Source organism: Adiantum capillus-veneris, chromosome 21 (genome assembly GCF_014529385.1).
Source record: "Adiantum capillus-veneris isolate H3 chromosome 21, ASM1452938v2, whole genome shotgun sequence".
Taxonomy (NCBI): domain Eukaryota; kingdom Viridiplantae; phylum Streptophyta; class Polypodiopsida; order Polypodiales; family Pteridaceae; genus Adiantum; species Adiantum capillus-veneris.
Window position 1 is genome coordinate 113,461,640 of NC_140951.1, and position 144,179 is coordinate 113,605,818.

Below are 144,179 nucleotides of genomic sequence, written 5' to 3' on the forward strand. Positions count from 1 at the left end.
GATATCTTCACAAAGGCCCTTGGAGTAGAGAAGTTGTGATGGTTTTGAGTGATGCTTATCATACAGAAGATGGTGTTGAGCTTGAGGGACAGTGTTGAGATGTTAAGATCAACATGTACTACTCCTGGATGCCTATCAATGACAGTCATCATCACTAATGCACCTTGGTGCAGACACATATCTTCACGAGTGATACTACAATTGGACTACATTGACTTGGTTTACCTACTAGAGTGATGGCACACTTATTCATCCAACTCACTCTCCACTAGCAGTTTACAGTAGAAAATAGTACTAATTTTTCCATTATGGTGTCTTACCTGTTTTATATACGTTGTAGGCTTCTTATCTTGATTTAGTGAAGCAGAAGAAGAAGAAATTTTTCCTTCATCTATTTGTGTGTGTGTGTGTGTGTGTGTGTGTGTGTGTGTGTAAATGTTGTCGTGCAGCTCCGTTTCCATGACAAGAAAATGAGCAAAGGGATGCCAATCAGGTTTATTTAATTCCTATGTGATTATTCAACAGTAATAAGGGCTTGCTAACAAGCCAATTTTAAGCTAAAAGTATGCTAGATGTGGCTCTAAAGCGCAAAAATATGTCTTGTTAATGCTAACAGTGAGTATGGTTGAAGTGGTCATAGCTGGGATTTTATTGAAAAAAATTGTAGTACTTGAAGTGCTCTACAGGATTGTCTTTATGGCTCACCAATTGGAGCTACAGATAGGAAGTTATGTCAGTTTGAAGATTGAGCAGTAGCAGATAGGTACCGGAGTGGGCAGATGCTGATGAAGGGTCAAAGTTATATAAGTGCATGGGCCTAAAGTGGTCCCTTTGAGAAGTGTGGCGGTCTTTTTAGTTTGTCAATCGGCGTTCTGGGTTGTCAAGATATGGCCAGTTTAAGTTTCACTGGGGGCCAGTTTCGTACCACTCTGGTCTCCCAGTCAGTTGTTCATCTGGTAATTTTTGAGTATCAGCCAGGTTTTGGAAAATGATATCATGTTCAAAATCTCATCTCTTATACTACATTGATAGCTAGTGCTTCAGTTGAATTGTATACCATGGCCGATTAATGGAAGTTCAATTTGATTTATACTAACCATATGAGCCGTCATAGCTGAATGCTATGCCTTGGATGATGTAATCACCAAATTTGATGCCTTCATGAAAATACATTAACATCTTAATGAGCTTTGAATGGGTTTATCATGGCAATGCTTTGGTCAAAATATATGTCAGGTATGCAGCAACCCATGGCCGCATATTGATGGTCATGAGCAACAAAGGTGGAGCAGTGCTTGGTCGATATACATACCAATTATGGTGCCTTGGTGACTATATGCCAAAGGTGATGCCTTGAAAGGGGCCGACCACCAAATACCAAAGGGCATGACCACCCATTAAGTCAAAAAGTCCACCCTAGGTAGTGTGGTCACCCACTAGACATAAAAGAGTTTTTTTGTAACCTAATGTGAAGGGAAAAGAAGCCAGCGAGGGGGGCGACAGCCAGTGAGGGTGCAAGGGAGAAGAAGGAGCTCGCGAGAAGCAGAGGACTGCTCGGATGATGCCGCTAAAGTGACGAGAATTTCTCACCGGCCCATGGCGCCCCCGTTTGGTACCACCCTTGGCAATTTTTGTGCAGTTCGACCTTCAGCATGCCACATCACCAAGGGGGCTGCCCATTAGCAATATCGCTAATGGGTTGGCTGTAATTAGCAGGAGTAGTTACCCATGCAACCTCCCAAGTTGGCTAGTATAAAAAGAGGAAGAGGCCTCATTCTCACTTCCTCTTCTCTCCCGAGAAAAAATCCAGAGGCCTTGAGCTCTTTAACCTAAGCTTCCATAGCCATGCAAGCTAAGCCTTAAAGCTTGCTCGAATGCTCATCTTCCATGGCCGCTCCTAAGCTAAGCTTCACAGTCACCTAATCTTAAGCTAAACTCCTAAGCCATATCTAATCTAAACTCCTAAGCCGCTCTAATCCATACCTTGCTAAACCAATTAGAATCAAATCCTCATAAGCCCATTCGAATTCAATTCTAAGCCTCCATAGCCCACTCTAATTAAGCCTCCATAGCCAGTCACTCTATTCTAGCTTCCATAACAAGCCATATTGTCTTACTCAATCCCAAGCTCATCCATTTGGTTTTGAATAAACCATAAATAGACACTATCCCTCATCTCTCTCTCTCTCTCTCTCTCTCTCTCTCTCTCTCTCTCTCTCTCTCTCTCTCTCTCTCTCTCTCTCTCTCTCTCTCTCTCTCTCTCTCTCTCTCTCTCTCTCTCTCTCTCTCTCTCTCTCTCGACCTTGAAGTAGCAGAGGAAGAATGAGGGGGAGAAACTTTGTCAAGACAAGTTCGGCTGGCCAATTAATGCGAAGGGGAAATCACTGTCATACTCAATAAAATTGTTATCATCAAATTGGACATTATCATCATTGAGTTGACTGGGGTTTGATTTTCTTGATTATCACTTGAATTAAGGCAGATTAAACCATGTAAGGAGCATAAACTCCACAATTAATATTTAATTAAGCAGCGATACTGTTGATTGTCCACTCTAGATAAATCAAGCTTCAGAATCGGGTTCAAGTTCTTTTTTTTTAGCTTTGTCTACATTAATGGTTTCTGTTGCAACTCTCTTCCGCACACCTCTCACAGCCAGAGGCCCTGCGCCTTCCCGGCTCACCTTTCAAACACAAATCCCGCGACATTCTTGGTGAACCCAACGTGAAACGAGCCGGGGTGGGAGGTAAAGATGGAGATTCCAGAAGAGTTGATGCAGTTTATTAAAGATTACAATTTCAATAGATTTGATAAAAATCTAGCAGCTGCAGATCTGCCAAAAATTTTGGGCTTAGTTCAGGGATGTTTGCAAGAAGTAAAAGCTATGAAGATAAAATATCATATTGATAATGCAGTGGAGATGGCACTTGATGCCGACATGAATAGTGTGGAATTGTTCAAGGACATGATCCAAATGGACTCCTTGCATGCTATAAAGTGGAGATGAAGAGCCGAGGAACTCCAGAAGATCGGATGATAGCGACTTTTGAAGAAGTTGTAACCTCCGAATCTAAAGATAAGGTTTGACAACTGGCAGAAACATATCCCGACACAGTGGGACTAGTTTGCAGATGGGTTTGTTCGTGAAAGCTCAAGGATTATCGAGCTGGCAATGAAGGAGATTACCGAACAAACCCAGATTGTTTTCTATAAAGAAGAAGAGGATCAGATGTAGTTCCTTAATTACGATCAATTTTGGGCACATATTTCTGCAAGGAGTAAAGCCAAGGCAAATACAGCTTTGGAAGTAGCAAATTCAACTTCAGAGGACCATATTTTGAGCAACCTAACAAAGGTAAACAATGAATTTAATGCTGAAACAAAAATATATGATTTTTTTCCAAAAATTTCTCGCATGGAAGCTACTCGGATAATGGTTCTAGTGAAGAGCTAGACTGTAAAACAAATGTTATTTAAGCTATTGACCTAGGCATGGGATGTTCTCCAAAAGTCTATCAAGAAGATGAGCCACTACAGGCTAATAATCGGTCTATCGGCACTATAGTTGATCAGAACAACAGGTTTACTGCAGATGATTTCATCAATAAAGCTGTTACATACACAATACTTGAAAAAGTACACGAGATTGATGAGCCAACACAAGATATGCTTGAGGGTATCCCTTTAGAGGGGATGCCAGATGAACCTTCGTAGTGTTATGATGGATTGCTAAGTAGCACGGATGCAGATAAGGAAGCAGAGGATGATATTGATGAGTTTGAAGATTGCCTAGATTATGCCGATTGTGAACAGGATATCAACATGGATTTTACATTTATGCTTATACATGGGCTGCATGGGGAGCTAACTCCTACAATTTTGATGAATGTTGAGACTTCTAAGGGTCATTTTCCCAAGGTTGCTATGGATGAAGATTTACAGGGTAAAGCTATTTTATATTATCAAGCTCAAATCCTAAGTAAAGATTTCATTGCTCATATAGGTCCAAATTGTTCCAAGGTCCTTCATGATGGCTATGAAGCTAGAGGGGGTGATGATGCATCACCATGGGAACTGAAAAAGGTGTATAGGTTTCTTTACTTCCTTGGACAGTATGCCAATTATGGTAGGATTTGGATGCTATTTTTTTTAATGATGATTATGTCAATGATGGTTTGGCTGCCAGTAAAAGGGAGTCAATGCTCTTTAAGGATTATTGGTGACAAGCTTAAGTTTCCAGGAGTTTATGGGATGTGGGTGTTGCACTATACCTCAGGTAAAGCTTTAGTATATTGCGGAGCCCATCAATGCTATGTGATCTTAATGGTATTTGAACAGGAGATTCGAAAGATCTTCAAAAGCAGGTTCAATGTGGATGGGTATTTTTTGGGTATACATTGTGGTTTCTTTCTGTTTGATCCAAGAATAGCACACCTACATCAGAAATGCTTAAAATTGATGATACAAGAATTGTATGCTCATGTGGGTATTATGATGCTCCACTATTGGGGCAATTTCTTATTATCACACTTGATCCTGGGGGCTAATAATGTACAACTTGCAAATTCAAGGATATCAATTAATTTCTTGTAGCACGTTACTTGGCACTAGATTTGTTTCTGGTTATGCAATCAATAAGCTTATATGGCTAGCTTCTAGTTGACATCTTTGGACAATTGATAAAATATCTTCATATCTTCTGAGTTGGTTTTGCTACCAGAACTTGAAGTAAAGAGCTTAACGGCCATTCCATGTGCTTAGAGACTAAGGCATAATTGAGCTTGACAAAGTTCTTAAAATCAAACTTCATGGTCAATCCCTGTGCATAATTAAATGGAGCACTTGAGTCTGGCGGGGTTCACTAAACGGATTTTTCATAATTGAGTGCTTTGGAGATACGACCACTACGGTTCAAAGATTTTTGATGGGACAGCTACCAGATAATTGAGCTAGACTATTGATGATATACTTTAATACTTATTTTCTTTTACATGTACTTACCAGTTATGTGAGCTTGATGACAAGCAGCTTAAGGTGTTTATAGCAGATGCAGCTTGAAGACCGGTTGGCACATACCGGAGGCTGTGTAGGTTCAAAGGGGGTGGATGTCGTGCAACTCCGCTTCCATGACAATAAAATGAGCAAAGGGATGCCAATCACATTTATTTATCCTATGTGATTATTCAACAGTAATAAGGGCTTACTAACAAGCCAATTTTAAGCTAAAAGTATGCTAGATGCGGCTCTAAAGGGCCACAAGATGTCTTGTTAATGCTAACAGTGAGTATGCTTGAAGTGGTCATAGCTAGGAATTTATTGATCAGAATTGTAGCACTTGAAGTTCTCTATAGGCTTGTCATTACGGGTCGTCAATTGGAGCTACAGATAGGAATTTATGTCAGTTAAAAGATTGAGTAGTAGCAGATATGTACCGGAGTGGGCAGCTGCTCATGAAGGGTCAAAGTTGATATAAGTGCATGGGCCTGAAGTGCTAACTTTGAGGAGCATGGTGGTCTTTTCAGTTTGTCAATCGGAGTTCCGATTGTCAAGATATGGCCAATTTAAGTTTCACAGGGGGCCAGTTCCATACCACTCTGGTCCCCCGGTCAGTTGTTCATCTGGTAATTTTTAGTATCATCCAGGTTCTGGAAAATGGTATCATGTTCAAAATCTCATCTCTTATAGTGCATTGATAGCTAGTGCTTCAGTTGAGTTGTATACCATGGCCAGTTAATGGAATTTCAAATTAATTAATTCTAACCATATGAGCCGTCAGAGCTGAATGCTATGCCTTGGATGATGTAATCACCAAATTTGATGCCTTGATGAAAATACATTAACATCTCAATGAGCTTCAAAAGGGTTTATCATGGCAATGCTTTGGTCAAAATATATGTCAGGTATGCGGCAACCCATGGCCTACTTATTGATGGTCATGAGCAACAAAGGAGGAGTAGTGCTTGGTCAATATACATACCAATTATAGTTCCTTGGTGACTGTATGCCAAAGGTGATGCCTTGAAAGGGGCCGACCACCAAATACCAAAGGGCATGACCATACATTAAGTCAAAAAGGCCACCCTAGGTAGTGTGGCCTCCCACTAGCCATAAAAGAGTTTTTTTGTAACATAATGTGAAGGGAAAATAAGCCAACAAGGGCGGCAGCCAGCGAGGGCACAAGGGAGAAGAAGGAGCTCGCGAGAAGTAGAGGACCGCTTGGATGATGCCGCTGAAGTGACAAGAATTGCTCCCCAGGCCATGGCGCCCTCATTTAGTACCACCCTCGGCAATTTCTACGCAGGTCGACCTTCAGCATGCCACATCACCAAGGAGGGCTGCCCATTAGCGATATCGCTAATGGGTTGGCCGTAATTAGCAAGAGTAGTTTCCCATGCAAACTCCCAAGTCGGCTAGCATAAAAAGAGGAAGAGGCCTCATTCTCACTTCTTCTTCTCTCCCGGGAAGAAAGCCAGAGGCCTTGAGCTCTTTAACCTAAGCTTCCATAGCCCATGCAAGCTAATCTCCAAATCTTATTGCAATGCTAATCGTCCATGGCCGCTCCTAAGCTAAGCTTCACAATCGCCTAATCTTAAGCTAAACTCCTAAGCCATCCCTAATCTAAACTCCTAAGCCACTCTAATCCAAACCTTGCTAAACCAACTGTAATCAAATCCTCATAAGCCCATTTGAATTCCATTCTAAGCTTCCATAGCCCAATCGAATTAAGCCTCCATAGCCATTCACTCTATTCTAAGCTTCCATAACAATCCATAATGTCTTACTCAACCCCAAGCTCATCCGGTTGGTTTTGAATAAACCATAAATAAATACTATCCCTCGTATCTCTCTCTCTCTCTCTCTCGACCTTGAAGCAGCAAAGGAAGAACAAAGGGTAGAAACTTTGTCAAGACAAGTTCGGTTGGCCAATTAAGGCGAAGGGGAAAATACCATCATACTCAATAATTGTTATCATCGAATTGGACATTATCATCATCGAGTTTACTGGAGTTAGGCTTTCTTAATTATCAGTTAAATTAAGGTAGATTAAACCATGTAAGGAGCATAAACTCCACATTAATATTTAATTAAGCAGTAGTACTGTTGATTGTCCACTTTGGATAAATCAAGCTTCAGAATCGGGTTCAAGTTCTTTGTTTTAAGCTTTGTCTACATTAATCGTGTCTAATGCAACTCTCTTTCGCACACCTCTCACACCCAGAGGCCCTGCGCCTTCCCGGCTCACCTTTCGAACACAAATTCCCCGACATTCTTGGTGAACCCGACGTGAAACGAGCCGGGGTGGGGGGTAAAGATGGAGATTCGAGAAGAGTTGATGCAGTTTATTGATGAAGATTACAATTTCAATAGATTTGATAAAAATCTAGCAGTTGCAGATCTGCCAAAAATGGTGGGCTTAGTGCAGGGATGTTTGCAAGAAGTAAAAGCTATGAAGATAAAAAATCATATTGATGATGCAGTGGAGATGGCACTTGATGCCATACATGAACAGTGTTTAATGTTTTAAGGAAATGATCCAGATGGACTCCTTGCATGCTATAAGCGGAGATGAAGAGCCGAGGAATTCTAGAAGATCGGATGATTGCGACTTTTAAAGAAGTTGTAACCTCCAAATTTAAAGATAAGGTTCAAGAACTGGCAGAAACATATCCACACACTTGAACTATTTTGCAAATGGGTTTGTTCATGAAAGCTCAAGGATTATCGAGCTGGCAATGAAGGAGATTACCGAACGAAGCCAGATTGTTTTCTATAAAGAAGAAGGGGATCATATGCAATACCTAAATTACGATCAAATTTTGGGAACATATTTCTGCAAGGAGTAAAACCATGGGAAATATAGCTTTGGAAGTGGCAGATTCAACTTTAGAGCACCATATTTTGAGAAACCTAGCAAAGGTAAACAATGAATTTAATGCTGAAACAAAAATATATGATTTTTTAAAGATTGCTCGCATGGAAGTTACCTCGGATAATGGTTCTAGTGAAGAGCTAGACTGTAAAACAAATGTTATTTAAGCTATTGACCTAGGCATGGGATGTTCTCCAAAATTCTATCAAGAAGATGAGCCACTACAGGCTAATAATCGGTCTATCAGCACTATAGCTGAGCAGAACAACAGGTTTACTGCAGATGATTTCATCAATAAAGCTGTTACATACACAATACTTGAAAAAGTACATGAGATTGATGAGCCAACACAAGATATGCTTGAGGGTATCCCTTTAGAGGAAGTTCGAGATGAACCTTTGCATCGTTATGATGGATTGCTAAGTATCACGGATGCAGATAATGAAGCAGAGGATGATATTGATGAGTTTGAAGATTGCCTAGATTATGCTTATTGTGAACAGGATATCGACATGGGTTTTACATATATGCTTATACATGGGCTGCATGGGGAGCTAACTCTTACAATTTTGATGAATGTTGAGACTTCTAAGGGTGATTTTCCCAAGGTTGCTATGATTGAAGATTTATAGGATAAAGCTATTTTATATGATCAAGCTCGAATCCCAAGTAAAGGTGTCTTTGCTGATATAGGTCCAAATTGTTCCAAGGTCCTTCATGATGGCTATGAAGCTAGAGGGGGTGATGATGCTACATCACCATGGGAACTGAAAAAGGTGTACAGGTTTCTTTATTTCCTTGGACAGTATGCCAATTATGGTAGGATTTGGATGCTATTTTTTTTAATGATGCTTATGTCAGTGATGGTTTGGCTGCCAGTAAAAGGGAGTCAATGCTCTTTAAGGATTACTGGTGACAAGCTTAAGTTTCCAGGAGTTTATGGGATGTGGGTGTTGCACTATACCTCAGGTAAAGCTTTAGTATATTGCGGAGCCCATCAATGCTATGTGATCTTAATGGTATTTGAACGGGAGATTCGAAAGATCTTCAAAAGCAGGTTCAATGTGGATGGGTATTTTTGGGTATACATTGTGGTTTCTTTCTGTTTGATCCAAGAATAGCACACCTACATCAGAAATGCTTAATGTTGATTGATACAGTAACTGTATGCTCATGTGGGTATTATGATGCTCCACTATTGGGGCAATTTCTTCTTATCCCATTTGATCCTGCGGGCTATTAAAGTGCAACTTGCAAATTCAAGGATATCAATCAATTTCTTGTAGCAAGTTACTTGGCACTAGATTTGTTTTTGGATTTATGCTATGAAGAGATGAGTTTTTGGTTATGCAATCAATAATCTTACATGCTAACTTCGAGTTGACATCTTTGGACAACTGATAAAGTATCTTCATATCTTTTGAGTTGGTTCTACTACTAGAACTTGAAGTAAAGGACTTGACGGCCATTCCATGTGCATACAAACTAAGGCATACTTGAGCTTCAAAAAGTTCTTAAGATTGAGATTGATGGCCAAGCCGTGTGTATAATTAAATGGAGCACTTGAGTCTGGCGCGGTTCACTAACAGATTTTTCATAATTGAGTGCTTTGGAGATACGACCACTACTGTTCAAATATTTGTGGGGACAACTACCAAATAATTGAGCTAGACTATTAATGATATGATTTAAGCCTTATTTTGTTTTACATGTACTTACCAGTTATGTGAGCTTGATGACAAGCAGCTTAAGGTGTTTATAGCAGATGCAGCTTGAAGACCGGTTGACACATACCAGAGGCTGTGCAGGTTCAAAGGGGGTGGATGTCATGCAGCTACGCTTCCATGACAAGAAAATGAGCAAAGGGATTCCAATCATGTTTATTTCAATCCTATGTCATTATTCAACACTAATAAGGGCTTTTGCTAACAAGCCAATTTTAAGCTAAAAGTATGCTAGATGCGGCTCTAAAGGGCCAAAATATGTCTTGTTAATGCTAATAGTGAGTATGCTTGAAGTGGTCATAGCTGGGATTTAATTGATCGAAATTGTAGTACTTTAAGTTCTCTACAGGCCTATCTTTACAGCTCGTCAATTGGAGCTACATATAGGAAGTTATGTTAGTTGTAAGATTGAGCAGTAGCAGATACGTACTGGAGTGGGCAGGTGTTGATGAAGGGTCAAAGTTGATATAAGTACATGGTCTTAAAGTGCTCACTTTGAGGAACATGGCGGTCTTTTTAGTTTGTCAATCGGAGTTCCAATTGTCAAGATATGGCCAGTTTAAGTTTCATAGGGGGCCAGTTCTGTACCACTCTGGTCGCCCAGTCAGTTGTTCATTTGGTAATTTTTGAGTATCAGCCAGGTTCTGGAAAATGGTATCATGTTCAAAACCTCATCTCTTATAGTGCATTGATAGCTAGTGCTTCAATTGAATTGTATACCATGGCTGGTTAATGGAAGTTCAAATTGATTTATACTAACCATATGAGTCGTCAGAGCTGAATGTTATGCCTTGGATGCTGTAATCACCAAATTTGATGCCTTCATGAAAATACATAAACATCTTGATGAGCTTTGAAAAGGTTTATCATGGCAATGCTTTGGTCAAAATATATGTCAGGTATGTGGCAACCCATGGCCGCTTATTGATGGTCATGAGCAACAAAGAAGGAGCAGTGCTTGGTCGATATACATACCAATTATGGTGCCTTGGTGACTGTATGCCAAAGGTGATGCCTTGAAAGGGACCGACCGCCAAATACCAATGGGCATGACCACCCATTAAGTCAAAAAGGCCACTCTAGGTACTGTGGCCGCCCACTAGCCATAAACGAGTTTTTTTGTAACATAATGTGAAGGGAAAATAAGCCAGCGAGGGTGCAAGGGAGAAGAAGGAGCTCATGAGAAGCATAGGACCGCTCGGATGATGCCGCTAAAGTGACGAGAATTGCTCATCGGGCCATGGCACCCTCGTTTGGTACCACCCTCTGCAATTTTTGTGCAGGTGGACCTTCAGCATGCCACATCACCAAGGGGCACTGCCCATTAGCGATATTGCTAATGGGTTGGCCGTAATTAGAAAGAGTAGTTACCCATGCAAACTCCCAAGTTAGCTAGTATAAAAAGAGGAAGAGGCCTCATTCTCACTTCTTCTTCTCTCTCGGGAAAAAAGCCAGAGGCCTTGAGCTCTTCAACCTAGGCTTCCATAGCACATGCAAGCTAAGCTCCAAAGCTTATTCGAATGCTAATCTTCCATGGCCTCTCGTATGCTAAGCTTCGCAGTCGCCTAAGCTTAAGCTAAACTCCTAATCCATCTCTAATCTAAACTCCTAAGCCGCTCTAATCCAAACCATGCTAAACCAACTATAATCAAATCCTCATAAGCCCATTCAAATTCCATTCTAAGCCTCCATAGCCCACTCAAATTAAGCCTCCATAGCCATTCACTCTATTCTAAGCTTCCATAACAAGCCGTAATGTCTAACTCAATCCCAAGCTCATTGGGTTGGTTTTGAGTAAACCATAAATAAATACTATCCCTCATATCTCTTTCTCTCTTGACCTTGAAGCAACAGAGGAAGAACAAAGGGGAGATGTGTTTTCAAGACAAGTTCGGCTTGCCAATTTAGGTAAAGGGGAAAGCACCGTCATACTCAGTAAGTGTTATCATCAAATTGGAGATTATCATCATTGAGTTTATTGGAGTTTGATTTTCTTGATTATCACTTGAATTAAGGCAAATTAAGCCATGTAAGGAGCATAAACTCCATAATTAATATTTAATTAAGCAATGGTATTGTTGAGTCTCCACTTTGGTTAAATCAAGCTTCAGAATCGGGTTCAGGTGCTTTGTTTTAAGCTTTGTCTACATTCATCATGTCTGCTGCAACTCTCTTCCGCACACCTCTCACAGCCAGAGGCCCCGCGCCTTCCCGGCTCACCTTTCAAACACAAATCCCTCGACATTCTTGGTGAACCCGACGTGAAACGAGCTGGGGTGGAAGGTAAAGATGGAGATTCAGAAGAGTTGATGCAGTTTATTGAAGATTACAATTCCAATAGATTTGATAAAAATCTAGCAGCTGCATATCTGCCAAAAATGTTGGGCTTAGTTCAGGGATGTTTGCAATAAGTAAAAGCTATGAAGATAAAAAACCATATTGATGATGCAGTGGCGATGGCACTTGATGCCGTACATGAACAGTGTGGAATTTTTCAAGGACATGATCTAGATGGACTCCTTGCATGCTATAAAGTGGATATGAAGAGCCGAGGAATTCCAGAAGATCGGATCATTGCGACTTTTGAAGAAGTTGTAACCTCCAAATTAAAGATAAGGTTCAAGAACTGGCAAAAACATATCCCACATAGTGGGACTATTTTGTAGATGGGTTTGTTCATGAAAGCTCAAGGATTATTGAGATGGAAATGAAGGAGATTACCGAACAAAGCCAGATTGTTTTCTATAAAGAAGAAGCTGATCAGATGCAGTTCCTTAATTACAATCAATTTTGGGAAGATATTTTTGCAAGGAGTAAAGCCAAGTCAAATACAGCTTTGGAAGTAGCAGGTTCAACTTCAGAGGACCAACCTAGCAAAGGTAAACAATGAACTTAATGCTGAAACAAAAATATATGATTTTTTCCCAAAGATTGCTCGCATGGAAGTTACCTCGGATAATGGTTCTAGTGAAGAGCTAGACTGTACAACAAATGTTTTTCAAGCTATTGACCTAGGGGATGTTCTCCAAAAGTCTATCAAGAAGATGAGCCACTACAGACTACTAATGGGTCTATCGACACTATAGCTGAGCAGGACAACAGGTTTACTGTAGATGATTGCATCAATAAAGCTATTATATACACAATACCTGAAAAAGTATAGGAGATTGATGAGCCAACACAGGATATGCTTGAGGGTATCCCTTTAGAGGGGGTGCGAGATGAACCTTCGCATTCTAATGATGGATTGCTAAGTAGCACGGATGCAGATAAGAAAGCAAAGGATGATATTGATGAGTTTGAAGATTGCCTAGATTATGTTGATTGTGAACAGGATATCAACATGGGTTTTACATCTATGCTTATACGCGGGCTGCATGGGGAGCTAACTCCTACAATTTTGATGAATTTTGAGACTTCTAAGGGTCATTTTCCCAAGGTTGCTATGGATGAACATTTATAGGGTAAAGCTATTTTATATGATCAAGCTCAAATCCTAAGTAAAGATGTCTTTGCTCATATAGGTCCAAATTGTTCCAAGGTCCTTCATGATGGCTATGAAGCTAGAGGGGGTGATGATGCTACATCACCATGGGAACTGAAAAAGGTGTACAGGTTTCTTTTTTCCTTGGACAGTATGCGAATTATGGTAGGATTTGGATGCTATTTTTTTTAATGATGCTTATGTCTGTGATGGTTTGGCTGCCAATAAAAGGGAGTCAATGCTCTTTAAGGAATACTGGTAACGATATTAAGTTTCCAGGAGTTTATGGGATGTGGGTGTTGCATTATGCCTCAGGTGAAGCTCTAGTATATTGCGGAGCCCATCAATGCTATGTGATCTTAATGGTATTTGAACCAGGAGATTCGAAAGATCTTCAAAAGCTAAGTCCAAAGTATTTATGTGTAAAAAATACTTATAAGATTAGTAAAAAATATTTATGTGTATTTAGTTTTAAACTTATAAGCTTAGTCCAAAGTATTTATGTGTAAAAAAATTGTTCTTCTTTTTTAAAACAAAACCCAAAGTTTCTAGCAAAAAAATATTATTCTGATTAGAAGGCCATCACCCTGTCTAATCCAAGTGTCTTAATCCCCCATCAACATCTTTATGAGTTTTTTTTTAATTATCTTTCCAGAATAATAAAACTCCACTATATGAAGCAATAAAAGAAGCTTTAGAAAATTCCCTTTATAGTTCAAAAAGTATCAAGCTCGTTTATGTTTGTTTTGGTCAGATACAGTTTATGCCCATCATGGTACATGGAATCCAAATCTTCCCCCAGTTTGTATATCACTTACCTTATACATCTCTTAGCATACCAGGTGGCAAGGAGCCCTTGCGATATCAAGCCAGACCTCAAGTCAAACCATGAAGTTAAAGGAATAAGTGCCATTATGGTTTTAGTTTCCAACTTTACCTGCCTTGTGAATGCAAAAGTAGTGTAATACCTTAACAAGACAATCAGTAACAAAATAAGCTCAGTATCTGTAAGCATTCAGGCCTAAACCCCGAAACCAACAAATAACTAAAAAACAATCCAATATCCGTATGCAGTCAGGTCAAGCCCCCCAATTTACCATAAGCTAGAACAGTTTGCGCACTGTAACTAGCACCAAGTCTAAAACCAGAAGACACCCAATGTATACCCACCCTCAATAGAGGTTCCTTTGAATGATTATGGTGTTTAAGCAGCAGGGGTGTCCACAAAAAACCCCCCAACCATTGTTAAAAAACCCAATAACAGTACGCATTTAGGGTAAAACCCATTTATCAAATTGTAATATTGTGCAACCTGCAACATCTAATAGTAAAAGAAAACCAGTAAATAAGCAGGATAATCTACCCGTCCCGCAGATTTAGTTGCATCAATAATATGTCATTCTATCAACAACTGGGCCCTATATTGCCAAGCCATGTGGTAACAACATAGCTCAATACCATATGAACAGTAAAATGCAAAAAGGCCAAAAAAATCACAGAGCTGTAATACACCGGGTCCATTTGAATCGAAACCCAGTAGTGAGACCATACATGTGTAATTTAAACCATTCAATGTATTGCCAACCCAATCAATGGGCCTTACTAAGGCATTAAACGACGGTGATTATCCTAGCCAGTTAAAGACAAAAAAGAAAACCCTAATAACAAGCTTAGTGGCCAACCTGTGTTGGTTGGGTAGAAAGTTCCATGTTCGGTGCAGCAAAGAATAAACAAACACAGAGTCCTATTACTTAGTGCAAGTAAAACACACCAGGCTAAGTGAGGGGAAAAATGCGCCCTCACCTCTTTAAATAGAAGAAGGAGGAACACCGCCACTCAAAGCATGTACCACACATATCGCACTCAGTAGAGCATGCTCCCTCTGGGGAACCAAAACTGAGTAGCCGCCCTTGATGCAGCCCGCCACAATAGAACAAAGCTAATCATTGTGCCTCACGGTAGGGTAAGTAATGCCCAAAACATTTTTACCATGTTTTTTTGTTGCCCTTGCAACCATTATAACCCTTATAAGGGTGTTCTAACACATGGTGGACACCAACTTAGGAGTAGTGTAGAGCTACAGTGGATAAATATAGCCAAAAAGACAACTTTTTAGGGTTTAGTATAGCATCCCTACTATGTTGAAAACATAAAGGCAAGTGACAAAGTGAGTGTGTGTGTGTGTGTGTGTGTGTGTGTGTGTGTGTGTGTGTGTGTGTGTGTGTGTGTGTGTGTGTGTGTGTGTGTGTGTGTGTGTGTGTGTGTGTGTGTACACGTGCACTTGTAAGAGCTCAACATCTCTTCCTCTCTATCTCTTAACACAAAATCAGCTATATTATTTATTTTTTGGGTTTTCGCGAGCCAATAGAGCAGAGGTGGATTGTCTCAAATGGGTTTATTGCCTATCAATTGATTGAAGCATTGATTTTTCATTTTGGGCTTTATAGAGTCAAGGTGGACATAGAATGTTGTATGTATGGTCAAAGCATGTTCTTAGTTTATTGAAAATCATTGATTGGAAGTGTTATAATTTGTCAGCTCTAATTTTCTTCTATTTCTCTTAAAATTGTCTTAATTTATTATCATCTTCTACAATTAGTACTGAAATAGATAGATCTACAGTCTATTCTCGTTTTTCTAGCCTAAGCTAATAGTTACCTACAGCCAGAGGCCTAGCGACTACCCGATCTAGAATAATGCACTTTGGTAGCATGCATTTTTGCAGTCATATTTTCAACAATTGGTATTAGAGAAAGTCATTAGTCATGGTTGACAATAATGATGTTTTTTGCATGCTAGTTGATGAGGAATAATTGGATGGGGACAATAAGAAAAGCAAAGAAAATGAGAATCAAGCATGCTTTTGATTGTAAAAAGGGTATTTTTAGTGATTTTGTGATGTTTTCTCTCTTATTTTCGCATGATAATGAGCCAAAAAGGATGAATTTCTATCATTAGAAGTTTCATCAAGAATTCTAGTGCTTAAGGAGTGAGAATAATTTTGGCTAATTTTTGGGCCAATAATAATTATATGTTTTATCTTAGTTTTGTAGTTTTTAATAATAATGATAAATAAATGGTAAAAAATCAATGAATATCACCAAAAAAGTTGAATCAAAATTTGGAAGTAAATGCAAACTCCACAAAGCAAGAACTTTGATCATTCCAGTATGGAAAAATTTAGAGATCATCAAATTCTAGGCATATCCAAATTTGGTATAAATGGTCAAAATGGCAGTATGCAATCATCAATCATCAAAATCACAAACCTTTGAATTGCAGGTAATGTGAATAGCATAATGAAGCCAATAGAGCAAAGAACACAATTTGGAAACCCAATAAATGGGATAGATATAGGAGAAAGGGGCTTGGTTTAGCTTACTTGTCTTTGGCACTTTAAGAGAGAGAGAGAGAGAGAGAGAGAGAGAGACCTTGTGACCATGAGGTATTGTACATGTTTCTGCCTTGCACAAGCTACCTGGGCCACCACCACTCACTAGCAGGGAACGAACACACACACACACACACACATATCGAGCATCCTCATTGCTCCCCTTTGATGGCTTGTGGTGTTGACCCTCCGTGCATGGGAAAAATCCCTCTGTAATTAACACCTGGCTCTTACCCATGCTTAGGGGTTGTTCCCATAGCCATGACCCCTTAGCTCAGTATTGTGTGTGGCCATCCATGTCTGCCCAGCTATAGGGTACATCACATTTGTTCCCCCTTAAGAACGGTTTTTGTCCTTGAAAATTTCATTGGAAGGAATAATGCTAAAGTTGAAGAACCTTTCTGGAATAATGCTCACTCGCTCCCATGTTGAACTCTTTTTAGCATAATATTTGCACTTAACTGAACATTCTTTATAAATTGTATTTCTAGTTAATTATTCTCTAGTGTTTAGTATTTTCTTTGGTTCATGTGGAAGAGATTGAATATTTATGAGTTCCATTATCTCACCATCTTGAATAAGATTATCTGATTAACCCAATTTCCTTTTAGTCTGCTAACATGGACTATTGGATGTATGCCAGTTGTATCTAGTAATGGGAGTTTGTAATCCATATCTCCAACTCTCTTTAGTATTGTGAAGGGGGGTCTACGATACCTTGGTGATAATTTTGGACATGGTCCCGTCAACATGGTTTCACACTTTGCAGGCACTTTCAAATAAACTTGCTCCCCTTTCTCAAAGGTAAGAGGCCTTTATGCAAATTAGTATATGTCTTTTCTCTATCTTGAGCCTTTTTAATACTGTATTTTTCAAGTTTAAGCATTTCAATTTTATCTTCTAAAAAATATTTAGCTACCTAAGTTTTTCCTTCTACATCCTAATACATAAGGGCCTCTAGGCTGAAACCCAAGCATTAACATAAATGGACTATATCTTGTGGATGAGTGCTTGGCACTATTATATGCAAACTCTACTATAGGTAAGTACTCTTCCCAATTAGTTTTCCATTTATTTACATATGCTCATAGCATATCTTCTAGGATTTGATTAACCCTTTTAGTTTGAACATCTATTTGAGGACGCTTGGTTGTGCTCATGCTTAGTTTAGTTTCCAACCTCTTAAACACAGCTCTCCAAAAAATTGCTATTTAATTTCCTAAGTAAATAGCCATCATCTAAGGCATAATTCTTCCACTTGAGTCCTAAATCATCTACCAATGCTTCATTCTTAGTGGAAACCTTTTCTTCTAGATCCCCTTTCTGAATGGTTTCCCATATTTTGGAATATATAGAATCAACTTGACATTTCCCCCTGAATGATTCAAGCATATCACTATTGAGTGAGTAAAACTTATTTCATTTATCATAAGCATCCTACTAAGGAAATCTTCTACCACATTATATTTCCCTTTGCAATACATAAGTTGATAATCGAACTCTTGTAAGAGTTCAGCCAATTTGGCCCTACGACCTTTTGATTATGTTTTATTAGAAAGCCATTTAATGCTTTCCTGATCAAAGACTCTCATAACCTTAGCACCATATAAATAATGCTTTCATTGCTTCAATGCATGGACAATAGCATACAACTCCCTTTCATATATTGAGTAATTTTGTTGTGTGCAGGGTCTAACTTTCTGCTTTCAAAAGCGATTAGTCCACCCTCTTGATTTAGAATTGCACTTATAGCAAAATTCCTAGCATATGTCTTGACTACAAAGGGTTTATTCAGATCAACAATGTACAAAATTGAAGCTATAGCTATTGCAACCTTGTAAAGCGTGCTGCAATAGAGTCGTTTGTGAAACAATTTGGCTTTCCCAAGGTGGCATCTAAACGCAGTGTAGTGTGGGCGGTAACAAAATGAACACCTCAAAAGATGCAGCACAAGAAAGAGCAGCTTTGATATCAGTGTCAGTATCCAATCTAGCAAGGAATACACACACGCACACACATCAAGTGTCCTCATCACTCCCTTTGATGGCTTGCTGCGCCAACCCTCCATGCATGGGAAAAATCCCTCTGTAATTGAACACCTAGCTCTTATCCATGCTTAGAGGTAGTCCTCGGGGTCATGACCCCTTAGCTTGGTATTATGTGTGGCCATGTATGTCTGCCCAACTATAGGGTACATCACAAGATTGAAAGGGTATGAATCTCTTACGATACTTGAGGCTAGCAAATAGTCATACTTCACATGCATGGTTAGTAGGAGTCATACCAATCATAGGGAAAGTCGCGCAACATAAACACCAAAGAATCCTTTCAAATTACAAAAGACACTAGAAACTATGTCAATGAAAAGGTGGTATAATTCCCATTCATAGTACAGAACAGACTTTATACACAAGTACAAGAGAATCAAGAGCCTGAAGATATATAAATCCGTCATCTTCAAGCCAAGGAACTTTGAAAATCATAGTTGAGAAGGTAACCCTCACCTGCACCCATGGAAACAACACAACTTTTAGTTAGCATTGGCACCGTATGCAGGTGATGCATGGGTATTCCACATGTTATAGTTGTCACCCAACTAAATTGCTTTCAAAGATAAATAATAGAAGCTACTCAAATATTCAGAGATGGTTTCATTTACAAGGGAAAAAAACATTTGGAGCTTCTTTTGCTTTGCAAGCTCTCATGAGATAAGCCGGAGACGAGTATTAGGAGGCAATTTAGCCTTGAAGTGGGCCACGTATACCTGTTTCTTGACTTTACAGAGTTTGGCATTAATTGTCGTTATTTTTTTAGGGTCAGCGACAGTGCTCATATGTGCATGCCATCTATACTTTGGAGAGTCACATGTAACATAAAAAGATGTTAGTAAGTAAGTCCTACACCTCCCTAGACGGAGTCAAAACCACATGTAAGGTAGTAAGTATGAGTGCTAATCCCCTAACCACATATAACATATAGATGGGATATTCAGTGGTTCCACATTTGTTCCAAAAGCTAGGAAAGAGAGTTGCCATGGCCCATAACCTTGATGTAATAAGCAACCATTTACAACCTCATGTACGGCCAATTTACAACCATATCTACCATAATCCACAACCTTACACAACCATACTCTCGGCCACAATCAGTCATAACCCTGTTTCACAACCAACCATTTAAACCATGTACGGCCAAGCTGAGCAGTTTTACAAGGGATCAAAACACTAAAATGGCATAGACCATATTTGAGCAAGAATAGTAAGCTCGGTATCAAACCCAAAAGCTCATCAACTGTAGAATAACGGTTGTGGAAGCTTATAAAACAAATACCAGGCCGCAGTTTTTCACCCACAAGTAGGTCAACCCTACAATATAGGGTCCTTCACCAAGTGTTAAGAAGGACTTCAATCAATTTTTTTAAACTAAAAAAAGGAAATTCAAGGCAACATTCATCCAGCGTTGCAAGAGGATAGCTCCATTCAATGATTTTTATTTTATTTTTAAACATGCCTATGAGACAGGACCATATATATGCCATGCCGATGTTTTTCACCCCATAAGTAGGTCAACCTTACCATATAGGGTTCTTCACCAAGTGTTAAGAAGAACTTCAATCATTATTTTTAGGTTCTTAAGGCAAAAATCACCCAGTATTGCAAGAGGATACCTCCTTTCAATGAATAAACAAACCATGCCTATGAGAGGACCGTATATATGCATCGACAGAAAACCCTACCCTTGAATGGGAATCACAAAACCAAAGCCGTAGATACCAAACGGGTGCACTTCTTCATGCTTATGATTCATCAATAAAATGAAAGCATTTCCTAAAGGTGAGTAAACCAACAGTGCCATAGACACAAGGCTCAGTAGAAGTTTCCATTCATGTAATATTACAGTATATGCATGAGGAATATTACCATAGCATCAAGTGAATCACACCACACAATACGAACAGTAGTCCATAACAATGCTATAAGTCACCTGAGATTGAGTCAGAGCAACCAACTCCACAATAGCCTGCTTATCCTTGCCTTTTTGCCATATAGCCAACTACTTAACGCTACACCCTTGCGAGTAAAACCCTCACAATCCCAATGTACACAAGTACACACACACTCTTTAGAAATACACAGTACCAATGCTAAGTGAGCATGGAATCTCACCTTTATAGGGTTGGGAGCCAGTGAACATATTCCTTTACAGCAGAGCGGCGGGCCCAGCTTCAAGAGGAAGATGATATAGCAACGCCGCCCTATTCAGTGGCCACATTCTTTCAGAGCAGTGAGGCGGGCCTAGCTTCACAATGGGTAGAAGATATAGCATTGCCATCTTGTACACACACCCACACACACACAGAGAAGGCATTTATATAGCGCAGTAGCACAGACCCGCCAGGGGGGGCACTATAATATTACGCAGAAGAGGGCAAAAAAGACAGAGCCAGGCAGCCTGCCCCTCCCCATAACCCTAGTTAGCTACTAAGGGTTAGGTGACATTTAAGGTACCTCCTAAAAAAAGTCACCTACTGAATTCAATACAGTTATTCACCCAAGGTTCCCCAGGCCAATCAATTCCCAATTAATAATACCACAGGAAAAGCAACACGCTATTCCTAGCAATGTGTGTGTGTGTGTGCGCGCGCGCGTCGCGCACAGGTTTTCACAAGCTTTCAAATCCACTAATCCATACCAGATCCGGCCCAAGAATCAATCAACCCTACCTTGATTAAATCCTTATCTTTATGCTTAAATTGATGCTTATTTCCTTGATTGTGTGTGTGTGTGTGTGTGTGTGTGCACGCGCGCGCACGGCCTTGAAGACAAAAGGAGCTCTTCAATGCTTGTTGTGCAAAAGCCGCTTCCGATAGGACCCTCGTCTCACTAGGCTCCAAGGCCCTTGGAGGTGCCCATCGATCCGAATCCCCTGCATGCGATGCTGGCCATCCGGTCACATTCTATACTCTCTCCAAACCCACCGATTGGAAGCCCTCATTGCCCCTAGCTTGTGCCATCTAAACTGACCCAAAAAAGCCTTAAACCCACCCAATCCTTACTTCGGCTCCATGAGCCCATGCTCTTGACCGTTACTTCAAGGCCTCCCCCTCTTAGCCAAACACCAAGGCCTTACCACCTCGCTCCATTAGATCTATTTTCGGGTCTTCCCTACCACTCCCAAGTTCCCATGGCATCCACACTCCCTTGGCTCAACACCATTCTCTTTAAGAATCCAAGCCCAAGTTCCCACCACCACCCTATTGGTGCTACTTTGGCAATAAGCCCTAGTTTTCATAAGACAGCAACAAAAAGCTTCCAACGAGCATCAAGCACTAAAATTCAAAAAAAAAAGACTCCCTCCATCAAAAATCCAACCCACTTAACAATATTTGTCTTTTTATTGTAAACCCCATTCTGTATGCCATATTCAAGCTAGTGGCTCTAACACATTGCACTCTACAAGTTGTAAAGGGTGAAGACACTACCAAATTATTTAGCAAGACCACCCTAATGTCGACCAAGGACATAGAACAATTGGGTTTCACAATTGGGAAACCAAATGTATTATTAGAGTGCACCTTAACTTTTGGGGACTCCTTTTATATTTGATTGGGGTCTAAATTTGATGATATAGTGAAACATTTTTTGGTACAAGGCAAGAAAAATGTATGTGGTATTGATGTGTACATGATATGCAATACAAATCAAAGAAGAGTCACATTGTGATACAAAGTGCATGAGCACAAGTAAATTTGCATCTATGATATGTATAACATGCTCACAACTATCCCATTTATGTTGTTGCATCTAGGATATCTATGATATGTTGAGAAACTTACTAATTGACGAACTTTCCATTAAAACCACATATACAATCTTATGTATTTAGGTCCCTCGCTTATAGCATGAATCACTTAAAAGCATGATAACATGTCCTAAACTAGTAGACCTAGCTATCTAGCACGACGAAGCACACCATATGACTAGTAAATTGAAATAGATTGCAAATGTGAGAAAATTAACACTAAAACAACACTTGTTTTTTCATATGGTTTAGATTCAAAAATAATTGAACGGCATATAGCTGAAGGTGGAATCCGTAGTCCAAAAAATTGTCAAGCTTTTTTCAGCTTAGAAGCTTACTTGGTGGAAATCAAGCTCTTCAAAAGCCATTCTTCAGATCTTATAACAATTCCTAAAAGTTGCTTGGTTAACACAACATAAAAGTGTCCAAGGACATATGAGTGTCCGGTTATCAACCTAGTTTTAAGAGCCCCACAGGAAGAAACCATGAACTCACCACCGATGATGATGTACCAAGGTCCTCTCGGTGTATGCTTTCTCAACAAGTAATAGTGATTGATATGTCATGTGTTATCATACCTAAACCACAGCAAATCAATGACCACAAGAAACAACCACTTCCCTTCAGACCAAAAATACACCTACACCTAAAACAATATAGCGAGACAGCTCTTCGATTAATTACAATCCAGAAAAAGAGTGTCAACCTGTTAGGCTCTCACAGCCCCCAAGAGAAAAGGTAGACTCTTCCATACGGGTACTTGGGAGAAGCGATCATCATTTAAGGATTGATATGTGAGGTGGACCGATCACATGGCCCTGCTTTCGAGCCGGGCAGGTATGGCCATGTCATCTTCGAGCTGGCCAAAAAGCTGTATACGGATATGTGCTCTGTCCATGCAAGTTCCTGTTCTTTTCATGAACCATCTTGCTGCTGCATATTGATTTGTGATAGAAGGCTGCCACCCAGGAACCATCTCACTTTCCTCTAAATTACTTGGTCCTCAATTGCATTTGTCTGGGGCCTCACGTGAAACTCTCAGATCTTAATGATGCCAAACATTCAATAGACTTTTAGCTGACAGCGTTTCACGACCAAAACAAGACAACTTAGATCAAAATAATCTCTAAGAACGCGAAAATGTGAGTGAACACTTGCCTCCCAAAATTTATAGAAGTCATAAAATGTAAATCCCTCAGCATAATGATACACTTGTCATAAGAATAGCTGGTGTCAATTCTGTTGATCATTGAAGATGCTTTTTGAATGCAAAGTGCCGTATACAAAAAGGAAAAAATGGTTGGTGTGTTGTGCTAAGTTTGAAGGTTGCTAAACTGTAGGAGATACACACGAAAAAAGTTACTGGTGTCCGGCCAGTACTTTCTCAATCAAAACCGAAAAGGTTGCAAAACCAACACATCCCAGACAAGAAGCCTTTGCACCAGCTGCCCAGCAAGAAAATTATTTAAGACATATAGACAAGAATGAAAGTATCAAACACAAGTGCATGCTAAGTCAAAATTTATGTTGCAAACACACACCTCTTACAGAAATTGCCCCGCCTGTGACACACCCAGCAATTGCAGTGTTTTTCAAGTCATGCTTTGCTCTTGCCTGCAAGGGAAGCAAAACTCAAATCAGATGAAGTCTATAATCAATTAATCATGTTCTGAAAAAAACTCATTTGCTGGAGTGCGTAGAAAGCCCTGGCCAATATCAATACTGTCAACCTTTAGATTTTGCACAAATGAATCTGCTTGTATGAAGAAGCATGCTATTAGAACTCTTATACTTTTGAAGGCCATAGAAAAATTCTACATTCCCACGTTCTGGCTACGGTGTTCCTTCTCTTTGCTGCATAGCTATTTCTTAAATGATGCTGCAAGGAAGCTTTGCATAACAATCCAGAGGTTCAGCAAAACGAAGCATTCATAGATACCGTCCAAAGGAGACAGAATTGAGCAATGTGAGTAAATAGAGGCTCAACGTTTTTCCCTTGTAAGCCTAATATTTTTACTGTTGCAAAACAGTCAGTAAAATAGGGTGTGCTCACATAGAACTCTGTAGCTGACCTTGCCAACCCAGTATTACACATGCCACATCCATAAATGACCCTCCTTTTAACCCTTCTGAAAAATGGGTTATGAACCTCGGAAATAATGAGACAAATGACATTTTAAATAGGTTTTTATTTGCCTCATATGGATGTGATTTGGGTGACTGTTAAACATACTGCATGCATGACCTAGCATGTCGTTTGTATATCCTACTGGGCACCCTAGCACTTCATACGTCTGCAGAAGATGGCCACAATGAAGGCATATATCTGCAAAAATCTTGAGGGACAACAACTGATTTCAGAACTGCAGAAGGCAAAGAGCCACACACCTTTTCCACCATACATTCTGTCGTTGAGAAGATGGCTCCCATCACCGCAAATGCCTTGGCAGTAGAAAGACTTCTGCTTCCTATCTGCTTTGCAGTGAAAATAAATTGTTCTCTTGCTGTCATAATGTCCACATGAGGTGGATTATCTAGTGCTCCTAAAAGCATTCCCATGAAGAGACCCAGCCCACCACCTGCAGGAAACCAAATCTTGATATGATACAGAGAACATAGAACAAAAGTGCAGACAATGTCGATTCTCTCTAAGCGCACATAACAAGAATCACTTCTCAGAGGGATCTGATCAACTCGTGTGGAAAGCAGAAACACCCAAATTCAAAATGATTTAGTAGCAGCATTTCAAACATCCTCAACAGACTAAGCTTTACTGAAGCAGTAAGACATTCATGGAATCATGACGACTGATCAGCTGCAGCAATCAGGTATTAAGCAAAGAGAGAACAATCTCTAAATTAAGTAAAAGGAAGCTTTTTCCTTCAGTCACTAAAAGCTGTAATCTGTCTGTCCCCAAGCGAAAGTAACTCTTTTCTCATGCAAGTGACCTGCAATCTGTGAAAACAACCCGTCAATGATAGAAACACAATCCCAAGAAATTCCTTTTGTGCAATCTAAAGCAAATACCTCTCTAGAGATAGAAAGGGTGACTCTTGGAGGGGGTTTGGACCCCATCTGGTGTTCTCTCTCTCTCTCTCTCTCTCTCTCTCTCTCTCTCTCTCTCTCTCTCTCTCTCTCTCTCTCTCTCTCTCTCTCTCTCTCTCTCTCTCTCCGGAGTATGCCAGTATATGCACCACCTACAGGACAGTCTCCCTTTTCTATTTTGAATGATGACATATGGGAGTTTTCCAGCGATGGTGACATTATCATACTGGGGGATTTCAATGCTAGGACTGCCCATCATCAAACAGTACTCTATGATACTTCAGAGAAGAGTTTATGTCACCTAGAGCCAGAGACAAAGCTGCACTACACATGTCACTGCCCGGTGTACTATGAGATACTAGATCTACGTAGACATAGAGAGAGCTTGCTGAGGACATCACAAGAGAGCCAGTCTCAGAGACAGATCACAGACTTCTTTACACATGCAAGAGGCTCGCGCAGTCATCACACCAGATCTCAGATCCCACCCACACCAAGGCTACGCAGATCGATCGAGCCATTGAGCTAGGCAGATCCAAGCGCCCACAACCACGGGGAGGCTCACATCATCGACGGAGTTGGCAGCAAGATCCAGACTATCCTAGCGAGACGACAAAGTATTGACCATGGAGGATATTGATGAGATTCGACAGCGATCGATGAGGGATCTCATCTGATGATTTGTATCTCATTTGACCATCTATGTTTCAAACCCTCACCCCATCACCCCTCCCCACATATTTCGTTTCAGTTTCAGTTTTTCAGTTCTTTGTACTTTTTTTTTCCCCGAGAAAAAGATCCTTCTATTAGATAATGAAACTGCCCATAGGGCTACAACCTCCTCTACAAGAGAGGACTACAACAATCATGGGGAGACTCTCCCAATGAAAAAACAACATATGTACAATGAGGCTAGATCAGGGGATGGGAGGAGAGAAGAGCCACACAGGTGGACGTAGTGCCATCTGAGCACACCCTGGTCCATAGTGAAAAATGCCCCAGGACACCGAAGTCAAAGGAAAGCCTCTCTGCACTCCCGCATGCGGTCGGAACTGCCCTGGCGTCTCTCGAACTTTCCTCTGAGAGTATGAACTAGCTCAAGCCAAGGATCCCGAACAGTCTCTGCTGGTGGTACAGGCCGCGCCTCGAAGATGCGGAAGCAACAGGCCCGCCAGATGAACCAGAGCGTCAGGCCACTAATGAGCTCCCAACACACCTCTCACTCACTGCACCACTCCTGTGGAGTAAGCTCTGTGGCAGGCTGGAGTGTAGGTGGCCCCTCCTGCATCACTATCATCCTGTTGGTGGATGATAGCTCAAACTAAAGTGCCGGGCCCGTGAGAGTGGACCAAACAGCTGCCCCCCAAGTGTACTGCCGAGCTGTGGAAAGAGCAGGCATCAACCGAAGAACACAAAGCCACACCTGTTGTGCCAAGGGACAGTCCCAAAGACAGTGACGCTGACTCTCCACAAGAAGGTCACAAGCTGTGCATGCGGACGAGAGGCCACTATGCACAAGCCAGCTCCCAACTGCTGTAGCTCTGTGCACGACCAGCCACTAAAACAAAGTGACTCGCCTCGGCAGCCTGGAGTCCCACAACCTCTCCCAAGAACTCAGCTGGGAGACCCTCCTGCCAATGAGGTGTTGCAGCAGGGCGAGTCTCTCTTTGTGCTGCCAGTATGTGACGTCCCAGTCGAAGTGTACTGAAAGAAAGGGATACCGGGGTGGTCTGCAGAAGAGAAGGGGTCCCTCCAAAGCCACTCTCCACGATTCCACTGTATTCGTGCCAGTGGACAGCACTCCCAAGCCCCCAGTCTCCAATGTCCAGTCGCAAGAGCAACTAGGTCAGGATCGATGACACAAGTCCTCCCACAAATGCCCATCACTCGGATCCTCTGAAAACAACACTCTGCCACTGCGGGGCCTCTATTGCAACTCGTTGTAAGCGTCCCTCACCCTGTACCTCGAAAAACAGGGAGGGAACAGTCTTTGAGCAAGCCCGAACAAAGATGAGAACCTCCAGTCGCGTGAAGGCTCCCATCCATCTGGGCGCTGCTGACTCGAGAGGCGTGAGCCACTCAGCTGGTACTGCCTCTGAGATGTCCTGGCACATGCTCTGCACCCCTCTCATGCCCTGTAGCTGAAAGCCCTGTAGCTCCTCTGACAAGCCTGAAAACTGTAACCAGTCACTTAAAGAGCGTGATGGACCCGCTACCATGGAACCCTAGGAAACATGAGGCCGAGTACCAACCAAGTGACCTCTCTGAGTGCTAACCATGGGGTTCCAAACAAGGGGCTGTCGCAGGCGCTCCTCCGTGCAAGTAGGTTGACGCTGCTCCAAGCCTCGCCGCAAGTGCTCCCAAGATCGAAGCAACCCCACAACGAAGCGATCCTCCAGTCTCCTGCTCAAACCACTCTACTCATCTCTGTGAAGATCCATCTGGTCGAAGGTTGCTAGGGACCTCCTGCCTGAGGCACCCTAGCACGAAGCCACTGTAACAAGAACTCCTTCCAGGGCTCCTCACCTGGAAGAAGACTTCGGACGATGAGCTTCCCAAGAAGGGCTTTGCTTTGCTGTGCTGGGTCTATGATCCCAAGCCCTCCCTGTGAACAAGGAAGAATGATGACCTGCCAAGCCACTCTGGCCCGGGCTGTCTGATTGTCTCGCCCTGACCAAAGGAAATTCCTAATCAGCCGCTCTACCTGGCTGATACAAGAACTCGAGAAGATCCAGCAAGAAGTGATGCGATCTATCTGCGATAGATTCACTCCTCCCACTCTGCGGTCCGAACGAGAGGAGGCCAAGCTGTCTGGGGGCCTCACAAAACTAGAGTGTTGCCACACATCCGAGATCCTCAGAGTCATACAAAACCTCTCCCAAGCTGCCAGCTCAACTCCATGCACAGTAGCATGGCTACCACCAATCCTGTCAGAAGGGTCCTCCAACATGTTGAAGTCACCCCCTATGCACCAATGTTCTGCCTGCACAGCAGAGACTCAACAATCTGTGACCAAAACTCTGCTCGTGCACTCGCCACATTGGGCGCATATATGATCAGGAAGCCCACAAGGCAACCCTGAACCTGCATAGTGATTTTTGTTTTGTTTTCGGAGTCGAGTAGGGCACGCCCGGCCGCTCCCCTCATACACCAAAAAAGTATACAAGAAGAATGACCAGCAATATGCACCCAGAAACCGAAGGCAGACGCTTTTGTCACTAGTTTCCTCTGGACTACGAGAGTCCAGAATTATCTACACTCTTAGGGCCATGACTAATCCCTTAAGAGACCCATTTCGCCGACTTGATTTGGGCGTGACAGCGACCAAGTACCTCTGTTCAGAGGCCCAGGTACTGTGGGACTTGCTTCGGTCTTCCCTGCATAGTGATCCACTGAGCCCTGCCTGGCACAATAATCCCTCTGCCCACAATGGCCTGCTGCAAAGAATCCGCAATAGTCATACATACCCCACCCTGGATGTCTCCAGGTCCAAAAGCAGCTGACCAAACAGTATCATATCGTCCACACAAGAGCTGACCACGTCTACTACGGCTCTCACACAGATAATGCTCCTGTATCATAAGGAGATCAATCTCTCCTCCCACAAGGCAGTGCTGAAGCTCCTGACGCAGTCGGCCCAACTGACGCTGAAACTAGGGCCCACCAAGTCACTGCACGTTCCATGAGACGATCCTCATGGGGAGCAAGAGAACAGATGCTGCCGCAGCAGCTAAACGTGCTATCTTCGAGGCTGGCTTGGATGGGGAGTAATCCGCATCCGAGCGTCCTCTAGATAGGCGTGACTGCAACGAGTACCTGGCCCGAGCCCAAGTAGAGCGAGCCGTACGTAAAGCAACCTCCTCTGTCCAAGAGTCCTCATGAATGTATACATAGCATGGCGAGCACTGAGTATCAGCAAAGAGGTGAACCACAATGTGTCTACATCCTGCTGTATCTGGAGGAGTCACCGCAAACTTGGCCAATGGCGAGAGAGTAGCAAGTCTGTAACTCCTAGGTCTCCCATGTGGTGAGAGAACTCTAGGACCTATGTATGCAACCACTCCAACACTGAGTCGAGAGTCCACTCAGTCTGGTCCTTGCCGCAAAGGGGAAAAGAGAAGCCAACCGTTGAGTCCAAGGCCTCTATCCCCCTAGCTGCAAGGAACAGAACATGAACCCTGAAGCAGGCTGCCTCATGGCCTGCTGAGGAGTCGCCGAGAAAACGTGTAAAGTCGTAGTCAAAGAAGTCCCATCGGCGCCGAATGTCGAAGCTCGTCAGACCACGAGGGACTGCTGCAAAGAGAGACGTCTATACCTGTAGAGGTGGTCGTAAGAAAGGTTGCCCCTCTCTCGCCAAGCGACTCGTGGCAAAGGCGTTGCCAAGAGATCTTCTAGCCGCCGGAGATGGCCCTGCCCCCTGGGTCGACTGTGGAACTGGAGCGGGAGGGGGGGGTGTAGGAGCAAGGGGAAGAGAGGGAGAAGAGGGGCGAGGGGGAGCGGCAAAGGTAGAGGGGCGAGGGGAAGCGGCGGCGGGAGCAGAGGTGGAGGAGGATGATGAGGAGGGGGGGAACTCGGGGGGGGGGGGGGGGGGGGCTGTCGAGGGGGAAGCTGAGGTGGGGACTGGAGCAGGGACCTCATCCTGCTCAAGAGGACCGAAGCGGTTCCCCGTGGGAACCCATTGCTGCTAGGCAGGCGCCTGAGGACCACTCTGAATGCGAGGCTGTCGCTGTGGCCCCTGCCGTCGTCGACCACGAACCTATTGCCGTCCCTCCTCCGCTGGAGCCCCAGGCTCAGAGGGTGGCTCTGCATGTGTGCGCTGTGTCTCTGCCTGTGGCTGTTGGCCAGCCCTTGCAGGCTAGGGCTGAGTCTATGGTGTAGGTCGAGGCCCCCTCCGTGGACAGGCCTTCGCAAGATGGCCCATCTGTCGACAAATGAAACAATGCTTCGGGAGGCTCGAATACTCCACGCTCTGTCTAAACCAACCCCCACTCAGCCAAGGCAGAAGAATGACCTTTGGGAGAGTGTGAGTGTCCCTAACCAGAACGCGAACTGAAAGAATGCCGGCCGCCTTGGCAGCTACTGAGGCTGCCGTGCGAGGTGTCTCCAGGACAGTCCCAATCGCTCAGCCTATCCTGGAGAAGAGTGGTAGGTACTCCCTCCGTAAACCAAGAAAGCACACGGAGATGGGGAAGTCTGCCTCCTCTACCAGAACATCTGAAGCACGGTCAAAACCATGTCTCCACTGTCGAAAGTGGGCTCGAGCTGCTCGGATGGTTAATGGACTCATGGCGATGACCTTGGACGCCATCTCAAAAGTCGTGAACTCGATCCACGCCCACCTCTGCAAGAAGGCGGGCGTGGAGAAGGTCACGCAGCTCTTCTCTGCTGGGTCTGGTGCCGAGAATCTTGCAAATGACGGAAGTCGCCTACAAACGATCCACCTCTACGGCTAGGCTCGCTTGCTCTGTCGGAGTAAGAGCAAGTCGAATGGTGGGCTCAGCGGAGTCGGGCGAGGGGACTTCATCAGAGTCCCTCTGTGGCGGAGCTTGAGCCTCCATCTATGTCTGCTGCTGTGTTGGAGAAGAAACGGAAAGAAATTTTCTCTGCAAAAGAGTCCCAACGAGCACTGTCCAGAAACTAGCACTTGTCAGAGCCAATCACAAGAAAACTTCGGCACGAGAGTGGCAGAGAACGAAGCTAACGGGCGGGCGGGCGGGGGGGCTGGAAATGGCAAAGGGTGGGGTAGCGGGCTGGCAGCGGAAGCGAGGGGATGGCGGGCAACGAGCGGGCGGACGGGCAAGTGGCTGAGGGGCGGACAGGGAGGGCAGCGCAAGGCAAGAGGAGGGCGGGAGACAGTGCGCGCGCAGCAGAGGATGTTGGCGGCGCAAGGGCGGCGAGGAGCTAGCAATGGCGGGAGGGGGGGCGACAGGTGCTGGCGAGGGAGAGAGGGCGAGTGGCAGCAAACAGCGAGCCCGTAATAGTATGCACCAATGCCGTTTAGACTTACCAATGCTCCAGCTACTTTCAACCGAATGAGGGAGCTAGCGATGGCGGGAGGGGGGGCGACAGGTGCTGGCGAGGGAGGGAGGGCGAGCGGCAGCAAACAGCGAGCCCGTAATAGTATGCACCAATGCCTTTTAGACTTACCAATGCTCCAGCTACTTTCAACCAAATGATAACCAAATGATGGATCGGTTCTTTGTACTTTTTGTACTCATACACTATCAAATTCACCAATTGTAGCTTTTGATCTCATAGGTCACTTTGGCCCCTTGAAGACATTAATACAACATCATTTCATCTTCTCCTCTCTCTCTCTCTCTCTCTCTCTCTCTCCTCTCTCTCTCTCTCTCTCTCTCTCTCTCTCTCTCTCCTCTCTCTCTCTCTCTCTAAGAACGTTCATTCACAATACTTTGGGTTTAGGGGGATACTAGGATGTAGGGATCCAAAAAATGAAGTGGTGAGCCTATTTATATCTTTTTAACTAGAGTTCTCACCAATTGTGCATTGTACCAGTTACTATGGTAATTGTCTCTAGGAATTACCAAACTAGTTTGCATGCTAAGCACTTGTTCTCACCATCTATAGTTGTTGTGATCGCTCTCAAAAATTGTGACAGCTCAGTCTCAACAACCTTCACTTTTTAGGTATTGGGCTCTAACTCTATCTTTGTGGCCTTCTTGATAGATTTTGCACTAACAACTTGTTAGAGTCCGCTACAACATTTCTCGCTTTTCACTTTTTGCTTTTGCTTGCACTCTTGTTATTGCTTCAATGGTGTTTTTGTCTCTAAGTCTGAACCACTTGAAGAGGGAAAGACTCCACAATGTTCATTGCCATGTTTCTCCTTTGTCTCGCTTCTGAGGGCAATCGGGTACACTGAGTTTACATTCCATATTCATCACAATATCCACCATCACTCTTTTTCACCTTGAGGAGTTGGCCACCCCGGGCTACATCATTAGGTTGTCAATAATCTCTAATAAATAGTCTCCCATGGACACTTGAAACAAGGTTTGAGAGTTCTCTATTGGCTCTGGTTGTTGAGCATATGGTGTCTGGGATATGTGTTTGGTTTAGCCTCCTATGATCTAGCTATGAGCATCAATGTTCCTTGACTCAGAGTAAATCCTTCACTCTTGTGAGAAGAGCCCATTATTGACTGAGGATTACTAGAGGATGAAAAAATCCTCCTCTCATAAGACTCCATGATCCTTGTATGGGATGAATTCACATGCATGGTGGAGCTTTCTGGAGTCTCAAGTACGTAGCTTCTCCTCTGGAAATAACATTAAGTTGGTAGGGTTAGGTTTAAAACCGAGGCCCCCTTTGGGCCACTCAACCAAAATCTGCAAGTTGTTTGGGTTTAGGTTTCTAAACCCTAACCTCCAAGTGTTCTCTTGCCAAAATCTCCAAGTTTGGACATGCCATGTCATCAGTTTGCGACATAAGTATATCGTCGATCCTGGGTATTGGAAACACGTTCTTGATGGTGATTTTATTGAGAGCTTTGTAGTCAATGCACATTCTCAATGATCTTTCTTTCTTTAACACTAAAAGGTAATATACCTAGATGAATCCAGGATAAGCCCAGATTATATAACCATCAACTCCATCATGCATAGTATTAAATAAATACCACAACATCCCCACTAGCGTCGTCAGAAGCTAAGATGATGTGCTCGGATGAATTAGATCCTTTTCAAGAAGTTCTTTCACTTCATTCATAATTTCTTCATTTTGGGCTCTGCTTACTCTATAAGCTGGTTGGTACAATGGAAGCTAAGATGATGTGCTCGGCTGAATTAGACCCTTTTCAGGAAGTTCTTTCGCTTCATTCATGATTTCTTCATTTTGGGCTCTGCTTACTCTATAAGGTGGTCGATACAATGGCGGACTGTCGGGAATCAAATCAAAAGTGTGATCTTCAAGTCTCTCAAGAGGTAGCTCACCCCCAGAGAAACACTTGGCTTGAGCTTGCAAACATTCTTATCATTCTTTTTCCAAGTCTGACAAATTTGACTTCTTATTTTCATCGACTTCATTCAAGGGGATCGAGTAAACAAAGAGACTAGATTTCATTAATTTGGAAATGGCCGAGGCCCCAATACAAGTGGGACAGACTCGCTCTTTAATTTTACATCTAGAATGATATCCTTGCCTTTGTCATTCTTCAATGTGGCCTTCCTGTCAACAGATCTCCTCGTCGTCAACCTCCTACCACGTACCGCCACCGAATGGGCACGAGAACAAACTGCAAGTGTAGTACCTGCAAGTAGGGGCTCAACACGGAGGAGAAGGGGAGCGTTGGAGAGAGAGAGAGAGAGCGAGAGAGAGAGAGAGAGAGAGAGAGAAGAGAGATGTAGCCCAAACGTTGGAAGCTCTGCTCGCTGATCACAACATGCCATACAGTACAAGAGAGGGGCGAGAGGTCTGCATACATAGCGAAACTATAAGTTTGCCCTACTCAACCCAATAAACCAATGATCCCAAAAATGGCTAAAAATGCTAATAAATGTATAAACTCATTGGACATGACCTGCAACACACATTTAGTAGCACAAGTGCAGAGCATTGGAGACTCTGACCCCTAGGAACAGAGGTCTTGCCTCATGCTAGCATATCAGGTGGGTAACACCATGGAGTGCACCGCCAAGAAAAGGTATGTCTACCTCAGATACGGGCGGGCACAGTCACAAAACAGCCCTCACTCCCTAATCTACTCCTAGAGCCACCCCCAGACAGGAATTTCAACTCTAAACCCCCTCTCCGCTACTGGACCGGAAACAAGTTTAAGGGAGCCAGCATGAGAGGATAATGTCGCCTATGGAAGAGGTTTGGTGAAGATATCACGTGGCTATTTGATGTTAGATTATACTCTAGTCGAATAGGGTCATCCTTGGTCTTCTCACAAACAAAATGGTATTGTATCTCTGTATGCTTGGTCCGAGCATGAAACACTGAGTTCCTCGCAATGGTTATACAACTCTCATTGTCAATGTACATCGTGGTCGTCTCCTAGGGAAAACCTCTTTGAAAGTAGCCTCCTAACCACATTGACTCACATGTAGCACTGCAAACAGTCCTATCCTCTATCTCTATGGAAGATAAGGCAATTGTAGGTTGTTTCTTATTGCTCCCAAGCCAAAAGAAAAGGTGACATCTGTAGTCGACCATCGTCCGCCCTTGGAGGGGGGCTTTGGGCCCCATCTGGTGTCGTCTCTCCTCTCTCTCTCTCTCTCTCTCTCTCTCTCTCTCTCTCTCTCTCTCTCTCTCTCTTCTCTCTCTCTCTCTCTAGCACTCTCATGCACTTTGCACTCACAGTTTCCACTCTTTGTTTTGGTCATTGCACATTCTCTCTCTAAGTAAGGAAGGCTCTCCCTTCCACTAAGTAAAAGGAACCTTGAGCACTCACTGATTACTCATCTTGAGCCATACACTATCATTCACTTCCACTGCACATTACATTGATATCAAAGCTCTTTGGCAGTGTTCGGTATCATCACTCAAGGAAAGAATCACGAATTTCTTTTTGCTTGTTGTGATCCCACGTAACCCAAGACCACTTGGACGTGTCGATCCCTAATCTATGTTTTTGAAGAGTGGCAAGTAACCCAAGAAAGAAGGGCTTGTCCAGCCTCCCCTCGTTCCTCCTTTTGAGTCATTGAGAGAGAACCTTGCACTCTTCGTGAGGTGGGAAAAAGAAACCTTGGTGTGAGTGCAAGGCCGCCAAGGGGTGCACCCGTAGGAAGGAGTTGAGCTTGGGTAAGAGAAAAGCCTTCTTAAACACAAGTTGCAAGCCAAGAACCCCGAGTACTCAAGAACCTTAAGAACCCCGAGTACCCAAGTACTCAAGAATCCAAGAGCCCCAAGTACCCAAGACCTCATTGCATGGTCATCACCCAAAGCGGAATGGATACTTGCGTGGAGGTGATGAGAGTGGAGTTGGAGAAGAAGAAGTTTCTACACCAGGAAGATAGTTCCCCGATCCTCCCCCATCCCCATCTACACCACGGATTGCACCGCACCCTATGGAGGCTTTGGTCAAGTCGATGATGGAGATGATGTTACAACAAGAGGCGAAACACGCCACCATGGACCGTGAAGAAAGAAGGGCAGCTATGGAGCTCGAGCGTGAGCAAACACGTGAGGCTCAACGCATAGCGGCCGATGAAAAGCGAGCGGCTATGGAGTTAGAGCGAGAGACGAAGAGCGCATGCAGGAATTGGTCCTACAGGTACTCTCCACGAAGAACGAGCCACTCAAGGAGGCCAGCGAGTCATCACGTAGCACAGGTAGAGGCGACGACTCCAACAATCCAGCCACTGAGAAGTTGACGCTTAGTAAGTATGATGGTAAGATGGATGCTTCTGTGACTCATTCTTGGTTGTATCAATTTAATGCTTACTTTGCGGCTAACAAGAAAACAAGCAACACTAAAGTTTTGATTATTGCCATGTATCTAGCAAGCGATGCCATTAATTGGTATCAAGCTTGGCAGAGTCACAATTGGCTGAGCATCTTGAGCATGCCCACGAAGGCGTACCCCTCTCTCTCAATTGGGGCAACTTCCAAGACAAGCTCAAGGCTCGCTTCATGCCGCCAAAGTACCTTGATCGGTTAAAAGAAGATTGGTGTGGTCTTAGGAAAATGGCACTCCAGTTATGTCTTTTTCTAACCGTATTTTGCAGATAGGCATTCAATTGCGCAAGTCAAATGACAAATGCAAAGAGGCTTTCCTTTTCGGGTTAGACAACTACATCAAGTTTGATGCATGCGAGGATCACAATCACTGAAAATCGATTGTGGCATACCATAGTACTTGAACACATTCTACATGAACAAACGTGCCATCTGATCACATTTTATCTTCTTCCTGATAGGGATAAAATGGGCTTGCTTGTTGAACCTGCAAATAATGGTCCATATACCATCATTCCCTATTGGTGTTCTTGGAAGATCAAAGATAAAATCCATAGCAATGCTTTCCCATGGCTTATCCGGATTCGGCAGTGGCTCTAACAACCCTGGTGCTTTTTGCCTGTCAAACTTGACCTTTTGTCAAATAACGCATGCTCGCACAAAGGCATCCACATCTCTCCTCAAAGTAGGCCAATAAAAGAATGCCTCTACCGCTTTCACTATCGCATCAATCCCACGATGCCCTGCAGACGGTGAGACATGACTTTCTACCATGACCGTATGTCGCAATGGCCTAGTAACACAAAGTTTGCCGTGCATCATCATAAAACCGTCTCTGAGGAGGTAGTGTTCATGACGTTGCGTATATTGTAACTGTTCACACAGATCCTAGCAAAATCTTCATCAGTAGCATACTGTTCCTTCATGTGATCAAGCTCATGATGATAAAAAATTGACACACCAGAAATTTGTGGCTTCCATGATAACGCATCAGCCACCACATTTTTCTTGCCTTCCACATGCATAATCTCGAAGTGGAACATAGAAAGAATGTTTGTCCATCGCATACGCTTTTGGGATAGCTTTGACTGTGTCAAGAAGTATCGCAAGGTCTGATGATCTGTCTGGACAACAAAATCAGCACCTAACAGGTAGTGCTTCCAGCTAGAGAGCGCATGAATCACGGCCAATAACTCTTTCTCATAGATTTGCATAGTCGTTTCTGGCCCTTGAAGGATTCTCCTGTCATAAGCTACTACCCGACCATCTTGCATTAGCACTGCTCCAATACTATTGCCGCATGCGTCACACTGAACCACAAATGACTTTGAAGTCAACTTTTCCTTTAAGAGACTAAAAGCTAAAATCTCTCTTTGGGTCCATCTAAAAGTGACCTCTTTCTTTTGCAAAGCGTGAAGAGGTGAAGCTATCTTTGCAAAATTCCTGATAAACCTTCTATAGTACGAACACAATCCCAAGAAGCTTCGGACGTCGTGCACACTCTTTAAGTCTGGCCATGTCTTAATAACTTCAACCTTTGCGGGATCCATTCAGACACCATCCTTTGACACTATGTGGCCAAGAAAGTGGATCTCTTCCAAGAAGAATTCACTCTTCTTAGGATTGACAAGTAGCATGTGATTGCACACCTCTTCGAACACGATGGTCAAGTGACGCCTATGCTCCTCTTCATTCACTGTTCTTAGGATTGACAAGTAGCATGTGATTGCACACCTCTTCAAACACAATGGTCAAGTGACGCCTATGCTCCTCTTCATTCTTCAAGTAGATTATCATGTCGTCAAAGAATGTTCCAACAAACTTCTGATGCGAGCGAAAAATCAGTCCATCATCCTATTGAACGCGGTAGGAGCATTTGTAAGACCAAATGGCATCACTAAGAACTCATAAAGATCGAATGTCGTTCTAAACGCAGTCTTGTGCACATCCTCTGGTCTTAAACGAATCTAATGGTAACCACTCTTAAGGTCTATCCTACTGAAAATTGCAGCACCCTCTAGACGGTCAAGAATATCATCAATCCTTGGGATAGGAAACTTGTTCTTGATGGTATTCTTGTTCAGCGTACAATAATCAATACACATGCACCACGAACCATCCTTCTTCTGTACTAAAAGCACTAGGGAGCAGAAAGGTAAAGAGCTAAGCTGAATCAGCTCCTTCTCTAAAAGCTCCTCTACCTGGCCCATAATCTCCGCACTAACCCTGTAGGGAGGTCTGTTCGGTGGGCTACACCCTGGCACCAAATCTATCGCATGGTCCTCAGGCCTCTCCGGTGGCAGTCGTGCGGTAATGAATCAGAAAACAATCATTAAATTCTCACAAAAATGTTGACTTTCTTTATCTAACATAGATAAATTTGACTAACAATTATCTGAAACATCACGTGCAAAATCACGTACGCCAAAAGATGATTTTTAATTACAGAAGTGATAGCCGAAGTAGATACAGTAGGGACAGACTCCCCTTTGAGATTTACATCCAAAACATGAGTTTTGCCCCTATGCTGAAGGGTGATCATTTTGCCGAAGACATCCAACACACCATGTACTCTGAACATCCATGGGATTCCCAGTAGCGCATCACACCCTTCCAATGGCATGATATAGAACTCTTCAGTGTCCACATACGACTGAATATACAGACAGTTTTCCATAATGGGAGTATTGTTGTGTGTTATGCAGCCCACAACAATACTTCTCACTCAATCTGCTCTGTCAGTGGCACAAACCTGTAGGAGGTTATTGAGAGCAACTCTTTGCAAAAACTCCGATTCTACTCATGTAGGCTATTGCAAGTAGCCGCAGTGAGTTGGTGCCAATCCGTCATGACATCGGCTTCAAATTCATTTGACAGCCACACAGATGCAAACATTTGCTTAAAGTATACCCATGTGGCGGGTGCCTGTCCTTGCATCAACAATGTCGTCCACCATTTAAGCACATTGTCTTTCAAGAAAGTGGCAGCTTTCCTAACCTTAGAGGCCTCTGTAAAATTTCCTCCTACATAAGCTGTATCAAACTGCTGGAAGGAAAGTAAGAGCCTTTGCCTTATCCTCAAAGCCGTTGAAAGTGTTAAACTTTACAGTTGCAATGTCCGGCCATTTGTGACTTCAAAAAGAGGGTCCCAAAAATTAAATAAAAATCATTGGAAAGAAACCAACAACTAAGGTTAGCAGTTGCCACGTCCTCGTGACAGCTTCTCTCAGTACAAAGTCCCACAATCTAGGAAAGAATCAATCATTGAATAAAAAGGAATCTCTTTCTATCATTCATAAAGCCATAACGAATCGCAAATTACACATGGGTTCTCGTGGATAATCCGACAGAGATAACACCTCTCTGTGGGAAGGCAAAGAAAAGTTGAAAATCCGGTGCGGGAACTGAAGAATAGAATGAAGGTTTGGGCGAATTTTTCGACGGAAAAGTTTGCCAGAACGGAGTACAAACGTCAACTGCAAATTGGCATGTTTGAACAGATTGATTAAGTACTCCAGGGACCCGAGATTGGCGAAACACCTGAAGAATTACTTGATCGATGAGATTTACTCAAGAAGGCGTGAGGCCATTGATTCTCCTCTCAGGTCAGGAGGAAAGCTGAAAGGACAGACGAGTGCAGACAAGTGGAACTTGCACACACAGAAAGAGATGGACAAGAACTCTTGAAAAGAAGATGAACCAGAGGACCACCAGAAGATAAGCCAGAGAGTTTCAAAGCAGCAGCCGAGTGCGGAAGAAAAGAAAGACGAAAGCAAGACTGGTACCAGATTTTGTGGGGATCGCCGACCTTGATCAGATGAATGAAAATATCAAACTTTGCACAGCATGGGGCAAAGTGCAAGACCAGGAAGCCCTCATCTTTCTTTGATGGAGGAACCAAGGCCAACTTCTTTTTACTTGAATTGGCGGCTCGACTTGGAATTACGCCCGACAGGGTGAGGCCACAGACGAAGGCAGTTCTAGCGGCACCCGGACGGGATGTTGCCATTACACCAATCATTAGCAAACTTCATTTGCAATGTCAAGGGTGTTTAGGGCACGAGGACTTTTATATCATGCCTTTTGAAGGGTGTGATGTCCTCTGAGGAATCCCTAGGTACCACAAGAACAACGTCGTGGTTGACTATCAAGCTAAGAAAGCAACTTTGACGAATGCAAGGGCAAAGACATTATACTTGACGGAAAAAAATTGAAAGGCGAGTCCCTCCCACTTGATGAGATCCAGTTTCTTTTTACTCGATGATGATTAAAGGTCAAATATGTTTGACCTCAAAAAGGAACGGCAAGATTTTCTGTAATAGAGGCTGACTGTTTCTCTGAGGGCGTACCAGGCGGTTGCCTCCTTCACCTCCTGAAGATCACATGATTGATTTTTCAAGTCGTACACCACCGAACCGGCTACTTTACAGAGTTAGTGGAGGCCAAAATAAAGAAACAATGAACCAGAATAGATTTCCACATTACGAGGATTGATGATATACTTGACAGACCTCAGAGTTCAACGTGCCGAATTGATCTGAAGAGTGATTATCATCAAATCCGAATTGCTCCTGGAGACGTCTACAAGACAGCTTTCAGGACGACTTTTGGGATTTTCAAAGAGTACCAATCATTGGTGGGTACTTTAGTCTTTCTTTGACAACATTATCGTTTTCCCCAAGAATGAAGCAGAACACAGACACCACCTGTTGCAGGTTTTCCAAGCACTGCGGAAGCATAAATTGCTTATATATGTGAGAGAGAGCGATTTTGCCTGAGATACATTCCTTGGGACACATCGTCTCAACGGAAGGGGTAAAGATGAACACGGCCAACATTGAGACTATTGGCCTGATTTGAAGAATGTTCATGAGGTTCGACGCTTATCTGGGCCAGAGCTCATAATTAGATCCCGCATCATATCCACGTATCAGATCCTCGTCGCAGACATCCCATCGTCATAGATCGTAGATCCACCAGCGTTTTCTGTTTTCAGCCCATAAAACAGCCAGTGCTTTTCACTTTTCATCCATCCTTGGCGTCCTCGGTGACAAGTCAGCCCACTAGCTTCGCCACACGACCCAGATCCCATCTGCGTAACTAGCGTTTTCAAATTTCAGCAGTTCAGCCATTAGCCTCCCCCTCGCCGTCGTCGTCATAGTTGTCGTCATCGTCATCGTTGTCAACATCGTCGTCATCAAGTACCACAGCATATAGAAGCATTGTACCAGACTTTGTGCAATCTAAAGCAAATACTCTCTAGCAATAGAGCAGGGGGCCCTTGGAGGGGGGGTTGGGACCCCATCTGGTGTCGTCTCTTCTCTCTCCCTCTCTCCAACACTCTCATGCACTTTGCACTCGCAGTTTCCACTCTCTTTGTTTTGGTCATTGCACAATCTCTCTCTAGGGAAGGTTCTACCTTTCGCTAAATAAAAGGAACCTTGAGCACTCACTGATAACTCATCCTGAGTAATACACCATCACTCACTTCCGTGCACATTACATCCTTGGTTCAGCTTGGGTTCTTTGATGTTTCTTGGTTCTTCCCTTGAGTTCGGGAAGCCGAAGCACGCAGAGTGTCACTAGGACGTGGTAATTGCCCATAAAACAGCCAATGCTTTTCACTTTTCATCCATCCTTGGCATCCTCGGTGACAAGTCAGCCCACTAGCTTCACCACACGACCCAGATCCCATCTGCGTAACTAGCGTTTTCAAATTTCAGCAGTTCAGCCATTAGCCTCCCCCTCGCCGCCGTCGTCATCGTTGTCGTCATCGTCATCGTTGTCAACATCGTCGTCATCAACTACCACAACATATAGAAGCATTGTACCAGCCTTTGTGCAATCTAAAGCAAATACTCTCTAGCAATAGAGCAGGGGGCCCTTGGAGGGGGGGTTGGGACCCCATCTGGTGTCGTCTCTTCTCTCTCTCTCTCCAGCACTCTCATGCACTTTGCACTCACAGTTTCTACTCTCTTTGTTTTGGTCATTGCACAATCTCTCTCTAGGGAAGGTTCTACCTTTCGCTAAATAAAAGGAACCTTGAGCACTCACTGATAACTCATCCTGAGTAATACACCATCACTCACTTCCGCTGCACATTACATCCTTGGTTCAACTTGGGTTCTTTGATGTTTCTTGATTCTTCCCTTGAGTTTGCGAAGCCGAAGCACGCAGAGTGTCACTAGGACGTGGTAATTGCTAATTACTGTCACGAGGACGTGGCAACTGCTAACCTTAGTTGTTGGTTTCTTTCCAATGATTTTTATTTAATTTTTGGGACCCTCTTTTTGATGTTGCAAATGGTCGGACATTGTGTGGCCAGTGTAAAACGGCTGATGGCCGAGGGTTTCACCCGCAAACGGGAAGGCCTTGTCGCCACAAGTTGGTCAGACCGACTGGCACTGCAATCCGAGCAGAAAAACGGTGTCTAGGCTCAGTTCAAAGTCATTTAGGCCCCCTCGCTACACTTGTTACAATGTCGCACTTTGTAAATAATTAATTTATTTACAAGGAAATAATTATCTAATTAATTGTGTGCATATCAGAATAGATCTAGCAGTTCTGGGGCCTCAAGTGCGCCAAAATTTGGGCCAGAGCACCTCAGGGATACCCTAGCAGAAAATACCTTGAAGCCCTAGTGATTGGAAAATCGAGTCTTCAATAATGGGGTAGATAGTTGTCACGTGACACATCCAACCCTATGTGTCCGTGGACAAGCTACAGTATAATCAGGGTTCAGTCAATCCAGTCAAGTCTAGATAAGAAGTGATTTGGCACTTTTGTGAGTCTATTCGTAGACCGTGCATGCCCAGTCATCACTGAGTGTAGATGCATATCCTCTGGTTGCACACAGCATGATCATCAAAATTCCCATCAAAATCCATTAGATTCAATTACGAGAATTTTCCAGTGCATTTAGCCTATTTTCCCTATTTTTGGTATTTTCACTTATTATTTTTAAGTGACTTTCCAACAAAAGTAGGTAGGGAAATTTTGCTACGTTAATATATAAGCAAACCCAAGTTAGCACTTTCTGGCAGAAGAGGCAACAGGAGCTCCCGCTCAACAGGCACCTTCTCAGCAAGAACCCATCAACCCTAGCGTTTTTGGACCTCCCCAGCAGTACCCTCAGATCCCTGGCGTTTTTTAGCCCTTGCATCATCACCATCAACAGTTAAGCCCTAGCATTTCCTACTTGGCATCGCCATCACCTCCAGCACCTCAGCATTTCACTAACACTAGCAAAGGCAGGCAGCGTTTTTGGTTTTCAGCCATTCCGCAGCAGAGGCAGCCCAGCGTTTTTTATTTTCAGCCAATCAGCATCAGATGTTCAACGTTTTTCAGCATCCATGACAGCAGCACATTCAGCCCTAGTTGGATGCAAAAGAACCCCATTTTCAGACCATAAAAACGCAGCCAAAACAGTCATTTTCAGCCACCGAAACAGCCCCAAAATTCAGCAGATAGAAGACCACAGATTTCAGCCCTAAAGTTGTTGTCGTTATCACCGTCGTCGTCATCGGCATAGACCCAGGTTGCATCAGTCCATTGCATCCGCATTGTACCACTTTGTGCAATCATAAGTAGACCACTCTCGCCGACGAGAGTGGGGCCTTCGGAGGAGGGTTTTACAACGTCTCTGGTATCGTATCTCTCTTCTCTCTCTATCTCTCAGTCTCATACACTTGCACGCACAGTGTCCGTTCACTTTGTTGTGATCATAGCACTTTCCATTAAGAACGGAAGGCTCTACCTTCCCTCAGAACTAAAAGGAACCTTGAGCACAGTTCGGAGCACTCATCTTGAGCAAAGCGCAAACAATCATCCGCTGCACCTAACATTGGTATCAGAGCTTTGGCAGTGTTCTATATCACTTAAGGAAAGAACCACAAGAATCACAAGAATTTTTTTTTGCTTGTTGCGGTCGCACGAACCCAAGTTCTCTTGGGCGTGTCGATTCCTAATTGTGTTTTTTGAAGAGTGACAGGAATCCCAAGAAAGAAGGGCTTGTCCAGCCTCCCCTTGTGTCTCTTTTCACTCATTGAGAGCGGACCGTGCACTTAGCGGCCGGCCAATCGACGTGAGGTGGGAAAAAGCAACCTTGGTGTGAGCGCAAGGCCACCAAGGGGTGCGCCCGCGGAAAAGAGTAGAACTCGGGTGAAGAGAAGATCCTTCTCCAACACGGTTTGCAAGCGAAAGAAAACCTCAAGATCCTCAAGAACCCAAGAACCTCAAGAACCCACGACTTCAGAATGATCATCACTCGAAGCGAAATGGATACTTCGCTTGGAGGTGATAAGCATGAGAGAGGCGAAGAAGAATTTTCCCCACAAGGAGGTTTTTCCAACCCTTCCCCATCTACGACACCGACTGCACTAACTCCTATGGAGGGAGTTGGAGCTGTTGTTTATGGAACAGAAATTACAACGCAAAGTAAGAAATGTCGCAAGAATGGCAGCCATAGCGCGTGAGCGCGAGCAAGCAAGCTTGGAAGCCAAAGAACGACAAGCCAAATTTGATCGTGAATTCAAAGAAAAAAGAAAAGCAGAATGGAACGCAGACACGCAGAAGACGAAGCAGAAAGACAAGCAGCCAACAAAGCAAGACAAGCAGAATTTGATCGCGAGATCAAAGCAAGGAGGGAAGAGTTCTTACGACTCTTTTCTCAAGCTCAGGCACAAATGCAAGAGATTCGGGAAAAGGAGACTCTTTCAGTCTCTTCTTCTCCAAAGCATGACACACAGGATTTGCATGATTGTGTGAAGCATGATGATGATTTGATTGACAATGACTTGCATGATGTTTTGATTGACAATGATAAGCACAATGATTTGCATGCTGATAAGCATGATGATTTGAAGACAAAGATAAGCATGATGATTTGAATGATATTGCTAAGCATGATGATTTGCATGATCACGATGTGATTTCTCACGAGCATGATGATTTGCATGATCAAGATGTGATTCCTCATAAGCATGATGAGTTGCATGAAGATGATGTGATTGTTCACAAGAATGATGTGTTAGTGGATGCTTTTTCTAGCGAAGCTAACCTCGTTGTAGATTCAATCGATCACAAAGAACCGATCTTAGCTTTCGAGTCGAGGTCCAAAGAACCCCCACAGGACGATTCGATCATTCAGGAAGAATCGATCTTGGCTCTCGAGCCTAGGTCCAAAGATCCCTCACAGGAAGTATTATGTGTTCGCATGATTGATACGTACGCATTGTTCGAATGTTTCATTTGTGATCGTTTCTTGTATTTTAGTCAGCATCGTTATGTGATCCCTTTTCCTAGGCACGACATATTGTATGTTGAGCACGTTTCTCTCATGGATGAGCACGAATGTATGCGGACTTTTCATGAAAAGCAAAAAGCATGTAGGTAAGAAAGCCACATTCCATGTCTCTTCCTTGGCATGACACAGTTTCCAAACGAGCACATGAAAGTATGAGCACCAAGCGTGGGCATTTCCATTGTGTTTTGCCACATTTGATTGCTCTAGATCAAAAGAGAAAGATTCAATCTCATTGTTTGCATGTGTTTGATGAACGGGTTGTCACTCCGTCTCTATGTTCATCTACATTGCATACACAGTCTTTAGCGAAGATGAGATTTTTTCCACTCACTTTACATGGAATAGGTATGTTCATCGTTTTGTGTTGAAAATGGTTTCAGGAATTTTCAGCCATGGAGATTCTTGAAGATGAAAGAAGCATGACTCTCAACGAAGTTGAAGCATCGAAGGAGCCAAAGAAGACTTTGTCGCTTTCGGCACAGCCCAAAGAAGCAAGCGTTGCAGACCTTTATGAAGTTCAAGTACCGCACGACCCACACATCAGAGTGGGCCGGCAAAGAGTCCCTTCCAGGATTCCGGATGCCACCTTGACGCCATACAGTTCGGTACCAGTACCTCACTTTGAAAAGAAGGGGACGTCACGTGACACATCCAACCCTATGTGTCTGTGGACAAGCTACAGCATGATCAGGGTTCAGTTAGTCCAGTCAAGTCTAGATTAGAAGTGATATGGCACTTTTGTGAGTCTATTCCTAGACCGTGCATGCCCATATCCTCTAGTTGCACACAGCATGATCATTAGAATTCCCATCAGATTCCATCAAATTCAGTTAGGAGAATTTGCATTTAGCCTATTTTTCCTATTTTTGGTATTTTCACTTATTATTTTTAAGTGACTTTCCAACAAAAGTAGGTAGGGCAATTTTGCTACGTTAATATATAAGCAAACCCGAGTTAGCACTTTCTGGCAAAAGAGGCAACAGGAGCTCCCGCTCAACAGGCACCTTCTCAGCAAGAACCCATCAACCCTAGCGTTTTTGGACCTCCCCAACAGTACCCCCAGATCCCTCGCGTTTTTCAGCCCTTGCATCATCACCATCAACAGTTAAGCCCTAGCGTTTCCTACTTGGCATCGCCATCACCTCCAACACCTCAGCATTTCACTAACGCTAGCAAAGGCAGGCAGCGTTTTTGGTTTTCAGCCATTCCGCAGCAGAGGCAGCCCAGCGTTTTGTATTTTCAGCCAATCAGCATCAGATGTTCAGCGTTTTTCAGCATGCATGACAGCAGCACATTCAGCCCTAGTTGGATGCAGAAAAACCCCATCTTCAGCCCATAAAAACGCAGCCAAACAGTCATTTTCAGCAACCGAAACAGCCCCGAAATTCAGCAGATAGAAGACCACAAATTTCAGCCCTTAAGTCGTCGTCGTCATCAGCTAGTCCCAGGTTGCATCAATCCATTGCATCCACATTGTACCACTTTGTGCAATCATAAGTAGACCACTCTCGCCGACGAGAGTGGGGCCTTCGGAGGAGGGTTTTACAACGTCTCTGGTGTCGTATCTCTCTTCTCTCTCTATCTCTCAGTCTCATACACTTGCAAGCACAATGTCCGTTCACTTTGTTGTGATCATAGCACTTTCCATTAAGAACAGAAGGCTCTACCTTCCCTAAGAACTAAAAGGAACCTTGAGCATAGTTCGGAGCACTCATCTTGAGCAAAGCGCAAACAATCATTCCGCTGCACCTAACAATAGTAGCCTCATATTTCAGGCTTAGAAAAATACGCACGTCAATGCGAGCACAGGAATGGGATGGGGTCCTTAGAACAGTAACCCTAAAGCCTGAATTATTTTTACGGCCTTAAGGTAAGTCAGTTAAACTATTTTAAATTGTTTGTGCCGGACCAAATCAGAGCAGTACCGATACGGCATTGTGCTGGAGAGCAGCTAACGTTTTTATTAACAGTATCCATGTGTGCAATTGTGAGTTAATTTGCACATTTTATTAATAGCTTAGGGACTTTTAAAATGTGAAAGTTGAATGGTTTTTAAGTTATTAAGTGTGCCAATGCAAAGTGACTCTCTAACTCTCACTCTCACCCTCTCTTTTCTTCTAGCGCCCCCTTCTTGCTGGAGTCTATAAGAGAGCAGTCTCTCCCCCTCTTCTCAATGTTGGAAGTGCGGCTACCCCCCCTATTGTGAGTATGCTCTACGCATTGGAGCCCTCCATGGAAGCTTGAGAGCAGCCCCTTGCGACATATGTGGTGGCCTCGTACTCCCATTGTCTAAAACAAGGGTTCTCATAGCCATAGCCAGCTTTTGGTGAAGATTCGTCGCGAGAAGTTGCAGCAAGCACTCTCTCCGTAGAGTGTGGTGGCTGTAAATTCTCTGTTTTCAACCCTTAATCATCTCTTTTAGGGTGAATTTCAACAAAGTACTCATAGAATCTAGATCTTCTCTACCTACACTACACGTACACAAATTTTGGTGCGATTCCATCGTGAAAAAGGTCTCTATTTCGGCATTGGAACGTGCTCAAATAACATTTTCAGGTTATGTGCAGAAAATTACAGCAAGCATGTGTGCGTGCATTTTGAGTGTTTCTCCCTTGTTTTTATTGCAGGAATGATTATGCATAAAGGGACACAGATAGCAAAAGGTAGACTCTCATTTTTAAGAGCTTCCCTTGAGTTTTATAGAAGATAGACTCTCACTTCCGAGAGCTTCCCAAAATCTCATAGCAAAGGGAAAATCCTCTCAGTATTCAGAGAGTAGTTTTCTCACTCTCTCAGTCAGAAGCAGAAAAGAAAGAATAGAGGACGGGCTTTTGCCCCATTCCTGTGCTTGTGAAGATTCTCCCTTAGTAATAAAGATATTCTCTTTATGGGGAGGGACCAGCCCATCTTCTGGTCGCCAAAGAAGTGTCAAGCTTTCTCTCTCTCTCTCTCTCTCTCTCTCTCTCTCTCTCTCTCTCTCTCTCTCTCTCGCGCGTGCAAATTCTCTTGAGTATGTGAAGTGCAATTAAAAAGTCAGTTTACGCTTCCGTTATTTTGTGACAATGGTATCAAAGCAAGGTCATCTCTCTCTTTCTTAAGGGATTGACGACTCTTGGCAGACTGCAGAAATGGAAGGACGTGAGATAGAGTTCTTTACCCTTCAATAGCAGGTGGCAGAGTTGCAAAAAGCTCTCTCCCATCCAGAAGTCCAGAAGATTCTCCATACTCTTGAGAAAGGGAAGGAGAAAGTGCAGATGGGATCGGGGAAAATCCCATAGAACCCAAAGACGCAAGAACCAAAGAAAGATCCTTTAATTGGAACCTCCCACATGCGCGAGACAGAGGAAACCTCCAGAACGTCATGTGCGGTTTAATCCAAAGGTTCAAGAGCAGGATCCTCTTGATTCTCCTCAATTTTCTTTCATGAAGGATATGGATGACATAGTCGCTCCAAAGGACATGTTTCTTGACGATCCGTCCCAGCAGGAAGTGCATTCAAGAGAAAGGACTCTTGTCCACAAGGAGTCTAAGCATAGAAAGAAGGAGCATCATACGAGGAAGCACCACAAGCAGAAAACATTCAAGTCAGGTGACAAAGATGTAAAATTCGACACCTACAACGGACGGCGTGATAATGATAAAGCTTTGGCTTTCATCCGCCAATTTGAAGTTGCATTTGCAGAAGGGAACTTTAAACAAAGGTCCAAGCTTAGCCATGTCAACATGTACCTTAAAGGCACCGCCAACAGTTGGTGGTTAACCCTGATCCTAGAAAAACGCAAACCCCAAGATTGGATTGCTTTCAAGAAGGAGTTCTATGCACAATTCCTTCCTCCAGACTATGAGGAAGAAGTAAAGAAAGAATGGGATCGACTCTCACAGTCAGAGAACGAGACTGTTCCACGCTATGTGGATAGGTTTTGGGACGTTCTCTTGAAAGTCACTCCATTCAAGAAGATTGAAGATTTGGAGTCACTCCATTCAAGAAGATTGGATTGGCAATTGCACGAAGCATTGCAAAAGGCTATGAAGCTTTATCCTCGAGGTAACTTGCATATACTTATGGAATCAGCTCGCATAGCTAATAGAATACATGACAAGGGTACTCCTAGGAAGATGAAGCAAAGCACCTAATCATGCCAAGCAGAAGGCTCTTCATGAACAACCTACCTCTACTTCTTCTTCTCAAAAGAAGAAAAGAACCGCCTCCGATGCAGAAGCAAAGCCAAATTAACCCAAGAAAGGGAAATATCTCTCTCCTGCTGAATTGAGAACCTACATCAGCGAAGGAAGATGCTTCTAGTGGACAAATTGGACATATGAAGGGTGATTACAGTTCCAGATGTACAGGGGAATACAACCAAGGATGGAAAAGAAAGAGCTCTTCTCAAAGCATGGGGTAGCATCAACAACCAACGGACTCTTATTCTGTTTGATCCTGGCAGTACAAACAATTTCATCCCTACAAAGCTAGCTAATGATCTGAATTTACAGCCCAACCGTTTTGACGTTTCTATTCAAGCACAATCTGCTTTCAAAGGGTAGAACTCCAGTTCTACTCCCATCATAGGGAAGCTAAATTTGAAGGTCGACAACTACAAAGATCAAGAGTCTTTCTTACTAGCTTCACTTGAAGGGTGTGATATCATCTTGGGAATGCCTTGGCACTACAAAATGCATCCCATTCCTGACTATGTTCAGAAAACTTTATCCTTTGATCATAAAGGAAAGCGATATCTTGTACTTGCGGATGCACGTGATTGGCGTATCCCCATCGCCAATCACATTGCAATCAAGAAAGTAATGAAAAAGTGTGTCTCAACGTATTTAATTTTGCAAGAGAGAGGAATGTGTCTGCTTCACAACTTTTTTCCTCTTTAGAGCAAAACAGAATTAAATTATTAGAAAGTTTTGAAGGTTGTTTTGCAGATGAACTTCCAAATGAACTCCCACCTTTTCGGCCTGAGGATCATACAATTGATTTCATCCCAGGAGGTTCTCCTCCAAATCAGTCCCCCTTATCGAGTTAGTCTAATGCAGCAAGAGGAAATCCTCAACCAGGTTAACGACCTTTTGGAAAAGGGCTTAATAAGACGTAGTACTTCCCCATATTGTTCACCTATCTTGCTAGTTCAGAAAAAGGATGGCACATTCCGCATGTGCATAGACTAGATCTTTAAACAAGATCACTATCAAGAACCGATTCCCAATCCCTCGGATTGATGACATTCTTGATAAGTTACAAGGAGCAAGTGTCTTTAGTCGTATAGACTTGAAGAGCGGGTATCATCAAATCCGCATAGCTCTGCATAAGACTTCATTTAGAACAACCTTCGGGTTGTATGAATTCTTAGTGATGCCTTTTGGACTCACTAATGCACCAGCCACATTCAACAGCATGATAAATAGAATCTTTCACTCATATAGAAGATTTACAGGAGTTTTCTTCGATGACGTCTTAATCTTCTCAAAGACGGAAGAAGAACATTATAAGCATCTCGCATTAGTATTTGAAGAATTACGCAAACACAAATTATTTGTGAATGCTAAGAAGAGTGAGTTCTTTCTAAAAGCAATTCACTACTTGGGCCCTGATAAGATTCAAGCACTTGTAGAATGGCCTACGCCAACTACAGTACATGACGTACGAAGTTTTCTCGGCCTTTGTTCCTATTATCCGCGTTTCATTCGAGCCTTTTCCGCCATAGCGTGTCCTCTCCATGATCTGACAAAGAAGCGGATTCCCTTCTATTGGAGACCTAGACAAAAACAAGCTTTTGAAAAGCTTAAGTATCTACTAAGTCATTGACTTGTTCTCACCGTCCCTGATCTTTGCAAACCTTTCGAGGTGTACTTCGATGCATCTGGAGATTGTGAGGAGCAGTTTTGAACCAAGAGGGTCACGCCATAGCCTACGAAAGTCGGCCCTTAAAGACGCAAAATTGCATGCTTCCATTTATGAGAAAGAGCTAATGGCAGTAATTCATGCTCTTTCCATTTGGAAACATTATCAATTAGGAGCTGATTTTATAATGAAGATCGATCATCAGAGTCTTTGCTACTTTCTCACACAGAGAAAGTTATCAAAAAAGCAGATGAAATGGGCCAACTTTCTTTCAATGTTCCATTTTCAGATTTTACACACTTCTGGAACAAAGAATGCGGTTCCAGATGCTCTCTCCAGGCGTCCAAAGATCAATGCAATGACAACAATTTATCATGAGGAACTAGAATCTCTTAGTGAGATGTATCCTCAAGATCCAGACTTCACTACAATTTGGGCATATCTTCAAGCTGGTCACTCAAGGCCACCTTATTCCATTAGGCATAGTACACTATATCGTCAACAAGCAATATGCATAGCTCAGACAGAAGGTGAGGGATGAAGCACATAATTCTCCTTATGTCGGGCATCGGGAAATTGCTCCTACCACTAGTGCCCTCAAAAGATATTTCTTTTGTCCAACACTCCGGGCGGACATTGAAAAATATGTACGTGAGTGTTTAGTATGTACGTGAGTGTTTAGGATGCCAAAAAGTGAAATATGACAGACATAAGATTTATAGCAAGCTTCAGCCACTCCCTATGCCTAACACGCCATGGGAAAGTATTGCCATGGATTTTATTACGGATCTTCCTAGATCCAAGATCTTCCTAGATCCAAGAATGGAAATGATGCAATATCGACTATAGTAGACAGATTCAGTAAGCAAGCACATTTCCTTCCAGTTAAGAAGACGATCAAAGCTGATCACATGGCTAGAATATTTCTAGCTCAAATTTTCAAACACCATGGATTGCCAAAGACTATTGTGAGCAATAGAGATCCTCGCATGACTAGTCTATTTTGGCAAGCATTGTTCGAGAACTTGGGAACTAAGCTTGATTTTTCATCAGCTTATCATCCTCAAACATATGGTCAAGGAGAAATCGCTAATGCCACTGTTTTAGACCTCCTCAGGTGCTATGTTTCGGAAAGACAATCCGAATGGGAACAGTACTTATCGTTAGTTGAGTTTGCGTATAATAATACCATACATCCCTCAACTAATAAAGCTCCCTTCGAAATTATTTATGGCAAGTCACTCTTACTTCCTATTATGGTTACCAAAGAAAACATCTTTGCCGCAGATGAATTTATGTGAAATATTGATACTACCTACCAACAAGTAAAGCAAGCGATTCTTTGTACTCGAGAGCAGCAGAAGAGAAAAGCAGACAAGCACAGAAGGAAACTCGATCTTGAAAAAGGACAATATGTCCTACTTAAGTTTGAGAAAGCTAGATGAAAAAGCGGATCGGAAAAGGGAAAGTTATTAAACTTTCCCATAGATTTTACGGCCCTTTCAAGATTACAGATAAAGTCAATGAAGTGACTTTCAGATTGGATTTGCCTTCTCATTGGCGCACCCATAATGCTTTTCATGTAAGTCTCCTCCGCCCATATGTTGGACCTCCTTCAGTGGCGCCAGTACAAGAAGATCCTCCATAAGTCGAAGAGACTGAGGAAATCCTTCAACCTGAACAGATAATACACCACTCTGAGAGACAACTAAATTCTGGGAGCCTACATCGAAATTATTTAGTCAAGTTCAAGAATTACACCCCTTTAGATGCAAAGTGGATGATTGAGTTCGATCTCAAGAACTACCCAGACATCTTGTACAGTTATGTTGACGCTCCACAATTGAGGTCAATTGTTTAGAACCAAGAGGAATGTAACAATGTCAGACTTTGTAAATAATTGATTTATTTACGGGGAAATAATATCTAATTAGTTGTGTGCACATCAGAATAGATCAAGCAGTTTTGGGGCCTTAAGTGCGCCCAAATTTGGGCCAAAGCACCTCAGGGAGACCCTAGCAGAAAATATCTTGAAGCCTTAGTGATTGGGACATCGGGAGATAGTAGCCTCAGATTTCAAGCTCAAAAAAATGCGCTTGTCTTTGCGAGCACAAGAATAAGATGGGGTCCTTAGAACAATAACCCTACGGCCTGAATTATTTTTACGGCCTTAGGATAAGTCAGTTAAACTATTTTATATTGTTTGTGCCGGACCAAATGGTCGGACGAGTGCGAACAAGTAATGCCAGAGCAGTGCCGGTACGGCATTGTGGTGGGGAGCAGCTAACGTTTTTATTACCAGTATCCATGTGTGCAATTGTGAGTTAATTTGCACATTTTATTAATAGCTGAGGGACTTTTAAAATGTGAAAGTTGAATAGTTTTTAAGTTATTAAGTGTGCCACTTGGCACACTTACCAATGCAAAGTGACTATCACTCTCACCCTCTCTTTTCTTCTAGCGCCCCCTTCTTGCTGGAGTCTATAAGAGAGCAGTCTCTCCCCCTCTTCTCAATGTTGGAAGTGCGGCTATTGTGAGTATGCTCTACGCATTGGAGCCCTCCATGGAAGCTTGAGAGCGGCCCCTTGAGACATATGTGGTGGCCTCGTGCTCCCATTGTCTAGAACAAGGGTTCTCATAGCCATAGCCAGCTTTTGGTGAAGATTCGTCGCGAGAAATTGCAGCAGGCACTCTTTCCGTAGAGTGTGGTGGCTGTAAATTCTCTGTTTTCAGCCCTTAACCATCTCTTTTAGGATGAATTTCAGCAAAGTACTCATAGAATCTGGTTCTTCTCTACCTACACTACGCGTACACAAAGTTTGGTGTGATTCCATCGCAAAAAAAGTCTCTATTTCGGCATTGGAACGTGCTCAGGTAACATTTTCAGGTTAAGCGCAAAAAATTACAGCAAGCATGTGTGCATGCATTTTGCGTGTTTCTCCCCTTGTTTTTATTGCACGAATGATTATCCATAAAGGGACACACTTAGCAGGGGTAGACTCTCATTTTCAAGAGCTTCCGTTGAGTTTTGTGGAAGATAGACTCTCACTGTCACAAGACGGGCACCACGTGCCAATAGAAAAGAACAGACTGAACAGACTTTTAGCACTTCAATAACAACTGAACTGAGAGAGAGAGAGAGAGAGAGAGAGAGAGAGAGAGAGAGAGAGAGAGAGAGAGAGAGAGACGACGCGAAACACGGAGTGGCGGAATTCCATCCCAGAGAGTATTGGCCCCAAACCTTGGCGCCCCTTTCGGTTTTTCTTTATATTGCATCAACACAATACAAGCCAGTACTCCAGACTCTGCACCTTCTCCAGGAAGCATGCCAAAGAATGAGCCCTTAGCACATATTTAAAGGCCCTTGGCCTAAAAAGCAATTACAGTGAAAAGCTTCAAACTCAAAAGCAACTGATCCAAAAGCAGTGTCCAAAAGTTGCCAGCGTAATTCACGGAAATCCGTACAACTGCCACGTCAACAGTCAGTGCAAAATGCAGAAATCCGTACAATCTGCCACGTCATCAATTAGCTGAAAATCAAGGATTTCCGTACAGCTGTCACGTCATCAATCAACGAAAAATTACGGTTTCTGTACAGTTGCCACATCATCAGATTCTACGTTGTGTGTGAGGGTCTAGCTTTATTTCAATCCTTTATGTCACTTGGGGCCCCATCGGACGGGGTCCCCATAAGTTGGTAGGACTTCTTCTTCTGTTACTTGTTCTTCTTTAAGGTTTAGGCTCCTCGGCCGGCATCTGTAAGTTGGCTCCATTCTTCAGGGCTTTGACACGTCAGCAATTTGTGACACTCACTTCCGAGAGCTTCCCAAAATCTCAGAGCAGAGGGAAAATCCTCTCCTCACTCTCTCAGTCAAAGCAGAAAAGAAAGAATAGAGGACGGGCTTTTGCCCCATTCTTGTGCTTGTAAAGATTCTCCCTTAGTAATAAAGATAATCTCTTTATGGGGGGGGGGGGCAGCCCATCTTCTCGTTCCCAATGAAGTGTCAAGCTTTCTCTCTCTCTCTTGCAAATTCTCTTGAGTATTTGAAGTGCAATTAAAAAGTCAGTTTACCCTTCCGTATTTTTGTGACAACAATTATAAGTCGGTGGGTACTAGGAGTTAACTCTAAAGAGGCAAATTGGACACATGGCAGCTTTGAAAAGGAGGGGATGTCACGTGACACATCCAACCTTATGTGTCCATGGACAAGCCACAGCACGACCAGGGTTCAGTTCAGTCAAGTCAGTCTAGAATAGGAAGTGTTCTGGCACTTTTGTGAGTCTGTTCGCAGACCGTGCATACCCAGGCACTTAGATTAGATGCATATCCTCCGGTTGCACACAGCATGATTATCAGCATTACCATCAGAGGAATTTTCCAGTGCATTAAACCTATTTTCCCTATTTTTGACATTTTTCACTTGCTTATTAAGTGACTTTTGTTGGGAACTAGGTAGGGCAATTTTGCTAATGAAATATATAAGCAACCTAGCGCTAGCACAATCTGGCACCAGGCAATGCTATTGCAACAGGCATCTCTCTCCCCATCTCAAATAAGAACCACCTCCCCTTCAGCCTGGAGTTTTTCATGACCATCAACCCAGCGTTTTCAGCCAAGACATGCAGCAGAATTCAGCCCTTTGGACAGCGCTCTGCAGCCCCATTAGCAGCGCTACCATAGCCTGCAAATCAGCATTTTCAAGGCCACAAGTCAGCGTTTTTGAACCCAACAGAGCGAGCGTTTTTCAGCAATAAGGACCAACGGGCACTTAGATTAGATGCATATCCTCCGGTTGCACACAGCATGATCATCAGCATTACCATCAAAATCCATCAGGGGAATTTTCTAGTGCATTAAACCTATTTTTCCTATTTTTCACTTATTTATTAAGTGACTTTTGTTGGGAACTAGGTAGGGCAATTTTGCTAATGAAATATATAAGCAACCTAGCGCTAGCACAATCTGGCAGAGAAGGAGGAAGTGCACCACGCAATGCTATTGCAACAGGCATCTCTTTCCCCATCTCAAACAAGAACCACCTCCCCTTCAGCCTGGCGTTTTTCATGACCATCAACCCAGTGTTTTCAGCCAAGACTTGCAGCAGAATTCAGCCCTTTGGACAGCACTCTGCAGCCCCATTAGCAGCGTTAGCATAGCCTGGAACTCAGCATTTTCAAGGCCAAAAGTCAGCGTTTTTGAACCCAGCAGAGCCAGCGTTTTTCAGCAATAAGGACCAACGACTAAAGCCAGCAAAAACAGCGATCTATCCGCCATTAGATCCAGCGTTTTGGGACCTGCAGCCAGCGTTTTTCATGAGCAAGTAAGCCAGCATTTCAAGCATTCAGTTTTCAACATTAGACTTGTCATCGTCGTCCACACCGTCGACCTCGACATCGCAGCATTTAGACTCATTGCATCAGCCCCTTGTATCAGATTGTGCAATCCATAGCGTAGACCTCTCCGCCATCGAGAGAGGGGACCTTGGAGGAGGGTTTTACAACTTTCCGGTGTCGTATTCTCTTCTCTCTCTATCTCTCGGTCTCATGCACCTTCATTCACAGTGTTCATCCACTTTGTTTGTGATCACTTGCACTCTCACATTAAAGAACGGAAGGCTCTCCCTTCCCTATGTAAAAGGAACCTTGACCACATTTTGGAGCACTCATCTTGAGCAAAGTTCAACCTTCATTCCGCTGCACCTTACATTTCCTTGAGTGAAAAGGGCCTGCTACAGATTCCGTCTGTGCTCCCTTGGTTTCTTTTGCTCTACTGAGTAACTACCAGGTTTCTTTTATATTAACTTAGCAAATTTACCCTACCCAGTTTCTATCACAAACTAATGACGTGTCAAAGCCTTGAAGAATGGAGCCAACTTACAGATGCCGTCCGAGGGGCCTAAACCCTAAGAAGAACAAGTAGCAGAAGAAGAAGTCCTACCAACTTATGGGGACCCCGTCCGATGGGGCCCCAAGTGACATAAAGGAACTAAACAAAGCAAGACCCACAAAAAAAGACTTGCACCACCAAGGAAAAAAAAAATGACGTGGCAGATTTTTGAAAATTACGCAGATAGTGCTGACGTGGCAGGCTATACGGATTTTCGAGTTCTACGCTGACTACTAACATGGCAGTTGTACGGAATTCCATGATTTACACTGGCAGTTTTTTGGCATTGCTTTTGGACCAGAAGCTTTTGAGTTTAAAGGCTTTTCATGTAAACTGCTTTTCATAGGCCAACAGCCTTTAAATATGTGCTAAGGGCTCATTCTCTGGCATGCTTCTTGGAGAAGGTGCAGAGTCTGGAGTACCGGCTTGTACTCTGTTTATGCAATATAAAGAAATACCAAAAGGGGCGCCAAGGTTTGGAGCCAATACGTTCAGTCTGTTCTTTTCTATTGGCACGTGGTGACCGTCTTGTGACAGTGGGTGGTATCAGAGCATCAGGCGTGTGCTTTTCTGAAAGGATACCGGTCCCACCAAAGAGTAGACATAGCAAGATCGCACTTCCAAAGTTCATTGGAAATTGGAAATTTTAGCTCTGTGCTCCGACCCCGGACTTATTAGTCAGTCCCACCCTTACTTCATCGCGCATCGGGCACGCTCCCGTCTTCACCACTCATGTCTTACAGGGCATAAGCCCAAAAGATCACTTGCAAGAGAAGGATCCAAGGTTTGTTTTGAGTCACTATTTTTCTCAAAAGCAATGCCATGCAGATGTTGATGTCTATAGCTACCAAGCCGCACACTTCCAAGGACTTGGCAAGCTTTCAAAAACAATTTTTCCCGAAGTTATATGGTTTCTGACATCTTCCTTCGGAGTGCAACTTCTAGCAGAGTGGGGTATCCTGAAATGCTTGCCATGAAAACCCTAGCAGATTATCACTTGAAATTTCTCGACATCTCTCAATAGATGTCTCTTCACGAGCAGATGACCTTGGAGGTCCAGTGCGATTACTATCTTTGGACTACCATCGCCGCCAAAGAAACATTGTTTGTCCAAGAGCTGATGGACCATGCTGTGCTCAGCTAAGACCTTGTGAAATTGAACCTAAACCTAATTTTTTGGTGCAGATTTCAGGATGGAAAGTTAGCCGACCTTTCGAGCTCGACTGATGTCGAGATTGCTTTTTAAGTTTGAAATCTGTTTGAAAACTTGTTTGATGATCCTGTTTGGAATTTGTTGGAAATGGATCGTATCTGTTTTGAACCTGTCTTGGTGCCGATTTGAATTGTTTGACTTTGGTTTTAATACTCGTTTCAATGATTGGTGATTTTACTCCCGGGTGGAGTAGTGAGAAATGATGTTAGAATGACTGTTCATACTCATGGCCTGGACCCTTGTGGTTATTTGCGGGGGGAGTATTGAATGATTGAAAAGTGTTGTTTTTACTCATGGCCCGGACCCTTGCGGTTATTTACGGGGGGAGTATTGTTGTTGTGACTCCCAGCCCAGACCTGGATGGTTATGCGGGAGGAGTATTAAGAAGTATGAGCAGTGGTTACTCTCAACACCTCCAAACGAGGCAGGCTTTGGTTTGGGGAACGTTTGGTTGTAAAAGGTCTCTATATCTCATGGCCCGGACCTTTTTAGGTTATTTGCGGGAGGAGTGATGAGGGAGTCGTTGAACAGCTCATGGCCCGGACCTGGATGGTTATTTGCGGGGGGGGTGTTCATCGGCGGCTTTATGTTTCTATGTCTTGTAACATGCATATGGGAGCATTTGTGTTGCATTGTGATGTGCCAACCACTGAATATTCCTAATTGGATGAGATTGCCTGTCTATGTCATTTTAGTGCATCAACACACCCGTGGAAGATCAGTGCGGTCTGGGTGTGATGGCTAATTTTACTACGCCGGAATATCAAGAGTTCCGATTTGGACGAAAGGAGAAGCCAACTCCTTGATCAAAAGAGCCGAAAGGAGAAGCTAACTCCTTAACAAAAAGAGCAAACTAATTGTCCCTCGGAATGACCCTCGGAAATTTTTGAGCTAACTTGAGTTGATTTGTAGATATGATGTAATCGCGGACGATTGCTCTCTTTCAAGAAGGGAAGATGTAAGTAACAGAAGAAGAAGTCCTACCAACTTATGGGGACCCCGTCCGATGGGGCCCCAAGTGACATAAAGGATTAAAATAAAGCAAGACCCACAAAAAAACAAAAAAATGACGTGGCAAATTTCCAGAAATTACGCTAACAGTGCTGATGTGGCAGGCTGTACGGATTTTAGTGTTTTATGTTGACTGCTGACGTGGCGTTGTACGGAATTCCGTGATTTACGTTGGCAGATTTTTGGCATTGCTTTTGGACTGGAAGCTTTGGAGTTTGAAGGTTTTTCATATAAACTTCTTTTCATAGGCCAAGGGCCTTTAAATATGTGCTAAGGGCTCATTCTCTGGCATGCTTCCTGGAGAAGGTGCAGAGTCTGGAGTACCGGCTTGTACTTTGTTGATGCAATATAAAGAAATATCGAAAGGGGCGCAAGGTTTGGGGCCAATACTCTTTGGGGTGGAATTCCGCCACTCCGTGTCACGTGTCGTCTCTCTCTCTCAGTTTAGTTGTTATTGAAGTGCTAAAAGTCTGTTCAGTTTGTTCTTTTCTATTGGCACGTGGTGCCCGTCTTGTAACAGTTTCTCAACAGTCACTTATTAATAATGAGTGAAAAATGGCTAAATAGGGAAAATGGGTTCTATGCACTGAAAAATGCTCACGATGGCTACTAACAATAATGTGGATGAACAAGCTGTGTGCAACCAGAGGATATGCAACTCCTCTAAGTGCTTGGACATGCACGGCCTGCGCACAGGCTCACAAAGGTGCCAGAACACTTCCTAAGATGACATGAATCCTGGACTTGTCACATGACACATCCAACTCTATGTGTCCGTGGACAAGCTACAGCATGATCAGGGTTCAATCAGTCCAGTCAATTTAGATTAGAAGTGATCTGGCACTTTTGTGAGTCTATTCGTAGACCATGCATGCCCAATCACTTAGCATAGATGCATATCCTCTGGTTGCACACAGCATGATTATCAATATTCCCTTCAGAATCCATCAGATTCAGTCAGGGGAATTTTCCAGTGCATTTAGCCTATTTTTCCTATTTTTGGTTATTTTCACTTATTATTTTTAAGTGACTTTCCAACAAAAGTAGGTAGGGCAATTTTGCTAAGTTAATATATAAGCAAACCCAAGTTAGCACTTTCTAGCAGAAGAGGCAGCATGAGCACATGCTCAACAGGCAACTTCTCAGCAGAACCCCAGCAAGACCATTGGCGTTTTTGGGTCTCCACCCTCGCCATACACATCAGCAAGCGTTTTCAGTTTGCATCATCGCCGGAAGCCCTCCAAGCCCTGGCATTTGCAGATCGCTAGCAGCAATACCAGATTACCTAACGTTTTTACAGTTTCCATCGCCGGAACTCTTCAAGCAACCTAGCGTTTTTCATTTGCTGCACCGTTTTCATTTTCAGCCGTTGATGAAGCACTTGCAGCAGCGTTTTCAACATTAGACACAGTAGCAGATTAACCCCTTGAAGCATTGCAGAGATCCTCCATTTTCAGCCACCGAAACAGTCCCGAAATTCAACAAATAGAAGATCACAGATTTCAGCCATCAAGTCGTCATCATCACCGTAGAATCCGGAATCCTGGAAGGGACTCTTCGCAGGCCGACCCTGATATATGGGTTGTGCGGTACTTGAACTTCATAAAGGTCTGCAACGCTTGTTTCTTTGGGCCGCGCCGAAAGCGACACAAAGTCTTCTGTGGCTCCTTCGATGCTTCAACTTCATCTTTAGTCGTGTTTCTTCCATCTTCAAGAATCTCCATGGCTGAAAATTCCTGAAACCATTTCCAACACAAAACCATGAACATACCCATTCCATGTAAAGTGAGTTGAAAAATCTTGTCTTCGCTAAAGACTGTGTATGCAATGTAGATGAACATAGAGACGGAGTGACAACCCGTTCATCAAACACATGCAAACAATGAGATCGAATCTTTCCCTTTTGATCTAGAGCAATCAACTATGGCAATTCACAACGGAAATGCCCATGCTTGGTGCTCATACTTTCATGTGCTCGTTCGGAAATTGTGTCATGCCAAGGAAGAGACATGGAATGTGACTTCCTTACATACATACCTTTCAACTTTTCATGAACAATCCGCATACATTCGTGCTCATTCATGAGAGAAACGTACTCAACATACAATATGTCATGCCTAGGAAAAGGGATCACATAACGATGTTGACTAAAATACAGGAAACCGTCACGAATGAAACACTCGAACAATGTGTGCGTATCAATCATGCGAACACATAATACTTCCTGTGAGGGTTCTTTGGACCTAAGCTCGAGAGCCAAGATCGGTTCTTCCTGAATGATCGAATCGTCCTGTGGGGGTTCTTTGGACCTCGACTCGAAAGCCAAGATCGGTTCTTCGTGATTGATCGAATCTGCAACGAGGTTAGCTTCGCTAGTAAAAGCATCAACTAACTCATCATCCTTGTGAACAATCACGTCATCTTCATGCAACTCATCATGCTTGTGAGAAATCACATCTTGATCATGTAAATCATCATGCTCATCATATCATCCAAATCATCATGCTTATCTTTGTCATCCAAATCATCATGCTTATCATTGTCATTCAAATCATGATGCAAATCATTGTCAATCAAATCATCATGCAAGTCATTGTCAATTAAACCATCATCATGCAAATCCTGTGTGTCATGCTTTGGAGAAGAAGAGACTAAGAGAGTCTTCTTTTCCCGATCCTATTGAATCTGTGTCTGCATTTGCGAAAAGAGTCGCAACATCTCTTGCCTTATTGCTTTGTTCTCGTGATCTATGGCTGCCATTCTTTCTGTGTAGTTACGCTCTATGGCTGCCATTCTTTCTTTGTGTTCACGCTCTATTTCTGCTTTTCTTTCCTGGTCCAACTCCTCCATAGGAGTTAGCGCAATCCTTGTCGTAGATGGGGAAGGGTCAGAAAAATCTCCTCGTGGGAAAAATTCTTCTTCACCTCTCTCATGCTCATCACCTCCAAGCGAAGTATCCATTCCGCTTTGAGTGTGACCATTCTCAAGTCGTGGATTCTTGTGGGTTCTTAAGTTCACGAGGAACTTGGGTTCTTTGGGGGTCTTGGGTTCTTAAGTTCACGAGGAACTTGGGTTCTTGGGGGTCTTGGTTCTTAAGGTTCTTGAGGTTCTTGAGGTTTTCTTTCGCTTGCAGACCGTGTTTGAGAAGGATCTTCTCTTCACCCGAGTTCTACTCCTTTCCGCGGGCGCACCCCTTGGCGGCCTTGCGCTCACACGAAGGTTTCCTTTTCCCACTTCACGTCGTCGATTGGCCGGCCGCTAAGTGCACGGTCCGCTCTCAATGAGTGAAAAGAGACACAAGGGGAGGCTGGACAAGCCCTTCTTTCTTGGGATTTCTGTCACTCTTCAACAAAACACGATTAGGAGTCGACACGCCCAAGCGAACTTGGGTTCGTGCGACCTCAACAAGCAAAAAAAATTCTTGTGATTCTTGTGGTTCTTTCCTTGACTGATACAGAACACTGCCAAAGCTCTGATACCAATGTTAGGTACAGCGGAATGGTTGTTTGCGCTTTGCTCAAGATGAGTGCTCCGAACTGTGCTCAAGGGTTCCTTTTAGTTCTTATGGAAGGGAGAGCCTTCTGTTCTTAATGGAACGTGCTATGATCACAGACAAAGTGAATGGACACTGTGCGTGCAAGTGTATGAGACTGAGAGATAGAGAGAAGAGAGATACGACACCAGAGACGTTGTAAAACCCTCCTCCGAAGGCCCCACTCTCGTCGGCGAGAGTGGTCTACTTTTGATTGCACAAAGTAATACAATGCGTATGCCCTCGACGCCATACAGTTCGGTACCAGTACCTCACTTTGAAAAGGAGGGGGTGTCACGTGACACATCCAACCCTATGTGTCCGTGGACAAGCTACAGCATGATCAGGGTTCAGTCAGTCCAGTCAATCTAGATTAGAAGTGATCTGGCACTTTTGTGAGTCTATTCGTAGACCGTGCATGCCCAGTCACTTACCATAGATGCATATCCTCTGGTTGCACATAGAATGATCATCAGTATTCCCTTCAAAATCCATCAGATTCAGTGAAGGGAATTTTCCAGTGCATTTAGCCTTTTTCCCTTATTTTTGGTTATTTTAACTTATTATTTTTAAGTGACTTTCCAACAAAAGTAGGTAGGGCAATTTTGCTAAGTTAATATATAAGCAAACCCAAGTTAGCACTTTCTGGCAGAAGAGGCAACAGGAGCACATGCTCAACAGGCAACTTCTCAACAGAACCCCAGCAGGATCATAGGCGTTTTTGGGTCTCCACCCTTGCCATACACATCAGCTAGCGTTTTCAGTTTGCATCATCGCCGGAAGCCCTCCAAGCCTTGGCATTTGCAGATCGCTAGCAGCAGTACCAGATTATCTAGCGTTTTTACAGTTTCCATCGCCGGAACTCTTCAGGCAACCTAGCGTTTTTGCTAGTGTTTTTCATTTGCTACATCGTTTTCATTTTCAGCCGTTGATGAAGCACTTGCAGCAGCGTTTACAGCATTAGACACAGTAGCAGATTAACCCCTTGAAGCATTGCAGAGATCCTCCATTTTCAGCCATAAAAAAGCCAAAACAGTCATTTTCAACCACCGAAACAGTCCCGAAATTCAGCAAATAGAAGACCACAGATTTCAGCCATCAAGTTGTCGTCTTCATCACCGTCGTCGTCATCGGCATAGTCCCAAGTTGCATCAGTCCATTGCATACGCATTGTACCACTTTGTGCAATCAAAAGTAGACCACTCTCGCCGACGAGTGGGGCCTTCGGAGGAGGGTTTTACAACGTCTCTGGTGTCGTATCTCTCTTCTCTCTATCTCTCAGTCTCATACACTTGCACGCACAGTGTCCATTCACTTTGTTTGTGATCATAGCACGTTCCATTAAGAACGGAAGGCTCTCCCTTCTATAAGAACTAAAAGGAACCCTTGAGCACAGTTCGGAGCACTCATCTTGAGCAAAGCGCAAACAACCATTCCGCTACACCTAACAGGACTTGAAGTAGCTTGTCCCACATGCACATAGGGTTAAATGTGCACGTGACAAAGTCACTTATTAATAAATGACTTAAGTGACTGTTCATGTGTCTATATGCTTAAGTGACTTAACTGTGCAAGTGAGGGTATGCAACTATGATCGGCCTGGGCACCCACATCCTGCTAAGGCTCACAAGGGTGCCAGGCTAGGTCCTAAGCTAGACTGTAGCAAAAGCTTGTCGACATGGCACAAGTGCAGTGCGCACGTAGCACAACCCTTCCAGTATTTCTTTATTATTGGTTCACAAGATACAATGACCCAAGGGTCGTCTCTCTGCAATTGCTCCCCTGCTAATCTACTAAGAGAAGAGGTCCTGGCACACCTGTAAAGGCCCCTGCCAAAAGCAATTACATGGAAAACTGTCTCAACAGCAATCGATCCCAAAAGCTCTGTCGTCCCTAGGGTTGATCCCATAAAACGCGGAAATCCGTACAGTGCCACATTAGCAATCAACGCAAATTCCAGGCATGTCCATGTACAACTTGCCACGTCAACAATTTCTACGCAAATTGGACCGTTTAAAAGGGTTTAGGCCCCTCAGGTAAGTTCGGTAAGTTAGTAGGGTTAGGTTTTTAACCCTAACCCCCTTTGGACCTCTCGGCCGCAATCTGCAAGTTGTGTGGGGTTAAGTTTTGAACTCTAACCCCTAAATGTCCTCTCAACCAAACATCTTCAAGTTTGGGCAATGGGCATGCCAAGTCATCAATTCGTGCCATTATGTTTCACTGAGACTCGATTATGCAAGGGGTCACCCTTCTTGGCTAGTTATTTTCCCTCAAGTTTAAAGCCCCAACTTTTATGCAATCATTTTTTTAGGAAGGCAAAGGTCATCTATTATAAACTATCATAAAGTAATGACGTGGCATGACCTTAATATCAGACTCCGGACAGAAAGAGATCAAAGCCCCGCTGAAAGATGCAGAAGAACGTGTGACAACTTGCAGAACCAATCCGAGAACCAAATGTGAAAGGAAACCCAATTTCATAAGTTGTACCAACTTATGGGGTATTGTCCAATAGGGCCCAAAAGGGACAAAGGCTATGAAGAATGGCGTAAAGGACTAATGACGTGGTAGCTCGACGAACCTCCGTGATTTGCGCTACTGACGTGGCTGTCCTACCGATTTCCGAGAATTGCGTTGTTGGCGTGGCACCTGTACAAAATTCCACGATTTGCATTGGCCAGCTTTTGGGACCCAGATGCTTTTAAACTTGAAGCTTTTCATATACACTGCTTTTGGGAAGGCCCATGGCCTATTAATAGACTGTCAGGGCCTCAATCTCAAGCAGATTAGCTTGAAAGCACTGTTGAGACGAGGACCCTCAGACATTGTACTTGTGAAGCATTAATAATAAAGAAATATCGAAAGGGGCGCCAGTCTTTGGGGCCAATCTCTTTGGGCACGTTCAGTTCTTTCGGTTTTCTCGCGTCCAAGTCTATTACAGTGGTATCAAAGCTCAATCAATTCTTCTTCTACAAAGGATCTGATCCCTTTACTCACACTACTCATTGATTCAGTCGACGAATCCCGCCAGGAAGGAACTGCAACGCCCGACCAACCTGGCCGGGCGAGAACAATGAAGACTCCAACGGACATCGTCCATCTTCTGAAGATTCAAAGCAGTACAAGTCATCCCCTCCTACAGAGTACGAAAGGATGGAGATGCAGCGAGAACAGCAAGTTGACGCTAGTACCCAGCAGATGCTTCGAAACTCCAAAGAGCCACAATATGCTGAAACTTTTGGCCAAGCACCGACGTGACGAGATGCATTTCAAATGGCGTTCCGTCATCAGATCACCTCTGAAATCGGTAATGAAGAAGTCAACTTCACCTAGGTCTCCGGCCCAGAAGGTCTATTTAGAGGATAAATTTGAAGAAGCAGTAGAGCAACGAGTCAACAGACTCATGAAGACCAAGAAGTGGCCTGCGAAGCAAAGTTGAGCAGCAGACCATCTAGGCTACTTGGATCGGAAATCTACTTTTGAAAATGCCAAGAAGACCAAGAAGCGAGTTCGATTTGAGGATGATCCAAAGTTACCCAGAACAGGAACAAGGAACAGGAACGGGGGCCTCCAGAACGTTTCCCGAACGCCCCCCCACCGAAAAGCGAAACGGGAACGAGGGCCGGAATGGTAAGCTTAAAATGTCACGTGACACATCCAACCCTATGTGTCCGTGGACAAGCTACAGCATGACCAGGGTTCAGTTCAGTCACGTCAGTCTAGAATAGGAAGTGTTCTGGCACTTTTGTGAGTCTGTTCGTAGACCATGCATGTCCAGACACTTAGATTAGATGCATATCCTCTAATTGCACACAGCATGACCATCAGATTTCCATCAGAACCCATCAAGAGCATTTTTACAGTGCATAGACCTATTTTCCCAATTTTTGACATTTTTCAATTATTATTTTTGAGTGACTTTTGTTGGGAAACTGGGTAGGGCAAATTCAATAAGATAATACCTAGCGCTAGCATTTCTAGCAGAAGAGGCAGCAGGAGCACCTCACTCAACAGGCAACTTCTCAGCAAGACCATCATAGAGACCTAGCGTTTTTGCAAGTGACAGCAGAACCTAGAGTTGTTGGATTCAAGATCAGCCTTGGCGTTTTGCACAGCAGATCAGCCCCGGCGACCACAGTAGACAGCAGATTCCCAACGTTAGCAGATTTCCACCGTAGGAAGTAGAATTCAGCCTAGCGTTTTTGGATTGCAGTTCAGCCCTCAGCATTTTGCAATTCCATCGCAACAGATTCAGCCCTAGGACCAGCGTTTTCAGTTTTCAGTGCGTAGTCGTCACATCGTCGCCATCGACATTGTCATTGACATAGAGTCAGAATTCAGCAGATAAAGATTTGCAGATTTCAGCCCTTAGCATTTTCAGATTTCAGCCCGTCTCGTCGTCGTTCTCATCATCGTCGACATCGTTGGCAAGTCCAAGCATTGTAGAGATTTGTGCAATCAATAGTAGACCGCTCTCGCCATAGAGAGTGGGGCCTTCGGAGGAGGGTTTGACAACATTCTGGTGTCGTATTCTTCTCTCTCTCTCTCTCTCTCAGTCTCGGTACCTTCATTCACAGTGTCATTCGCTTTGTTTGTGATCATTTGCACTCTCTCACTAAAGGAACGGAAGGCTCTCCCTTCCGTAAGTAAAAGGAAACCTTGAGCACAGTTCGGAGCACTCATCTTGAGCAAAGTTCAACATTCACTACCGCTGCATCGTACATTGGTATCAGAGCTTTGGCAATGTTCTGTATCACTCAAGGAAAGAACCACAGATTTTTTTTTTGCTTGTTGCGATTGCACGTAACCCAAGTCCTCTTGGGCATGTCGATTCCTAATCGTGTTTTTGAAGAGTGATAGGAAACCCAAGAAAGAAGGGCTTGTCCAGCCTCCCCTTGTGCCTCTTTTCACTCATTGACCACGGCCGGCCAATCAACGTGAGGTGGGAAAAGCAACCTTGGTGTGAGCGCAAGGCCGCCAAGGGGTGCGCCCGCGGAAAAGAGCAGAACTCGGGTGAGAGAAGATCCTTCTCTAGCATAGATTGTAAGCGAAAGAAGAACCTCAAGAACCTAAAGACCCCAAGACCCACAAGAACCCAAGTTTCTCGTGAACTTAAGAACCCAAGACTTCAGTGGATGGTCATCACTCGAAGCGGCATGGATACTTCGCTCGGAGGTGGTGAGCATGGGAGTGGCGAAGAAGAATTTTCCCCACCATGACGTTTTTCCGACCCTTCCCCATCTACGCCAAGGATTGCACTAACTCCTATGGAGGAGTTGGAGCAGATGTTTATGGACAGGAAGTTAGAACAAGAAGAAAGAAAAGCAGAAATAGAGCGTGAACACGAAGAAATAATGGCAGCCATAGAGCATGAGCACAACGAAAGGAAAGCCGCCTTGTTCCGATTCTTTTCTCAAGTACAGGCACAGATGCAAGAGATTCGAGAAAAGGAGACTCTCTCAGTCTCTTCTTCTCCAAAGCATGACACACAGGATTTGCATGATGATAAGAATGATAATAACAAGCATGATGATTTGCATGAAGATGATGTGATTGTTCACAAGGTTGATGGTTTAGTTGCTACTTTGTCTAGTGAAGCTAACCTCATTGTAGATTCGATCAATCACGAAGAACCGATCTTGGCTCTTGAGTCAAGGTCCAAAGAACCCCCTCAGGAAGAACCGATCTTGGCTCTCGTGCCTAGGTCCAAAGAACCCCCACAGGAAGTATTATGTGTTCGAATGATTAGTCAGCACACATTGTTCGAGTGTTTCATTCGTGATGCTTTCCTATATTTTAGTGAGCATCTTTATGTGATCCCTTTTCATAGGCATACCATATTGTACGTTGAGTACGATTCACTCATGAATGAGCACGGAGGTATGTGGATTACTCATGGAAAAATGAAATGTTTGCACCCAAGGAATTCACATTCCCCGTCTCTTCCTTGGCATGACACAGTCGTAGAAAGAGCACAAGAAAGAGTGAGCATCAAGCATCTGCATTTTCATTGTGATTTGCCACAGTTGATTGATTTAAATCAGAAAGTCGAGATTCGACCCCATTATTTGCGTATGTTTGATGAACGGTTTGGCACTCCGTCACTTTGTTCATCTGCATTGCGTGCACAGTTTTTTCGAAGGAATAGTATTTTTCCAATCACTTTACGTGGAATAGGTATGTTCATGTTTTTGTGTTGGAAGTGGTTTCAGGAATTTTCATCCTAGGAGATTCTTGAAGAAGGAAGAAGCATGACTATAGACGAAATTCAAGCATTGAAGGAGCCACAGAAGACTTTGTGTCGCTTTCGGCGCGGCCCAAAGAAGCAAGCGTTGCAGACCTTTATGAAGTTCAAGTATCGCATGACCCACGCATCAAAGTGGGCCAACGAAGAGTCCTTTCCAGGATTCTGGATGTTATTGGCGATCTCCCTCGATGCCATACAGTTCGGTACCAATACCTCACTTTGAAAAGGAGGGGATGTCACGTGACACATCCAACCCTATGTGTCCGTGGACAAGCTACAGCATGACCAAGGTCCAGTTCAATCAAGTCAGTCTAGAATAGGAAGTGTTCTGGCACTTGTGTGAGTCTGTTCGCAAACCATGCATGTCCAGACACTTAGATTAGATGCATATCCTCTGGTTGCACATAGTATGACCATCAGATTTCCATCTGAACCCATCAGGAGCATTTTTACAATGCATAGACCTCTTTTCCCTATTTTTGTTTCTAGCAGAAGAGGCAGCAGGAGCACCTTGCTCAACAGGCAACTTCTCAGCAAGACCATCACAGAGGCCTAGCGTTTTTGCAGGAGACAGCAGAACCTAGCGTTTTCGGATTCAAGATCAGCCCTGGCGTTTTTGCACAGTAGATCGGCCCCGGCGACCACAGTAGGGAGTAGATTCCCAGCGTTAGCAGATTTACACCTCAGGAAGCAGAATTCAGCCTAGCGTTTTTGGATTGCAGTTCAGCCCTCAACGTTTTGCAATTCCATCGCAACAGATTCAACCCTAGGACCAACGTTTTCAGTTTTCAGTTTTCAGTGCGTAGTCGTCGCATCATTGCCATCGACATTGTCACCGACATAGAGTCAAAATTCAGCAGATAAAGATTTGCAGATTTCAGCCCTTAGCATTTTCAGATTTCAGCCCGTCTCGTCGTCATCCTCATCGTCGTCGACATCGTCGGCAAGTCCAAGCATTGTAGACATTTGTGCAATTAATTGTAGACCGCTCTCGACATAGAGAGTGGGGCCTTCGGAGGAGGGTTTGACAACATTCTGGTGTCGTATTCTTCTCTCTCTATCTCTCAGTTTCAGTACCTTCATTCACAGTGTCATTCACTTTGTTTGTGATCATTTGCACTCTCTCACTAAAGGAACGAAAGGCTCTCCCTTCCGTAAGTAAAAGGAAACCTTGAGCACAGTTCGGAGCACTCATCTTGAGCAAAGTTCAACATTCACTTCCGCTGCACCTTACATAAAATATGCTTAAATTAGGTTGGATTTAACCTATATGTTAGTAGAGAGCCATACACACACATTAGTCCAAGTAGAATCCTATTTAAGCATGCGTTGCAATGATTCTTCAGTCTTAAGGCTTACACCCGATTGCACACTACACACAATACATGAATTGGGATCATCCTTTACAAAAGCATCTTGATTCTTTATAGAAAGAACATTAACTCAAAGTTGAATAGAGTCCAGACTCCACACAAAAGCTTGGAGCAAAAAGAAGATAGATCATAGATTATAAAGATGGCTTACAAAGCCAACGAAGGCGCTACAAAAAGACATGTAGAGGCTAGAGTGCTAAATAACAATTGTAAGAGTAACTAGGTGACATGTCAAGACTCAATCACTCATGTGGTAGTGCAATACAAAAAGGGGGCAAAGTCAGCGGCCACAAAGGAAAAAAATACCAAAAACCAATGAGCAATAAGTTAGGACTCATGCTTGATGTTCACCTCTGGGTAGGGGCAGAAGAGCATCCCACCTCCCAATCTGTAGTGGAGTCCTGGACTTCGTGAATATCATCCCAATCCTCTTGCATAGGCTCATCCTCATGTGTAGATCATCCTGCCTCTCCAAGCACCTCTGCCTCTGCCTCCATCTCCCACTGTAGAAAAGGATTTGTCTCTTTAGATGCGGACTTGCAAAGCATTCTTAAGTTTGCACTGACAAAAACAAAGTCATTTGCTTTCTCCACTCCAAGTCGCTTTCTCTTTCTAGATGCAATGTGGCTATATACACTCCACAATTGCTCCAAGCAAGAGGAGCTAACCACTTGGCTGAGAATGCGGACAGCAAGTTGCTGAAGATCGGGACCATCTAAACCATTTTCTTGCCACCACAAGACGGAGGAAATCTTGGTGCGATCAATTTGGGCATCGGCTGTCCCAAATGATCCTCGCATATCCCTGTAAAATGCAAGCTGATCCTTGATTTTGCATTGCATGTCACGATCAAGGTGAAGCTTCTTCAAGATGGTGTTCCAATGTGTGTGTACCTCCGAATCATGCTCCTGTCCTACACCCTGGAACTCTGGGTCCAATACAAAAGCTCCACCATGAAGAGGTGAACTAAAGGCATTCCACCTGCTACTGCAAAGGTCTTTGAATTCTTCGAGCCTATCTCGATCCTTCTCAAGATCTTCAAGCGCCTCGACCATGCGATCCATTGCTTCATAGACCTTGCTACTGCAAGGTTGCATATCATCCATCACTCTAAGCAAGTGGATCGGGCAACACTTGCATCAACATCCTCCTTCCTTTTTGGATCCCAAGTAGTATGTAGGGTGCGTTGGTGAGATTTGGGACTGGAGACTGGAGAGAAGTATTAGGCATTGAAAATGCCGATCGAAATGATGTTGTCGCTGTCTCTGTCGTTGCCGCATTACTATCACCACCAACCGATGAAGAAGGAATAGAAGAGGGGAAAACCAAGTTGTTGGGGTCGATTGCGAGACGCTTAGGCCTTGCCGCTTCTTTCTCTTCTTTGTTGGCTTTGATGGAGGCATCCTTGGCTTCAAATACCTTCAACAATTTCTCGTTGAGACAGCCTTGCATATTGCATATTGCTACTTGTTGTCCCTCTAGCTTAAGGAGGTGAGCACTGACTTTGGTTGTGTCGGATTGCAGCTCGAAGACACATAGTTTGCACTTCCATGCGTGTGCACCACCGGCCTTTCCCAACACTCGAGAATGCACTTCATCCCACCATGATGCTTCGTCCTTCTTCTTCTTGGCACCCAAGGGGTCACGTTCACTTGATGCGAAAGCTTGCGCCATAAGTGATGAGACTCGAGAGAGGAAGGAAGCTTGAGAGAGAGAGAGAGAGAGAGAGAGAGAGAGAGAGGGGGGGGGGGGGGGGGGGGGGGGGGGGGGGGGAGGATGGAGCTCTGAGCTTGAGCCTTGAGGCTCGAAAGAGACGGAAAGAGCACCTTCAAACTTGAAAGTTGAGGGAACGGGAGAGATGGAGCAGTGGAGAGTGAGGGAGAGGTGGAATCTCGACTCTCAAGCTTGATCCTTGAGGCTTAAAGCCTTGAGGCCCAAGGGAGAGGGAGATAGGTGATGAATCGTGACTCGAGAGAGATGGAGAGATGGAGAGGTGGAGTGTGAGACTTGAGGGAGAAGTGGAGCCTCAAGCTTGAGCCTTGAGGCTTAAAACCTTGAGGCACATGGGAGAGGGAGAGAGAGGCTAGAGCCTTGGCTTGATGGAAGGTGGAGAGTGAGAATTGAGGCAACTTCAAGCTTGAACCTTGAGGGAGTATGAAGGTTCAAGAAATGCCTTGAGACTTGGGGCTTATATAGGAGAGGAGAAGATCTCCTAGCTCCCCCACATCCCCCACCATTCAAAAGCGCCCAACAGCCCAATTTTTAAAAACTGTCAAACAGCCATATTTTTCAAATGCGCCGTTTCGGCAAGGCGTTCCGCCCGTTCTGATCGACATTCCGCCCACTCTTCCAGTTACGGGAAAAAAAGGGAACACCGTTCCGCCATTGTTTCCGTTCCGGCCCCCTAACCTGTCTAGGAACGCGTTCCGAGAACGGGAGGGGCCCGTTCCGCCCGTTCCCTATTACTCTGACATTGAATTCAATTCATCCTCATCTTCTCCTCATAGCTCTAACAGCTCTTCGACCTTCGAGTAAAGTGAAAAGAGAAGCAAGAGCCTGAAGAGGGGAAAGATCCAAAGACACAGCAGAGGCAGGAAGAAGGCAAAGAAGAGTCGATCCCATAGAAGATCCAAAGAGTATTTCGACGGTTCAGACGAGGATTCCTCTTCCTCGGACAGTTCAGAGTTTGATGAGCCGATGTTTGCAAAGAGGGCAATTTTACCGAGCCAACTAGTATGATTTTCTCAAGGATAGGAAGAGGAAACCCAAAGACTTTAAGGAGGGCAGGCAAGCAATAAAGTTTGACACTTTTTCTTGCTTCAGGGATACCCACAGAGCCCTCGCTTTCATTCAACAGTTTGATATTTCTTACTCCAGAGGAAGCTATTCTAAGCACTCCAAAATCCAGAGGTAGGCATCCTACCTCAAGGGGACCGCACAGACTTGGTGGTCTATCCTGCTTCTACATAGGGAGGCACCAACAAAGTGGCTTCAGTTTAAAAGAGTGTTCACTTCCTCATGGCTCACTCAAGAATACGAACTTGATGTGATCACCGCTTGGAATCATCTGAGGATGACCAAGAACGATACCTTAGATACATATTGTCAGAGATTTTGGGACACTTTCTTACCGGCCTTTTCTTTCAAGAAAATTACGTTCACACAGCAAATCGACTAATTTTGTTGTGGTCTACCTAAAGAGATACGAGACTATTGTCTGCTGCAGCAGTCCAAGTCCATGCAACAGATGATGGGACATGCAAAGCAAGGGTTTGCAATGCATGGGGGCACCACTCTTACGTACCCCACACATAGACTAGTCACAACTCGACATGACAAGATACGAAAAACGGTAACAGAAGAAAGGGGAAACAGCAAAAGAAGAAACCTTTAGTCCCTCAACTGTCGGTAGAGCAACGGGCCAAATACTTCCAAGGAGCGTAAATGTTACGGTTGTGGAGAACACGGGCATGTTTTAGCCAAATGCCCTAGCAAGGCACCAAAGAACAGCCAAAGGACAAGCCTAAGAGTTCGAGAGCAGTAGAGGAGCGAGTAAAGAAGGGAAAGACAAATGCTGGATTGGTAGCAGACTTTGTGGGGATGGACCTTGAGCAAACGGATGAAGTACGGAGCTCTACAAATCATGGGGCAAAGTACGAGATCAAGAAGCCCTTATCTTCTTCGATGGAGGAGCCAAGGCCAACTTCATTTCGACAGAATTGGCGGCTCGACTTGGAATTACACCAAAAGAAATGGGACCACCGACTAAGGCAATTCTAGCGGCACGCGAACGGGACTTGCCATTACACATGTTGCATTGTCAGGGGTATTTGGGGCACGAGGACTTTTATATCATGCCTTTGGAAGGGCATGACGTCGTATTAGGAATCCCTTGGTTCCACAAGAACAATGTGGTGGTCAACTACAGGGCAAGAAAACCAACTCTGAAAAATGAAAAGGGTAGAGAAATAGTACTTGATGTAAAATTGAATATCTAGTCAGTCCCACTTGTATCGACTTCGGCCATTTCTAAATTAATGAAATCTAGTCTTTTGTTTACTCTATCTTCTTAAATGAGATAGATGACAAGAAAATGTCAAATTTGCCCGACCTTGAGAAGGAACGACAAGAATTTTTGCAAGCTCAAGCTAACTGCTTCTCAAAAGGCTTACCAAGGAAGTTACCTCCTCAACGTCCTAAAGATCACAAGTTTGATTTGATTCCAGGTAGTACACCACCAAATCCGCCACCTTACACTGTAAGCAAAGCCCAAAACGAGAAGATTATGAACCAAGTGAAAGAATTGTTGAACAAAGGATTGATTCAACCCAGTACCTCACCATTTTGTTCGTATGGGCTTTTGGTTTTAAAGAAACATGGATCTTGGAGAATGTGCATTGACTACAGGGCTCTCAATAAAGTCACCATCAAGAACAGATTCCCAATACCTAGGATCCATGATATACTGGACAGGTTACAAGGTTCTACTTGTTTCAGTAGAATCGACCTAAAAAGTGACTCATCAGATCAAGATTACTCCTAGAGATGTATACAAGACCGCCTTCAGGACGTACTTTGGTTTGTACGAGTATTTGGAGATGCCTTTTGGTCTCACAAATGCTCCTGCAACCTTCAACAGAATGATGGACAGGATTTTTTGAGAGTATAGGTCATTTGTGGGCACCCCTTTCGACGACATCATCGTATTCTCCAAGAATGACACAGAGCATTGACAACACCTCCTACAGGTATTTCAGGCGCTAAGGCAACATCGGTTGGTAGTAAATGGAAAGAAGAGTGAGTTTTTCTTACCAAAGATTCACTTTTTGGGACACACCCTCTCTGCACAGGGTGTCAAAATGGATCCGGCAAAGATTGAGACCATCAAAGATTGGCCAGGTTTGAAGAAAATTCATGAGGTTCATAGTTTTCTGGGCTTCTGATCTTACTATCGACGGTTCACTCAAAAGTTTGCGGAGATTGCTTCTCCTCTGCATGAAAACGCTAGGGCTGATCTGGGCAATAGCTGCAATCTGAGGAAACGGCAAAACGCTAGCTGAATGGTTCCCTTTATAGGCTAGGAATTTGGCTTATAAACTCCTTTAGGCTTAGGTAGAGCAAATTGTCCACTAAACTCAACAAAATAAATCATAAAAATTATTTATTAATAAGTTTGACCGGGAGGTTAGTTTATGGGTAAAACTCTCACACATGTTCCCACTCGGGAATCCAATCGAAGCAGGGAATCACTCGTGGGATTCCTCTAACCTAAAACTACATGCACGTCATGCCAGATGCCCACAGTAGTGTACTAACATATATCAAAACGCGTGTACAAACCATTTATGCAAGAGGGTTCCAAAACTGGAAAACCTAATCTAATGGACTCGTCCGGACATGCATGTCCTACGAACAGGCTCACAAAATTGCCGAAACTAATCCTCCTAGGGTTCTAGACACTCCTGTCTAGGAAGAAGGGGAAAACTAGCTTTGGAAGTTGATGAAGTATATGCACATGGCACACACAGCCATGTGCACGTGACATCGCCTCCTCCTTAAGGTGAGGTACTCGTACCGAACTCCATGCACACCATAAGATGGTCTCGAATGAAGTTCCTTCTAGATAGCGTCCTCCATGGCGACTTTTGAGAGAGAGAGGCTCCCTTGGATGATGTGGAAATGCCCCAAACACAAGGATGGTGATGATGCATCTACTTGCAAACCATGGAGTGCCTCTAGGATTAACGATGCCCTTCTTGGTTACCGCCAGACAATAACCTTTGCTACCCCAACTCGGATGGTGTGAACCAAACTGCAGACCAGATGGATGCTCGTCGAGCGAATGGCGGGATGTACACACGTCGATGTCCACAAAGGTTACTGACCAGCCTATGGTGCCCCTGTCACAAACCGATGACGTGGCTGGCCCTCGAACAATGACACGTGGTAGACTGTATGGAACCCCGCAATATGCGCCGACAGGCTGGTACGACATTCCAAACAATGCGGCGGGATTTGCGGCGCAATCTGCACTGACAGGCTGACGTGGCATTTTCGTACGGAAACTGCAAGAAAAAGCGTTGGCAGATTTTAGGACAGCTTTAATTTGAGAAGCTTTTGGGATAGTTGCTTTTAAAAGAGAAAAGCTTTTAAGTTTTATTGCTTTTGGGGCTCTACTTTTGGGGCATCCCTAGTATCTATAAATTAGTGGGCAGGGCCTCACTTCTCAAGGCATCTGGACACAGAGTCTGAGAGTGAGCACCTACCCACTCTCTTGTACTTTGAACACAGATAAATACAAAAAGAAATACCGAAAGGCGCGCCAGTCTTTGGAACTACACCGGGCCATGTCGACCTAATTGTGAATTGTGAACTGTTTTGAAGTGAATCTCTGCTGTGCAGTGGTAGAATCTTGACTTGGGGTGTCCAAGTTTGTTACAGCCCCTACGCGAGAAGATTGGCAGGAGCAACGCCAAATGGGAGATGAAGATGGAGATGCCCTTGGAATGCCCTCAAACCATGGCAAGTCCTCTATGTGATGTCTCACAAAACCGCCAAGAAACTATTGACTTACACCACTCTGCTGCTTCACAGGTCTAGGGCATACTTGTACGACTAGTATGTCTCTGGGCTGGCCACCCATAGTCTAGGTTGCTCCTGGTCCGGATGCCTGAGTTTGGGGCTGGCCGCCCACCTTGTCAGGGCACCTTCATATATTTCCATATATCATTTTTCTGTTGGGTCGTGGGGATTTTTATCAGGCCTTGCCCTACCTCCCCTTGGGCACCTATTTATAGGGGCAGGGGGGTACCCACTTCCACATCTCACAGAGATCATATAATTGTTGTACTGGGTCTTCTGCTCCTGGTAGTCATGGGGGGCTGATCGCCCCCTCTTCCCTACACCATGTATCCATTGTCTATCTCTCTCTCCCCTCTCCTCTCTCACGCTTCAGCACACATGCACTCTCACATGGTATCAGCAGCGTCAGCTTTCCATGGTCTGGGACCGCATCACCTTCTGCATCAGTCTTCTCTACCAAGAAGGATCAGCCAGCGTTTTTGCATCAGCCAGGCAAGCAATGGAATTCTGAGCTTTTTGTTGCGGAGAAACCCTTTTCCACCTGCGTTTTTGCTTTCCCATGGCGATCACCAGATTTGGCACCTAGCGCTGGCCTTCTCAAGCTCTTTCCTCGCCTGAAAACCCCTCCCTCCACCTGCGTTTTCAGTCATCAGTTGCGTTTTTGGGAGCATCTGCATTTTCAGCCAGCAGCTACATTTTTTGGAAGGTGCTGCGTTTTCAGCAGAAGAGGGGAGCGCTTGGCCTCACCCCGGATCTTGCAACCACCAACCCGGCTTGGCATTCGGTGCCTTGCCGGCGAGAATCCTCTTCGTTCACTTCAGATTTCAGCCATATATCCACTGCTGTTTTCTCTGTTTTCAACCCACTTGGGGTTGTGACTGTGATTTACCACCCTCCCTACACCGTTTGCTACACTGCTCGTGATGGCATCTTTCCTCGGAGATTTCTTGGCGGTTGGAACACCCCAGACTGCTGCTACACCCGCGGAGTCTTGTCCTTCGATGGACATGGCAGCAGACATCTTCATCATTTGCCTCACATCTTCAGCTTCATACGGTTTGTCCAGCATCAGGTGTTGAGAGGGGGTGTTAAGACTTACACATTCTGCTGCTTCACAGGTCTAGGGCATACTTGTACGGCTAGTATGTCTCCGGGCTGGCCACCCATAGTCTAGGTTGCTCCCGGTCCAGTTGCCCGAGTTTGGGGTCAACCACCCACCTTGTCCAGGCACCCTCATATATTTCCATATATCATTTCTTCTGTTGGGTCGTGGGGATTTTTATCAGGCCTTGCCCTACCTACCCTTGGGCACCTACTTATAGGGCTAGGGGGGTACCCACTTCCACATCTCACAGAGATCATCTGGTTGTTGTATTGGGTCTTTTGCTCCTGGTAGTCATGGGGGGTGATCAGCCCCCTCTTCCCTACACCAGCATCTTGTGTTTGTATCTACTGTCTCTCTCTCTCCTCTCCTCTCCTCTCCTCTCTCACGCTTCCGCACATGTGCACTCTCACAGAAACCTCGTCTCTGCAACGGATGTGGCTGCAAACATAGGCTCACGATGCCTGCGAACTCTTGCGGTGGTTGCCTCGGATTGGAACCCTTTGACTCCGGATTAAGGGCCACCAATTGCTAAGAAGAAGCAAATGGTGTGGACTTGATGTGCTGCCAAAGATGTGTACAAATCAATGACAATGCAATGCCTCTTCCGAATGATGGAATTCTCCAAGCAGATGAGAGAGATCGTTGTGCAAACAATGTCAAGACTACAAAGCTAATAGGCCAATCTCGATGGCACCTTCCTTTGTCGTCAAAGGCCGTTAACAAATCCTGATACTCGCAATCAACACCTTCATGTTTCCAATGCATGTCTTCAACGATGCGATCTGTCATGTTGAAGAAGTTATGACTGCAAAAATCCATGCTAGGATTTCTTTATGCCGAGGTGGTCAAGCGTGCGCACACCAAGTCAACCACCCTCGTAATCGCACCACAACTGTAATCCCCAATATGCAATGTTTGCATTTCCTACACTCAAAGGCGTACGGTCCTACGCGCAATGGACAATCTTGCAGTTCCCTAAGAGAAATGTCCTTGAGCGAAACGGTACAACTGTCACTAGCATGTGACTACTATCTATTCTTTTTGTTGATTTCTTTCTTATTATTTATTTATTTTCACTTTTTGGAAACACCCCTCTAGAAATTTAACTGCCCTACATTGCATAGCTAGTGTGGAACTGTTCATAGGGAGTCTAGGCCCGAGGGCAAGAGAGCACTAAGGTTGGACAAGGACTATGGTTAGCCAAAGTGGGGTCATTGACTAGCCAAAGTGGAATCCTTGGCTACAGAAGCTACATTTCAGTTCTTGGTGTGGCTGCAGTGTACAAAGAGGGTCAGATGACTTAGAAAGATACAATGGCAGCATCTCCTAAAATTTAGGGAACTGCTATTTTGAGACCTAAAAATGTGTTCGTGTCATTACCTCCGGAATGACAAGGGGAACATTTTATTACTCTGCCGTGAAGTCGGGAGATTTTTAGGCGGCAACCCCGAAACGGGAAATGGCCTGTAAATGTGCCAAGTGGCACATTTCTGTGCACTTTCCTCATGCATGAAGAAGTGGCGCTAAATTTAGAGAAGAGAGGGCTCATTTTCAGTTTTCTGTCACAGGTTGAGAGCTATGGAGTGCTTCCTTTCCCTCTTATGTACAGTGCGGTGCCAAAAGTGATGCCCTGCACGCTACGCACTGCCCTCTCTCTCCCCTATGGCAGTATGTTATGCCCCTCTAGTGGGCTTTTCAATTGACCAATGTACAGTTGTGTGGGTTCATGCGCGATTGCCGAGGCAAGAGCCTCTTGCAAAGGTACTAGATTAGCTAGCGGCTAATCCCCCACAGGTACAGGTGATTCGGAGAGGTTTCACGTGCAAAATCTCGTCCGATTCAAAGGGCAAGTAGCCCTACAGATGCGGGAGCTCGAGGACTTGCTACGGATGCGACCGGCACGCAAAACAGAGCCCGAATTAGTGAATTACAGACTGTTGTGTATTTTTGCAGGTTTAGGGTTTTGGCCCTAAACAAACCCTAATACCCCCAGGAGGTTCGAGGACGCAAGGGGACCGTTGTACACGTGATCTGGCGCATTTTCGGGGCAGAAAACAGAGAATTCAGCGTGCTGCAAATTCTCGCTAGGTTTTGCAAAGTGTCCGTATGCGTCGGGAAAGTCATCCAATGCGTGGGAATACTGACTGTGAAGGGTCCTAGTACAGTTATCTTGCCAAAATCGGGCCAGAACATTTGAAATTCAGCCAAGGTTGTGCAGGGCACTTGTAGGGAACCACAGCGTTTATTCCCTATTTTAAAGAATAAAGAAATATCGAAAGGGGCGCCTATTTAGGGGCCAATTTGGTGTCGGTCTTCTCATACAGGTGCAATCTAGCAGCCTGTATCCCTTTCCCCTTTGTTGTGTCTTGAAAGTACAGGTAAAGTGGGCGACAAATTAAATGGGTGAAAGCAAATAAGGTTTAAGTCTAGGTCTACCGCCCTTTTTGGATTAACAAGCCGGTTTCATGGTTCCATCGCCGGGATTAAATCACTTTTTCCCATAGAACTGGGCCTTGGTCAGTTTGGGCTTGAAGACACAGGGGATCATACACCAGACACAGGGAATTGCAATTATGGTTGACAGACCAGATGATGTGACTGAAAAGGTTTCCTCTTCGCAGGGTCAACAGACACATGAAGTGGGTGAGTCTTCAAGACCACCACAGTCGGATGATGATATATTCAAGTCCCAGTTGGCTACTGCTATGGCTATGTTCACACAAGTAATGCAGAACCCGAGGTTCTTAGCCTTTCTGCAACCTCCTCTTCCGTCTCAGCAAGTTGGGTCACTGGATCATATTCAAAAGCCTGTAAAGGCTCAAGCACAGGTGATTCATACTGCAGAGTCAATGGAAACACTTGTACACTTGACGGAGAATATGCAATCTCCACAACCTGTGCCTAAGGTGCAAGAACATGTGGTTGAGATGCCAATCTTTCAAGCTGTACCAGTTCAGTCAACCACTTTTCAACAGCCTATAGCTGGTTCTAATGGGCAGGGAAGCAACATACAGGCTATGCAACAAGTCTTTCCACCACCTTCAGTACACCCTGGCTATTTTGGAGGTGGATCGGTATTCCAGAGCATGGCTGGTCATGCACCTGGAAATCGGTTTTACACGCCACGAACAGTGTTCGGGAGTGCTCAAACAATGATGCCTAACCCCATGTATGGTGTCACGGGCATGCTACCAGGGTTTCAAAGCATTCAGGGCCAATTTGGGATGCCACGGGCAAATTTTGGTATGGCTGGAATTACAAATCAACAGCCAAATATGGCATTTCCAAGTCAACTTAATAGCCGTCAAGGAACACAGATGAACCCTAACAGTGTTCCCATGTTTCAGTCACTTCCATATGACAACTTAACGCCACTGGAGAGGCCAACTCCGTACAAAGAAGGTGGCAAAGGTGTGACATTCACGACCTTTACAGGGTTTGATGACAGGAAGAAGGCTCTCTCATTCCTCCAACAGTTTGACAAGGCCTATGCAGTTTGACAAGGCCTATGCAAGGGGAAACTTTACAGAGGCTTCAAAGGTCCGCAAGGCAGCCACTTTCTTGACAGGGAATGTGGGACAATGGTGGACACCTTTATTGCTTCAAGGGCAAGCTCCGTCCACATGGATTTACTTCAAGCAGATTTTTGCAACAGCATGGTTATCTGATGACTTTGAAGCAAATGTCATGACAGAATGGCACCAGCTTAATGCTGCCACTTGCAAGAATCTGGATGACTACAATCGGAAGTTTTGGAAAGCTCTATTTCCAGTAACTTCCTATAGGTTTGTGCCATTGACAGAACAGATTGAAAAATAATGTTGTGGCCTACCCAAAGGATTGAGAAAGTATTGTACGAAGACCAAAGTCACTACTTTGACGCAGCTCATCAAGGTAGCAAACACTGGCAATGGTTTGCTCAAGGGAGAAGATTGTGAATTTAATACTGGCGTCCAGGAAGGATCAACCAAGAAAAATTCAACGAAGAAGTACGTTCCCGATGAGGTTCCTAAAGGGACTCGGGATCCCGCCAACGCAGGGAAAGGCAAAGCTACGGCTGAATCAGAAAAGGGACCAGCAAAGAAATGGAAAAGACGTTTTCCTCGCAAGTCGGAAGAGCAAAAGAAGGTCCTGAGGTCAGAGAACAAATGCTTTATCTGTGAGCAGCCTGGCCACATTGCTTACAATTGTCCTCAAAAGAAAAGGCCAGCTGATTCTGAAGACAAGGAGGACAGGAAAGGAAAGAGGCCCATGGCTGGTCTAGTGCCAGATATGGTGGGCGACAAGCCAAATTCAGATGCAAGTGAGCTTTGCAGAGCAAGGGGAAAGGTCAGGGATCAAACAGTGCTTATCTTCTTTGATCCAGGTGCCAAAGCCAACTTCATTTCCCCAGAATTGGCTTCAAAATTGGGAATCAGACCTGAAGAGATGGGGTATACAGCAGAGGCAGGTTTGGCATGTCCTGGCCATACAGAGGCTGTGACACCTATCATCGGAAAGTTACGCCTACATATCCAGTCCTATGTAGATGCTGAAAAATTTTACATCATGCCACTGGACGAATGTGATGTGTTGCTAGGTATTCCTTGGTTGTTTCGTGTACAGGGAATCATGGATGCCTACAACAAAAAGATCACTGTACAGAGCAGGGGAAAGACTCACATTCTGGATGTAAAGCTTAAAGGGGAGTCTATTCCCACTGTATCAACTTCTGCTATTACTTCTGTAATGAAAAAGCATCTTTCTGCGTACTTGGTTTTTGCACGTGAAGTGTCAGATTGTGATGAATCAAATTTATTTGTGTTAGATAAAGAAAGGTCAATGTTTTTACAACAGTATAGTGACTGTTTTTCCGATTCATTACCGTCTCAATTACTGCCAGAGAGACCCGAGGACCATGCGATAGATTTGGTGCCAGGCAGTAGCCCACCAAATAAGCCTCCGTACAGGGTTAGTGCGGCTCAACAGAAAGAGATAATGAGCCAAATACGGGAACTGTTAGAAAAGGGGCTGATTCAGCCCAGTTCATCTCCATTCTGTTCTCCAGTGTTGTTGGTGCAGAAAGAGGATGGCTCATGGCGTATGTGCATCGACTACCGTGCACTGAACAAGAATACCATCAAGAATAGGTTCCCTATACTTAGAACTGATGATATTCTGGACAAATTAGGAGCAGCAGCTATGTTTAGCAGGTTCTAAAGAGTGGGTACCATCAGATCCGCATTAGATCAGAGGATGTGCACAAGACTGCTTTTAGAACAACGTTTGGCCTTTACGAATTTTTAGTGATGCCCTTTGGTCTCACAAATGCTCCTGCTACGTTCAATAGGATGATGGACAGAATTTTCCGTCCACAACAGTTTGTAGGTACATTCTTTGACGACATGATAGTCTACTCAAAGAATGAAGAGGAGCATAGGCATCACTTGGCCATTGTGTTCAAAGAGCTACGCAACCATAGGTTGCTCATCAATGCAAAGAAAAGTGAATTTTTTTTTGGAAGAGATTCATTTTCTCGGACACATTGTCTCAAAGGATGGTGTCAGAATGGATCCTACAAAAGTTGAAGCGATCAAGTCATGGCCAGATTTGAAGACAGTACACGATGTCCGAAGCTTCTTGGGACTATGCTCCTATTACAGAAGGTTTATCCGAAATTTCGTTGAGATTGCTTCACCTTTACATGCTCTTCAAAAGAAGGCAGTCACCTTTAGATGGACACAGAAAGAGATTTCAGCTTTTAATCTCTTAAAGGAAAAGATGACTTTAGATCCAATCATTGTGTTGCCAGATCTTAGGAAGTCATTTGTGATCCAGTGTGACGCCTGCGGTAGTAGCCTTGGTGCAGTGCTAATGCAAGATGGCAGGGTAGTAGCCTATGAGAGTAGAATCTTGCAAGGGCCAGAAAAGACTATGCAAGTCTATGAAAAAGAACTGCAGGCCGTGATTCATGCGCTCTTAAGTTGGAAACACTACCTGCTAGGTGCAGATTTCGTTGTCCAAACGGATCATCAGACCTTGCGATACTTCTTGACACAGGCAAAGTTATCTGAGAAGCATATGCGATGGGCAAATATCTTGTCCATGTTCCATTTTCAGATTGTGCATGTGGAAGGCAAGAAGAACGTTGTGGCTGATGTCTTGTCAAGAAAGCCACAAATTTCAGCTGTGTCAATTCCTTATCATCATGAGCTTGATGATATGCGGGAACAGTATGCAAATGATGAAGATTTTGCAAGGGTCTTCGAGCAACTAATGGATAGACAACGCCATGAACACTATCTTATCAAAGATGGGTTCATGATGATGCATGGCAGATTGTGTGTCACAAAGCCATTGCGACGCAAAGTTATAAAAGAGAGTCATGTCCACCGTATGCAGGGCATCGTGGTATCGATGCTACAGTTAAAGCGGTTGAGACATTCTTCTACTGGCCTACACTAAGAAGAGATAAGGATGCCTTTGTGCAAGAATGCCTAATATGCCAGAAGGTCAAGTTTGACAGGCAAAAGGCACTAGGGTTACTGCAACCACTACCTATTCCAGATAAACCATGGGAAAGTATTGCTATGGATTTTATCTTTGATCTTCCGAGAACGCAGATAGGAAACAATGGTATTTGGACCATCATTTGCAGATTCAGCAAGCAGGCTCATTTTATTCCTGTCAGAAGAAGATAAAGCCAGATCAGATGGCACGCTTGTTTATGAGCAACATTTTCAAGTATCATGGCATGCCACAGTCGATTGTTAGCGACCGTGATCCACGCATGACAAGTTTGTTCTGGAGAGGCTTGGTTGAGAATATGGGCACCACGCTCAAATTCTCTTCGTCATTTCATCCTCAAACATATGGGCAGTCAGAAGAGGCAAATTCTATTGTCCTAGATTTGTTGAAGTGCTATGTGTCAGAGCATAAAGGAAAGTGGGAGCAATATTTGCCATTGGTGGAGTATGCATACAATAATACAGTGCATTCATCAACTGGCAAGGCACCTTTTGAGATAGTTGAAGGTGGCAAGAAAGTTCCTCCCATACTGCATACAAAGGACAAGATATTTGAAGCAGACAAGTATGTTCAGGACATGGATGAAATGTACAAGAAGGTCAAAGTGGCCTTAGAAAAGACTCGGGCAAAGCAAAAGAAAGCAGTTGATCGTCACCGTCGTGAAGTGGTATTTTCACTTGGTGATTGGGTGCTTCTACGCTTTGAAAAGGCAAGGTTAGAGAAGATGAAGGGCAAGGACAGACTGTTTCCAAAGCTCGGCATGCGTTACTATGGGCCTTTTCAAGTATGCGACATAATCAATGATGTTGCATATAGGCTGAAATTGCCTAAGAGTTGGAAGATTCACAATGCGTTTCATGTGAGTCTTCTCAGACCCTATGTGGGTGATGTGCCAGAGGATATGCCAATTGAAGATCAGCCGGAAGTCGAAGAACTTGACGAGATCTTGGTCCTCGGAACAGATTTTGGCACATAAAGAAAGAAAAGTGAAAGGCAAGGTTGCTAGGCGTTACTTGGTAAAGTTCAGAAACTATCCACCAATGGATGCTAAGTGGATGGAAGAAGGTGAACTTGCAAAGTCACCAACTATGTTATCACTTTACCTTGAAGCCTTCGATTTGTAACCTACCTTGACCCCTTGAGTTTCAAAGCTACATCGATTGTCAGTGTGACAATGGCTTCTGAAAGAAATGATGTACATGGTATTTAAAGTGAGCTCAAATCAAGTACATGTTACATGAATGTTAGAGTTGTACAGATTGTCAGTTTGGCAATTGCTCTTACGGAATGTCCAAAAGTGTGGTTAGTGCTATAGAAGTGAGTATTTCTTGTCAGTTTCTCAAGGATACAGTAATTGCTTCTATTAAAGGGTACATGTGTAACTGCATTCTTAAACTGTCGGTTTGGGTATGCTCGAAAGTGTTACTGGATCCAACGTGTACTAAAAGACTGGCAAAATGCGTAGCTACCATTTTGTCATTGGAAAGTTAATGACTCAAAGCAATGGCAGAGTGCGAAGCTACCACTATGTCATTGGGAAAGGGTTCCCACAAAGGCAATACATGTGTCAACGAGATGTTGAATACACCAGGGTTGACAATGAGCATGTATGTGTCGTACATGTGTCGACAGGTGTGCGCACACCCGAGTATTGACTGTGAGCATGTACGACATAGATGCAAACGAGGACGTTTGAGATTTCAAGAGGGGGGTATGTCACCAGCATGTGACTACTATCTATCCTTTTTGTTGATTTCTTTCTTATTATTTATTTATTTTCACTTTTTGGAAACACCCCTCTAGAAATCTAACTGCCCTACATTGCATAGCTAGTGTGGAACTGTTCAGAGGGAGTCCAGGCCCGAGGGCAAGAGAGCACTAAGGTTGGACAAGGACTATGGTTAGCCAAAGTGGGGTCATTGACTAGCCAAAGTGGAATCCTTGGCTACAAAGGCTACATTTCAGTTCTTGGTGTGGCTGCAGTGTACAAAGAGGGTCAGATGACCTAGAAAGATACAATGGCAGCATCTCCTGAAATTTAGGGAACTGCTATTTTGGGACCTGAAAATGTGTTCGCATCATTACCTCCGGAATGACAAGGGGAACATTTTATTACTCTGCCGTGAAGTCAACTAGGCAACTGGTCGGGAGATTTTTAGGCGGCAACCCCGAAACGGGAAATGGCCTGTAAATACACTTTCCTCATGCATGAAGAAGTGGCGCTGAATTTAGAGAAGAGAGGGCTCATTTTCAGTTTTCTGTCACAGGTTGAGAGCTACGGAGTGCTTTCTTTCCCTCTTATGTACAATGCGGTGCCAGGAGTGATTCCCTGCAGTATGTTGTGCCCTCTAGTGGGCTTTTCAATTGACCAATGTATAGTTGTGTGGGTTCATGCGCGATTGCCGAGGCAAGAGCCTCTTGCACAGGTACTGGATTAGCTAGCGGCTAGTCCCCCGCAGGTACAAGTGATTCGGAGAGGTTTCACGTGCGAAATCTCGTCCGATTCAAAGGGCAAGTAGCCCTACAGGTGCGGGAGCTCGAGGACTTGCTACGGATGCAACCGGCACGCAAAATGGAGCCCGAAACAGTGAATTACAGACTGTTGTGTATTTTTGCAGGTTTAGGGTTTTGGCCCTAAACAAACCCTAATACCCCCAGGAGGTTCGAGGACGCAAGGGGACCGTTGTACACGTGATCTGGCGCATTTTCGGGGCAGAAAACAGAGAATTCAGCGTGCTGCAAATTCTCGCTAGGTTTTGCAAAGTGTCCGTATGCGTCGGGAAAGTCATCCAATGCGTGGGAATACTGACTGTGAAGGGTCCTAGTACAGTTATCTTGCCAAAATCGGGCCAGAACATTTGAAATTCAGCCAAGGTTGTGCAGGGCACTTGTAGGGAACCACAGCGTTTATTCCCTATTTTAAAGAATAAAGAAATATCGAAAGGGGCGCCTATTTAGGGGCCAATTTGGTGTCAGTCTTCTCATACAGGTGCAATCTAGCAGCCTGTATCCCTTTCCCCTTTGTTGTGTCTTGAAAGTACAAGTAAAGTGGGCGACAAATTAAATGGGTGAAAGCAAATAAGGTTTAAGTCTAAGGTCTACCGCCCTTTTTGGATTAAGTTTTAACAGGCAGGTTTCAACAACAAATGGTGGAAATCTAGGTTTTACACTTCCACAAATCCTTTACTTCTTTTCCTTGCGTTAGCGATTGCTTTTAGCTTGAATGATGGTTCCCTTTCACTTTTCCTTGAAGAGAGGGAATGAGAATGTGGTAGAGATGTGTAGAGAGAGAGAGGGAGAGAGAGAGAGAGAGAGAGAGAGAGAAGGAGAATGACACCCAATGGGGTCCAACCAACCCTCTCAAGGGCCCCCACACCGGTGCCAATGTGTATTTGCTTTAGATTGCGTAAATGGGATGTACACACATGCAATACCTCAAGTGCAGACTCTACTAACTGGAATGGGGAATGTCACCGTGGTAACTCTTCAAGACGAGGCACCTCCAAGGCTGATTTGATACACCTTTGGATCCTTCTCGATGTGGGATTGCGAGCTGATTTGTACTCCCGATGTGGAAGGAACGAAGGATTGAAAGCTAGCTACAAAAAAGCAACAGATCTCTCGCGCAAAGCAGGGCTGAAAACACTGATCTCAATGATGCCGATGATGGACAGCAATGGAGCACTTGATGCCGGCGAGGGAATTGCCGAGGGGAAGCTCGATGGGCTGCCGAGGTACCGGACCACAACGGGAAACTCACGAAGGCAGATCCAAGCCACTTTTCGGCGACAGAGAGGGCTGAAATCTGAGAACGCTGAGGCTGATCTGCTGCAAATTGAGATCGTTGGGCTGATTTGTTGCCATGGAGCTAAAACCGTTAGGCTGATGCAAACGTTGGCTACTCCTCTAGAAAACGCTAGGGCTGATTTGGGCAATAGCTGCAATCTGAGGCAACGCTAGCTGAATGGTTCCCTTTGTAGGCTAGGAATTTGGCTTAAACTCCTTCAAGCTTAGGTAGGGCAATTTGTCCACTACACCCAGCAAAATAAATCATAAAAATGATTTATTAATAAGTTTGACCATGGGGTTAGTTTTTGGGTGGAATTGTCGCACATCTCCCCACCTAAGAATCCGATTGACGTGAGGAATGGCTCATTGGATTCCTCTAACCTAAAACTACATGCATGTCATGCCAGATGCACACCGTAGTGTAATAATATTTGCCAAAACACATGAACAACCATTTATGCAAGAGAGTTCCAAAACTGGAAAACCTAATCTATGGACTCGTCTGCACATGCAGGTCTTGCAAACAAGCTCACAAAATTGCCGGTACTAATCCTCCTAGGATTTAGACTTGAATGAAAGCTAGCTTTGATTTTGTCTTTTGTGGTTTTGAGTGATTTCCATTTTGTTTTAACCTCCAGAGCCGCAACAGAACTTAGTATTCAGACCTTTGTATTGTGCTCATGAGTGTGTGAGTGTGTGTGTGTGTGTGTGTGTGTGTGTGTGGACAGTGGTGGACTATGGACGCATGTAGAAACAATGCAAGTAGAAACGTGAAAGAGCGGGCTAACTTACCACCCACTAAGCTCAGCACTCCGCGAACAGCACAGTTGTCCATCATTTCCTGGGCTTTGATCTCCTCCAACGTTGGCACTTTGAAGCTGGGCTGCTCAGGCGGAGGTGGACTTGGCTTAGGCTGCTCGGGTTGGTCCATCTCTCTCTCTCTCTCACTCTCTCTCTCTCTCTCTCTCAAACACGCAGGCACACAATCATCGACAAACCCTCTCTCTCCTCTCTCCTCTCTCTCTCTTCCCCTCCAATGACTTTCTCTTCTTCTCTCTCCTTTGAAGAGGAAAATAGGTGCCCTACGTAATGCCCCAAGTCTTTCAAGTGAGGCCCTTATCACTAAGTGGCACAAGGAAGGAAGGAAGGTGGAAGGTGCAGGTTGCATCAAGCTTTTGTCCACGTTATTTTACCGCAAGATTTGCATGTTTTTCACCCTGTCAACCTCATTAACGCCCTCTCATTAGACATATTTGTCGGTCATTTGTTGTGAGCCGTGACTCGTGACTTGCCAATCTGTTCTTGCAAGCTTCTCTCAAAAATAAGGATACTCTACAAATGGGAATGAGCAAAAGTAGTCGTAGATGTTGTTGGCTAGCTAGTTATTGTAGTTGTGAGGCTCAAGGCAATCCCCATCTCAATCGGTGAGCACCTAACAATGCATTACAAAAGTTCATAAGAGTATATATAGTCAATGATCATTCCCATACTAATAATGAGCAAATACTGACAATGGGAATGTCATTGATGGTTATGACAATGTCACTAAATTTCATTTTTGGTCTACTAAAATGATTTTCTCTCTTTCGGATTGGTCATTCTAGTGATAAACAAGAGATCTTCAAGCTCCACTTCCTCTCTTCATTCAGAGGAGAGTGAAAACAAACCTGAAAAGAAATGGAGAAAGAAGAATGCATCAACCTCTCCTTCGTCACTATCAAGTTCGTTTGAATCCAAAAGTTCTTTCAGTTTAGATAGTAGCTATTCCAAAGGTCCAAGTGAAGAAGTCATCGGCATTATCATTCAGCCTGGAAGAGGGCTAACTACTTGCGTAAGTTTAAAGAAGGAGGAAAAACTATCACCTTTTGATGGAGCTTTTGGAAATATTGACAAAGTGTTGAGATTCATCCAACAATTTGATGCAGCTTTTGGAGATGATAATTTTTCAAAGTCTTTCAAACTCCGACATGTTGTTGTACACTTTCAAAAATTAGCTTGCCAATGGTGAGCAAGTCTAAGTTCCAAAGGAGAGGCTTCAAAAACTTGGAAGGCGTGCTAATCTGCTATCATGAAGCAATTTCTATCAAATGGGGCTTCACATCAGGTCGTCACAGCATGGAGAAGTCTAATATTGGAGGATGGACAGAACATGCAAACATACATTGAGAAATTGTGGGATCTCCATCTCAAAGCAATTGTGTGTAAATGTATCCATTTCCCTGAGCAAAAGTGATAATTTTGTGTTGGGATCTTAAAGGATTGGAGAGAGATTCTATCAACACTCAAGAACCTCACACTATATTGGAGGTTATCCATCAATGATAGCCTCCAACCTTAAGTTTCAAAATTCAAACAAGGCATCTAAATGATCTTATCTGTCATGCCAAGGGCAAACCCGGACGAGCAGGACTCGGGCCAAGGGTCGGCTGCTAAAGGCGGACAGGGAGATTCTATTCAGTGGCCAAGGGCTATATAATGGGGGGTTGGGCGAAGAATCTTCATTACACAGCTCCTGGGTCTTACATTGGTATCAGAGCTCGGGAGAGGGAGGGGCTATGGAGGAAGGGGGAACTTTGCATGCCTTTGCAAGGCTTTGCATGATCTCTCTCTCTCTCTCTCTCTCTCTCTCTCTCTCTCTCTCTCTCTCTCTCTCTCTCTCTCTCTCTCTCTCTCTCTCTCTCTCTCTCTCTCTCTCTCTCTCTCTCTCTCTCTCTCTCTCTCTCTCTCTCGTTTTCATGAGGGCGTGCATGGAAGGTCCAGACAAGGTTGGAACTCCAAGAGTAACCCCTTCTATAAGGAGTTTCATGGCGGGCTCAAGAACCCGACACAATGGGTGGAACTGGGGGCTTGTTCAAGGAAGACCTTGGACTGTCGTAGCGTGTGAAGGAGAGCTAAGGCAAGGAATCGACCTGCACCAACGGTGATGTGAGTGCTACCAACGTGGTCGTGCTGCCCTTTTGGAGCCTTTTCGACTCTATAGCACAACTAGTAGAGCATGAGATCGCTCTCTCTCTCCCTTTCTTGCTCGACGACAGGCCTGCAACGTTGTCTTCGCCATAGCCGTTTATTGGCTTTGACTTCACATGTGGGCCCTACCCTTTCCCTAGGAAGGGACGAATCCCATAGCCCCATCATGCAAGGCGCCTTATGCGGCCGTGAATTCACATGTGAATCAATGTCGGCTATGAGCAGCTTTCGATAGGAACTCGAATCGATGCAGGCTATGAGGAGCAGGTGATTGGAACTCAAAACCCACAAACAATATATGCCGCACTACACAAAGGACGACCTCAAGCATGGCTATAGCAAGACCATGCAAGGGTGATAAAGACCACCAAGCCCGCATGCATCGGTCGTGCAAGGCAATGCCTTCTGACACAAATTTTTCGGTTTTCTTCTTCATTCGATTAGTATGATGGCAAGGCCATTCGACAAACAGTATTTGATGAGGTATGCAGTTGCTTTCTTATTAAGCATGTGTTTGTTCTCTATAGCATGCACTAGGTGTGTGTACTGACATAGCAGTTTCTTACATGATTGTGCAATTTGAGTGTTAGCAGCGACTAAACCTTGGTGTGTAGATGACGGTCAAGCAAGGCTTGACTTTGCACCGGTTGGAAAAATTGGGGTTATACATGCCAAAATGCACTATTATTTTCTAGTTTGCACAACATTTAAGGCAAGCAAGGATTGCATTGATTTACAGAAAGGTCATAAGTTGATTGGACCATAGATTTTGTTGGTCCATATATCTCTTTGATATATCCTCTTTGAGCTATCCTGTGCAGACTTCCGATCTATGTATCTCCCATAGTGGCTTTCCAAGTTGGTGATATGTTATAAGCATACGAACTTGTTGACACTTTGTGAGTATATATGGACGGTCTTTCAATTAATGCTAGTCTGCATCAAACCAAGGGATTTCATTGTCTATTGGAATCCACGGCTATGAGTTAGATGGATTCCAGTTGGGCATTTTTGCCATAGTTGGCAAAGAGCACGACTCTCTCATAGGTTGATCAAGTATATTGGTAAGACAGAGGTTCCTTGGGTTGCTGAACGCTTCGGCAAGGCCAATTTTCTTTGAATGGTTGGTAGGGCCGGCTTTCTTTTGCTGTAAAATCTGTCTGTGAGCAAGAGTATCTGTAGATATGAACAATGGTAGCATACAAAGTGGGGCTGCTGAGATGTATCATGCCAAAAACAAACTTCTCCCATTGGGAATATGCTATGAACATACATACTTGATGGAAACTTGCCGAGATGTCTGCAGGTTTTTACGGCACAAGAGGGTGTATATGATACACATGTCCCACAATTTTACGTTTTGTATTTACTTTGGACAGTATTGTTTGTTGTGCAAAACCAAATGCTTGGACAATTTCATGTGAAGCAAGGGTTCTAATTCGTGTTACGATTGACTTGGCGTCAAGAGTAGTGGCAACCAAGTTTGGGGCACCTACATTAATCGGGATATCATTTGACGAAATCCCTACCAGTCTAGTCGCTGCAAGGCACTTATGGTGTTAACTTTTACGTTAGCGGTTGTCACGGTAGCCAAGGGCTTCCACTTTTGTATGCAAGGCATGCTACCTAGGTGGTATAAAGTACACTTCTGCTCTCACACGGTCACTCTTTCAAGGACAGTATTAGTTATGAATTGTTTCCCATAATTTTCTTTTTGGTTGCTGTCATCGCATACCAACACTAAAAGGAACCTAAATTTAGGCCTTACTTCATAGGCAAAGTGCCATATTTAAGTTCTCCTCGCCCCCTACACAGTAGGACGGTCCCGATATGATTTCGGTTACCTCTCTCGATGAGAGTGTCATCAAGGTAGATTGTTGCATGCTTATAGGATAAGCTACAGGCTAGGCATAAGATGCACACGAGCATGAGCACCAACTATACAATACACGTCATACCAATTCAAGCAAAGTTCCTCAGCCCCGCATTCTCTCCTTCTCTCTCTTTCTTATTTCTCTCAAGGAATAATGAATATGTTTTGCTTGTGAGTCAGACTGAGCCAAGGTGCTCTAACTCTCAGCTAGAGCTTGGGCAAGACGCCATCCAAGTTAGTCTTCATCGGTTCATCGATTGAACACTAGTTGCCAAATGGCTAGGAGTCACACACACTGGCTAAGAGTCATTATCAGATCTCGGGTAAGACCCAACTGTTCTCCAACTGTTGGCATTCCTTGGATGATTGTTCTCCAGCTTGAATAGATCTACCCCGTGGACTCCACATCGATGTTAACTACCAAGCAAGAGTCTTGTCATTACATATGGGTTGTAAGCACTACAAGTTTTGGTGCGATGATTGAGTTGAGTTTTGATAAACTTACACTCGCATACGCTGATCTATAGCACGGCGTATAGATGCGGCAAGCATTTACAATAGCATGGCTGTCCATAAGAGCTAGGGGTTCCGCTCTACGTGGATCTCCCGTTTTTTCTATAGCACTAGGTGTGCATATAAGAGCACAGTTTTGTGGTATGACCACATATGTGATTATTAAATCACATAGTACGTGTTGATGGTCATTTTTGGACACCTTCACACTTTGTTTTTCAAGAAACACTATCTGCCAAGGGATAGTCAAAAGGTTCTTTCTAACCTTTCACCAAGGGGGTTGGTTTGCAAGCTATACCCAGGGTTTTGGATTGCCACGGCAACACCCAGGGTTACAAGTTTTTTTTTTTTATCTTCACTAATCTGTAATTTTAGTGATTAGCCGGTCAAAGAAATTTTGATATGGTACGCTTACAGGTTGAGGGATATACCTAACTTCCGGGAAAGTATGAGGTAATTTTCCACCTCATTGTAAGTATATGTTTTTTTTGGTTTCTTTTCCTTTCCAATTACATTTGATTAAGTTCTGTACAACGGATGTTTGAGCTAGAAGGATTTCATCCAGCTTTCTCTTTAGCCACATGACAAGGTCATGTAAGAGCACATCATTTTGAGAACATAGTGTTATTTTCTCTCTTCCTTGTTCCTCAAGATACCGTGATGGGTTTGATTCTTGTTGAAACAGTTACAGACCTACATGGTATGGTTCTGTTTGGCACATGTTGTCACATGGGATACAACATGGTTTATAAACTTAAGGAGTTCGGTTTACCCAGTGTGGAGCAATGATAATGAGGGTCCCTCTCACTCGTGTCGCGGAGTGTTCATAGTTACCTCTCCACACAAGCACAATTTGTGATCACCGCTCATGATAGTATGCCAAAGTACAAAGCAAGGCTTGTTGCAAAGGGCTTTAAGCAAGAAAAAGGCATTGACTTTGAGGAAGTCTTATCTCCGGTGGTCAAGATGACTACGTTGAGATGCTTTCTTGCATTGGTTGCCATATTAGATTTGGTGTTGCACCAAATGGATGTCAAGACAGCGTTCTTGCATGGTGATTTAGATGTGGAAATTTACATGCAGCAGCCAGAAGGTTTTGTTGAGAAAGGCAAGGAAGATTGGGTTCCATGACGAAACTTTCCACGGCATGTACGTGAAAGCCTTGCAAGTTGCAACAAGAGTTGGACCATAACAGAATGTGAAAGCTTAGTCACACCTAGGTACCAACCATGAGACATTCTCATGAACGTAGCATACTTGGCTATATGTAGAAACGACCCTCTGTTAAGGTGGTTTCATAGCACTTGTAATCACAACAAGTCTGTACGTAGTACCCGACAATTTCTGGCCCCACTAAACTTGTTCCTGATACGGTGTGCTCCAAATAGTCTAATAAACGGATGCAACCAGCACGTAGGGACTTCGTCGCGACACATCATTAGGAATTAGGCGCCAGTGTCAGTCCTAGAGACTCATATTTGCCACATGTGGAATATGTCTCAAGTAAGGATGGCAAAGAAAGCGACGTTGTGCGGTTCAGATTTGTTTGTGTTAAATGCATGCACACTAGGTGTTATGGCCCTAGTGTTTAACAAAAATTTGTTCGGAGCGGCATGCCATTTCATGGACTTTCTTGTTTCTGCAATTTTTTGCACTTCAAGTGCAACTTTTCAAGCAGATTTATGAGTTTACACCCTACCATACAAGGTAATGGCTCAGGATGGGTGTCTGTGGTTGGATAGTCTACACTCTATGAGGTTCCTCCACTCCAACCCACTTTCAACCTAGTTGGTTGCCTCCACTCCATATCGAATATATGGTTAGATACTCACTGGTTGAGTCATTGTTTATCGTCAGTCGTGGAAGACTGTTTGTAAGTGGTTGGGGAAAAGTACCTCACTCTTACTGCTGCTATTCGTCCCACGTTGGATGGGCAACTTACAAGTATTTTTCTAGTGCTAAAGGATCTGCTAAGGGCATACGTTAGAGAAAACTTTGAACACCTATTGTGGCGGGGTTGGATATCGATTCAAGGACAACTGGCCCACGTATGGAACGTCGATCAAGAAAACATCAGTGTTCTTACAAAGCTATTACCACCTGTGTTTTCGAGGACGAAAACGCTTCTCCAAGGGGGGAGTAATGCCATGCCAAGGGCAAACCCCGGCGAGTAGGACTCGAGCCAAGGGCCGGCTGCTAAAGGTGGACAGGGAGATTCTATTTAGTGGCCAAGGGCTATATAATTGGGTGTTGGGTGGAGAATCTTCATTACGCAGCTCTTGGGTCTTACATTATCTCTATGGTAGACGAGTATTCTATTGAACAAGATTTTTGATATGTTATGTCAACCCTTGCTATAGGGAAAATACATGAACCATATAAGATTCATGATGGTTACCTTCTTTGTGGCTCTTAGCTATGTGTTACCAAATCTTTGAGAGATAAGGTCATGTATGAATAACATGCTCCACCTTATGTTGTGCACAAAGGAATTCAAGCAACAATGAGGGCCATTGAAACACGTTTCTTTTGGTCTACCATGGATAAGGACATCCGAGAATATGCATCTCAATGCATTACATATGTCAAAAGATCAAATATGATTGTGGAAAGCAACCTGGTTTGCTACATCCACTTCCAGTTCCTAATTCTGCATGGAAGAGTATAGCTATGGATTTTATCTTTGACTTACCAAATTCCATCCACGGGAACATGGAAATATGGACAACTGTTGATAGGTTTAGCAAACAAGCTTATTCTAGACCTATCAAAACACTATAAAGCTCCACATATGGCACAACTTTGCATCTCTCAAATATTTAAGTATCACGGCTTGCCAACAAGTATGTTTCTGATAGGGATCTTAAAATGATCAAATTTGTGGAAGGAACTCTTTGAAAATGGATGCCATTTTCAAGCGAGCAATTTCTAATGAGTGCTTTTTTGGTCAATGGGGCGAGCTTTTCTAGAAACACAAAGAGAGGGTATGGAAAGAGAGACAGAGAGCGAGAGACCAACAAACACACACACACACACACACACACACACACACACACACACACACACACACACACACACACACACATAGAGAGAGAGAGAAGAGAGAGCGCAATACTGAACATTTTTTTTCTTGTTGAAACATTGTTATAATCAAGAATTCCCTTTATTCTTATCCTTAAATCATTTTTTTTCTCATTGAAACATTGTTAAAGCCAAAAAGTTTGTTTATTTTCTACTTGTTCCCTATCTATATTAGTTATGTTGTTTGTCTTCCGAATCCTTTGAAGTGGTTGACGCTTTGGGCAATTCCTGAGAGTACTTGTGATTGATTTCATCTTGATTTGCAAAGGAATATTTCCACAGGTCGGCACATTGTGGTTGGAGAGTTCCTTAGAGTACTCGTGATTGATGTCATCTTGATTGGCAAAGAAATATTTCCACAAGTGGGCACATTGCGATGGGACTCTATATAGCCCATGCTCTCCCAAAATTGAAACACTGAGGTCACAAGAGCCACCACATTGTCTATGTCTAAAGCATTGCCCAATCGACTCCATGAAATCTTTCCCTCCAATTCGTGAGACTTCTCTATACCTTCAAAAAACTCAACATTGCGCATGTTCCTAGCTTGTTGTTGCATGAAATACAACCATTTCTTTATCTCATCACGTAAAATAGTAGTCGGCATGTGATCAATAGGAGTTGGCTTATGCTAAGACTTACGTTGAAGATTGACCACATCCTCTACAAGAGGATCTTTTGTATTAGGCATTATGAAATACTATAAGAAAACGCACCAAGGAAAGAGAGATTGTGTGATAGCAAATTGTTTCAAAGACCTTTTAAAGAGCTTATGAGCAGACGATTTTGAGGCCCATTATATCACATGGGTTGTTCTTTTGACAAAACCATTACTTAAAAAAAACTAAAATCTTTGATTATAGCATATAAAGGCTAAGAGAATGACAATATTGCCAATGAAACAAACCCATCATAAATATCTTGGCCAGGAAAACATCAATCAATACAAAAGTGGTTCACACTAATAAGGTGGAGGGGGAGGATAGAATGTTTGGGTAGATGATTCATGAAGGGGTGTCTCGAGGGGCTAGACATGGGATCTTGATGACTCTGTCAAATGTGGCTCTTTTCTTTGACCTTGTGCTACCACTTGGGAATCTCTTTCCTATAAAGCTCTGCGTGTTGTAGGCCCTACAAACTTGCAGTTTGCAATATCAAGAGGCAAATCATGTGCTCCTTGTTGCAAGCACTCTCCATCATACTCGATGCTCGCACAATGACGGAGAAGCTCATGACATGCCCACATCATTGCACTTGTTCCCACAAAAACATTGATAGTAGGCGTATGTGAATGTGCCAAGCAACCATAATAATTTGACATAAACATGACATACTATGGACATAGAAAGCTATATCTAATGTACATTGCTTATCGAGCAAGTGATGGTTGTTGTTGTACTAGTCCTCTGATAGGATGTCCATCCTTCATATGTGCCACTACCAAAAAGTCCAAGCGAAGTGCCATCAACATTATACATTAAGTAATCGCTCTTTCCAAATGAATTCTTGATTTATAAAACACCATCATCATGGCTTAAATTCCACATGTAGAGGGGAGAGAGATTGATTTCACTAGTCTTGACTTAATTAATGACAATGCTATTCAAATGGAGTATGGGCAATCATGTGTTTTCTCACAAGTTGCAGGAAGCTATGTCTAATCCTACTTTGCAAAATGTGGTGAAAATGCAACTTCAAATGCATAATTTGATTGTTGTCACTCCCAAAGAGAATTCCCTTACGAAGTCTCTCAAAGAGACTTCCAAAAGAGGGAATTCTATTGAGTGAAAGCAGCATATAACCAAAAGAAGAGGAAGAATCCTTCAAAGTGATGCAAGGGAAGGAAAAATAACAAGGTTACACAAGAGAAATCTCCTCTAAACGATATGGACAATCATGTGTCAAATGAAGAAAATGTTCACTCCAGGAGACATAGTCCTAGAAGATCACCTTCTCCTTCTCCTCCTAACAAGAGATCTTCAAGCTCCACCTCTTCTCTTCGTTCAGAGGAGAGTGAAAAGAAACCTGAAAAGAAATGGAGAAATAAGAAAGCATCAACCTCTCCTTCATCACCATCAAGCTTGTTTGAATCCAAAAGTTCTTCTAATTTAGATAGTAGCTATTCCAAAAATTTAAAGCGAAGAAGTCATCAGCATTATCGTTCAGCATGGAAGAGGGTCAACTACTTGCGGAAGTTTAAAGAAGGAGGAAAAGTGTTACCATTTGATGGAACTTTTGGAAATATTGACAAAGTGTTGAGCTTCATCCAACAATTCGATGCGGCTTTTGGAGACGAGAATTTTTCAAAGTCTTTCAAACTCCGACATGTTGCTATACACTTTCAGAAATCAGCTTGCCAATGGTCGGCAAGTCTATGTTCCAAAGGAGACGCTCCAAAAACTTGGAAGGCATGATAAGCTACTATAATGATGCAATTCCTATCAAATGGGGCCTCACATCGGGTCCTGACAATGTGGAGAAGTCTAAAATTGGAGGATGGAGAGAACATGCAGAAATACATTGAGAATTTTGTGATCTCCATCTCAAAGCAATTGTGTATAAGCGTATCGATTTCCCCGAGCAAAAGTGACAATTCTATGTTGGGCTCTCAGAGGATAGGAGAGAGATTCGATCAACATTCAAAGACCTCGCACCATATCAAAGATTATCCATCATTCAATGATAGTCTCCAACCTTAAATTTTGATATTCAAACAAGGAAGATCTTATCTCTATGATAGATGAGTATGCTATTGAACGAGGTTTTTGATATGTTATGTCAACCCTAGCTATAGGGAAAATACAAGAACCATATAAGATTCAAGATGGTTACCTTCTTTGTGGCTCTTGGCTATGTGTTACCAAATCTTTGAGAGATAAAATTATGTATGTATCACATGCTCCACCTTATGTTGGGCATACAGGGATTCAGGCAGTGACAACTGCCATTGAAACACGTTTCTTTTGGTCTACCATGAATAAGGACTCCCGAGAACATTCATCTCAATGCATTACATGTCAAAAGATCAAATATGATCATGTACAACAACCTGGTTTGCTACATCCACTTCCGATTCTCGATTCTCCATGGAAGAGAATAGCTATAGATTTTATCTTTGGCTTACCAAAGTCCATCCACAACAGGAACACGATAATATGGACAACAATTGACAGGTTTAGCAAACAAGATTATTTTAGACCTATCAAAACACTATAAAGCTCCACATATGGCACAACTTTTCATCTCTCAAATATTTAAGTATCACAGCTTGCCAACAAGTATTGTTTCTGATAGGGATCTTAGAATGACCAGATTTTTGGAAGGGACTCTTTGAAAATGGACTCCGTTTTCAAGCAAGCAATTTCTAGTGAGCGTTTTTTTTGTCAATGAGACGAAATTTTCTAGAAACACAAAGAGAGGGTATGGAGAGAGAGAGAGAGAGACCAAAAGCGAGAGGGGTTCCAATGCTCGAGCGAATCTTTCCAAGCGATCCGATTATCAAGCGAGGCCACCAATTTTATCTTGACATGGATTAGATACTATGAAGGATGTAACACAACAGAAAAAATTGATTACACAATAAAGCAAACCACTATCCTATCCAATACTTTACTCGTAGGAAACAAAATGCAACATTCGCCAGCCATCCTCAATCTACAAGATTATGTAATATCTAACCTAAAAGGGTGACAGACTTACCGAAATAGAACATTGTATCATTTTCTTTTCTTCCAATTCTTGACTTCCTTCAAAGTAGAATGTCACTTGACTTTGCATAAAAACAACAACAGAGTTTCTCAAAATAACATGTTAGCACTTCTTTCATCTATGCAATAGAATCTATCAAATAATATCCCACTAATTGGACATTTACAACATCACAAACAAGACTACCATATGACAAAGAGAAATAACAAAATACTAATTTTCTCAAGGAAAACACTTTACATTAATGTTTGATGTATAAGATCACAAGACTCCTCATCAAAATAGAAGATATACTTTTGCCAAAAATATGCTAGCAACTTTAAACATCATTACGATAACACATAGATAGTGTAGCTAGGCGCGACCAACAAGGGCACAAAAAGGCCACATCCAACTTTTTTTCTCCCAACTAAGGTTTCACACATACCCTAGTTCCTTCCAATGCTTGGTACAATTCAACCTTTGTCAAAGCAGACTGATGTACAAACTCATGAGCTGATGAGTCAAGCCCAAGAATCTGAAAGAAAACATAATAAAGGTGCTGGCATGGAACATAGGTTAGCCATTTGCTTTCCCTATGTTGGAAATCCTCACAAGTGCATCTTGGAAAATTGGAAAGAGTCAACAAATAAGTCACCCCTTTCTCTACTGAGCTTTCTGTGCTAACATAGAAAACATGGGACTCGTTGCAAACCACAATCACTTCCTTAATTAGGTTGGCTTGCATTATTCTACCAACTTATATCCTATCATGGAATTCCTTTGTGAGTTTGAAACTCTTTCCATCTTGATACTTTGGGCAAAAACTAGTTGACACGCGACCAGTATTAGGCATGCCTTGGAGCATTTGTGGAGTATGTTTCCTCCTTGAAGGACAAAGCCATTTCTCTGAAGCATTGCAGCCTCTTCAGAAAGAAATTTTGTACCTTGTGGCAACATCCATACACCTGGAGTCGGTCCTGGAGGTCAATAATCATCTCATCAATGTTCCAAGAGTGAGTGTTGTTAGTATTGCAAAATCAAACAAAAATCTCCATAAAGCCACCTGGATGTGCACCACAGGGAGAATATTTCCTTTGTCCCCAAAAGCACAGAGAAGAAACACCTTTCTTGACACTCGCAATCACAAAATCATTAATGAATAGACCACATCTTGTTCCTTGGTCATTGTCTTACCAAAACAAGTCATTTCCCCCCTGGCTCTATCCTTCGTATAGCCCACACAGTCTTGTGAACACTCTGTTGAGGCCATGCCTCTTGATTTGCACTCACTCTAGTCGCCTTGGTATTTTGTCCAACTTGTGTAGTAATTGTGACAAACTCACGTCTATGACTATCCTCTCCCAAAATTACATTAGAGTCTACTAAAATAGGATGCTTTTTTAAAAAATACTTTTCTCTCACTCTCTTGCTTTGCTCATTTCTGGATTTAAAACATCTCGTGCATTGATGAGTGCGCCAACTCGACCAATTTTTTTTGAGAACCAGAACCCTTTGATTGGCTCATAAAGTGCTCATCAAGATCCTTAACACCTAGCCTAGTGCATGATCTCATTCCTTTTAAATACGCATTGTATCTCACACTTTGAAGAACTGTTAAAGCCATGTCTGCACTAGTGGCCTCAAACAAACTTATATTTGACTTGTATCCCACAGAGACACACATACTAGCATGTTTTGTTGCATACGATTTTGTCATTGGAACAAAAGCACCAGACCCATCTTGGGCAACAAACCTTTCCCCCCCAATGTGGCACCCTTACATCCCACCAGGACAACCATGTTTCTAGAGTTGATATCTTACTCTCAACAGCATGTCCTGCTATCCAAAAATGACACAACTCGCCTTTTCAAACATCAACTACATTCTCAATAGGGGCATGCATCCACTTGTGGCACAAAATTTTTTGGTCCTCTTGAAAGGAGGGGCAAATACATTTGATAGTATGTCTAACCATACTCTGTTCCCAATGGAAAATGCATGACCTCTCCTTCTCTAGCATACACTGTTTTGCTCCTCCAAAATACATTGTCGTAACTCCAATCCAGTTTGCATTCACCTCATCTGCCACCATAAAACCTCTAAACTTAGATTTCTCAAATCCTTGCTCTATCATAACTTTATTTAGCATGTTCCAAAACTCAAATTGTGCATGTTTGTTCTCAACATTGAACTCACAACTAGCCAAAGTTAAAAGCTCACTCACAAAAGGATTCATACACATGGGCTGCCATGGTGGGCCAACCAAAAACACGATGCACGTGGTCAAAGTGAACCCACATGTCCTACAAATTTCCTCCTGGCCTCATACAATTGACCAAATCCACACCACTATGGAGGCCTTTAATAGACATCTTGAAAATGTGAGGCTATTGACCACCTCCCAAAACTGTCCTGGAAATAAAACACTATGCACAAATGGGTATCTGCATTTGCTTTTTAGATCAAGAACAACCTCCAACCCTTTTGATGAAACACCCTTATCTATTTTTGTGCAATCCAAGCTTCTTTGCACACGGTGCTTGCTTGAAAGAGGAGTGACAGTATCAAGAAAGGTTGCAAATTCATCATCCCCAATATAACTTATCTTGTCTAAATTCAAATCCATGAGCTTGTCCATGATAATGTCTTATGTTTTACCTCGCTCCAAGTGCTTTGCAATGGTGTTTGCTCGTGTAAACAATGATTCACCAATTGCTTGCTCCATAGCTCGGCTATGTCCTTCACCTATAGGGTATTTGCGAAAGCCCAAGTGGATTGCACACCTTGTAGCAAAGATTCTATTTGTAGGAATACAATAACAAATGATTGCAGCACACGGACCAACACACTTTGGCATTTGTTCACAATGTGTGCAAGAGAGTGTTCCATGCTCGCCACTCACCAATCCCTTTGCTAGAGAACAAGACAACCTTCCCTTCCATTGCGTTTCATTATAAAATTTAGATATTAAAAAGAACGAACAATTAATATTTGCACATCGTATTGCCAGAGCGTCTGCTAAATTGGACTATCCCTTTGAAATTGTCACTACTTCTTGTAACATACTCAGTCCACATGTGATTGTCATTTCTCCAAACATTGTGGATTTTCGACATGCAAGTGGTAGCTCAAAGGCAATGTAACCATCATACTGTTTAGGAAACTCACTCACTTTCACAATATCTTTTACCTGATCAAGTGCAACCAACAAGTTACTTTGAAGGGGAAAGGCACTTATCTTATCAATCACACTCTCAATTGCAGTGCTAAAAGCACTGTGAAAATCATCACACATAAGGATGTAGATTCTTTTGAACCTTTTATCTCTGCAGATGTTTCCAAAGAGTCCAATTGAAATTTGTAGAATTAATGACATTCATGATCTAGCAAAAACAAATCCTCTCCCAACTTATTTTTAATAGGTTCTAGTTTAATTTGTGGGCCTGAAATGTGAGTGGACGTAGAGTAAATGCATTGTCATTCACAGCTCAAAGTGTTGCCTTTTGGACATAGATGGTGATATGTTGGCTCATCTTCCACAACTAGAATATCTATAACCATTGAAATGCTTTATTGTTGGAATAGTTTCGAATGCAGAGATCTTTTGTTGATACTTATGTTCACAATGCAATTGTCAATCGTTAAAAAATGCAAACATCTCAATCATTGAACTCGATTAAGGAACCACCTAAAATTTTTGATAGATATTGAAGACCTTACGAATCATGATTGATGTTAGAATCATGATGAAGGGATATTGAGTGGCATGTAAAATTATTTGAAGTCACCGTCTTAAATAAAATAGGTTGGGCAACATCATTGAAAGCCCAAACACTTTCCCAATTTCTTTTTAAAGAGAGAATATATTCTCAAAAACCTTTAGTCAAAGAAAATCTTAACTTAAATTATAAATATGATATTCTCAAACATTATTATGTATAGGTAATAATCTTTGAGACATTGGTGAAGTGAAAGTGAACGTCACTAAGTGTTGAGACTTGGCTGAACCAGAGGGCAACTGACGAGACCTGTGCGACTTGTATGCTGAACTTGAGGGCAATTTTCGAGACATGTGTAGACCTTATTGAGGTCCTACGTGTTCTCATTGACCCCCATTGAGGTAAATTTGCAAATGTTTTGTATGTGCAATAGTGCCTTGAGAACCCCAAAAATCTATCCGCGAGAACAAGGATGGATTTGGGGGGGGGGGGGGGGGGGGGGGGGGGGGGGTTGTGAAATAAACTTGCTAAAATGCATGTTGTATGGTTTACTGCTTGCTTGATTGTTGTTGTGCGTCCCCACCAGCACATCAGTTATGCATCGATCTCTAACATGTAAGCAAAAGACCTCATCCACGTTCTTTGTAGAAGCAGAAGCAGGCCCCTCCACATCCATTCGCAGCACTGTGGGTAGTTTTGGAGGCATGCCATGTGCATTTCCCTCTGTTTCCTTTGGTGAGGAGCTTTTAAGATTCTTGGTAGACTGGATAACTTTTAAGATTTTGGTGTAGCGTGTTTCAAGGGAGTCTGTCATTAGCACGGTCCCTTGGAGAACTGGCAAAGTATAGGTATGTCCATGCTGGTGTCCCAAACCTAGTGTCATTTCATCTAGTTAGCTGGCTAACGTTTGAAAAAGCTAGTGAGCTGTAGGTGCAGAAACTTGTTTATGATTCGAGAGATGCAACCCCTCATGGCCATCTCAGACCAAGAACAACATGGCTTGTAAAATCTGGTGATAATAAGTTACCAGATCTGCAGGTGGGGCCACTGTGTGATGTATTTCCCACCTTGACAAATCTAGATTCTCTGCGTGCAGTGAGGGGATTGATGGTGCCAAAGTCCCCCCCTAAATCTATCTGCGATGTCGCAGATAGATTCTAAGGCTTTTTTGATGTAAGAGGGATAGGAGGGATGGGTCCGATATAGAACTCTAAGGCTTTTTTTTACGTGAGAGGGATAGGAGGATGGGTCCGATATAGAATTCAATCCAGGGCTCACAAACCCTCTAAATCTATCTGCGATGCCATAGATGGAATTGGGGGGGGGTTTTGATGGCCGACTTCTACTTATGACTTCCTCCCTCTTCAACAATCACCTAACTCATCATTTTGCTACCATCATTTCCCAAGTGACTTCCAAACCTGTGTGATAGACAACTTCATTGATCTTCTCGCTCTTTTTCTTCGCTGGGCCCTTTTTATTTTGGTTATCTCGGGCGGGTTTCTCATTGGACTAACCTTGTTCTTCCTTTGACTCATTGGGGGTACTCCAAATGTCTGTTGCACGTCTCTCCATTGGACCCAATCCACCCATGTTTCTTGCACCTAAGTGGCTCCACTTGTGTTTCCAGCACTCCAAGTGCCATTATCCCAGTCATCATCATCCTCATCATCATCATCATCATCATCATCATCAACAGCAGCATTGTCATATTCTTGCTTCCCTTCTGCTTCATCGCTCACACTGGTTCTTTCTTCCTTGTCCACCTCAAGCTGCTTGCATGATCCTCCTCTTTGAGATTTGCCACTGACTCAATTTTCATTTCATCTAGTAGGGCCTGTGCATGTCCGTTTCCTTGAAAACTGTTTTTGACTTGGCCACAGCAATGGAGCTACTTCATCCATATGTCGGTTAAGGGTAGATTAACATGTATTTTGTGTACCCCTGTAACCTCTAGATTTGACTCTTTCATGATGCAAGATAAACCTTGGGCAACATTTGGATTGCACAAAACCGCAAACTCTTCCCTAAAACTCTTTCCTTGCTTCTTCCCTAAAAAATCAAGAGTTTTTTGGCTAAATTATTCTTAAAAGCAACATTTTCATTGTTTATATAATTTCATTATTATTCTTTCATTTTAAAAGAAGCATTTTCTATATAATTTCAGTCCCTCTTCTCAAGGAGGCAACAAGAGAAAGGGAAAACATGGTGGAAGATCATCAGCTACAATTGAATATAGAGATCACAACTCAGTTCAGTTTCAGCCTCTCAAAAGTTTGAAAATTTGGGGACCCAAGAAGAAGAAGGAGTAAGTCAAGAAATAGGGATTGGTTCAGTACATGAGGTTGATAATGTCTACAGCCCTGAGGAGGCATCCATGCAAATTGTTCCTTAGATGGTCGACCTGAGGTAGCGACTTCAAATGTTCTTGGGGATGAAAGAAAATTATATATGCACAATGGAGAAGATATTTGCAAAGGACAAGAATATTTAGTTGTTTTGAGTGTCTAGCCGTCCCTCTTTGTTGATTGATTCCATATGCATGTGCTCGTGGATTAAGGGATGACATTTCTGGTTTGAAGGTCACATTTTTAAAAGAAGGCTACTTGCAAGAAAAGGGTGCTTTTCTCGTATTTCTTTGGACTTGTCAAAGAGAAGAAACCCTAGTGACAAGTATGATCATGTTTTTTATTGAGCTTACATTCTTAATGGTACTCTCTTGTAGAAAGTTGTACGTATATTGGGTTTCTTGTGTTTTAGATGATATTTGTGAAACTTGGGCCAATTTGGCTAGAAATAAACAATGAGTTTGAGGATGACTTGGCAACAAATCCACACTTGCAATCTTTGTCAAACAAGATGTTTTATGTTTGGGAAGGCAACCACCGAACGGTTGCATGACAAGCAACAATTAAGGAGAATTTCAATATGGTGAAAGAAAAGCATTGGCATGTGCCATGCACAATTATTGATCTGACAAAAGTTTTTGAAATAGCCTTGCTTACAAGTCTTCAAAGGATGAACTTGTAAGTGGATTTTTCTACTACTCATGAGTTTATTGCAGGGATGTTATGTTGTGATTAATAATTTGAATGTTTTTTTATGTAGCATGAATACACATGCATTGGTCATCACTCATTTGACAGATGAAATGGTCAATTGTTCAAATATTTGTGCGGCCAATCATGATGACTATTTATGAGCTTTTCCAGAGAAAGATCAACAAATAATTGCATTTGTGAGAAAAAAGTATTCCAAAGGAGCTGAGCCTTGGTACCCTTTAACGAGGCGATATCTTGGGAAACTGTTGTATGATGTAAATATTCTTTGATTATTGTATAAACTTTAGATCTTTTTTTGGAGAAAAATTGTTTGATTAAAGAGTTTTTGTTGTTGTTTAATACAAAGGTGCTAATTTCTAAGGAGTTTCATTTTTGCATGGAGCAATCAAATTCGAGAATACCTGAAGATGATCTCAAGAAAGAGGAGCAGAAAATTGGGAATGATCTTACTTGCAAATATGGAGATCAAATTGGGAAGGTGAATTCTAATCTATATCTCTTTTTGTAAGATTTTATTCTCTTGGTTGTTAATGTAATTGGTTTTTTTGTCCTAGACTTTAAATATTGTGGATCCCCATCTTGGAAAAGAGTTGTTAGATCGCATTTGGGCCCTCAAATGGGGGCCAGATAGTTGGGCTCCTCTCAAGAAGCTCAATCTCAACGCCTTACATGATGCTTCCAAAGAGAATAAAGTTTTATGGGCTAGTCTATTGGAGGTGGATAGTCTACTACTCGAGTTGCTTATGGATTGAAACGAGGAGATCACATGTTTCACGTGTAAGGCTCTCAAGTATATATATTTTCATAAGTTAATATATTTTTCATTCAATGATGCAATGTTTTTTTTCCGTATAGTTGGCTTCATCATGAGAGATTGCTTCACAAAATTCTAGATAGAGCCACTCGATTTCTAGTTTATATATCAATGTGCCAGGAGGTGTCATTGTGCCCCTTGATTGCACAATTGATATGTACTTTGTGGAGGTGAAGCTGGAAGCAAGAGTACACCTCTTTCCCTAGGAGATTTCTCTTGAATCTTGTGGTTAGGCAAAGTATGACAGCTCATTCTTTTGAAATTTTCACCCTCAACATTGGGCACATCTATTTAGCACCAACAACAGCATCAAAAGTTGTGCTTTTGAGTTGTATTATGCAAAGGCAAGGCCTCACCAATTGGTAAATCATCCAATTGCAGCAAGGCAAGTTAAGGCACGGCGTGTGACTTGTCATGCACATTTCTTCTCACTTACCTTTGCTTAAGAAAGGCAATAATGGTACTTGGCATGGCCAACCACTTGTTACAAATTGAGAAGCTGATAGGAGTCTCTCTATTTCGCATTCTAGATGTGTATTTTTGCTAGGGTATATTTCCTAGGCAATTTTTTTTCGGCTTTCAATTGATCAAGACAATCCTATATGGTGAAGGACAACAAAAATCACACCAAGCATGTACGAGATACATAATTTGCAAGTTTTCTTTCTACTTCTCAATAAGATGTACAATTAGACAAGGTCAATTATATGTGAATGATCGATAAGGTTGACTTTCGTTTGCTATGACATCCGTCTATTAGTAGGAGTATCCGTTAGCTAAGAGCACAGGAACTCCACGAGTTTTATCCTTCCACAAGGACACACGACCTTAATGAGAGAGAGAGAGAGAGAGAGAGAGAGAGAGAGAGAGAGAGAGAGAGAGAGAGAGAGAGAGAGAGAGAGAGAGAGAGAGAGAGAGAGAGAGAGAGAGAGAGAGAACTTGTTTGTTTTTCTCACTGAGAAGCACGTTTCCAAAATCAAATGATAACACGTTTATAGAGATAGAGAGATAGAGAGAGGTGAGCTAAGGAGATATTGCAACTTGAGCATATCCTTCACCACAAAGACAGAATTCTACATAATGGTAAGGTTTTGCATAAGAGTCTGGTTAAATTAAAAAATTATCCTTTTGAAGATGCTAAATGAATGCAAGAGCCACAATTAAAGGATAGTTTGACCCTTGTAATACCTTTAATAATTACACATAGTTACAATGATCAAGATTTGTATATGAGACCCTTGAAAGAAATATGATTAACCAATGGTTGATGTCTTTGTAGAAGTGCTAGATTGGTCGAGTCTGGTGGATGAGTACATAGAGTCAATGTTTACTGAAGAAAGTTTATGTCCTTTGGCTGTTTTTGCAGGTGTAATCGAGGGCGATTACTATTCTTTCAAGAGGGGGCAATGTCACAAAGTGATGATGTGGCATGACCAACTGAAGAGAATGGCCGAGTGGACAAGAGAAACTAAACCTAAACAAACTTCAGAGCACCGATCGTGGGGCCTAAAACCCTAAATACCAAAAGCTTGGCCTCTAGAAGTGATTTTTGAAAATTGCACTAGCATGTGTATCATTGCTAAAAGCTCTTTCTCGTATATTTGTGCAACTCTCGCAAGTCTAGAAAAAATTCTATTGTCATAAGCTATGACATAGCCCTCTTGCATTAAGGTCGTATATCCTTGCATTAACCTATGACATTGAAGCAAACGTGTTTCGCAATTGGTTGGAAGACCATTGCATAGACAAAGATGCAAAGCTTCCACTAGTCCCTATTTGAAAATTAAAGGTAACTCCTTCTATCTGCACACATGATGATCATACTAATGTTCTTTAAGAAATTTATATCCATAGTTATGGTTGTCAACCTAGCCTAGGAGAGTTTATTGTCTCAGAGTTCATTTCTTGAGAACTTCCCGTCGAGCAATCATACTTCCATTGCACATCAATTTTAAAAGAGGCTAGCATAAAGTATGATGAGATGTTGCGCTCTCACCTGAAGTGGGCACATATGGAAGACCATTTTATTTATGGTGTGGGTTGGCAGTCATAGTGTGAAAGTGTGGATGAACATGCTCAACAATGTATACATCTAAGAGGATGAGATTCCTTATTTTGATCCATTAGAGATGGTGGATCTATTGGTGATATTGAGCACAAAAAAAAGCAAGCTTTCATAAATTTGGGCTTGTATGTTAAAGTTTTTGAGTTAATTAAAAACAATGCTCAACAGATATAATGTTTTACGTCTAAATAAAGTGCCTAAGATGAGTATCCCTAGTTCTCCCTTTCATGACATCTTCATGATGCAACGATTGAGATTGGAGGACCCAATGTCAATTATCGCACGTTTGGAGCTCGAACTATGTGAGCAAGCTTTAAAGCATATGAAAAATAAGAGTCAAGTAACCAACATAGAAAAACTGGGTACGGATTCGTATAGCTTTTGTTGTACAACTAGTATTGAAGGTTTATATGAGCAAACTTGATTCTGTTATGGAGAGATAAAAGATTTTTTAGAGGCTATTCATTTTCCTTACAACGTGAATTTATAAAGGCTTACCATGCCAAAATTAAAGACATTCCACATAAGGAGATCTATGAGTATGTCAACTTGCAAGATGAGTACGAGAAGTACAAAATAAAGGCACCTGCAAGGTGGAAAAGATGTTCTCACGAGGAAGGCACATGACTATGTGGCCATTGCCAATCCTGACAATGATGTGTGTTTATTCAACTTGCATGTTCATCACAATGAATGGACCAACAAAGCCAAGAAGTTCACAATTAACAATATTACAAAAGTTGCAAGGAGTTCTCCCTCCCCCATAGAGTAACAAATTTGATTGATCAGACACTAAATAAAAAGTTTTTGTAGATTGAACTAAGGAATCTTTATTACATAGAATAACTAGGGGAAGCATTCTTCAATAGGGTGAGGAGGCACTCATAAAAGCTACAATCCCTCATCAAGATAGGACTTCTAGAGAGTGGGTTGCTCCTCATTACTATTGGTTTAATTTTTTCAATATGGTGCGATCGATTAAAATGGACATTAAGAGTGGCAATCCAATTTGGGTAAATTTCATGGAGAAGGAGAGAAAAAGTGAAGGATGTGAGTTGAAAAGGTTTCTCCCTTGATCTTACATTGATCACTTCGAGTATGCTTTCATAATGTGGCAATAAAAAATGAAAGGGAGCAGACCTACAAACTCCCAAAGAATGTGCATCAAGATGCTTTCTATATTGAAAAAAAAACAATCTTTATGTTATGGCTTGTAAGTGTGCTTCATTATGTGTATTTATAGATTATATAAATTGGCTTGATTGATGCTTTTACAGGTGGTGGGCCATGGTTTGGAAGTGGCCATATGGTACCATGAGCATCCTAGTGATGTGTGGGTCCATAATAAGCAAAAGAAAGTCGACATATACACAACCAAACTAATCAAAAAGTTGAATGGAAAAGATTGGTGGAGTCTTTGCCCTTGCTACTTTGACTTTTTCAAACGAAAGTATTCACCAAAAAAATCAATATAAAGAGAGGTATTATCCTTTGTTCTATATGAAGCATTGGTTAAAAAAATTACTAACTCTTCTTTTTTGCAAACAGGATCAATGTCTCGTACCAAGGAAAGTTTAGTGGAGAAAGAAGGGAGTGGTGTTGCGGTAAAGAAGGGGAAGTACAAAGCTATTGATGGAGGGTTAGAGCCATCAAAAGATATAGAGCAACCTCTAACCAAGAAGCAAAAGATGAAAGTGAGTAGCAAGAAGCAAAGACCACGGAGTCTGAGGAAACTGAGAAAGAGGAATATTAGGAGGAGAGTTCCACCGTGACTCTCAATCACATCTTGAGGTGGCCTCTTCTCATTGACGTGTTGAGAGCGAGATGCACATAGAACACATGCAGGAGGAAGGTTTTGAGTGAGATATTTTAAGTGCCTTTCCCACAAGTTTTTTGAGTACATTTTTTTTAATATTCATAGAATGAACACTTCCATTTCATCTTATGATTATATGCTTTGAAGACACAAATGTCAACATAACCCCATGTAACTTATCATTAATGTGCAATGCTTGAAAGATTGCAGAGAACTTGGATAAATTAGATTAGCTACAATAGGTGAGAGGTGATCACTTGTGATTGTAATGACAGAAATTTATTGAGACTTTGATTTTCCTTTGGTGGATTGACCATATTTGAAGACATTGATTTCGATTTGTATATGGAGGGGGCACAACTAGTGTGGACATACTTTCCAACACGCGTTAGCAATGAACCTTACATACATACATACATACATACCTTTGTGACTTCTGTGCATGATGATGATCTCCATGGAGTTGTTAGGTGTTGTGCCGATCGTGAATCGCACCTCAAAAAGTATCCTGTATTTGGTTTTCATCGAAATTTTTTGGCATTTGAGGATACCAATGATCCAAAGATGGTAAGTCCTATCTAATTGTTAGTACAACCCAACGTCTTTATTTTATCTTAATGCTTATAGCCATTTCAAGATTGATGTGCTCGTGGTACCCATCTTCAATTTACCCCCAATCCCAGATCAACTCGTCCATGATATGACAGGCATGTTGGAGATGTGACAGCCAATGGTGGGTGCTATAGCCTAGAATTCACTCATAGTTTGGAGGCAACTTAAGAGGCGGGGAGAAATTTGGTAGTGGCACAAATGAAGGATGGACGTCCTATCAGAGAACTAGTAAAACAACAACCATCACTTGCTCAATAAGCAATGTACATTAGATATAGCTTGCTATGTCCATAGCATGTCATGTTTAATGTCTAATTATCTTTCAATAAGGTGTGATCAATTCAAATGGACATTGAAAGCGGCAATACAATTTGGGTAAATTTCCATGAGAAGGAGAGTTGAAAATGTTTCTCACTTGATCTTGTATTGATCACTTTGAGTATGCTTTCATAATGTGGCAATAAAAAATGAAAGGGAGCGGACCTACAAACTCCTAAAGAATGCGCATCAAGATGCTTTCTATATTGGAAAAAAAATAAATTCTTATGTTATGGCTAGTAAGTGTAGTTTCTTCATCATGTGTATTTATAGATTATATAAATTGGCTTGATTGATGCTTTACATATGTGGTGGGTCCATGGTTTGGAAGTGGCCATATGGTACCATGAGCATCCTAGTGATGTGTGGGTCCATAATAAGAAAAAGAAATTCGACATACACACAACCAAACTAATCAAAAAGTTGAATGGAAAAGATTGGTGGATTCTTTGCCCTTGCTACTTTGACTTTTCCAAACGAAAGTATCTACCAAAAAAATCAACATAAAGAGAGGAATTGTCCTTTGTTTTATATAAAGCATTGGTTAAAAAAGTTACTAACTCTTCTTTTTTGCAAATAGGATCAATGTCTCGTACCAAGGAAAGTGTAGTGGAGGAAGAAGGGAGTGGTGTTGCGGTAAAGAAGGGGAAGTACAAAGCTATTGATGGAGGGTTAGAGCCATCAAAATATATAGAGAAACCTCCAACCAAGAAGCAAAAGATGCAAGTGGGTAGCAAGAAGTAAAGACCACACGGAGCCCGAGGAAACTAAGAAAGAGGAATATTAGGAGAATTACATCTTAAGGTGGCCTCTTCTCGTTGACGCGTTGAGAGCGAGATGCACATAGAACACATGCAGGAGGAAGGTTTTGAGCAGGATATTTTAAGTGCCTTTCCCACAAGTTTTTTGAGTACATTTTTTTAATATTCATAGAATAAACACTTTCATGTCATCTTATGATTATGTGCTTTGAATACACATATGTCAACATAACCCCACGTAACTTATCATTAGTGTGCAATGCTTTAGAGATTGCAGAGAAATTAGATCAGCTAAAATAGGTGAGAGGTGATCACAATCACATTTTTTAAGCATGATACCATACTTAACAGAAAAATATTAAAATCTTGTTGTGATTGTAATGACAAAAATTTATTGAGCCTTTGATTGTTCTTTGGTGGATTGACCATATTTGAAGACGTTGATTTTGATATGTATATGGAAGGGGCACAACTAGCGTGGACATACTTTCCAATAGGCGTTAGCAATGAATCTTACATACATACATACATACCTTTGTGACTTTTGTGCATGATGATGATGATGTCCATGGACTTGTTGGTGGATGTTGTGCCGATCGTGAATCACACCTCAAAAGTATCATGTATTTGGTTTTCATCGAAGAGTTTTGGCATTTGAGGATGCCAATGATCCAGAGATGGTAAGTCCTATCTTATTGTTAGTACAACCCAACTTCTTTGTTTTATCTTAATGCTTATAGCCATTTCAAGATTGATGTGCTCATGGTACCTGTAATGGAAATTGCCTATGAACTTTGAGAGTAGCGGAATTAGGAAATTAGGTGAAGCACTTTTGAGAGATTCTTTGTGAGCATAGAGGTTGAACTTAATTGATGGTAGCAACATAAACATGGTACTTAGTTAACTTGGCATGAACAATACTTTTGCGAGAGAGAGAGAGAGAGAGAGAGAGAGAGAGAGAGAGAGAGAGAGAGAGAGAGAGAGAGAGAGAGAGAGAGAGAGAGAGAGAGTTTAGAGAACATGACAATAGTTGAGGACGAGATTCATATGGAGCCGATCCCCCCTCCAATAGGCATTTGTATTATAGTTTCTCCCATTAAGAGAGACTTGGTACAATACAATCTTTGTGTTCCTGGTAACCTAGGTGATGCAATGAAGATGGAAGCTTCATGCATCACAAGCATAACATAAACTTGAAGAAAGCATTAAATATCACAAGCCTCAGTCCCAAGGCCTCAAACACCTTCGAAGGTGGAGAGAGCTAGCGGGGAATGAGGATAGGGAAGAGGAAGAAGAAACATTCCATAGCCGAAAGAAATAGTTCCTCACTTATCATTACTCTTCTTGCTAGCATACATAATAGCATAGTAATGAACATGGAGAAGATGGCAAGCTTAAGCATTGAAGCATGACTCTTGGTTAGATTTGCATTCCGTAGCCAAGAGTGTTGGTGTAGGCTTTCACTCTCACAAGCTTGGAGAAGGAGGTGGTGTTCCTCAACTTTCACCAAGTGAGAATAGCCTTGCAAATGAGTGTGTGTGTGGAGTATATCCCCCTAGCACCCCCCCTCCTTGCTTTGGGCGAGTGGTGACCTTTCTGCATGTTACACGCTCATTGGACCCGTTGGAGAGGGGGAATAGGGAACACACCCAACACACAAACTACTTGCCTCTCTATAGCCCAGGGATTCCACAGCACCCCTAACCTCTCAAAACACACCTTCAAATTGGCTAATTTGCACTAACAACTCCACTTTAGCATACAAAGAAACTACCTCACTCCTTGCACAAGAACACCCACAACACAAATGCACCCACATTGCTTAACTCACCCGTTCCGACTCACAAAACACCCCTAATCTGCCTTCTTGATAGCAACCTTCAAGCTGCTGGCAAACCCTCTGCAAATAATGGTTAATATACCAAGAGTGAGAGAGAAGGAGGGGATTGGGGAGAAGCAACACAAGAGATTGGGCAAAACGGTTGGTATTATTACATAGAGGGTAGTACAATTAATGTATGCAGCTTCAATGGCAAACTCGACACTCCACAGGCTTCAAGTTTCCACTCCTACACATAGGTAAAAAAGCCCCTAAAATTTCACATATACAACCTTTTATAGGGGTACCTCTAAGAGGCCTAAAAAAAGAAAAAAGGGTGAGTTTCTCTTGCCGTGGCCTTCACTTAGGGCTTCTTTTAGTATTTTATTGCATTGCTAACACTTGGCCTAGTTTGATTTTGGAAACATTTACATGGTGTGCACATTGGACTTTGGTCCTTCCATCTTGGCCGGCTTTAGCTTTGCTTTATACCATTTGGAGGTCTCCGGATTCTCTCTCTCACTCTCTATTGTGGGGCTCATCCCTTACTTGAAGGGGGTAGGAAATAGCGATGTCGCTATTGCCCCCTCCTTTTTGCTCAAAACTTTCGGCCTTTGAGGGCCGCGGGACCACCTCCCACTGGGACCGCGATGTCATCACACACAATCGCCCTGCGGCGGCCGCCCACGGGTGCCACCACCTCTCCGCCTCGCCGGCCCACTTCAAAAACGCCGCTGTGTCCAGCTGCACAGCGCCACAACAGCGCATGTGCCTCCATCTCCATAGCCACGAGCTCTTGGAGCTCCCTTGCTTCACATTACTCAAAGAGGGCGCACGCCCAGCTCATATACTCTGCCACCGGACCATTGCATTGCGCATATGGGATAATAAAGTGCCATGTGGCAGCTGCCCAAGCCTTGAGCCTCAAGGGCTTCAAAAAATCCAAAAACATCTTTGTTTTTTTTAACAAAAAACTTTTTTTTTTTTGTTTTGCCTGCCTTTGCCTGACCCCCATTCTCTGATCCCAGTTCCTGTTGCCAAGCCGCAAACACCGACCGAAACTCCACCTTGCCGGCTACAATCACCTTCTCGGTATCTGCACTTTGACTTCTCAGTGTCCTCGAACCAAAGCTTTCAAAAATGGAAAAGACATCTGCAACCCGATCCGGTCAAATGCTCCCAATTTTCCGAAGGCTATATCTCCTTGCTCCGGCCTCCGTTTGGCATGCAGTCACTTCTCGCTAGCTCCTTGTGATGTACACCCTGCTCTAGAACTTTGTCGAGGCTCAGAAGATGCCAGATGGCACATTCTCCAATGCGGCCAAGTGGGCTCATACCCGGCCCCCGGAAAAACTTCAAATGACCATATCTTGCAAACTGAGGCTCCAATCCACAATCCGAAAAGATGGGTAGGCTCCATAAATCGAGCTCTACACACCTGTACCTTAAGCTCCACTTGGACCACCTGTCCCCAGTTGCCCTGTCTGGCAAGAATCTGCAAACCGCCAAAACTTCAACCTTCCATAACTTGGGCCCTGTAGCTCGGTTTGATGAGCCGTCTGGACCTGTTCCTTCAGCACTTTGAGCTCTTCATTCCTGGACTCACAAGCTGGACTTTGCACCTCCTTCACCTGCTACCCCAATTAGCCCATTATGGAGCCTTCCTTGGCCTATAATCCGCATCATGCATACACTTCCGCTGCTACCTGCCATCCCATGAATTTCCTAGCTGCACCATTCCTTTGCCATGTGTCTGCTTGCCTGTATACACCTGCCCATGCCATCTTCTAGAGGCGACACACTTTGGTTGCACCATCATTGCCCACCCCCCTATTGAGCATTTATGCTCAACCACATAAAAGCTTTATTCCACTATAAACTGCAAAAACCTGTCGCACACTATGAGAAAACTAAAACCATTTGTACAATGTTTTATTGCACCCCATTATCAAACATTCAAGTGGGTTGCCCCACTCCCTGCATAAGAATATGATGCACCGCTAGCACTAACTCCCTTTCAAAGTAGAGCTTGAGACGAAGACCATTTATCCTGTGTTTAAGAAACCGACCATCCAACCTGACTAGTGCATATGTACCATTTGGAAAAACCTGATGAACCTTGTAAGGCCCCGTCTACTTTTTCTTGAACTTCTTTTGAAAGGTGAAGTCAAGATAACTCTCGTACTTCATCACTAGATCGCCCTTCTCAATCTGCTTAGCTGGCAAATGTTGGTTGAACTTTGCTACCCTCCTTTCGCGTTGCTTCACATAAAAATCCGCCGCTGCTTCATGATCCATCTTCAAAGTTTCGAGAATTGTAATTCTATCCTGCAAAATATCTTGGTGAGTTTTATCAATGCGCCATAGACCTTTGAGAACCCCTAGCTGCACATGCATAGGCAGGACCGCTTCCTTGCCATATACCAACTCGTATGGAGTGAAGTTGGTTGCCACCTTATAAGAAGTCCTGTAAGCCCACAAACACTTATCAAGGTTAGACTCCCACTTTTCAACCTACTGGTATATATACTTTGTAAGCATCTTGACTATTTGCCCATTTGCACTCTCCACCAAACCATTGCATTGCGGGTGGTATGGAGATGAAAATCGGTGTTGAATCCCCAATTTGTCCACCAGAGCACGCACCAACTTACTTCTGAATCCATGTCCTCGATCTGATATAAGCACCCAAGGCACTCCAAAACGACAACATATGCAATCAAATACAAACTGAGCTACAATATGCACATTTACCTCTTTGACTGCTTTAGCCTCGACCCATCGTGTAAGGTAGTCTATTGCCACTACCACATATTTCTTACCACTCGTTGACTTGGGCAATGGACCAATTGCATCCAAGCCCCATTTTTCAAAGGCATCATGTGAGATGATAGTCCCCCTGTTGCTCGGCTACCAGTCGTCTTTCACCCATCCCTTGGCACTGATGGCACGTCTTGCACCAATAATGCACATCTCGCACCACAGAAGGCCACCAGAACCCACTTCTTAAGACACGAAACAAAACTTGACTCTTACCCTAATGACCGCTTTCTTCATGGCATTGCTCCAATACCATGCCGATCTCTTCTTTGTAAAGAACACGACGTAGAACTCCATCACGACCGTACACCATAAGATCCTCGCCAATAAGAGTGAACCTCTTAGCCTTTTGAACAACTCTCCTTTTTTGCAGTTTGGAAAGCCCGTCAGAACATTGACCTGCATTTCAAGAAATCATCAATATCCTTCAAAGTCTCTCTACCTGCATAAGTGGCTGGCCCCACATACAAACTCGACACTTGTGTCTGAACACGACTGCTAGCGAAACGATCTGCTTCCTGGTTTTGTTCTCTTCTCACATGTTTGAATTGTACTGCTTCAAAAAACTTCAACAGTTTCTTTATGGAAAAAAACCAATTCTTGAGAGAATCCCTCTTTACCTGCCATTGGCCCAAAAGTTGTTTGATAACCAGTAGAGCATCACCCTTTACAACCAACCTTGAAATGCCAAAGTCAATGCACTGCTTGAGCCCCAGGTGTAAGGTAAGATATTCTGCTTCATTGTTGGTATGCACCTCCTCCAAGTCGTAAGCTTTGGAAAAAATGATTGTGCCGTGCGGATCCTGAATAACCACACCTCCACCTGCTTTTTGTGTTACTCGTCTATAAGCACCATCAAACCACATCGTGAAAGCCCCTTGCAAGTCAGGTTCCTCCTTATCCTCCTCTTGCACCACCCTTGGATAAATTGGAAAGTCAACCTCCTTGTTGACTAGAATATCCGCCAAATGAGACCGTCGAGTGTGATCCATTTTGAACTCAAACTCAAACTGTTGAAGCTCAATCACCCACTTCATGATTCGCTTCCCTGGCTTCAAGTGTAGCACCACTTCAGGCAAAAGATTGTTAGCAGTTAGCACATAAAACTCCCAAACAACCAAATATACTTTGAACTTTCTGCAAGCAAAGACCAAAGCCACAACCCATTGCTCTGCCTCCGTATAAGTAGCTTCACCTGGACTAATGACCCTGCTTTCAAAATAAATAGGCTTATAACTCCTGCCTACCTTTTGTAGCAATACTACTCCAATAGCCACCGATCCCACCATCATAGCAATATAAAAATCATCCTCATGATTAGGAGGACACACCGTAGGCATTTGACATAGAATACCTTTCACTTTATCAAAGGCCTCTTTAGCTTCCACATCCCACTGAAATCCATGCACTTGTTGAGCTCTTTTCTGAAGAGGGTAGACATATTGAGACAACATCCAAAAAAAGCGGGATAAATACTTTAACTTATGCACGAAAGAAGCCAATTTTGTTACACTGGTTGGAGGCTCCATAAGAACCAATGCTTTCACCTTCTCTGGATCTCCTTCAATCCCGTTCTGTGATACCACATGGCCTAACAACTGAACCCTTGGTTGTGCTAGCTTGCACTTCTTTGGATTCAACTGACCTCCTTCTTCATCTAGCCTTTGAAAACACAGCCTTAACTTGGACAAATGCTCTGCCATGGAGCTATAGCACCCAATATCATCCATAAACACTCTGATGAACTTACCCAAGTAAGGCCCGAACACCTTCTTCATCCAATCTTGAAAAGTCGCATATGCATTCACGAGTCCAAAAGGCATCCTGTGATAGGCAAAGCAACCCCATGGAGAAATGAAGGTAGTCTTCAGCTGGTCCTCCAAAGCAATACCGATCTGAAAATACCCTGAAACCCATCCATGATAGAATAACACTCATGCGCGGCAACTTGGTTTAAAATCTCATCCTGAAAAGGCAAAGGGTAATTGATTCCGCCTGGTTGCAGCGTTTAAAGGCTTATAATCTACACATACCCGCCACTTTCCATTATTCTTCGGGGTAATGACAAGGAGAAACCCACTCAGACTCCTTTCCCGGATAAATAATACCTGCTTCGAGCAACTTGTTGATCTCCTGCCATAGAGCTTCCTTTTGAATATCCCCCAACCTTCTGAGCTTCTGTGCTTTTGGCCTGTATCCTTCTTTAAGAAGAATCTGATGGTCCACTCCTCTAGCTCCCCTCAGATCCTTATACTCCTTTGCAAATAAATTAGGGAAGGATGCACATAGGTCCATACAGCCTTCTTTCTCCTGCTTTGTTAAATTGGCACCTAGCATATCTTCCATCTCTTTAGCTTGCAAACTACAAACCGGAACTTGCATACCTCTCTGTGCAGTGGTAGAGTCTACTGTGACCCCGAACAAATCTGTATCCAGCTTTAATATATCCTCATCACTCTCTTCCTCTTCGGCACTGGTAGACCCTTCATCATAAGTAGGCTCTGTTTCATACTCATAACTGGTACTGAAATCTCGATTTTCTCCACCTGCTGAGGGATGAAAATGACTTTCCCTGGTCTTTAGATCCAACACGATCTGTCCGCCATTCTCCCTATCTGGGAGGGTAAACACCCCGGTCCCCCAATCTTGCTTGGCTCCAATTGCTAACAGCCATGGCCTCCCCAATATAATTGGATAAGCATTCCCCCCTGCTTTCATGACAAAAAAATCAATTAAACATTCAATTCCCATAACCTTTACCTTCACATCCTGTGCAACTCCTAGACAATGAGCTTTGGCATGATTAGCCATCCTCATTTGCACATTGGACCTGACAATAGCTTTAATGCCAATTTCCCTCATAGCCGACTCCGTGATAACACAAACTTGGGCTCCACCATCGATGTAAGCTTGAACCTGTTTCTTCTTCTCGATCAAAACATCCACCACCGGAAGCACACCGGTTGGACTTCCCACCTTCACAGCTAGATTCTGCACTGTGTGTACCTCTCCTCCCACTCGAGGAAGCCTAGTGCTGACACTGGTTGACCATTCCTTTCTTAACTTAGGGTTCAAAGCAAGCAGCTGCCCAAAAGTGATGTTAGCCTTCTGGTTTTGAACATCTCTTACCAAATCATACTCTGGATTGCCACATCCCAATTGAAAATCCTTTTGGGTGATCCTCCGTCTTCACCTTCTTCTGCTTGGCCCTGGTTGCTCTCTTCCTTCATTTACCTTCTCTTTCCCCTTCTTGGCTCTAGTTTCACGCTCCATCTCAGTCTCTCTTTCACCTCGTGCTCTTTTGTTGGCCATAATGTCAACCTCCTGCCTGTCAACACCAATAATGTTAACCCTGGGTATTTCATCGTTACCTAATGGAGCCGCCTGTGCTTGATTTTCAACCTCTTGTTGACCTCTTTGGCCATTAAACTGTGCCTGACCACGACCTCGACCAAAAAGAGGATACATGCCGCCTCTTTCCCTTGGTGGGTGAGGGCAATTTGGAGCATAGTGACCCTCCTCACCGCAATTGTAGCACCTACTGGGCAATTGCCTGGCTCTGCCCGTTCCTGTCCTTGCTTGACCTCTGTCCATAACACTTAAACACAACTCTTGCATTTGTTTAGACAAATCTTGAACTGTACGTACCCACTGTTGAGGAACGGTCGCAACCCCTTGATTGGGCTGATTCTCCACTTGAACTTCTTCTCTTGGACTCGAAGTCGGATTGGGAACCATTGCCTCATACCCCAATGCACCTTGCTCGATATACTTCTTGATTTTACGGCTTTTAGACCGCCTGATAGCAACTGCCCCATTGTAATTCTCAGGGCCCTCGAAATCCACCTTTTCACGAACTTTGGGGTGTAAACAAGACATAAACTTTTCCAATTTAAAGTACTCACCACCATTGACCAACTGCATGGCCACTGCAAAATCTCTCCAGCATTCTTCAAAGCAAGCAAGAAAGATGCTGAATTCCTCATTCACGTCCTGCTTCAAACTCTTCAACCTTGCATCCAAGTTGATAGGAGACACCTCTTTTCGGAAGTCTTGCAGAAAACGGGTCCGCAATGCCGGCCACATAATTCTTGGCTCTCCCTCCAACGCATAAAACCATGTCTTTGCTTTTCCCCGCATCAAGAACGGGATCGTTTGCATCTTGCTAGCTTCATCCGGCATATGCAATGACAGCATATACAACTCGAAATCGGCCATCCACTCTTCCGGATCTCCTTCTCCAGCAAAAATTGGTCCATAACTATGTGTTGCCATCTCTCCTTGATGGAAATAACCGCCTTTGATCAACACCAACGAGCAATCAGCTACTCCTCCGTGGGGGCACCAGAAGATGGAGAGGGGGAATAGGGAACACACCCAACACACAATCTACTTTCCTCTCTATAGCCCAGGGATTCCACAGCACCCCTAACCTCTCAAAACACACCTTCAAATTGGCTAATTTGCACTAACAACTCCACTTTAGCATACAAAGCAACTACCTCACTCCTTGCACAAGAACACCCACAACACAAATGCACCCACACTGCTTATCTCACCCGTTCCGACTCACAAAACACCCCTAATCTTCCCTCTTGATAGCAACCTTCAAGCTGCTGGCAAACCCTCTGCAAATAATGGTTAATATACCAAGAGTGAGAGAGAAGGAGGGGATTGGGGAGAAGCAACACAAGAGATTGGGCAAAACGGTTGGTATTATTGCATAGAGGGTAGTACAATTAATGTATGCAGCTTCAATGGCAAACTCGACACTCCACAGGCTTCAAGTTTCCACTCCTACACATAGGCAAAAAAGCCCCTAAAATTTCACATATACAACCTTTTATAGGGGTACCTCTAAGAGGCCTAAAAAAAGAAAAAAGGGTGAGTTTCTCTTGCTGTGGCCTTCACTTAGGGCTTCTTTTAGTATTTTATTGCATTGCTTACACTTGGCCTAGTTTGCTTTTGGAAACATTTACATGGTGTACACATTGGGCTTTGGTCCTTCCATCTTGGCCGGCTTTAGCTTTGCTTTATACCATTTGGAGGTCTCCGGATTCTCTCTCTAACTCTCTATTGTGGGGCTCATCCCTTACTTGAAGGGGGGAGGCAATAGCGATGTCGCTATTGCCCCCTCCTTTTTGCTCAAAACTTTCGGCCTTTGAGGGCCGCGGGACCACCCCCCACTGGGACTGCGATGTCATCACACACAACCGCCCTGCGGTGGCCGCCCACCATTCCTAGCTGCACTATTCCTTTGCCATGCGTCTGCTTGCCTGTATACACCTTCCCATGCCATCTTCTAGAGGCGACACACTTTGGCTGCACCACCGTCTCCTCCTAGCCAATCAGATACAACATGCAGTCAAGTACATGGGTAGTCTTTTGAAAAGTGTCCTCCTTACCCCTTAGAGAGAGAGAGCTTGAAAATATCTAGATATTTGTTAGATGGAAGTAGAAGCTCATTGGACCCCTCTTTAGCCCAACCAATAGCATCCTAGCACACCATGTGGTTAAGCTTAGTGAGAGTTTGATGTGTGTCCCATATGCTCTTTTAGAATTCCCCTAACTTTGAGATTTTTATGCATAGGAAGTTTCTCAAGCAACTTCCTCATTAAGTGTGTAGGTTCTCTTTTTGACTCAATCTTACCCCCCCATGCATAGTGAGGCGGTCCGGGGCGGGCAACAAGAGAGGCGACCTCTAAACACCCCTCAAGGCTCCCGTGCTGCTCAATTGGGGCTGGGGCAACCACAAGCACAACACAACAACAAACCCACAGCCAAACCAAAACAAGATAGGGGCACCACCTAGTTATGGTATGCGAACTAGGACGCAAGAGAGATTTTGGCACAACCAAGAAGATGCACCACACAACACACACAAACAACCTCACACCAAGACACACATGAAATGGACCAGAGAGAGCTAGAGCAAAGGGAAGAGAGAGAGGGAAGGATCTTGCGTAATACCTTGTTTGTGACTTGCAAATGGAGATGGTTCGTTATGATGCTATCGTAGAACTTGTACAAAACTCACTCAATGCTTAGTGATTGCTAATCATTGCCAAAACACACACACACTGTCTTAGGGTGTGGGAGACCTCTCACCACAATACCCTCTTACAATGGACACAAAACTGGCAATGGAAAACACACTAAAACACTTTCTAAAATCAAGATCAACCGATAAAACTCAAAATACACAAGTCACTTTGAATTTACCAAACCGTATTGCACAAATGGAAGGACGAAGATTTAAACGTCGAATCACGCCTTTGATGCACCAAACCTCAATTTATTGATGATGAAGGAGCATGTAAAATAGTGGTTTTGAGATTTGTGGAACTCACGCTCTCTCACTTGCAATGTGTAGCTTGAAGGCTTCTCTCACACCAAGAGTGAAGCTCACAAGTGGTTGCTACACCTAAGTCTCTCCTCACGCATAGAGTGTTGGGGTGCTATGTGAGATGTTGGAGCTTGTTTTACAAGAAGGAGAGGGGCCTATTTATAGGTTGGAGACCCCTCATAAAGATTATTGGAAATCCTAATTTACAAGCTAACAAATCAGGATTATTATTTTTTTGAATATCAAAACATTGCGGGCCTTCTTTGTCTGCTTGAGTCATGGGTGTGGGCTCAAAAGAGAGCATTATTGATGGTAGATAAGGTGAAAGTAAGTAAGGAGAGGGAGAGAGAGAGAGTGAGAGAGAGAGAGTTACTATACACATGTCTTGAGGTGAGGTGTCTTTTATGGTTAGGTCAATGGCTATTTTGTGTTAGTATGTTAGTGGTTAGTGTTCACTAGAAAGTTAATGTTACATTTACAATGGGTAGAGTGATTTGATTTGATGAAGGAAGAGGGGTGAATTAAAAGAGAATCATTGAGATGGTGAAGCTTTGAAGAAGCTTGAACTCACCCTTGTGTAGATTGTGGAAAAAATGACCGCTGGTCTTCTTCTTCTTCTTCGCTTCTTTACGCCGCCGCCACGGTTGATCACCACGGTGAAAAGAGGATTTGTTGATGAAAAATCCTCAATTTGCAGAAGTTATCATGGTTAAGATGCTGAATTTTAGATATTTTAGGAGAGGTAAATGAAATTGTAACATAGAAGCAATAGAGAGAGACATGGAGAGGGTGTATGTACATGGAGAGCTCATATGAGAGCTATGGGAGTAAGTGGGGAGGTTAATGGTGAAGAAGGTGAGAGAAACCATTGAAGGTGCAGGTTTGAGTGAGGGATTGAGAGAAATGTGTGTGTGTGTAGAAGTGTGGAAAGAGGTGAGAGAAGACTAGGGGCTACTTGTGAAAAAAGTGGACAGACTGGGGTCCACTCAAAAAATCATAGCTCACCGCTGGTAGCTCCAAAAATCATGAAAAAATTTGAGGTGATTATTCAGAGCGTGGGCTACATTTTCTGTTTTGACCACTGCTCCAAATTCGGAGTGGAGATAGGTGCCAAAATTCTCACCAAAAAGCCCGTTTTTATGCTTGCAAAAGTCTTTTAGTGGACCCCTCCTTTGTTGAATTTGTACAATGCATCCAAGAGTGAGCCCCTCCTTTGTCATATCATAATACAAAGCATCCAAGTTGCCCTTGACACATGCATGGAGGAGGATTATTAGTGAATAAAGAAATATATACATGGTGGGACTAGTGTATGGACTATTCATGGACTTTAGCTCAATGAGCACATGGTGTTAGAATAATGAGTAAAAATAATAATAAAAATATGGAGGAGTTATGGATATGGAAAGATATTGGAATCATATGATATGATCCCTCCTTGAATTATTTTGGGTGAAAGAGGAAAAGGTATGCAAGTAAATAATATAATAAAAGTAACCAATGAGTAGAAATCAATTTTTTGTTTTCACGAGGGTGAGGGTGAAAATGTGGGAGTGATTTGTATAAAGGAAAAATATGAGGTTAGAGTATGTACATATTGGCAAAAAAAATATAATTATGGTGTAAGAGGATGAAAGAAGGTGTACATAGGTTTAATAAAACACACACCTAAGTAGAAATATTTAAATAAAATACCAAAATAATTATAAAAAATCCCTATATTTAGGTCATATATACAATGAAATATTTACACACAAAGAGGCCATAATATACTTTTATTTTTTTATTATGTTTTATTTTTTTGGCTCAACTAGCCCAGTGACTAGCTAGCTGAGGGTTTTTAAGAAAATATGGGGAAAGTTTCCTAACTCACACACGCCTATATATAGTGAAATGGTAGGGATAGCCACAGTGTTTGGGTGATTTTGGTAGGGTGAGGTAACTCACTATGGCAATAACAGAGAGCCGAAAAACGGCTATCATTAGCCCTCCCCCAGGATGATGGTATATTCATGTACCATCATAGAGCATGTTTTCCAAAGAGAGTGCTTCAGAGTCCTTGACGAGATTTTCATTGTTTGGCCCCTTAGAATTTTGGTTGGAGTTACACTCATGCTTCATGTAACAATACTTACATGAGACAGCGGCCTTTGGACAGATCTTTGGTAGATCCTTTGGTAGAAGGCGACTCAAATAGGGCTTCAAGCGATACCCGTTTACCTTCCTGGAGTGCTCTTTACCATTCAAGTCCATAAGCTGATAGTAACTAGAATTGAAAGCCTTTTTGACTATGTATGGCCCTTGCCATCTAGTTTCAAACTTGGAATCAAAACGATTGTCAAGTCGATTGTCATACCTTAGCACAAGCTCTCCTTCCTTGATGCCTTTGTCCTTCAGTTTCTTGTCGTGCGTTTCTTTCGCTTGTGTGGCTTTCCTCTTGTAGCACTCGTATGCTGCTTCTCTTTTCCACTCAAGCTCCACTAACGTAAGAAGTCGATCCATCCATACCTCTTGATCATCTTGTGCTCCTTTGCCATGAAGTCGCATTGTTGGAATGTTGAGCTCGATAGGCTGCAAAGCCTCTTGACCATAGACCAAGTGAAATGGTGTGAACTCCGTGGCTTCCCTATATGTGGTTCGATATGCCCACAAGGCACCATCCAAGAAGTCATCCCATAATTTTGTCTTGTTTTGCACCATCTTTCTAATGATTCCTGCAATGACACCATTAGCCTTCTCCACCAAACCATTTGATTGTGGGTAGTATGGTGTGCTATGACGATGTAGAATGTGAAGCTCTTCACAAACTTCTGTGAGCAAGCCCTTCCTAAACCCTGGACCATTATCAGAAACAATCTCCAAAGGTGTGCCAAATCTGCAACAAATGTGAGTGTACACAAACTTGCTAACTGTCCTCTCATTCACTCTTGCCACACTTTGAGCTTCCACCCACCTAGTCATATAGTCTACGGCCACTAGAATGTAGAGTTTACCATTTTTTGTCCTAGGCAGAGGACCCATAGCATCAATGCCCCACTTTTCAAAGGGTCCATTTGCAAGCACTATTTGCCTCGGGCCATGCACCAACCTTCTATTTCCATTTATCTGACAATTGTGACAGCTTTTACACCAATGTTGAACATCCACATGCAAGCTTGGCCAAACATACCCCGCAAGCAAAATCTTCTTCACAGTTGATTCTTGGGAAAAATGACCACCACATGCCTCTTCATGCAAACCTTTTAGAATGGCTGGAATTTCCTCGATAGTTGGTACTCTTCTGCACACTTGATCCTTCCCTTTCTAATAGAGGGAGCCTTCTAGGAAGAGATAAAAACTTGCCTTCTTCATGAGTCTCCTCTTCTGAGCCTTCGTGAAGTCTTGTGGAAACTCACCCTCCAAAATGTAGCCGATAATGGGAGCCAATGACTCCAATCCCTGGTATCTCGGTTGCTTGACAGCTGCTGCCACCATGATGACCTGCACTTCTCTCTCAACACATGTAACTGCTTGTTGTGCAAGTAAATCGGCATCTTCATTTTGTTTCCTCGGAATATGATATAGTTGCACTTCTTCAAACTGATTAAACATCCTACGAATGGCATGAACTTTTGTCCTTAAGCTTTCATTCTTGCATGCCCAAATGCCTAAAATCTGTTTAACAATGAGAAGTGCATCTCCTTTTACCATGAGACATTTTATCCCTTGGCCAATGCACATCTTCAAACCATGAAGTAGTGTGTCGTATTCTGCTTCATTGTTGCTAGTTGAACCTGGTAGATTGACCTTCTCTTTCGTGACCACCTCTCCACTTGGGTTGAGCAACACTAGCCCTCCCCCTGCTTTCCCTGTGGCTCGTCGAAAAGCTCCATCAAAGAACAAGGTAAAAGCATTGGGAATACTTTTTGGTGGTGGCAATGGTAGGGTCTTTACTTGAGGCACCTTAATTTCCTTCTCATGTACCCTATAAGTGAGAATCCCTGCCAATTGTGCACGCACACTATCTTCTACCTTGAAAGAGTATTGGAACTCTTGCAACTCCATAATCCACTTTGAGATCCTAGTACTAAGATTCATTTGAGATGACACCCAAGGGAACAAATTTTCTGCAGTGAGAATTACAAAAGGTTTTGGTAGTAGGTAGGATCTAAACTTTCTCACCGCAAACATGAGAGAAAGCATCATGAGTTCTGCTTCTGTGTAGTCTCTCTCCAAAGCATTCATGACCCTACTAGCAAAGTAGATGGGTCGCATCCTTGTACTGTGGGGATCTTGTTGTAGCAACACAGCACCAATTGTTTCCCTTCCAACACTAGAGCTAACAAAGAATGTGTACTCCCAACAAGGAGGCATGAGTGTTGGTAGCTCTGACAAAATGACTTTAATGTTACAAAAATACTCTTCAAGCTCATCAGACCATGCAAATTCTACTTGTTGTGTCAACTTTTGCAAAGGATGAAGCAACTCCGAGGCTAAGTGAATGAAGCGTGACATATACTTCACCTTCTGAATGAAAGAGATGACCTCCTTAAGACTCTTCGGTGATGGGAGCTCAATAAGAGCCTTTGCCTTTGAAGGATCCACCTCAATGCCTTTATAGGAAACCTTGTGACCGAGCAAGATCACTTCATCCTCACCTATGTGGCACTTGTCGGGGTTGAGTTGACCTCCCATGTCGTAGAGCTTCTTTAAACCTTCTTCTACCCTTTGTAGATGCAATGATTCTGAGCTATAAATGCAAAAATCATCAATGAACACCCTAATTGACTTTCCAAAGAATGCTTGAAACACCATGTTCATGAAACGTTGGAATGTTGCAGGAGCATTTGTCAGACCAAATGGCATGACTCTAAAAGCATAACAACCCCAAGGAGTGATAAAGGTTGTTTTCAATTGATCTTCCAATGCGATACCTATTTGAAAGTAGCCTGAGTAGCCATCACACACAGTGTACTTCTCATGACCAGCTACCTCATTTAGTATCTCATCCTGAAATGGGAGGGGAAAGTGATCTCTTTTTGTTGCCTCATTGAGTGGACGGTAATCCACACACACCCTCCACTTTCCGTTTTTCTTAGGAGTGACAACAACAGGAGAGACCCACTCTGAATTCTCCAATGGATAAATGAAACCTGCTGCTAGAAGCTTTCTTACCTCCTTGAGTAGAGCCTGCTCCTTTATAACTCCTAGCCTTCGTAGCTTCTGAGCTTTAGGTGTGGCCTCAGGCTTTAACTCAATCTTGTGTTGAACAGCATCTTCCAGCATCCCTTCATCTTGATCTCCTTCGTTCTCTTGAGGACCTACCTCCTCCAAGCCTTGACAAGAGGTCTCTTGGTTGCTTGGCTTAAACCTTACCCCCATGACTTCGATGGAAGACTCCTCTTCAGTAATGCTGCTGCTACTTTCTTCTTCTGAAGTGCTATCGGTCCAACCTTCTTCCGTCTCACTTTGAGATGATTCTTCATGGAGCTCCTCTTGGCGTTGCTCCTTCATGTCAAAGACAACCTTCTTATGATTGTCATTCCTGCAAATTAATTTCCCACTCTCCCAATCCTGCAAAGCTCGCATTTTCATTAGCCATGGTCTTCCTAGGATAAATGGATAACCACTTCCCTTGGTCGACATAACATAAAAATCCACTGCCTTCTTAATGCCAAAGGCCTCTACAAAGACATTTTTACAAATGCCTACACACCTAGCCTTGCTATTGTTTGCCATTTTCACTTTGATTTCAGGTGTCTCATGGATGTGCATGCCTAGTCTTTGCATGAGTCCCTCTGTCATGATGCAAATTTGTGCACCCCCATCCACTAGACCTTTCCTAACCAATCTCCCTTTGATGTAACAGTCTAGCACCGGTGTAATGTCCTCATTCATTTCAGCTTGTGCAATTTTTACAACAGGCACACTCTCTTTTACCTTTCTCCTAGTGCTAACTGCCCTTGTTAAATCCCTCCTAACTTGTGGGCATAATGCAAGAAACTGAGGCCATGAGATATCAGGACCCTTACCTCGCATGTCTTCCAACAGGTTGTATGGAGCCATACCATGTCCAAGAGGGAAGTCTTGGAGATTGATACGACGTCGAGTCCTCTTAGCTTCCTTGGTCTCCTTTGCCTTCTTGCCTTGTCCATGGTCACTCTGTGATGGGACACCCTCTTTCTCTTTACCTTTTCGTCGGCCACGCTTAATGCCATTGGCTTCCATGTCAACCTCATTTGAATTTGTCACCTCTACCACATGCACATTTGGATCTGGCAAAGGTGGAACTCCTTCTACCCCTTGTGGAGGTGGTCTTGGTCCATTTGGCCTTTGTAGAAGCCTTGGTTGTTGACCAGCTCCTTCTCCTGCATTCATCACTGGGTAATTCAAGTTAGGTCTCCCTGGCTCTCCATGGGGCCAAGGACAATTATACATCCCATGTCCAGACTCTCCGCAATTCCAACATTGCAAGACTCTCCTAGGTCGTGGGTCTCGCTCTTCAGACTTCTTTGCTTGTCCCTTTGGACCTACGGCTTGTGCAAGGTGAATTGACAGGCTGCTTAAGGATTCATTTAACTTCTCAATCACTTCAACCGTTACCTCAGGAAGCTCCTTAGATGTTGATGCTTGTGACTTACCTTTGGGTCTAAGACCTTCTATTGGAACCTCCCCCCTTAAGCACTTGAGTTTCCTATATTTCTCAGCAGCCCTAGTTTCAGCTGCATCAAAGGTAGCAGGTGCACCCGCCTCAACTTTTACCTTAAGGTCAGGAAAGAGTCCGGCTATGAACCTCTCCTTCTTTAGAAATTCTGCACCATCACCAGGGTTAGCAACATTTCGTATCCATAGAGCCCAAAGACGTAGGAACTCTTGCTTGTACAAGTAGTAGTCATCTAAGTCTTTTTGCTTATGAGAAACAATGTCTTGCCATAGCTTTTGAGTGTTTTGGGGATCAAAGAAGTATCTCTTGAAATGACTGACAACTTCCATGTAATTTTCTTTAACTTCCTCAGGCAAAGAGTCAAACCAAGTGCTAGCATCTTTCCTAAGGACTACCTCAAACATTTCTACACGTTCTTGATCAGTTACTATCCTCTTGATACGACAAGACATCTTGAAATTTGCCAAAAATAATTCTGCATCCTCTCCAGGCTCTCCAAAGAAAAGAGGATATCCAGACATTTGGCGTTGGTTCTCCATTGAATTGATTTCAAAGTGACTCGTTTTGTTTTTTCTTTCTTTAAAAGATCTACACAATAATATTCTCTAAATTGCAATCTATTCTACAACAAAATAAAAATATTCACATCAAATGACCTATGATAATCAATGAGAGGTAGGATGACAGGGTTTGGTGACGCGAGAATTTCTCCTACTCTTTGGGCACCAAACATGAACACCATACGTTGTTGAAAATGGATTTTTCTACTAATTGCAATGTTTATTCTAATGTGTGGAGTGAAATGAAAGGGGAAAACCTCTATTCTTGGGCCATTATCCATTGTCTATGCATGACCTTATGCTTAAAACAAAACAAAAATATAGACGTCCAAACTAAGGTCGTACCTAATGAGAGGCAAAATAAAAGGATTTACTGATGCGTTTATCTCTGCCAACCTAAGAGGACCTAAAATTCTACGAATTACACGTTGAAATTGCAACTTAGTACTAACAATTATGTGTACCTTTTGCCTTGCAATGGGAATGAAGGGATCATACAAATTCTCGTGATTCATGCAAGCTACTTGATTATGCTAAAGGTTGAGCCTACACAAAACATACACAAGTCTATCCTCAGTGGGGGCACCAAAATTGAGGCGGTCCGGGGCGGGCAACAAGAGAGGCGACCTCTAAACACCCCTCAAGGCTCCCGTGCTGCTCAATTGGGGCTGGGGCAACCACAAGCACAACACAACAACAAACCCACAACCAAACCAAAACAAGATAGGGGCACCACCTAGTTATGGTATGCGAACTAGGACGCAAGAGAGATTTTGGCACAACCAAGAAGATGCACCACACAACACACACAAACAACCTCACACCAAGACACACATGAAATGGACCAGAGAGAGCTAGAGCAAAGGGAAGAGAGAGAGGGAAGGATCTTGCGTAATACCTTGTTTGTGACTTGCAAATGGAGATGGTTCGTTATGATGCTATCGTAGAACTTGTACAAAACTCACTCAATGCTTAGTGATTGCTAATCATTGCCAAAACACACACACACTGTCTTAGGGTGTGGGAGACCTCTCACCACAATACCCTCTTACAATGGACACAAAACTGGCAATGGAAAACACACTAAAACACTTTCTAAAATCAAGATCAACCGATAAAACTCAAAATACACAAGTCACCTTGAATTTACCAAACCGTATTGCACAAATGGAAGGACGAAGATTTAAACGTCGAATCACGCCTTTGATGCACCAAACCTCAATTTATTGATGATGAAGGAGCATGTAAAATAGTGGTTTTGAGATTTGTGGAACTCACGCTCTCTCACTTGCAATGTGTAGCTTGAAGGCTTCTCTCACACCAAGAGTGAAGCTCACAAGTGGTTGCTACACCTAAGTCTCTCCTCACGCATAGAGTGTTGGGGTGCTATGTGAGATGTTGGAGCTTGTTTTACAAGAAGGAGAGGGGCCTATTTATAGGTTGGAGACCCCTCATAAAGATTATTGGAAATCCTAATTTACAAGCTAACAAATCAGGATTATTATTTTTTTGAATATCAAAACATTGCGGGCCTTCTTTGTCTGCTTGAGTCATGGGTGTGGGCTCAAAAGAGAGCATTATTGATGGTAGATAAGGTGAAAGTAAGTAAGGAGAGGGAGAGAGAGAGAGTGAGAGAGAGAGAGTTACTATACACATGTCTTGAGGTGAGGTGTCTTTTATGGTTAGGTCAATGGCTATTTTGTGTTAGTATGTTAGTGGTTAGTGTTCACTAGAAAGTTAATGTTACATTTACAATGGGTAGAGTGATTTGATTTGATGAAGGAAGAGGGGTCAATTAAAAGAGAATCATTGAGATGGTGAAGCTTTGAAGAAGCTTGAACTCACCCTTGTGTAGATTGTGGAAAAAATGACCGCTGGTCTTCTTCTTCTTCTTCGCTTCTTTACGCCGCCGCCACGGTTGATCACCACGATGAAAAGAGGATTTGTTGATGAAAAATCCTCAATTTGCAGAAGTTATCATGGTTAAGATGCTGAATTTTAGATATTTTAGGAGAGGTAAATGAAATTGTAACATAGAAGCAATAGAGAGAGACATGGAGAGGGTGTATGTACATGGAGAGCTCATATGAGAGCTATGGGAGTAAGTGGGGAGGTTAATGGTGAAGAAGGTGAGAGAAACCATTGAAGGTGCAAGTTTGAGTGAGGGATTGAGAGAAATGTGTGTGTGTGTAGAAGTGTGGAAAGAGGTGAGAGAAGACTAGGGGCTACTTGTGAAAAAAGTGGGCAGACTGGGGTTCACTCAAAAAATCATAGCTCACCGCTGGTAGCTCCAAAAATCATGAAAAAATTTGAGGTGATTATTCAGAGCGTGGGCTACATTTTCTGTTTTGACCACTGCTCCAAATTCGGAGTGGAGATAGGTGCCAAAATTCTCACCAAAAAGCCTGTTTTTATGCTTGCAAAAGTCTTTTAGTGGACCCCTCCTTTGTTGAATTTGTACAATGCATCCAAGAGTGAGCCCCTCCTTTGTCATATCATAATACAAAGCATCCAAGTTGCCCTTGACACATGCATGGAGGAGGATTATTGGTGAATAAAGAAATATATACATGGTGGGACTAGTGTATGGACTATTCATGGACTTTAGCTCAATGAGCACATGGTGTTAGAATAATGAGTAAAAATAATAATAAAAATATGGAGGAGTTATGGATATGGAAAGATATTGGAATCATATGATATGATCCCTCCTTGAATTATTTTGGGTGAAAGAGGAAAAGGTATGCAAGTAAATAATATAATAAAAGTAACCAATGAGTAGAAATCAATTTTTTGTTTTCACGAGGGTGAGGGTGAAAATGTGGGAGTGATTTGTATAAAGGAAAAATATGAGGTTAGAGTATGTACATATTGGCAAAAAAAATATAATTATGGTGTAAGAGGATGAAAGAAGGTGTACATAGGTTTAATAAAACACACACCTAAGTAGAAATATTTAAATAAAATACCAAAATAATTATAAAAAATCCCTATATTTAGGCCATATATACAATGAAATATTTACACACAAAGAGGCCATAATATACTTTTATTTTTTTATTATGTTTTATTTTTTTGGCTCAACTAGCCCAGTGACTAGCTAGCTGAGGGTTTTTAAGAAAATATGGGGAAAGTTTCCTAACTCACACACGCCTATATATAGTGAAATGGTAGGATAGCCACAGTGTTTGGGTGATTTTGGTAGGGTGAGGTAACTCACTATGGTAATTACAGAGAGCCGAAAAACGGCTATCAATAGGAAGCTTCTTAAGAAACTTCCTCATTAAATTTAACAAGTACCTCAAGTACCTTAGTCATCAAGCATGGCAAGCACCTTAGGTGGAGTTCCCACCTCAAGCACAACCCTAGCTTGCTTAAGTTTAGGTCGGGTTCCCACCTAAAGCACAACCCTAGCTTGCTTAAGTTTAGGTCGGGGGCCTCCTCAAGCACAACCCTTATTTGCTTAAGGTCAAAGGACTTTTAACACTAACCATTGGAGGTCTTTAATGAAGCTAACCCTAAGGTCTTGTAAGCTTCATTAGTTAACCTTGCTCTTTGACATACCATCTCTCATTTGGGCCCCTTTACCATTGGCCCCGTGTTGAGATAGATCCGTAAGCACATGTCTGTATTCTAACCCTTGTTCCCGTTTATTATCCCATACTAAATGATCAGTTTAATATGAGAAAATCATTTGGGTTGGTTAGATATTAGATATTTAATGACATTACCTCTCTCTTGAAATCATAGTCGTCCTCGACTATGAGGTAAAAGAGATAAAGTCATACTCATTAGTCAATTTGTCTTAGCGGGTAGAGGATCCCTTTTTACCCTACGACATCATTCCAAGATGGATGACTAATCCATTTGGTTCTTGGGAGACATAGCTGCCGGAAGCACGTCTGCTCTTTAGTCCATTTCATCCTCCCAAGTAGCTTGGGAGACATAGCTGCCGCAAGCATGTCTGCTCTTTAGTCCATTTCATCCTCCCAAGTAGAGTGACAAATTCTACATGCTGTTTGAGAGACTTCGTCATCCCAAACATGATTCTTAGTATGCATACTACTTAAATTTGTGCACAATAAAGAGAGAATTAGTCTTATAAGACAAAAACATTGATCATTTAAAAGAAACATGTACATTTGGTTACTCTAATGTAGCATTGTAAGCGTTGACAAGGTTCATACTATCGTTAAGCTGGATACCTTGCATCCATCTAGCATCTTCAAAAGGATAATTTTTGAACTTTATAAGATACCGTCGGATAATATTACCATGTCGTAGTACCTTGTCTTCATGCCGAAGGATAGCTTCGGGTTGTATTGCCTCTTCTTCATCTTCAATTTCGGGAGGGTCTTCAATAATTGGTTCATTTGGAGGCTCTCCTTTGTAGGGCTTGAGTAGGCTCACATGAAAAGCATTGTGTATGAGCCAATGGTTAGGTAACTTGAGTTGATAAACCACCTTATTGATTGGATTCAAAATTTTGAAAAGGACCATAGTATCTTTTTGCTAGTTTAGCATAATACTTTTGATGGCCCGTAGGACTTTTGCTCGTCGTTTGCCTCAATAGAGCCTTAGGAAACTTAAGTAAGACCCAATCATTTTCTTTGAACATTAAGGCCCTTCTGTGCTTGTCAGTAGCATCTTTTTGCCTTAGTTGGGAGATGGATATAACCTCCTTAATATTTTGGAAAGATGTTTGCAGGTCACGGCTATACTCATCGGCAGCGTAGATCTTCCCATGTAATTTAAGTAGCAAGGGACTTTTAGGTCTTCCCTCTATGATTTCAAAAGGTGCTTTCCCCGTAGAAGTATGGATAATATTATTATATGCATACTCTACAAGTGGTAAGTACTTTTCCCATTGTGATCATTGATCTACTTCTGTAACATAGGTCTTTAGTAGATCAAGAATCGTAAGATTGGCTATCTCACTTTGGCCATCCGTTTGTGGGTGATAAGCCGAAGAGAAATTCAATGTACCTGATGTTTGAAGAGACCTTTCCAGAAATTCAATGTACCTGATGTTTGAAGGATCTCTATCTGACACGATGGATGTTGGCAATCCATGGTCTTTGAAATCTGTGATATGAAGAGAGAGTTGCCATTTGGTGTGCCTTAATAGTCTTCTTGACAGAGATAAAGTGTGCTTGCTTGCTAAACCTGTCGACTATTGTCCATATTCCCGTATTCCCATGGATAGATTTTGGTAATCCAAAGATAAAATCCATGGATATACTCTCCCATGGTGAATTAGGAATTGGTAATGGCTGGAGTAATCCAGGTTACTTCCCTCTATCATACTTGGTCTTTTGGCATACTACACATTTTGAAATATACTCTTGTATGTCCACTTTTATGGTAGGCCAATAAAAGTACGTTTCTACTCCTCGAAGAGTAGGTTGAATGCCTCTATGCCCCGCATAGGGAGGAGCATGGGATTCATACATGACTTTCTCATGAAGGGAGTGGGTAACACATAGCCTATTGCCATGGAGAAGATAACCATCCTGCAAGGTGAATGGTTCCTCTTTCTTCCCCAAAGCAAGGCCTGACATTATGTCTTTAAAGTCAGGGTAAGTAGCATACTCATCTATCATAGAAGATAGATCATTGTGAGTTGCTATTGACAAGGCATTAAATTTTGGTCATCGTGAAAGTGCATCAGCCACTTGATTGTGCTTACCAGCATTGTGAGCAATGTGGAAATTAAATTGTGAAAGAAAATTTGCCCACCTCATTTGTTTGTTGAAAAACTTTGTTTGCGTCATGAAGTACTTGAGACATTGACGGTCTGTTCGTAAGATGAATGGAGTCCCTAATAGATAGTGCTTCCATGTGTCTAGGGCATGTAGAACAGCTAACAGTTCTTTCTCATAAATGCCTAAGACCCGTTCATCCGTGTTGATCCTTTGACTCTCATATGCTATGGCATGCCCTTCTTGAAGCAAGACAGCTCCAAGGCAATCACCACAAGCATCACATTGGACCTCAAATGGCTTTGAGAGATCTGGAAGCATAAGGACTGGTTGGGAGATAATGTTCTCTTTGAGCTTGTCAAAAGCACTTTGCTCCTTAGCAGTCCATGAATACTTAACGTTTTTCTTTGTTAAGTCATGTAATGGTCCTGTTATTTGAGATAATTTTGCTATGAAGCATCTGTAGTATGCATACATACCAATAAATCTTCTTAGCTCATGTAGATTCCTTGGATTAGGCCATGCTTTTATTACCTCCAACTTTGATGGATCCATATGGATACCATCTCAAGAGATAATATGACCTAAGTATTGAATCTCTTGAAGGAAAAATTCACTTTTCTTTTGATTAGGAAAAAGCTTATTCTCCCTTAATGCTTGAAAAATCACTTGGAGATGTTGCTTGTGTTCCTCCAAGAAATTGGAGTAGATGATGATATCATCAAAGAACACTCCAGTGAATTTGCGGTAGGGTCTACAATTTTTCCCCATTAAATCGATTGAATGTAGCTGGTGCATTAGTCAAGCCAAAAGGCATGACTATGTTACCATATACATGTGGTAGTGATGTGTGTGAACACACTAGGACCGCCGGGGCATTTTTTCCCTCTTTAGGAGGTTTTTTCCCCCGTGCATTGTATATACGCCCATCACTCTAGGGCTATCTATCTTTCCATTGCACACTAAGTAACACACTCTCTATTGTGTGCCTTGAGCTTCCTTCGTCTTCTCCAAGCTGTGTGTGTTTCTCTGCAACCCTAATTCCAACAATTGGTATCAGAGCAGGTCACGTCCTCCCGGGCTTAGTCGCCAGCTGCTCCAGCACACGCCTGCTCACTTTCTTCGATTTTAGTGAGCTTTGGCAAGCGTTCGCAGGTCGAAAAATATTTTGGGAGAACTCGATGAGATCGGTCTGCTCAGAATTTTGATTTGGGCTCATTTCGGCCTCCGTTTCCACTACGGGCAGTACTGCACAGGTTATTTCGTCATTTTGTGCAAATTTTCTGTCAGTGCCGTTTTCTGCATAACAGGTGCCTTATAGTCTTCTACGGTTTGTGCTATATAGCACAAGTTGTTCCCGCTCCATTTCTCCTATTTTCGGGCAGTTTTCACATCAGGTGCAGCATTTACCATGGCTGACAACAACAACACAGATGTGTTCAAGATGTTTGCTGCTGAGGACAGGTTGGATGGGGACAACTACCCTATGTGGGCTTATATGATGCAACACGTTCTTGTGTCAAAAGGTGTCTGGAACATTGTGCAGGGCATTGATGTACGTCCTGGTTCTGAAGATGTAGGCGATATTGAGGATGTTGCAGGTCTTGCTGCAAGGATTGCAGCTGTTAGAGTTGTTTTGCCTACAGCAGAACAAGCTCGTTGGGATGTTAAGGATGCGCAGGCTCATGCATTGATTGCGTTGTCTGTGAAGCGCACCATTATTCCTCACATCCGTTCAGCAAAATCTGCAAAACAGGCTTGGGATATTCTAGCAGGTCTTTATGCAAGCCGCAATGAGGCTAAAATTGCTTTGCTGCGTAAAGAGCTAGAGTCGAAGATTATGCATGAGGAAGATGATATGGACACTTTCCTTGCTAGTGTCAAGGATATCAATGAGCAACTCATTTCTGCAGGTGAAGTCATTTCTGACAGTTCCCTTGTGCAGACTGTTCTTGATGCCTTACCAGATTCCTACCAGACTTTTGCTAGTACTTGGAGACTGATGACCCAAGGAAATCCTGAAGTTGTCAAGTTTGATGCATTATGCACATTGCTGTTGCAAGAGTCACTTTCTAGAAAAAACAGGACTAGGCAGCGTGCAGTTGAACAGGCTTTTATTGCTTCTCAAAGAAAGGGTGGTAACAGTAATGCAGCCACTTCTTATGGTTCTGCTGCGAGTGGCAAAAATTCTGTTCCTAATGCTTCTGCTGGCAGCACTTCGTCTGGCAATTCTGGTGATAAGGGCAAAAAGAAGATGCGTTGCCATTATTGTAAAGCCAATGATCACTTGATCAAGTCGTGTCCTAAGTTGAAGGCCAAAGAGGCTAAGAAGAAAGAGGGTGGTTCCACTGCAAATGCTGGTTCCACTACAAATGCAGCCATTGTTGAGTCTTCTGTGAAAGGAGATTGTGATGCTGATGTTGATGCAGAATGGGCTTTTAGCGCAGAGTGCACTTACAATCCTGCTGTCCATGATGCATGCTTGTCAGTTGCTGTAGATTCACATGTGTGGTATTTCGACAGTGGTGCTACAAAGCACATTACCTCACATCGTGAATTGTTTACCTCTCTCGAGTCTGTCCCTCATGGGAATTCAGTCACTTGTGCCAACAACGCCTCTTATCCAGTTCAGGGAGTTGGAAAGATTGTGCTCACTGCTGCTAATGGCAGTTCCTTCACACTTGTTGATGCACTTTATGTACCTGGGATCAAGAAGAATCTATTGTCTGTATCCGCACTTGCTAGACTTGGACTTGTAGTCAAATTTGTGGATGACAGATGTACAGTTCATGATCTCAGTTTTGGTGATGAAATTGTTGCATCTGGGCTTCTGTGCCGTGGGCTGTATAAGCTCACTTTGTATGACAAGTGTGGAAAAATTTTTGCAAATGCTGTTGCAGATTCAAGGGCTATTTCAGATGCAAAACTTTGGCATGCACGTTTTGGTCATCTGAATTTTGCCAGTTTGCTGCGTTTGCAGAAATCTGATATGGTTGCTTCTTTGCCGCCTCTTGAAGCACCTATCAAACATGTTTGTGAAGGCTGTATTCTGGGTAAAATGCAGCGTTCTAAGTTTCCAAAGGATGGTTCAGTTAGGGCCACATGCAGGTTGCAGCTTGTGCATAGTGATGTTTGTGGGCCCATGCAAACTCCGTCCTTGGGCAATTACCTGTACTTCGTGACTTTCATTGATGATTACTCCAGGCATGCATGGGTATTTCCGCTTAAAGCAAAGTCCGAAGTTTTTATGTGCTTCAAACAATTTTTGGCTATGGCTGAAAATGTCTCAAAATGTACTATGGGCACCCTCCGTTCCGATCGAGGGGGGGAGTATATGTCTCATGAATTTAATGCATTTCTGGCTAGTCGTGGGATAAAACACCAATGTACAGTGCCTTATACACCTCAGCAAAATGGTGTTGCTGAGAGGAAAAACAGGTCACTAACGGAAATGGCACGATGTATGGTCAAAAGTCAAGCTTTGCCGCATTCTTTTTGGCTTGAGGCCATCATGTGTGCCACTTATGTACTTAACAGGTGTCCTACGAAAGCTTTGCAGTCTATTACTCCATATGAAGCATGGCATGATAGAAAACCTTCTATTGAGCACATGCGTGTTTTTGGCTGTTTGGCATATGCTTTGGTGCCACAAGTGCAGCGCAGAAAATTGGATGATAAGGCTGTCAAATGTATTTTTCTTGGTTATAGTGCTGAAAGCAAAGGTTACAGGTTGTATCATCCGCAAACAAAACGTATTTTGGTTTCACGGGATGTAGTGTTTGTGGAAGATTCTGTTCAACCCTTGCTGTCATGTACTAGAGACAGTAATGTAAGCTCACAGGACATTTATGACACTTTGTTGCCTCTTTTCAGTGGTGGAAATACGAATGTAAGTTCCAATGAGGCAAATGTACAGCCTATGGGGGTTTCTGAAAATGTTTTAGAACAGCCTATTACTGATGCAGATGTACTTGATGAGGAAAGGGCTGAAAATGAGCAGGCTAGAGGTATGCCAAAATGGCTGGTGCACACTTTGCGTGACAGTAAATTGGATGCACCTTTATCTAGTCGTACTCGTTCAGGCTCTCGCCATGCATCTTATGCATCAGATTGTTATGCTTTGGCTGTGTCTAGTTTACATGATGTTGAGGAGCCTCTGTCTTTTGATGAAGCACAGAATTCAGAAAATTGGATTGCTGCCATGAAATCAGAATATGATGCACTTATAGAGAATGACACATGGACTTTATGTGATTTGCCTCCTGGCAAAAAGGCCATTGGTACGAAGTGGGTTTACAAGTTGAAACGCAAGCCGGATGGTGAGATCGATCGCCATAAGGCTCGACTTGTTGCAAAGGGTTATGCACAACAAAAAGGCATAGATTATGAAGAGACTTTTGCTCCCACTTGTCGTATGACTACTGTGCGTTTTCTATGTGCATTGGCAGCTCATTTTGGTTGGGATGTACATCAATCAGACATTGTTACTGCTTTCTTGAATGGTGACATATTTGAGGAAGTTTATGTAACGCAGCCTCGCGGTTTTGTCATAAAAGGACAAGAGGACAAAGTGTGCAAATGTAAGAAGGCTTTGTATGGGTTGAAGCAATCTCCTCGTGCTTGGTATGAGAAAGCTGACACTCATTTGGTTAAACGAGGCTTTCGTAACAGTCCAACAGAAAGCACATTGTATGTAAAGCGTGAGGATGATGTATTTCTCATTGTGGTTCTTTATGTTGATGATTTGCTGATCACTGGACCAAATGAGAGACATATTGCTGAATTTAAGGCTGATTTGAATGCTACTTTCAAGATGAAAGATTTGGGGCTGTTGCATCATTACTTGGGTATACAGTTTAAGCAGTGTGATGGTGGTATTGCCTTGTGTCAGAAAAGCTACATAGAGACATTGCTATGTAAGTTTGGACTTGAGGATTGCAAACCTATTGCCACTCCCATGGAAATAGGTTTGAAGTTGAGTCTACATGATGCTGGCGATCCTGCTGATGTCACTCTTTACCAAACTGCTGTTGGCTGCCTCATTTATGTATGCAACACGAGGCCAGATATTCAGTTTGCAGTCTCGCAGGTCAGCAGATTTATGCATAGCCCAGGGTCTAAGCATTGGCAGGCTGTCAAGAGGATTTTCCGCTACCTTAGTGGCACTTTACATCTTGGCTTGTTTTATCCCAAGGGGGATCATTGCCGCCAGACTTACATGCTTTTTCGGACTCAGATTGGGCTGGTTGTTTTGACACGCGAGTGTCCACAAGTGGTTTTTGTTTCATGCTTGGGAGTTCATGTATATCATGGTTGAGCAAGAAGCAACCTACTGTGGCCACTTCGAGTTGTGAGGCTGAGTACAGGGCAGTCTTCACAGCTACGGTTGAGTGTGTATGGCTTAGACTCCTTATGGCTGACTTGGGTGTTGGACAGGACACTGCCAACACTATCTACACTGACAGTCAGAGCGCATTGGCAGTTGCGAGGAACCCAGTTTTTCATGCTCGCACAAAGCACATTGAGGTGCATTACCACTATGTCAGGGAGAGGCTCTCAGCAGGAGAGATCCGCTTGGCTTATGTGCCAACACAGGACAACCTTGCAGATCTTTTCACAAAGGCATTGTCTCGTGAGAAGCTTGAAGCTTTCCGCAAAGCTTTGGGCTTACTCCCCTTTGTGGACTGATCCTGTCCTCAGGGCATGGCACTTCCCTTTACTCATGTGCCAGCTCTCGTTCACCGCATCACTCCAGGGGGGATTTGTTACCATATACATGTGGTAGTGATGTGTGTGAACACACTAGGACCGCCGGGGCATTTTTTCCCTCTTTAGGAGGTTTTTTCCCCCGTGCATTGTATATACGCCCATCACTCTAGGGCTATCTATCTTTCCATTGCACACTAAGGAACACACTCTCTATTGTGTGCCTTGAGCTTCCTTCGTCTTCTCCAAGCTGTGTGTGTTTCTCTGCAACCCTAATTCCAACAGACTAGATATTCATAAAGGCCAAATGTTGTACGAAATGCGGTCTTTAGGATATCTTCATTCACTATCCTTATCGTATGGTAGCCACTTTTAAGGTCAATCCTACTAAAGTAGGTAGAGCCTTGTAGCTTATCAAATAGATCTTCTACCCGAGGTACCGGAAATCTGTTTTTGATAGTGATATGGTTTAGTGCACGATAGTCCACACACATGCGGTATGTACCATCTAAGACCATATTAGGTATTTTGGTAAAAATCTCACATTATGGGAATATCCAAATCGACTAAATTCATGTAATTTGGGAATTTTCCACTTAAAGTGGGAAAAATTGAGGTGTGTGGTTAGTAAATAAAGTGAAAATCTCATAGGATTGTGGTGTTGATAAACACCAAAAGTCAAGAGGATGTACAACACATGGATTTGAATAATAACTATAAATTACATAGAACAAAGGAAGATACAAAAAAGATTTTGTTTACAAATTGACTAGTATAGTCACAATAGAAGCTCCACATAATTCTACTCCACATTTGATACCATATCTGAACTTTGATCCAAGTGTGGTTGATGTGCACGAGTGAGGCCTTCTTTGGCTTTTAGAGCATGCCTTTCTGGAATCTTTATTCTAGAAAATGGTCCTTCTTTGTTGGGTCTCCAGGACCAAACAATTGCATCTAAAGTTTCCCACACTTGTGGGTCCTTATAGTTGACAGCCCAATAACCCTTCCAACACTTGCTGTAAGCTTGAGTATCTGTCATCCCACTTTTTCTCGCGCAAGGTGCCCAATATTGAATCAAGAGTTTTCTGTAGTTTGGTGATGTAGGCTCATTATCAATGTCAGATAAAGCCATTGCAAGCCACACTGGATATATTTC

At 43.0% G+C, this 144,179-nt stretch overlaps 1 protein-coding gene across 1 annotated transcript; it reads right to left on the minus strand.

Annotated features, from left to right (window-relative positions):
- Positions 1 to 23,414: 23,414 nt before the first annotated feature.
- LOC147431562 (Mitochondrial import inner membrane translocase subunit Tim17/Tim22/Tim23 family protein) lies at positions 23,415 to 89,181 on the minus strand. The gene is made up of 4 exons (XM_086494120.1): positions 88,925 to 89,181; positions 24,660 to 24,850; positions 23,813 to 23,885; positions 23,415 to 23,716 (listed from the first exon to the last, which is right to left on the minus strand). The coding sequence occupies exons 1-4, from the start codon at positions 89,061 to 89,063 to the stop codon at positions 23,631 to 23,633; spliced, it is 489 nt and encodes a 162-aa protein (XP_086350246.1). The 5' UTR covers positions 89,064 to 89,181; the 3' UTR covers positions 23,415 to 23,630.
- Between the last annotated feature and the right edge of the window lie 54,998 nt (positions 89,182 to 144,179).

Bases quoted from the DNA above. Each gene is read 5' to 3' on its own strand.
- LOC147431562 (XM_086494120.1), bottom strand. From the start codon at position 89,063: ATGGACCAACCCGAGCAGCCTAAGCCAAGTCCACCTCCGCCTGAGCAG. The intron at 24,851-88,924 runs GTAAGTTAGCCC...GGTTTCCTGCAG, and splicing joins AGTGCTGAGCTTAGTGGGTG to GTGGTGGGCTGGGTCTCTTC. The intron at 23,886-24,659 runs GTGTGTGGCTCT...CTTCCCTTGCAG, and splicing joins CAGAATGTATGGTGGAAAAG to GCAAGAGCAAAGCATGACTT.